Source organism: Balaenoptera ricei, chromosome X, assembly GCF_028023285.1.
Source record: "Balaenoptera ricei isolate mBalRic1 chromosome X, mBalRic1.hap2, whole genome shotgun sequence".
NCBI lineage: Eukaryota > Metazoa > Chordata > Mammalia > Artiodactyla > Balaenopteridae > Balaenoptera > Balaenoptera ricei.
In genome coordinates this window covers 43,804,429-43,931,540 of record NC_082660.1, presented here as the reverse complement: position 1 = coordinate 43,931,540, position 127,112 = coordinate 43,804,429, and the positions used below count along the sequence as shown (strand labels likewise).

At 39.3% G+C, this 127,112-nt stretch overlaps 2 protein-coding genes and 1 pseudogene across 6 annotated transcripts; 1 reads left to right on the top strand and 2 right to left on the bottom strand.

Moving 5' to 3' along the window:
- Positions 1 to 20,420: 20,420 nt before the first annotated feature.
- Positions 20,421 to 104,144, bottom strand: LOC132356897 (zinc finger protein 81). 4 transcript variants are annotated; one of them, XM_059910100.1, is made up of 6 exons: positions 104,057 to 104,083; positions 99,183 to 99,227; positions 98,211 to 98,456; positions 50,031 to 50,157; positions 42,127 to 42,222; positions 20,421 to 22,798 (listed from the first exon to the last, which is right to left on the bottom strand). In XM_059910100.1, the coding sequence occupies exons 3-6, from the start codon at positions 98,280 to 98,282 to the stop codon at positions 21,090 to 21,092; spliced, it is 2,004 nt and encodes a 667-aa protein (XP_059766083.1). In that variant the 5' UTR covers positions 98,283 to 98,456; positions 99,183 to 99,227; positions 104,057 to 104,083; the 3' UTR covers positions 20,421 to 21,089. The 4 variants fall into 4 exon arrangements, with proteins under 4 accessions (XP_059766083.1, XP_059766084.1, XP_059766082.1 ...); XM_059910101.1 differs by lacking the exon at positions 99,183 to 99,227 and having other exon boundaries at positions 104,077 to 104,144; XM_059910099.1 differs by lacking the exon at positions 99,183 to 99,227 and having other exon boundaries at positions 104,057 to 104,123.
- Positions 60,521 to 61,357, bottom strand: LOC132357497 (caspase-3-like). Of its 2 annotated transcripts, XM_059911000.1 has the most exons (2): positions 60,866 to 61,357; positions 60,679 to 60,750 (listed from the first exon to the last, which is right to left on the bottom strand). In XM_059911000.1, exons 1-2 carry the CDS (start codon positions 61,346 to 61,348, stop codon positions 60,679 to 60,681), a joined length of 555 nt encoding a protein of 184 aa, XP_059766983.1. In that variant the 5' UTR covers positions 61,349 to 61,357. The 2 variants fall into 2 exon arrangements, with proteins under 2 accessions (XP_059766982.1, XP_059766983.1); XM_059910999.1 differs by having other exon boundaries at positions 60,521 to 61,348.
- On the top strand, positions 100,943 to 101,249 carry LOC132357781 (ribosomal biogenesis factor-like; annotated as a pseudogene).
- Positions 104,145 to 127,112: the final 22,968 nt, after the last annotated feature.

The following is a 127,112-nucleotide window of genomic DNA, read 5'->3' as shown; positions in this document are numbered from 1 at the left end:
AAAGGAAAAGAGCAGATCCCATTCCTAATCTGAAGAGTATGCAGAAGCAGATATTGGTGCACTAGCAAAAATATCAGCTACATTGATTTGCTTGTTTGTTTCTCTGATATTTTTAGTAATGTTAAAGATCCCAGAGAACCTATTGGAATATAGGTACAACATTCTTCCATCTTGAGAGGCCAGCATTATATCTAGAGTGGCTATATGCTCTACCACTGCTTGTCTGATTTCATGAACCTCTCCTGCAAGGAGTTCTATAGCCTTAGTGACCTTGTCTAGTTTTCCTGCTGTTCTCTGAACAATAGTATGTAGAATTTCACCCACTTTTCTGGCCTCTTACCAAGTGTGGAAAGAAGAGACTTGGTGACAGAAAAAGGCAGTCCAAAATTCCTCTTGAGTAAAGTCTTTGGACTCAAATCAAGGTCCAGTCTCTCTCCTTCTGGAATCAAATTATCTCAAGACTTCTTTCTCTGAAAAGGAAACTTATTGAAGCAAAAGAAACCCTGGGTGATATTAGGGGCTCTTCTGAAGGCAGGCATTAATTTACCAAGATAACAGATGCTGTGCAATTTGCAGTTAATAGTCAATAGGCATTTATGTCACAAATCCAATACAGTTCCATCAGGGGCCACCAACTGATCTGTCTTTGGTCAAGATAACCCCTATGGGGTTGTCAAATGGTATTGTAATGTTTTGCAGCATTTGACAAGAGTGGTCCCATGCCAAGCATTGACAATTTTAGTAATAGAGACTATTGAGTAGATCTAAGTCAAAAGAACTGGGGCTGCACCTATATAATATGCTTTTTGGTAAGTTGTGTATATGTAAGACAGCCTCATTGCTGTGGCTAGGACATATGGATCAATGGAACATAATAGAGAACCCAGAAATAAACCCACACACCTACAGTCAATCTTCGACAAAGGAGACAAGAATATACAGTGGAGAAAAAACAGTCTCTTCAGCAAGTAGTGTTGGGAAAGCTGGGCAGCTGCATATAAGTCAGTGAAGTCAGAACGCTCCCTCACGCCATATACAAAAATAAACTCAAAATGGCTTAAACACTTAAATATAAGACATGACACCATAAAACTCCTAGAAGAGAAAATAGGCAAAACATTCTCTGACATAAATCATAGCAATATTTTCTTAGGTAAGTCTCCCAAGGCAAAAGAAATCAAAGCAAAAATAAACAAATGGGACCTAAGCAAACTTATAAGATTTTGCACATCAAAGGAAACCATAAACAAAATGAAAAGACAACCTATGGACTGGGAGAAAATATTTTGGAAACAATGCTATCTTTAAAAAAATTTCTTTTAAAATATAGTGATTCACATTTTTAAAGGTTATGCTCCATTTATAATTATTATTAAATATTGGCTATATTCCCTGTGTTGTACAATATATCCTTGTAGCTTATTTTATACCTAATAGTTTGTACCTCTTAATCCCCTACCCCTATATTGCCCCTCCTCAGATGTGTACTATTTTTATTTTGCACTTATAACATCACGGTATGAGAGTGACTGTGTCCCCACTCCCTCATCAACCTTTTTTTTTTGCCATTGTCATAGGTAAAGGATAGTAACTCGATGTGGTTTAAATATGTTTGAGTTATCTATAGCTGAGTAACAAATTATTCACAATTTAGTGGCTTAAAACAGCAAATAGTTATTATATCACAGTTTCTGTGGACCATGAATCTGGGAGTGGCACAGCTGGGTGCGTCTGACTCAAGATCTCTCAAGAGGGTGCAGTCAGGATGTCACCTTGGGATACAGTCATCTGAAGGATCCACTTTTAAGCTAATTCACATGGCTGCTGGACTGAGGGCCTCAGTTCCTTGTGGGCTGATGGACTATGGACCTCAGTCTGCCACACCACGTGGGCCTCTCAATAGGGCTGCTCAAAACATGGAATTTTTTTTTTTGCCAGTGTAAGTTATCCAAGATAGAGTGCCCAACATAGAAGCCACAGTCTTTTCGTATTGGAAGTGATATCCTATCACTTTTGCTGTGTTCTCATTAGAAGTGAATCAATACATCTAGCCTCACTCAGGGGGAAGGAATCACACAAGGGAGTGAATAGAAAGTGGCTATCGTTGGGGCCATCTAGAAGCAGACTACCACAATACATATTGGTCTACCTAGTGCTGGTGAAGATGTGGAGCAATTGGAACTCCCATAAATTCCTGGTGGAAGCGTGAAATGGTATAACTACCTTGGAAAACAGTTCAACAGTTTCTTATAAAGCATATACTTACTATGTGACCAACAGTTCTAAATTCTACACCTAAGATGTTTTTGACCATGATCATTCAACTTTTATTTAGCCATTTATGCTGAAATAGTTTTAGACACAGAAAAGTTGAAAAAATAGCACAAAGTTCTTATATTCCCTTTGTCCAATTTCTTCTGTTAACATAACCATGATATAATTATGAAAACTAAAAACTAACATTAGAACAGTATGATTAACTGACCTACAGACTTTATTCATCAGATTTCACCAGTTTTCCCACTAATGTCCTTTTTTAGTTCCAGAATCCAATCCAAGATACCACATGGCATTTAGTTTTCATGTCTTTTTAGCCTCCTCCAATCTGTGGAAGTCCCTTAGTCTTTTCTTGTCTTTCATGACCTTGACACTTTTAAAGAGTACTAATCAGCTATTTTGTAGAATGTTCCTCAATCTGAGTTTGTCTTGTGTTTTCTTATTATTAGGTCGAAGTTACACATTTTTGACAAGAGTACTACAGAAGTGATATACCCTTCCCAGGGCTATATATCAGGGGGCACATAATGTGTATGTTATTTTCCTGGTGATGTTAAACCTCTTTTTTTCAGATTTCATAGCTTGTGTATTTATTTAGCTCTTATGAAAACAGTGGAAACACTGCACAAAATGAACTCAACTTTTTATTTCCCTTCTTGATACATGCACATTCTCTACCTTAGGCGTACTGATGAGCAAGGAAGGACTGAAAGGAAGAGGAATTCTATGTTGCCTGATCTTTCTTTCCTTTTATATCATTCTCAGTGTAAAGAGCTGGCTCACACAGGGAAGTAATACAAGTGAAAAAGGACATGCCAGAGTTCTTTGGGGTTTTGAGTTTCTTAGAACGCTATTGCAAGCTTTCTTCATTCAGAGCAAGTTCTGGTTCAAATGGAAAATGTGGCCTCTTGGGTAGGGTTTCCAGAGTTAGCAAATAAAAATAGACAAATCTGGATCTCAGATAAACAATAAATCATTTCTTAGTATAAAAGTCTGTCCCAAGTATTTCATAGGACATATCATATCTTGGGGCTGTCAGTGCCCCCTTCTTCCTCAGTCATAGATGTAAGATTACTTTTTAAAAAATTGTGGAAAATACATGTAACATAAAATTTACCATGTTAATGCCCCACTTTTTTGGCCGTGCTGTGTGCTTGAGGGATCTTAGTTCCTGGACTGGGGATTGAACCCGCACCCTCAGCAGTGAAAGCACAGAGTCCTAACCACTGGACCACGAGGAAATTCCCAATATTAACCCAATTTTTTTTTGCCAGTCTGCCTGCTTTTATTTTTTATTTAATTTTTTTATTGGCGTATAGTTGCTTTACACTGCTGTGTCAGTTTCTGCTGTACAGCCAATATTAACCCATTTTTAAGCGTACAGTTCAGTGGCATTAACTACGTTCACATTCTTGTGCCACCATGGTGATGTTAACCTTGATTGGTTAACCCAGTGGTGTCCGCCAGGTTTCTCCACTCTAAATTTACTATTTTCCCTTTGTAATTAACAAATATCTTGGGAAAAATACTTTGAGACTATGCAAATACATTGTTTCCTATCAAACTTTCACCTACTAATTTTAGCACCCGTGGATGGATCTTGTCTGCAACATTTTTTACTGTGGTGTTCTAAAAAAATAGTGCTTTTATATTCCCCTCATTCCTTTTGCCTTTATTAATTAGAATTATTCTGTAAGTAAGAGTTGTCCCTTTCCCCCATCTATTTATTTAATTATTTATTTATATCAACTTGTACTCATATTTATTTTATTCTATGGGTTATAATCTAATAATATGGTCATTTATCTTCTGTCTCAAATTGTTCCACCTTTGGCCATTGCAAGCAGACTCAGGTTGGCTATGCTGCCCTTTTGGTATGCCCGCATTTTTTTTTTTTTTTTGAGCACTTCCTTACTTCCTGGAACTACAAGTTGCTCCACCTCATTTTGTATTTTCCCTGCCCCAGTTCAACTATTTCAAGGAAATCTGGTTCCTTTTATTAGAAAATGATATTTAGAAACCTAGATCTGGTTGCTGTGTACGCTCATTGGTACTCATTGGGTTATTATTTCTTCTAGGCCCTCTTAGCTAACTTGGAGGCTTGGAAATACAGTCAGCCCTCCATATCTGTGGGTTCTGCATCGGCAGATACAGAGGGCCAACTGTAAGGGACCTGAGCATCCTCAGATTTTTGTACCTACAGGAGTCCTGTAACCAATCCCCATGGTTACCCAGGGAGGACTGTATATGAATGTATATTAACTCAAGCTACACACATTTTCTTTTTCTTCTTCCCTCCCTCCCTCCTTCCCTCCTTCCCTCCCTCCCTCCCTTCCTTCCTTCCTTCCTCCTTCCCTTCCTCTCTCTCTCTCTCTCTCTCAGAAATTTTTTGGCATTTAGTATATTCACAATGTCGAGCAACCATCACCACTATCTAGTTCCACAATATTTTTGTCACCTCAAAAAGAAACCTCCTGAGGCTTCCCCAGTGGCTCAGTGGTTAAGAATCCGCCTGCCAATGCAGGGGACACGGGTTTGAGCCCTGGTCCGGGAAGATCCCACATGCCGCGGAGCCACTAAGCCCGTGCGCCACAACTACTGAGCCTGCGCTCTAGAGCCCGTGAGCCACAACTACTGAAGCCTGCACCTAGAGCCTGTGCTCTGCAACAAGAGAAGCCACCACAATGGGAAGCCCGCCCACCACAATGAAGGGTAGCCCACACTCACCACAACTAGAGAAAGCCCGCGCGCAGCAACGAAGACCCAATGCAGCCAAAAATAAATAAATTAAAAATAAATTAAAAAAAAAAACTTCTTAAAAAAAAAAAGGTCCTACCCATTAAGAATCACCCCTCATCCCACTCTCCCACCATCCCACTCTCCCACAACCACTGGCAACCACTACCGCTTTCTGTTTCTACAGATATGCCTGTTATGGATATTTCCTTTAAATGGAATCATACAGTATGTGGCCTTTTGTGTCTGTCTTCTTTCACTTAGCATAATGTTTTCAAAGATTATCCATGTTGTGGCATGAATCCATGCTTCATTCCTTTTTATGGCTGAATAATATTCCATTTTACAGATATACCATGTTTTGTTTATCCATTCATCAGCTGATGGACACTTGGGTTGTTTCCACCTTTTGGCTGTTGTGAATAGTGCTTCTATGAATGTTCGTGTACAAGTTTTTGTTTGAACACTTGTTTTCAACTATTTTGGGTATATACCTAGAAGTGGAATTGATGGGTCATTTGGTAATTCTACGTTTAACTTATTGAGGAACTGCCAAACTATTTTCCACAGAGGTGGTACCATATTATATTCCCAAAAGCAATTCATGAAAGTTCCAATTTCTCCATACCCTTGCCAACATTTCAGAAAACATAACTTCTTTCAGAAAAAGAGGAGGGAACACTTCCCAACTCATTTTATTAGGCAGCATTACCCAAATACTAAAACCAGAAAATGATATGACAGAAAAAGAAAACTGAAGACCAGTATCCTTCATGAACATGACACAAAAGTCTTCATTAAAGTATTAGTTATATGTATAAATCTATAAATATATTTTATATATTTATATTTATAAACAGATATAAAAATATACAATTTATGAAAGAGATTTATAAAAAATATACAATTTATAAAAGAGATACATATACACATATGTATATGTATACACATGTTCATACAAACACACATGTATTTCACATATCACAACAATGAGGGGTTCATGCCAGGAGTGCAAGGCTGTTTCAACATTTCAAAATCATTTTAATTCACCATATTAATGGACTAAATAAGACAAGCCATATAATCATCTCAGTAGATGCAGAGAAAGCATTTGATAAATAACCATTTATGGTAAAAACTCAAAGCAAATTAGGAACAGAATGGAAATTCCTTAACCTAATAAATGGAATCTACAAAAACCCTACAATTTACATCATACTGAATGGTGAGAAATTGCATGCTCCCATTCTAAGATTAGAAACAAGGCAAGGATATCTTCTCTGATCACTCCTATTCAATATTCTGCTGGAAGTCCTAGACAGTGCTTTTAGATAAGAAAAGGAAATAAAAGACATTCAGATTGGAGAGAAAGAAAGAAAACTCTATTTTCAGACAACATTATTGTCTATGTAGATAAAAATTTAAAGTCTAGAAAAAAGCTCCTAGAATTAGCAAGTTTAGCAAGATATCAGGATACACTGTCAAATATACGAGTCAATTATATCCTACATACCAGCTATGAACAATGGAATTTGAAATTTAAAAATATAACACACGTTAAAAAAACACAAAAAACAAAAATATAACACACATAATATGACCACAAAGACAAACAAATTAGGTATATATCTAACAAAATATGTACAGGATCTGTATACTGAAAATTAAAAAACATCAACGAAAGAAATAAAATATCATGTAAATAAATGGAAAGATAGGCCATGCTCATGGATTGTAAGACCCAATATAATTAAAATGCCAATTCTTCCCCAATTTGATCTATAGATACAATGTAATTCCAATCAAATTCCCAGCAAGCCTTTTAAAGTTATTTTTTAGCTAATTCTGCAGTCAAATGCTCTACCCCTGAGCTATACCCCACCACCCTTGACAAGCTAATTCTAAAATTGTTATGGTAAAATAGAGGAGCAAGAATAGCCAAAACAATTATGAAAAAACAAAATTGGAGGATTTGCACTACCCAATTTCAAGACTCACTGTAGAGCTACAGTTACCAAGACAGTGTGGTAATGACAAAAATCCAGAAACACAGATCAGTGGAACTGAATAGAAAATAGGGAACCCCAAAATTGGCCCACAGAAATGGAGTTAACTGTTTTTCTTTCCTGTCAAGAGAAAGAAGTGCAAATAAGCAAGGGCCGGGAGAAGGCTAAAGGAACCCTGTAGTACTGGGTTCAAGTCAGGAATATCAGCATGAACTCATGTTTCTTTTAAAATATATACAGATAGCTAAAGAAATAAAAATAAATGTGTGTATACATGGGTAGGATACATACATGCATTTCCAGCTCTTTGACACTCCTAGCAGTGACACACCAGTAGCAATAAACATACATAATGCCAAGAGCTTGATTTCTAAATGCCACTTTCCAACAAAAGAAACCAGATCTCCTTGGAGAAATTAATAGCTGATTCTAGGTCTGGATCAGGGAAATTACAAGATGAGCCTGGACTGTCTTATAGTTCCAGTAAGTAAGGAAGTACCCTCCTCCACAATAAAATGATGGGGGCATGTTAAAGGGACTCAGGAGCCAAGCTGAAAGACCTAACAATGGCCAAACCTGCAACAATTTGTGCCACATAATACATAATGTAGTATTGGATTATAATACAAAGAATAGAGAAGACAAATATTCCTTATAGAGGAATGCCAATTAATAAATGTAGAAGCAATGAGGGAAAGAAAATCACTATTAGAACAAAACAGTAGTAGTTGCTGAAGGCAAGAGCCATTGATGAACGCTAAAATTAATGGATGAAACTTTAAGGAGAAACAGGATATTTGCATAACCTCAAAATAATTCCCTTGTGGTAGTTTTAACATATGACTACAAACTCTTTGATGCCCCTCCATCCAGAAGGTAGAGCTTAATCGCCCTTTCCTTCAGTATGAGGACTTTGAGTCAGTGAAAAGTATGGAAAGAGGAAAAACAGTAACTTTACAACAGAGGAACTTGGGAGACACCACCATAACAAAGTGACCAAGGTTAATATCACTTAGTAATATCACTTAGTAATAAGTCATGTTCATATAATCTGTCCCCTGAAATAATGCAATGAGAAGGGCACATAATCTCTGTGATATCCATCCCCCAAATCCATAACCTCAATCTGTTCATGATAAAACATCAGACAAATGCAAATTGAGGGACATTTCTACAAGACTACTTATCATGTCTACAAGACTAATCTTCAAAAGTGTCAAGATCATGAAAGATAAAGACCAAAGAAGCTGTCACAGGTTGGAGGAGACTAAGGAAACATGACAACTCAAAGCAATGTGATAAACTGCATTGGATCCTGGAACAGAAAAAGGTCGGTGTTCAGTAAAGGATAAACCTTGCCCAAAGAAAGGCTTGGCCCCTTGACCCAGCTCCTACAAGGTAACCTCTAAGCCCTTGGAGTGTCCTGCCTGATAAGAATGTCTGTTACCTGGGAGCCTGGAACCATTCTGGGTAGTCTATACCAAGAGTGGGATTTATGGTAGGGGTTTTGGGCCATGTGGTATCAGCTCAGCCTCTGGAAGGGCTGGAGACTATATATAAGTGTGTGTGATGGGAAAATACATACTTGCTAAAACGGATCAAAAGAAAAAAAGAAGTGGCTATTAATATAAGAATTTTACCATGACAGAGTCATTTCATAATGAAAAAAGGGCGTACTCAACAAGTGGACATAACAGTCCTAAATGCTGTATACCTAATAACAGAGCTTCAAAATAGATAAAGCATCAACTGTATAACTGAAAGGAGAAATAGAAAGAAGCACAATGTTAGTTGGAGATTTCAATACCTCTCCCTCAATAACTGATAGAATGGACATAAAATCAGTAAGGCTACAGAAGACTTGAATCATACTATCAAAAATCTTAATTCATATTTATAGATCATGCCACATAACAAGAGCAAAATACATTCTTTACAAGTGTGCATGAAACTTTTACCAAGATAGACCATATTCTGTACCGTAACAGAAGTCTCCTCAATTAATTTATAAGTATTCAAGTCATACAAAGTATATTCTCTGATCACAATGGAATCAAATTATAAATCATAACAGAAAGTGGAAAATTCTAAAATATCTGGATACTGTAACACACATCTAAATAACACATGGGACAAAGAAGACATCCCAAGGTAAGTTAGGAAGTATTTTGAACTGAATGAATATGTAAAGACAACATATCAGTATATATTAGATGCTACTAAATGAGTGCTTAAAGGGTTATTTATATCACTAAAGCTTTATACTACAAAAGAAGAAACGTCTCAAATTAGTGGCTCAGCTTCAACCATAAGAAACTAGAAAAAGAAGAGCAAATTTAACTCAAAGTAAGCAGAGAAAGGACATAATAAACAAGGGAACATAAATAAATAAAATTGAAGACAGAAAAACAATAGAGAAAAATCAATCACACCAAAAGCTGGATATTTGAGAAAAATCAGTAAAATTGATAAATCTCTAGCCAAACTGCCCAGAAGAAAAATGAGACACAAACTATCAATATCAAGAATGGGAGAAGGGAACATCACTTCAGATCCTCCAGATTTTATTAAAAGGATAAAAAAGGAATACAATGAACAATATTTTGCTCCTAAATTAGACAACTTATGTGAAATAGACAAATTCTTTGAAAAATACAAACTGCTAAAGCTCAATGAAGAAAATGATAACCTGAATAGCCTTATAACCGTTAAATTGAATTTTTAGTTAAAAACTTTTTAAAAAAATGAGACATAATTGACATTTAACATTGTGTAAGTTTAAGGTGTACAACCTGTTGATTTGATACACTTATATACTGGAGCATGGTTACCACCATAGCATTAGCTAATACCCCTATGATGTCACATAATTATCATTTCTTTTTGTGGTGAGAACATTAAAGATCCAGTCTCTTGGCAACTTTCAAGTATATAATACAGTATTGTTAACTATAGTCACAATGCCATTCATTAGATCCCCAGAACTTATTCATCTTCTAACTGCAAGTTTGTACCCTTTAACATCTCCCCATTGCCTCACCCCTCCCAGTCCCTTGTAAACACCATTTTGTTCTCTGTTTCTATGAGTTTGGCTTTTTAAGATTCCACATATAAGTGATATCGTACAGTACTTTTCTTTCTCTGTCTGACTTCCGCACTTAGCATAATGCTCTTAAGGTCCATCCATGTTGTCACAAATGGCAGGATTTTCTTCTTTCTTATGAATAATATTCCATGATATATACACCACATCTTTTATAAAAGAATACCAGTGCCAGATGGCTTCACTGGCAAATTCTACCAAACATTAAAGGAAGACATAACACCATTTCTACACCAACTCTTCCAGGGGAGGGACCACTTCCCAACTCATTCTATGAAGTCAGCATTATCCTGATACCAAAAGCAGACAAAGAAAATATAAGAAAACTAAAAACCAACATCCTAAATAAGAATACATGCAAAAATTCCTAACAAAAACTTTAGCAAATTGAGTCCAGTGATATATAAAAATAATAATACATCATGACTAAGAAGGGTTTAATTCCAGAAATGCTAGATTTATTTAACTATCAAAAATCAATATAATCAATGTAATTTGACAGATTAACAAATTAAAAAAGAAAAGCTATATGATTGTCTCAATAGCTGGAGAAAAAACATTTGACAAAATCCAACATCTATTGATAAAAACTATCAACAAATTAGTAATAGAGGTAACTTCCTCAACCTGATAAAGAGCATATATGAAAAACCCACGGCTAACATCATACTCAAAGGTGAAAGACTAAATGTTTTCTTCCTAAGATCAAGAAAAAGGCAAAGATATCCACTCTGATCACTTCTTTTCAACATTGTACTGTAGCCAGTACAATAAGACAATAAATAAAAGGCACCTATAATGGAAAGGAAGAAGCAAAACTACCATTTCTCACAGATGACATGATTGTCTATGTAGAAAAGCTTAACAGGATCAACAATAGCTACTAGAACTAATAAGTGAGCTTAGCAAGGTTATGGGACACAAGATCAACATGTGAAAGTCAATTGTATTTCTCTATCCTAGCAAATAACTATTGGAAATTTTAAAATAATTAATACCATTTAAAATAATATAGACATATGAAATACTTAGGGATAAATTTGACAAAATGTGTAAAATTTGCATACTAAAGAACTATAAAACACTTCTGAGAGAAATGAAAGAAGACCTAAATAAATGGAAATATATACCCTGTTCATGGATCTGAAAACTCAATATTATTAAAATGTCAATTATTTCCAAATAGATCTATAGATTCAATTCAATCCCAATCAAAACCCAAGCAGGCTTTTTATAGTAACCAACAAGCTGATTCTAAAATTCATATGGAAATTTAAAAGACCTAGAATAGCCAAAACAATTGTGGAAAAGAAAAGTTGGAGGACTTAACACTATCTGGCTTCGACTTATTATGAAACTACAGTAATCACTAATGCTAGAGTAATACAGAAGTTAGAACAATGCCAATAGTGGTACTGGCAGTAAGATAGACAAATGGAAAAATAGAACTGAAGTACTTCCAGAAATACAACCAATCAACTGACTTTTTTACAGAAATGACAAGGCAAGTCAATGGAGGGAGGATAATGTTTTTTAAAACAAATGGTTCTGGAACAATTGGACAGCCATATGCAAAACAAAGTGAACCTAAACCCTTTCCTAAGACCATATACAAAATTAAATCAAAATGGATAGCAGGACTAAATGTAAGAACCAATATTATAAAATGTCTAGAAGAAAGCATAGGATAAAGTCTTAGTGACCCTGAGTTTTGCAAAAATTTCTTAACCATGACTCAAAAAGCATGAACTATAAGGAAAGTATAAATGAATTGGACTTATTAAAATTAAAAACTTTTGCTCTTCTGTTATTCAAATGAAAAGGCAAACTTGGGAGAAAATGTTTGCAAAATATATATCCAACAAAGGACTTATATCTAGGATATATAAAGAACTCTTACAACTGGGAAAAATATTTTAAAAGATATCTCAACCAAGATGATATATAGATTATAAATAAGCACAAGATGATCTATAGCATTAGTTATTAGGAAAGTGTAAGTTAAAACCACAGTGAGACACCACATCACTCCCACAAAAATGGCTAAAATTAAAAGGAATAATCATTCCTAGTGAGGGCAAAGATGTGAAGCAAATGTAACACTTATATGCTGCTGGTGGAAATGTAAAATGGTACAGCACTTTGGAAAACAGTTTGCAAATTTCTTAAATAGCTAAATATACACTCAGTATATGACCAAACTATTCAATCCTAGGTATTCACACAAGAGAAATGAAAGCTACATCCACACAAAGACTTGTATTCAAATGTTCGTATCAGTTTTATTTGTAATAGCAAAAACTAGAAACACAGATTTCTATCAACACATGAATGGATAAACAAATTTGGTACATCTATACAATGAAATACCATTTAGCAGTAAAAAGTAATTAATATAGATACATGTAACAACAAAAACGAATCACAGAATAATTATGCTGAATGAAAGAAGCAAAACAAAACAAGAATGCCTACAGTACGATTCCATTTATATAAAATAGTAGAAAATTCAAACTAATTTATAATGACAAAAAACAGATCAGTGGTTGCCTGTGGATGGGGGGAAGGGTGTGGGGAGTGAGGGTTGGATGACAAACGGGCATAAGGAAACTTTTAGGGGTAATGGATATGTTATTTTTATTGTAGTGGTTTTAAAGTTACATACATATGTCAAAACTCAGCAAATTGTACACTTTAAACAAGTTCTATTTACTATATGTTATTATACCTCAATAAAGTTGTAAAATATATCTTGGAGACAATGAGAGAAATTTGAAAATGGACTGGATATATCATATTAGATATCATATGAGAATTAGATTGATAATGATGATGTAGTTATGGGGGAGAATGTCCTTATTTTTAGGATATGGATGCTCAAATATTTGAGTGTAATGCTATAATGTCTATAACTTACCATCAATTAGTCAGGAAAATATTTACATATACATTGTTGAATCTAGATGAAAGTTGTATGTGTGTTCATTGTACTGTTCTTTCAGTACTTCTACATGATTGAAAATTGACATAATTAAAATGTGGGGAAAACACAATATTGTTATATTGATTTATTGCCCATCCTCGTCTTAGGAAGAGAGACATTACCTTTATTGTCCTAGAATGTAAGTAAATCTTCTCTGGGAATGTCTCCAGGGAGGGAGACATTCTCTATCTTTACTGTTCCGGAATGTAAATAAACCTGAGCACACTGGCTGTTAATGTCTAGACATTAAGAATTCATGGAGAATTATCTCTGAACAGGAGGCTAGAGCCAATCACAAACAACCAAAAAGAATAATGATATGAAACGAATGTAGAGTGGTAAGAAATGGACGGAGAAGATGACAAAGACACATTACATTGGCATACTTGATGTCCCTGAAGAAGAGAAGAGATGGACCAGATAAAAAAGTTAAAATAAAACTTCCCTGAAATAAAAGGCTTGACTCATGATTGGAACAGCTCACTATAACCCAGTTAAAATTAGCTCACAAAAATCAAGACTAAGGCATATGCTTCTAAAGATCCTTAACTTCCAGCATAAAAAAAGAATCACATGGCAGAAACATACAAGAAAAATAGAGAGCAGGTTAATCTAAGACTTCTCAATGGCACCACTCAATTTTAGAAGAGCAATGTTTACCAAGTTCTCAGGAAAAGAAAGTGTAACTTTAACAATCAGGGTTCAATCAGGGAAGTGGATTCATTATGAGTATTATGGAATAAGGAATTTTTATATGAATTAGGTCATGCACAATTGTGGGAGTAGCTGGGGAAGTAAAGGTATGGAAGGGGAAGCTGGAAGATTAGAGAAGTGACTAAACCAGCCCTTTTGAAACACTGGCATGGGTGGATAAGTCAGTGCTTGCAAGAAAATCTGAGAAGCCAGGCACATCCAGCTGCTTAAGTGAGACTGTGAAAGGGGAGCTGATGGAGAAATATATGAAGAGCTGTTGCCTTTGTGGGTTGCAGCCAGGCATCTGGTGGCAGGCCTGGGGCCACTGTAGGTAAGCAGGGCTGGGAGATAGAAAGGGCTGAATACAGAGTGGAAGAGAGTGAGGAAAAATTAAGACCTTCCGGGTATCTCTGCATCTGTCCTTCCCTGTATCTAATCTCAAACTTTTGGAGTAATGGTTGCTCCTTCACTTTGACCTCCCGAATCTCATGCAATTTCTACTTTTGGTCGACTCTAACCTGGAGTCACACAGGATTCTTGAAAACACATTTCTGAGCATAACCCAGACAACAGTAGAACAATACAGCCCAATAACCTAATTTTTTTTTCTACTGGAAAAGTTTTGTGGTGAAGTAACACCATCTGAGTTCAGAAACTACTTCAAATTTGCTCAATTGTTTTCCTTAGTTAAATTCACTTCTAAAATAACACTCACCAAAGTTAATAATGACCTCCTTGTCACAAAATCCAAGCACCGGTTTTCTTTCCTCATGTGAATTGACCTCTAGACTGGACAGTTCCTTCACTGAAACACTCCTTGGAAACACTCTATTCTCTGTGAGCCCCTTGCTCACCTGGTATGTTTTCACCTCTCCAGCTGCTCCTTCCCATTATCCTCTGTAGATGAATCTTTCTTGGCCTGGTCCTCAAATGCTGATAGCACAAGCCTTGGTCCTCGGCCTGCTTTCCCTGTCACTCTAAACATTTTCCTTAGGTAGTTGGATGAGACTAAGATACCACAGACAAGCTCTCAAATCCTGCCCAAGCATAGAGAATGGTAGGGGGGCCTTGGCAGGCTCAGGAAGTGGGGTGTATCTAGTATTCAACAAGAACTTCTCCCCACACATAGTTCTAAGTGCTTTACACAGATAAGTGCATCAACTTCTTGTTAAGACTAATTGTGTACCCCCCAAAGATATGTTGCAGTCCTAACCTCCAGTACCTCAGAATGTGACCTTACTTGAAAACAGAGTCTTTACAGAAGTAATCAAGTTAAAATGAGGCCAGTAGGGTGGGCCTAATCCAATATGACTGGTATTCTTATAAAAAAAGGGAAAATTAGACACACAGACAGACTCGCAGAGGGAACACGATGTGAAGACGCATGGGAAGAAAATGGCTGTGTGACTGGAGTGATGTATCCACAAGCCAAGGAATGACTGAGACTACCAAAAACTAGGTGAGAGGCACAAAACAATTCCTTCTCTAGTGCCTTCAGAGGGAGTGTGGCCCTGCTGACACCTTAATTTCAGACTTCTGCCCTCACAATACATTTCTGTTGTTTTAAGCCACTCAGTTTGTGGTACTTTATTACAGCAGCCCTAGGAAGTTTATATACATCTCATGTCAAATCTATGAGATAGGTACTACTGTGAACATCCATCCTTTACAGCTGAAGAAATCAGGACAGAGAGGTTAACTAACCTGTCCAAGGTCACATAGCTAGTAACTGGTAGAGCCAGGATGGAAACCATAGCTGGACTGGTTCCTGAGCCTATCTACCCAACCACTATGCAAACTGCCTCAATATTTTGAACAGCATTGCTCCTAAGTTGAAAAGGGGGTGTATAAATAAATCTTAATATGCAAATGGTTGAATAAATTATTGCATATCCACCCCACGAACTATCATGCAATCATTCAAAAGAGTTATTGTTGAGTAATAAAGCAAACAGAGATAGTTGTATGACATGATCCCATATTTGAAAATCAAGGAAGAAACCAATCCTTATACAGCTTCTATCTGATTATAAGCACGTAACATATGTATGTCTATATACAATTATGAGCACAGATTAAAACATGAAAGTGTTCATAGTAGTTAATTAGTACTGGTTATCTGTTGGGGATATAGTGGAGGAGGAAATTCAGTAAATAATAAATGTATTAGTTAGCTTTTTCTCGGTAATAAGCCACCCAAAACTTAGTGGCTTAAAACAATCAACATTTTAATCCACGATTCTGTGAGTTGTCTGGGATGGGTGGGGTGGATGGCAGAGCTTTTCTAGTCTAGGCCAGTGTATTACTATTGTAATCTATTACTATCTAACAAATTACCCTAAAATTTAGCAGCTTAAAACAACATCTATTATCTCGTGGTTTCTGTGGGTCAGGAATTCAGGTGAGGCTCAGAAGGGTGCTTTTGGCTGAAGGTCTCTCATAAGGTTGCAGTCAAGCTGTAAGCTGAGGCTATGGTCTTATGTGAAGGCTAGACTGGGAGAATATGCTCCCAAACTCACTCATGTGGGTCTCTCCATAGGGCTGCCTCATGCTTCCCCTAGAGTAAGCCCTCTGAGAGTGACAGCATCCAAAATGGAAGCCCCCATCTTTCTGTAACCTAATCTTGGATGTGACATCCCATTACCTCTGCCTCATTCTATTCACTAGAACCAAGTCACTAATCCAGCCCAAACTCAAGGGAACAGAATTACACAAGGTTGTAGATACCAAGAGGTGGGGATAATTCAAGGTCATCTCAGAGGCTGCCGACTACAGTGGGCTTGACCATGGCTAGATGGATAGAATGGCTTCATTCACACATCTGGCAGATGAAATATGGTTGGTCTAGGGCACCTCAACTGGGATGGCTCATCTCTGCCCCATCACTGCTCCGTAAGGTCTCTCATCCTCTAGTAGCATAACCCAGGCTTTTTCACACTTGGGCTCAGGATTTCAAAGAGCAGCAGGAGTGGGCAAACCTCAGTGTGCAAGTACTTCTCAAGCCTCTGCTTGTGTCATATTTGCTAATGTCCTACTGGCCAAAGAAGTGGCCAAATCCAGTTTCAAGGGCTGGAGAAACAGACTCTACCTCTTGGGTGAAGTGGCAAAGTCATATTGAAAGGTGGCATATATTCTGATGGTAGTGGCCAAAGGAGACCATCCAGACTTCTGGGTTCTGGCTAGAATGTAGACACCTGAAAAGAGCTCCCATTCTTATAATTAGAAAAAATTCAGGTAATCTACAAAATCATAACTTTTCTTGAACTCATCATAGAGCAACCAACTAGCTTGATATATAAGACAAATGCCTCAAAGGAGACAGGAAGTTATCACTGGTCACCTATGGCAGAGCAGGAAGGAAGATGGGTCTACCACACCAGCAGTAAGAATTCAGCAAGAATTTTAAATAAATTTCTAAAGGCTGAGTGTGGGATAGTGTGAGAATACAGGACCTCTGAGAGCTGGAGACCTAGGGGTATTTGGCCCCCATTTGCAGGTTCTTCTCCACAGACCTCCACTGGGTGCTCACAAGAAACACTGGGGATAGGGTGGGACTGGAGAAAGCCTCTCTCAGTGGTGTAGGCCTGCAAGGGGACAGCTGCTGATACAGAAATGGCACAAAGCCCCAATGGGACCCTATTCCCTTACAAAACAAAAGCCTTAAGCCACTGGGGGAAGTGCAGCAAACCTTGTTGCCCACAGGACATAGGTGAAGATCCACTGTGGCTAGAGGAAAGGAAAAGGGAAAAAACCTTCCACTCACAGGGTAAGGGCAGGAAACCATCCTAGGCCCAGACCATTGAAGGCTTTATACTAATGGGGAGGGCAGGATCACTGAAAAAGCCTCACCCTCCAAGACCTAAGACTGAGGCTGGCCCAGGACAACTCCTGTCCCCACACTCATCAGGTCACCAAGACCCAGGTAATAATAGAAGTCTATTACTAAGGGAGAAGCAAGAGCATAGAGAGGGAGCCTCTCTGAGATGCAGGCACATAAGAAACGCCTAAAGGCAAGGGTGGTTCAGGAATATTGAGAAAAATTATCTGGAAAATCAGTGCCTATTCTAAGCACAAGGTAACACTAGAGAAATTTGAAGTCATTGACACACTGCAGGTAAAGAGAGCAACAAAACCTAAACCCAGCCTAAATCCTGACTAGATGGACTCAATTCCCCTATGCTAATGACCTATAAGGAAAGCAGCCATTATCTACTCCCAGGAATAAATATTTACCTCAGTTTCTACTCTCCTACATACAACATCGGACATTCAGCCAAAAATTACATGCAAAACAGCAAGAGAAAACAATCTACTGTCAAGAGACAAAGCAATCAACAGATCCAGACTCAGTTGATCCAGCTGTTGGAACTGTCAAACAGGGAATTTAAAATAACAATGATTAATTAATATGTTAAAGAGGGCAGTGGAAAATGTAAACAACAGGTATGAACAGATGGGGAATTTCAGCAGAGAGAATGGAAATACTAGAAATAAAAAGAAAACATAACTGAGATGAAGAATGCCTTCAATGGGTTCATCAGTAGATCTAACAGAGCCAGGGTAGGGGTTAAAAACCAGTCAACTTGAAGATAGGTTAATAGAAATTATCCCAACTGAAATACAAAGCAAAATAATGACTGAAAACAGGCATACATATAGGGATGGAAATTTGTAGCATTTTCTATCTAACAGTCTCTCTTCTGGTCATAAATTATTTACATTATCATACCATGCAAAATATGTTCACCTTCATTCCAAGACCTCTAAACGTTTATCCCAAATTATAGCAACAGGCTCAAATCTAAGACCTTAAGTCTTCTGCATCAGGTTCAGATATGGCTGAGGCTCCTTGGGTGCAGTTTCTCAGTTTCTTGATCCAGAGACCTGTGAGTTAAATGACAAGTTATATGACCACCCCCCCCCAACCCAACACACAAACACACACACACACACACACACACACACATAAATATAAATACAATAGTGAGATAGGGACAGGATAACTGCAACAGATACTCCTATTCAAAAAGGGGAAGAACAAGAGGCACATATCAGTCACTGTTCCATAATAATTCTGAAATCCCACAGAGCAAATATTGTCAGGTATCCCTGCCCCAGGGGCAAATAATGTTTCTTGCTTAGGTCACAGTTCTACCTGGGAATGGCTTCCCAGTCCATTTTAGTACATTGTTCTTGGGTCTTCTCTCTGAGACAGCCTTCTTTTCCCATAAGAAATGGCCCATGTTTGCAGCTGAGTAACTTTCTCAGCGTGCTTCCTGTTCACAGAAGTTAGAGAGGGGAGTCCAGAGGCCACTTTTCATTTTGGACTGTTTCAGTCCCTTTAAGTCCAACCTGGAGGTAGTTTTGCTAGTAAAGCTCTATTAAAAATGTTACAAGTTTCTATGAATCTGGTTTGTATTTACTCCATGTCCCAAATGCGACATCAACAATTCTTTTTACCCTCCCTACTGTGAGCAGTGTGTCAGGCTACTGGGACAATGTTGTGAAGATTTTAGAAGCTGTTTGACTTAGCTGAGAGAGTCTCCCAAACTCCAACCTAAATATTTCACACATTTTAACAAAGGGTCTTAGAGCCACATCTACGATTTGATCTCTACCCTTGGGCCATTTTTTCACCTTGAGAATATTTTGGTGGCTGGAGAGACTGGAGATGTGAAGCAGTTATTTTCCAACCCAGCCAAGTCCTGGCTTTTCTGTTATTTCTTCTGAATTCTGCTCGCAAATGGAACAGTTATTTGCTTAGTTCATACTTTTCTTTCTGTATCTTATCATATGCAGCTAAAAGAAGCAAACTGATACTTCCAACATTCTGTTGGAAATCTCTTTAGCCAGATCCACAAGTTCATTTGGTACATTCTCTATCTTTCCACAGAGGATGGTGACTGTTTTGCTATTTTTTTCCCTTACTAAACAACACAGACTGCCATGATTTCCAGCCTTTCTTAACAGTTTTCCTCATTGTTTTTCCAGTCTCTGCCTGCTGCTCAGGCCCAAAGCTAATGTCACGTCTTATGTTTTGATACAATACCCCCAGTAGGCGTACACTTTTAGGTATTACTTAGCATTTGCTGTGCAACAGACTACCCCAAACTTAGTAGCTTAAAACAATAATCATTTTATTTATCTCATAATTCTCCAGGTTGGCTGGGATAACTGGTGTGGCTCTTCTGGTGTGGGCTGGCGTGGCTGGGGCTGAAGGTTGATGAAGGCCTCACTCCCATGTCTGGCATTTGGTCTAAGGGGCTTCAGCTGGCCTGGTTCATCTCTGTTCCATGTGGCTTCTCATCCCTCAGTAATGAGTTTCTTCACACGAAGGTCTTGGAATTCCAAAGAGCAGCAAGAGAGGGTAAGACTCGAGGCAGGCTTTACACACTTCCCCAGCATCTTCTTGAATCTCTTTGTTAATGTACATTGGCCAAAACAAGTCACATGGCCAAGCTCAGAGTCAAGGAGTAGAGAGACAGCTCTACCTCTTAATAAGAAAAACAACAGAGTAATATTACAAAGGGGGGTGCATAAAAAAAGATGGGAGAGATCTGTGGCTATTTTGCATTGTACCACAATGAAGGAAGATAAAAATATGATGTCATGGAAACCAGTATGAATGATAGGATTATATTTATGTGTTCATGTAAAATTATATCAGCAGATGTGTGTATATATAAAACCATAATGACTTTAAAACTGTGGATTCACATGAGCAAAATATTCAGTAGGAAACATATTTGATAGACACAATTACATTAAATCCAAAAAAAATTTCAATTCAATTATTCCTCCCATTGTGCAATGTGTTCTGCTACAAATACCCTACAGAACTGAGAGCAGGTCTACACATTAAATATATCATTTTGTTGTCCTACCTTTTGTTTTGTTGACACTTTAAATTGCTTAATATAACACAGTAAACATTACAGTCATTTATATAATTTTGCATACTCCATCTGTAAAGAATTTGGTAATAACTTGCCTTATATAATACTTTGTACAGGAAGGCTTTTCCTAATGCTTCAAACTGACAGCATTTTCCCCAGTATGAATTCTATTATATTTTGTGAGGCTGTGAAAATATGGAAGTTCCCCTTCATTCAGTGCATTCTTAGAGGGTCTCTTCCAAATAATTTTTCTCATCTTAGGTGAAAGAGCCTGATGAATTCTTTTTATTATACAATGTATTCATATATGATCGGTCTTGGTTGAATTTTATAATACACACTTAGACCTGATTTCTGTGATAAGGTTTTCTCATTTTCAAGAAACAGGGTTACTTTCATGTATGAATATTGCGATGCATACTCAGAACTGATTTCTGAGTGAAGCCCTTTCCACAGTCACTACATTTATAGGGTTTCTCTCCAGTATGAATTGTCTGGTGTTTATTGAAATTTGACCTGTCAGTGAAAGCTTTCCCACATTCTGCACATATATATGGTTTCTCTCCTGTGTGAATTCGCTGATGTACTTTGAGATGTGGTTTCTTGGAGAAGGATTTCTCACAGTCAGAACATTTATAAGGCTTCTCTGTAGTATGGATTCTCTGATGTGTAATTAACTCTGACTTCTGGATGAAGGCCCTCCCACAATCAGCACAGACATAGGGTTTCTCTCCAGTATGAATTGTCTGGTGTTTATTGAAATTTGACCTGTCTGTGAAGGCTTTCCCACATTCTGCACATATATAAGACTTCTCTCCAGTATGAGATTTCTGGTGAGTATTGAGATTTGACCTGTTGGTAAAGGCCTTCCCACAGTCAGTGCATATATAGGGTTTCTCTCCTGTGTGAATTCGCTTATGCATCTGGAGTTGTGACTTAGAAGGGAAAGATTTCGCACAGTCACTGCATTCATAAGGCTTCTCTCCAGTATGAATTCTTTGATGTGCAATCAAGTGTGCCTTTTGGATGAAGGCCTGTCCACATTCAGTACATATGTAGGATCTCTCTCCTGTATGAATTCTCTGATGCATTCTGAGCGTTGATTTTTGGGTAAAGGCTTTCCCACACTCACTGCACTTGTGGTGTCTCTCTCCAGTATGAATTTTCTGATGTACATTGAGGGCTGAGTTCAGGGAGAAGCCTTTCCCACATTCACTGCATTCATAAAGTTTTTCTCCAGTATGGGTTGTCTGATGCCTAAGTAGAGATGACACTTGGAAAAATGATTTTCCACATTCACTACATTTATAGGGTTTTTCTCTAGTATGAATTTTCTCATGCATAATTAATTCTGAATTTTGGATGAACGCCTTCCCACACTCAGAACATATATATAGTTTTTCATCTCTATGAACTCTCAAATATATACTGAGTAGTGGCTTCTGTGTAAAAACATTCACACATTTGCTAAGTTCATGAGGTTTTTCCATAGTATGAATTCTCTGAGGTGCAAAGAGGTGTGACCTCTGGGTGAAGATCTTCCCAAGTTCAGTACACATATTTGCTTTCTCCCCAACAGGAAATTTCAGATTGTGACTGAGTGCTTGTTTGAGGCTGAAGACTTTGCCACACTGATTGCTGTCACAGAATTTCACTCCTGTATGTGTATTTTCATGGTTAGTATAAGAAGAGCTCTGGGTGAAAACTTGACCGTGTCCAATAATTTTATCAAAGTTCTTTGTTGCATTGTTTTTATTATGAATAGGTACATCTAAATTATACTTTAAACTCTTTCCAAATGAGTCACGTTTATGGGATCTTTTCTGTGAAGGAATAAGATTTGGGCCTGGATGAACAAATTTTCCACTGTCTTTATATTCATAATCCCATTCTGTATTCAACATTTTCTTATTGATGAAAGCAGCATGACTCAGAGGTTTGTTCTGTTTTTCCTGATAGCTTTTTATCTGTTCAGCACCGTGCCACAGTTCTTCTAAAATGGAATACAATGAATCATCTCTTGTATCTTCACCCTCCATTTCAGTATGAAATGAAACTTTTCCAGAAATTCTTTTTTGTGAGGTCTTAATCCCAAACTTTCCATCTAAAAAGAGAATGAAAAAGTAAAATTGACACAAAGAATAGACAGCAGAAGATTAAAAGGTACACGTAAATTAATCCAAATTGAACACAGGGAAACCAGTAAATTTGATGATGATGATGATGATGACAATGACAGAAAATACATATATAGCACTTATTATGTGCCAAGCTCTTATATGACACGATGTTCCAGGCATTGTTCTAAGAAATATATACATATGAACTCATTTAATCCTTTCAAAAGCCCTATGAGGTATTTTCTATTATTATCCACCATTGTAGATAAGGAAAGTGAAGTTCAGGATGATTATATATATATATATATATATATATATATATATATATATATATATATATATATATATATATTCAGTATTGGAGATTGGAGTTCAGCTAAGCAATCTAGCTCTATTTTGGTAGGGGATATCAAGAAGGGTGAAGTGAAGATTAAACAGACAAGGGTTTTAAGGGGAAATTTCTGTGGAGAGCCTAGGCTTGAAGGGGTGACTCAGAGTCTAAGTCTTCATTAGCTTGGCTTGAAGGGGTGACTCAGAGTCTAAGTCCTCATTAGCGTTCAATTCTAAATCCTCACTTATCTCACTGCTTCTTGCTTATGAGCAACAATATCAAATTAAGGTGATAAAAAACAGTTAAATTTGCTAAGAGAGTAGATCCTAAAAATTCTCATCACGAGGAAAAATTTTTTCTTTCTCTTTTTTGTATCTATACGATATGGATGTTAACTAAACTTACTGTGGCAATCATTTCACGATATATATGTCCAGTCATTATGCTGTACACATTAAATTTATACCATGATGTATGTCAATTATATCTCAAAAAAACTGAAAAAATTAATTTATTCATGCCTATAGGAAAAATATTGTGATCACAGCCATCTTGACCTATACAAACAATAAATGGATGTCTATACTCCAACTCTCCATCCAGGTGTTATTGTTTTCTTGGAACAAAAATTATATATATTTAACAAGAAGTACAAAATCAGAGAGATGACAAACCAACTGTGGTAGACTGAAAGCTGCCCACCAGAATCTGTTTCATCATTCTTTTGCAAAAACAGAGTAGTAGCCAGGCATATGGCTGCCCAGTCATATAACATTTCTCAACCTCCTTTGAAAATTGGTGTGGCCATGTGACAATGTTCTAAACAGAATGTGAGAGAAAATAATGGGTGCTACCTTCAAACCAGAGCATTGAAACAGTAGGCATGTTTTCTCTATACCTTCTTCTACCCTCTTGCTTACTAAAACCTGGACTTGACGGCAACATGGATTCAAACATGCAGATGCCACAAAGAATCCAAGAGACAGCAGAGTTGAGTAATGGAAGGAACCTGGATTCATGAATAAGCAGGAGCAACTAGGTTTTCCAATGGCCTGTGATATTAGAGACTTTATATAAGAGAGAAATAAAATTCTGTATTTAAGTCACTGTATCTAATGCTCTCTTTACTACTGTGAATTACCTTTAACACAATTAATATACTATTCTTGCCCAGAGTGGGAATCACAGATTGTTCCATCACAAGTACAGTTCATGAGACATATGCCAATCTCAATAATAATTGTAAAATGAAGAATTACACACTATCTCACCAGCAAGAGTTTTTAGATACTGAGAATGCTCTGAATCATCAAATCCAGTTTTCCCGTTAGTCATTTTGATACTGTACTCTGAACACATGTCCCATAAAAAATCTCATCCTCTTCTTTTTTTTTTTATTTTTTAACATCTTTATTGGAGTATAATTGCTTTACAAGGGTGTGTTTGTTTCTGCTTTATAACAAAGTGAATCAGCTATACATATACATATATCCCCATATCTCCTCCCTCTTGCATCTCCCTCCCACCTTCCCTATCCCACCCCTCTAGGTGGTCACAAATCACCGAGCTGATCTCCCTGTGCTTTGCGGATACTTCCCACTAGCTATCTATTTTACATTTGGTAGTATATATAAGTCCATGCCACTCTCTCACTTCGTCCCAGCTTACCCTTCCCCCTCCCCGTGTCCTCAAGTCCATTCTCTACGTCTGTGTCTTTATTCCTGTCCTGCCCCTAGGTTCGTCAGAACCATTGTTTTTTTGATTCCATATATATGTGTTAGCATACGGTATTTGTTTTTCTCTTTCTGACTTGCTTCACTCTGTATGACACACTCTAGGTCCACCCACCTCACTACAAATAACTCAATTACGTTTCTTTTTATGGCTGAGTAATATTCCATTGTATATATCTGCCACATCTTCTTTAAACATTCACCTGTCGATGGACACTCAGGTTGCTTCCATGTCCTGGCTATTGTAAATACACCTTCAATGAACATTGTGGTACATGACTCTTTTTGAATTATGGTTTTCTCAGGGTATATGCCCAGTAGTGGGATTCCTGGGTCGTATGGTAGTTCTATTTTTAGTTTTTTAAGGAACCTCCATACTGTTCTCCATAGTGGCTGTATCAATTTACATTCCCACCAACAGTGCAAGAGGGTTCCCTTTTCTCTACACCCTCTCCAGCATTTATTGTTTCTAGATTTTTTGATGATGGCCACTCTGACCAGTGTGAGATGATATCTCATTGTAGTTTTGATTTGCATTTCTCTAATGATTAATGATGTTGAGCATTCTTTCATGTGTTTGTTGGCAATCTGTATATCTTCTTTGGAGAAATGTCTATTTAGGTCTTCTGCCCATTTTTGGGCTGGGTTGTTTGTTTTTTTTGATATTGAGCTGCATGAGCTGCTTGTAAATTTTGGAGATTAATCGTTTGTCAGTTGCTTCATTTGCAAATATTTCCTCCCATTCTGAGGGTTGTCTTTTGGTCTTGTTTATGGTTTCCTTTGTTGTGCAAAAGCTTTTAAGTTTCATTAGGTCCCATTTGTTTATTTTTGTTTTTATTTCCGTTTCTCTAGGAGGTGGGTCAAAAAAGATCTTGCTGTGATTTATGTCATATTGTTCTGCCTATGTTTTCCTCTAAGAGTTTTATAGTGTCTGGCCTTACATTTAGGTCCTTAACCCATTTTCAGTTTATTTTTGTGTATGGTGTTAGGGAGTGTTCTAATTTCATTCTTTTACATGTAGCTGTCCAGTTTTCCCAGCACCACTTATTGAAGAGACTGTCTTTTCTCCATTGTATATTCTTGCCTCCTTTATCAAAAATAAGTTGACCATATGTGCGTGGGTTTATCTCTGGGCTTTCTATCCTGTTCCATTTATCTATATTTCTGTTTTTGTGCCAGTACCATACTGTCTTGATTACTGTAGCTTTGTAGTATAGTCTGAAGTCAGGGAGCCTGATTTCTCCAGCTCCGTTTTTCTTTCTCAAGACTGCTTTGGCTATTTGGGGTCTTTTGTGTTTCCATACACATTGTGAAATTTTTGCTTCTAGTTCTGTGAAAAATGCCATTGGTAGTTTGATAGGGATTGCATTGATTGCTTTGGGTAGTATAGTCATTTTCACAATGTTGATTCTTCCAATCTGAGAACATGGTATATATCTCTCCATCTGTTTGTATCATCTTTAATTTCTTTCATCAGTGTCTTATAGTTTTCTGCATACAGGTCTTCTGTCTCCTTAGGTAGGTTTATTCCTAAGTATTTTATTCTTTTTGTTGCAATGGTAAATGGGAGTGTTTCCTTAATTTCTCTTTCAGAATTTTCATCATTAGTGTATAGGAATGCAAGAGATTTCTGTGCATTAATTTTGTATCCTGATACTTTACCAAATTCATTGATTAGCTCTAGTAGTTTTCTGGTAGAGTCTTTAGTATGCTCTATGTATTGTATCATGTCATCTGCAAACAGTGACAGCTTTACTTCTTCTTTTCCAGTTTGGATTCCTTTTATTTCTTTTTCTTCTCTGATTGCTGTGGCTAAAACTTCCAAAACTATGTTGAATAACAGTGGGGAGAGTGGGCAACCTTGTCTTGTTCCTGATCTTAGTGGAAATGGTTTCAGTTTTCACCATTGAGAACGATGTTGGCTGTGGGTTTGTCATATATGGCCTTTATTATGTTGAGGTAAGTTCCCTCTATGTCTACTTTCTGGAGAGTTTTTATCATAAATGGGTGTTGAATTTTGTCGAATGCTTTTTTTTTTCTTTTTATAAATTTATTTATTTATCTATTTTTGGCTGCGTTGAGTCTTCGTTGTTGTGCATGGGCTTTCTCTAGTTGCGGGGAGCAGGGGCTCCTCTTCATTGCGGTGCGCAGGCTTCTCATTGCAGTGACTTCTCTTGTTGCGGAGCACGGGCTCTAGGTGCACACAGGCTTCAGTAGTTGTGGCTCACAGACTCTGGAGCACAGGCTCAGTAGTTGTGGAGCATGGGCTTAGTTGCTCCGCGGCATGTGGGATCTTCCCCGGGCCAGGGCTTGAACCCGTGTCCCCTGCCTTGGCAGGCGGATTCTTAACCACTGCGCCACCAGGGAAGCCCCTTGTCGAAAGCTTTTACTGCATCTATTGAGATGATCATATGGTTTTTCTCCTTCAATTTGTTCATATGTTTTATCATATTGATTGGTTTGCGTATATGCAAGAATCCTTGCATTCCTGGGATAAACCCCACTTGATCATGGTGTATGATCCTTTTACTGTGCTGTTGGATTCTGTTTGCTAGTATTTTGTTGAGGATATTTGCATGTATGTTCATCAGTGATATTGGCCTGTAGTTTTCTTTCTTTGTGACATCTTTGTCTGGTTTTGGTATCAGGGTGATGGTGGCCTCGTAGAATGAGTTGGGGAGTGTTCCTCCCTCTGCTATATTTTGGAAGAGTTTGAGAAGGATAGGTGTTAGCTCTTCTCTAAATGTTTGATAGAATTCGCCTGTGAAGCCATCTGGTCCTGGGCTTTTGTTTGTTGGAAGATTTTTAATCACAGTCTCAATTTCAGTGCTTGTGACTGGTCTGCTTACATTTCCTATTTCTTCCTGCTTCAGTCTCAGAAGGTTGTGCTTTTCTAAGAATCTGTCCATTTCTTCCAGGTTGTCCATTTTATTGGCATATAGTTGCTTGTAGTAATCTCTCATGATCCTTTGTATTTCTGAAGTGTCAGTTGTTACTTCTCCTTTTTCAAGACTATTGAGTCTTCTCCCTTTTTCTCTTGAGGAGTCTGGCTAACGGTTTATCAATTTTGTTTATCTTCTCAAAGAACCAGCTTTTAGTTTTATTGATCTTTGCTATTGTTTCCTTCATTTCTTTTTCATTTATTTCTGATCTGATCTTTATGATTTCTTTCCGTCTGCTAACTTTGGGGTTTTTTTGTTCTTCTTTCTCTAATTGCTTTAGGTGTAAGGTTAGGTTGTTTATTTGAGATGTTTTTTGTTTCTTGAGGTAGGATTGCATTGCTATAAACTTCCCTCTTAGAACTGCTTTGGCTGCATTCCATAGGTTTTGGGTTGTCGTGTTTTCATTGTCATTTGTTTCTAGGTATTTTTTTGATTTCCTCTTTGATTTCTTCAGTGATCTCTTGGTTATTTAGTAGTGTATTGTTTAGCCTCCATGTGTTTGTAATTTTTACAGATTTTTTCCCCCTGTAATTGATATCTAGTCTCATAGCATTGTGATCAGAAAAGATACTTGATATGATTTCAATTTTCTTAAATTTACCAAGGCTTGGTTTGTGACCCAGGATATGATCTATCCTGGAGAATGTTCCATGAGCACTTGAGAAGAAAGTGTATTCTGTTGTTTTTGGATGGAATGTCCTATAAATATCAATTAAGTCCATCTTGTTTAATGTATCATTTAAAGCTTGTGTTTCCTTATTTATTTTCATTTTGGATGATCTGTCCATTGGTGAAAGTGGGGTGTTAAAGTCCCCTACTATGATTGTGTTACTGCCGATTTCTCCTTTTATGGCTGTTAGCATTTGCCTTCTGTACTGAGGTGCTCCTATGTTGGGTGCATAAATATTTACAATTGTTCTATCTTCTTCTTGGATTGATCCCTTGATCATTATGTAGTGTCCTTCTTTGTCTCTTGTAATAGTCTTTATTTTAAAGTTTATTTTGTCTGATATGAGAATTGCTACTCCAGCTTTCTTTTGATTTCCATTTGCATGGAATATCTTTTTCCATCCCCTCACTTTCAGTCTGTATGTGTCCCTAGGTCTGAAGTGGGTCTCTTGTAGACAGCATATATACGGGTCTTGTTTTTGTATCCATTCAGCCAGTCTATGTCTTTTGGTTGGAGCATTTAATCCATTTACATTTAAGGTAGTTATCGATATGTATGTTCCTATTACCATTTTCTTAATTGTTTTGGGTTTGTTATTGTAGGTCTTTTCCTTCTCTTGTGTTTCCTGCCTAGAGAAGTTCCTTTAGCATTTGTTGTAAAGCTGGTTTGGTGGTGGTGAATTCTTTTAGCTTTTACTTGTCTGTAAAGGTTTTAGTTTCTCCATCGAATCTGAATGAGATCCTTGCTGGGTGCAGTAATCTTGGTTGTAGTTTTTTCCCTTTCATCACTTTAAATATGTTCTGACACTCGCTTCTGGCTTGCAGAGTTTCTGCTGAAAGATCAGCTGTTAACCTTATGGGGATTCCTTTGTATGTTATTTGTTTTTCCCTTGCTGCTTTTAATATTTTTTCTTTGTATTTAATTTTTGGTAGTTTGATTAATATGTGTCTTGGCATGTTTCTCCTTGGATTTATCCTCTATGGGACTCTCTGTGCTTCCTGGACTTGATTGAGTATTTCCTTTCCCGTATTTGGGAAGTTTTCAACTATAACCTCTTCAAACATTTTCTCAGTCCCTTTCTTTTTCTCTTCTTCTTCTGGGACCCCTATAATTCGAATGTTGGTGCGTTTAATGTTGTCCCAGAGGTCTCTGAGAGTGTCCTCAATTCTTTTCATTCTTTTTTCTTTATTCTGCTGTTCGGTAGTTATTTCCACTATTTTATCTTCCAGGTCACTTATCAGTTCTTCTGCCTCAGTTATTCTGCTATAGATTCCTTCTAGAGAAGTTTTAATTTCATTTATTGTGTTGTTCATCATTGTTTGTTTTCTCTTTAGTTCTTCTAGATTCTTGTTAAACGTTTCTTATATTTTCTCCATTGTATTTCCAAGATTTTGGATCATCTTTACTATCATTACTCTGAATTCTTTTTCAGGTAGACTGCCTATTTCCTCGTCATTTGTTTGGTCTGGTGGGTTTTTACCTTGCTCCTTCATCTGCTGTGTGTTTCTCTGTCTTTTCATTTTGTTTAACTTACTGTGTTTGGGGTCTCCTTTTCACAGGCTGCAGGTTCATAGTTCCCGTTGTTTTTGGTGTCTGCCCCCAGTGGCTAAGGTTGGTTCAGTGGGTTGTGTAGGCTTCCTGGTGGAGGGGACTGGTGCTTGTGTTCTGGTGGATGAGACTGGATCTTGTCTTTCTGGTGGGCAGGACCCTGTCCGGTGGTGTGTTTTGGGGTGTCTGTGACCTTATTATGATTTTAGACAGCCTCTCTGCTAATGGGTGGGGTTGTGTTCCTATCTTGCTAGTTGTTTGGCATAGGGTGTCCAGCACTGTAGCTTGCTGGTCGTTGAGTGGAGCTGGGAGGTCTCTGGTGGACCAGTGTGCTGAACTCGGCTCTCCCACCTCAGAGGCACAGGACTGACACCCAGCTGGAGCACCAAGACCCTGTCAGCCAAATGGCTCAGAAGAAAAGGGAGAAAAAACGAAAGAAAGAAATAAATAAATAAAATAAAATAAAGTTATTAAAATAAAAAATTTTTTAAAGTATTAAAAATTAAAAAAAATTAAAAAGTAAGAAAAAAAAGAAAGAAGAGAGCAACCAAACCAAAAAACAAATCCATCAATGATAACAAGCGCTAAAAACTATAGTAAAAAAAAAAAACAGACAGAACCCTAGGACAAATGGAAAAGCAAAGCCAGACAGCCAAAATCCCACAAAGAAGCATACACATACACACTTGCAAGGGAATTTTCACAAGGGAAAAAGGAAAAAAATATATATCTTTTGGGAAGTCTGAGGTCTTCTGCCAGCGTTCAGTAGGTGTTCTGTAGGAGTTGTTCCACATGTAGATGTATTTCTGATGTATTTGTGGGGAGGAAAGTGATCTCCACGTCTTACTCCTCCACCATCTTGAAGGCCTCTCCCTCCTCTTATTCTTAAGTTGCATTTTATTCTCATACATTTGGCTTTACTTTATTTGGAAGTTATTAAGCCCTGGATTCCTAGGCTTGGTTTTAGAGGTGGCTTCACTTCTCACTTTACTTAACACTTAAATGTATATAAAATGTCTAACATAAATAGAACTTAACTTCTAACCCCCTGCTGTATTGGACAATATTTAGATCACCAGCACCAATATTCATTGTAAAAAATTTGCTCCTGCAATAAAAAGTTTCTCTACACCTTTCCTGATCCCACAGATTCAATGAACAGTACATAAATGGAGAGTCATCAGTCTAGAAAGAGCTGTGCATGCAAGCTGGCATTCTCTTTGCCACTCAAAAAAATGCCTCCCAAAAGTCCAGTTTATTCCCAAATAAAAGGACATGTTCATATCCTCTTCCTCCATTCCTGCTTAGCATCTTCTTTTGTGCTATTTAAAAATGTATGTATGCTTCATCAAATAGTTTGAGTCTTTTATTTTGAAAATTAATCTGATCATATTGCTAGTGAGACTTTTTTCTGAACCTCTGAAGCAGACACCCTATGTGCTATTCATTTTGCTAATCATTTTAATAGACTTCTAATAGCAGCCAAAATAAATAAATGTTTAAAAAATAGAAACACAGAAGGGGTGGGCAGGTAGAGCCACATCCCCAAACAGAAAAGCTTTCAGCCATTGTGCGTGCCTCCCGCGGGTGCAGCCCTGCTCCAGGCTTTTTGCATAGACGCACGGGCAATTGAATACAAAAAGGGCAGGCCTCCTCCGCCCTCCTTCTCACCCCCCTTCCTGCCCTGGGTGTGGAGCTCGGGCCAGGTGTGGGCTTGGGTGGTTGGTTACCGCCTTTTGCACCAGCGGCGGCGAGGAGCGGGGGTGGTCGCTCTTTCTTTTTCTCTTAGAAGAGGTTTTAGCACAGGTTTCCTCGTTCTCACTTCCACCTCACCTCACCGCCTCCCGACCCCCCTTCTCCCCCTCCCTAAAAAAAAAAAAAAAATAGAAACACAATGCATAGACAGTAAACTTTTAAATATTTGATTCCATTGTCTTTGCTTTCCAATTACAATCTATGTTACGTTGAATTCCTCTCAGTAGAACTTTTAAAAACCCTTCTGAAATAGAGCAAAATACTCATATTCTTGTCCCCCACAAATTTGATTAGTTAATATTGGTATTTTCTTTGTGCTTAGCATTTGGATAACGAAAATAAGATACAGGCTCTTATTTTCAGGGACTTTCAAAATTACTAGGGGCAGAAGCATCTGAGTGATGGGGGAACGGAAATGGAAAAGAGCAATAACTTTGGAGTAGGTAAGGGGAGTTTCATGGAATAGACGATAACCTGAAACAAAACGGAAGTGTCTATTGCCTAGATAGGCAAAGCACAAAATAATAAAGAGCCTAGATTCAGAGACGAACTTCATATTTGGTAGGCATTAAAGACAAGGTGAAAATCTGAGGAAAGCATGAATTAAGGAAACTGCACAGATACAACTTTAATTGGAAATAAATGGCCATGTTGTAGGTGGCACTGAGAGAAGAGCTATTGGTCATGTATTATATAACATGGAGTAATTGACACAGGAAACTATATTCAATATCCTGTGATAAACTATAACAGAAAAGAATATGAAGAAGAATATATATATGTATAACTGAATCACTGTGTTGTACAGCATAAATTAACACAACATTGTAAATCAACTATACTTCAATAAAATAAATTTTAAAAAATAAAAATAAAATCATTTGGACTGCAAAAAATTAATATTTAATATTAATAGCTTTACTTCATAAAGCTAATGGCAAAGATAAATGCAGTGTCTCAGGTAATGAAATCTATCAGTGGCATTTAAGATGAACTAGAAACAAGAATGGAATCTGCAAATCCCATTAGGAACAGAGTAATCCAAGCATAAGAAAATACAGACTTACTCTAGGTGATGATACTAGGAGTTAAGATGAGAGGATATCTAAATAGTATTCTTTTAAAAAGAAAAAAAAGGAATTGCAGAGTAATTAGTAGGAGAAGATAGCTAAGAGGGAAGAAACAAGAAACAGCAGAATCTGACAAAGTTTGGAATGTTGAAGATTCCTGATTTGGGCAATGATGATGCCAATTCCTCACATACTAAGTAAGGATGAATAAAGTAGAATATTCTGTGGGAATTGTCTAATATGTAGGTAAGTGTGGTACTAAAGCCCAGTTATAATATAGCAACTAGTGGTGCCAATATGGAAGTCATAAGAATACAAATAAAAAGCTTAAGTGTTCAGAATGGAAGAATCTTTTGAATTAATTACTACGGGAACAAATATCCAGAAGACAGTAAACAACATCCATAGCCAGTGGCATCTCAGTGGGGGGAAAAGGCTCAATGGAAAAGGAAGTGAGCAAATTAGGTACAAGTCAAGAATAGAAGAAAACTATATGGTTAGACAAGATAAAATAACAGGAACAAGAAATTCACAGGAGAGGAAACCCAAATGGATAACAGATATTAAAAAGGGGGAAAAACACCACAATACCACTTTACATCCATTAGATTGGCCACAAAATAAGAAATCTGGATAATGCCAAGTACTGGCATAGATGTGGTGAAATGGGCACACTTGTGTACAGCATGTATACTCCAATGATCAAGCAATACCATTCCTATATAAATATCCCCAAGGAATAATCTCACAGGCTCATAAGATGATCTGCATAAGAAATTCTTCATTTATTGAGGTATAATTTCTATACAGTAAAGTGCAGATCTTAAATGTAGAACTCATGAGTTTTTTCATATTATACCCCATGTAACCACCACCTAGATGAAAATATAAAATATTTTAATTATCCCAGGAAATTTCCTTGTGGTCCTTCCCAGTCAATTACTGACCTCCAGAGGTGACCACCATTCTGACCATGATGATACCTTTGGAAGAAGAGTAATTTTTTATTCTAATATAGTTCAATTTACTATCAAATGAGGTGGAAAATGTTTTTTGTTTTTGTTGTTCTCCAAAGGAACTTGTACGATACTGGTATTATTTCTTTAAACGACAGGAAGAATTCACCAATGAAGAGAGGTTTTAAATTCTAGGTTAAACTTCTTTAATAGATAGATAAAAAGACTACTAAAATTTTTCTCTTTCTGTTTGTGACATTTCTTATAACTTGTGTTTTTCTAGGACTGTATCCATTTCATCTCAGTTATCAAATTTGTTAGCATAAAGTTCATCATAATATCTTCTTAATATCCAGTGATACAATACCCCCTGGTCACCAGAACCAGGTGCTCCAGGGGTATCCTCTGTGTGGGCTGCATGTACTCACCTGTTGTGGTTGGGCCATGATTGCTGTGAGCATACTGGAGGGTGGAATGGCCCCCTGGAGCAGGACCCACTTTGGGGGGGCACTGGGGCCAGCTGAGGCTGCCCACTGGGTGGAGTGGGGTGGGTCCTTAGAGGAACACTGGGTGCATGGTGTTAGTGAGGCTAATGGAGAGTGGGAGAGTGACAGAAATGGTACCTGCCAGCACCAGGCCAGCTAGGTGGAAGGAGAGTAAAAAAAATGCACTAGCAATTCTGTCCCTAGAGAAAGTTCCACTAGATCCCTGCCCCTCTGGAACATGCTCTAAAATTAGTCAGTGAATCTCATTCTCGTATAACCCAGGCACTTTCAAGCTGCTGCCTCTGCAATGGGACTCAGAGAGAGTAAGTCTGTATGTGAGCCCTTCAAGAGTGGAGTCTTAGTTTCTGACAGCCCTCCAGCTTTCCCAGATGTAAGCCCCACTGGTTTTCAAAGCCAGATGTTGGGGGACTTGTCTTCCTAGTGCAGGTATCCTGGGCTGGGGAGTGCAACGTGGGGCTTGGACCCCTCACTTTTCAAGGGGGACCTCTGCAGTTATGATACCTTCTTGCTTGTGGGTCATCACACTGGGTGTGTGGGTTCTGAATAGACTGTGTCTCTGCCCCTCCTACATATCTCAATGTGGCCTTTTCTTTATATCCTTAGTTGTGGAAAATCTGTTCTGCTAGTCTTCATGTCATTCTCAGAGATAGTTAGTTGTTCTCTGTGTAGCTGTAATTTAAGTGTGTTTGTGGGAGGAGATGAGCTCAGGATTTTCCTACTCTACCATCTTGATCTAAAGCAATAAATTTCTATCTGGGTGGTACTTGAGCTTCATGCCACAAGTTCTGATGTGTCACATCTTCATTATCATTCTGCTCAAAATATTTTCTAATTCCACTGTGGATTTTTCTTTGACTTATGAGCTATGTGTATATATGCTGCTTACTTTCTAAACATTTGGATATGTTCTAATTGTCTCTCTGTTCAGAGTTTTGATTTATTTCAACAGTAACTAGAGAACATATAATGTATGATTTCAATCCTTTGAAATTTGTTGCAATTAGCTTTATGTCCCAAAATAGGGTCTATTTTGGTCAGTGTGCCACATGCACTTGAAAAGAATGTGTAATCTACAGTTGTGGGATGCAGTGACCTATGTGTGTCAGTTAGGTCATACTGGTTTATCGTGTTCAAATCCTCTACATCTTTACAGATTCTTTTGTCTGTAAACAGACAAAAATCAATTACTGAGATAGGTATGTCAAAATCTCCAACTATGGTTGTATATTTTATCTTTTCTTTTAGTATAATCCATATTTTCTTTATATATTTTGAGGCTATGTTATTAAGTGCATACAAATTTATATTTTTGTAATCCTGTTGAATTGAAATTTTATCAATTTCAGAGAAAGAGGGCACATTACAGAAGATACAACAGACATTAAAATGATAATACAGGAATATTATGAAACAACTGAATGTCAAATATTGACAACTTAGATAAAATGCACAAACTCCTTGAAAGAAAAATTATCAAAACAAGAAGAAATAGAAAATGTGAACATCCCTATATCTATTAAAGAAACTGAATTTGAAATTAAAGATAATCCCACAAAGAAAACTTCAGACCCAGATGAGTTCACTGGTAAATTTTATCATATATTTAAGGAAAAATTATAAAATTTAAAGCAATCTTATACAAAATCACCAAACAGAGGAGTGAACATTGAAAAATCTTAGCAAATATAGCAATTTTACACAAATTCTTCCAGAAGACAGAGCAGGCATGGAATTTTAACTCATTTTATGAGGTTAGCATTAACATGATACTGAAATCAAAGATGTTATAAGCGAAAAAAATCCCCCCAAACTAAAGGTTAATATCTCTCAGAAACATAGAGATAAAAATCCTTACCAAATACTAGCAAACTGAATCAAGAAATACATGAAAGAAGATAATACATCATGATCAAGTAAGGTTTATCCTGGGAATGCAAGGTCAGTTTAACATCTGAAAATCAGTGAAATTCATCACATTACCAGAATAAAATGTTCATCTCAATAAATGCAGAAAAAGCATTTGGAATATCTCATATCCATTCATGTTAAAAACTCTTCAAACTAGGAATAAAAATAAATTGCCACAATTAATAAAGGGCATCTAAGGAAAACCACAGCTAATATACTTAACACTGAAAGACTGAAAGCCTTTGCCTTCAGATTGGGAACAAGATAAAATAAACATAAAGGGCATGCAGACTAAAAAGGAAATGATAAAAAGACATGATAATGGATACAGAAAATTTTAAGGAATTTACAAAAAGACTCACTAGAATTAATGAGTGAATTTATTAGCAAGGTCTCAGAATACAGGGTAAATGTACAAGGATCAACTGTAAGAGTTCCACTTCTAGTATGGAGAAGTAACCTCCTAAACAACAATTCTTCTACAGACAGTAACTGTAAGCTCTAGAAAAACAAAACAAAACATGTATTGGTAGAGTGAATAAAAGCAAGCAGATTTCGGAGAGAAGTCAGAAGTTAGAGGAAGTCTGAACAGAGATGTGAGTTGCTATCCACCTTAGGTGAGACAGCATCTCCGATTTGAGTATAACCTGGTTAATTGCCTACTATGAAAAAGCACAGAACAGTGTAACAGAATATAGTGTTACTATAACATAACACTGATAATGTTCAAGATACAATCCAAAATTACTCAATATATGATGACCTAGAAAAATGTTCTTTTGGTCACTCTCCAGTGTCTTCAGTAGTTTTTAAAATATATTTTCCAGAATTAACAGTTTTGATCTGATAGATGGGTTGGTCCAATAGAAACAATTCAGTCCTACTATGGCTCGTGTTAATTTTTGTATATGGTGTGAGGTTTGGGTCAAGGTTTTTTCCTTCCATTTGATACTAATATCCATTTGTTCAAGTGCAATTTGTTCAAAATATGTTCCTTTCTCCCACTGAATTGTATTTGCACCTTTCTCAAAACTCAGTTGTCCATATACGTGTGGGTCTATTTTTGGACTCTCTTTTGTTCCATTTATATATCTGTTTGTCCTTATATAAATACTACACTGTCTGAATTACTGTAGCTTTATAGTAAATCTGAACATTAGGTAGTGTAAATCTTTCATACTTTTTCTTCTTTCTCAAGACTGTGTTGGCTATTCTAGGTCCTTTGTATATCCATATAAACTTTAAAATCTCCTCGTCAGTTTTTATCCCCTATAATTACAAATAATTGAACAAGTAGAATATAATTCCATAAAGCAACAGATCTCAACAACACACAACCAACTTTAAATCTATATATAGAGAGATTATATATATATATAATATTAGTACACAACACCCATCAACAGCTAAATATATTCTTTTCTCGGACCATGACAGAATTAAATTAGACAACATAAAGGAAATAGACAAATTCCTTAAAAAATACAACTTACTATGTCTGACAAAAGATGAAACAGAAAATCTGAATAGCCCTATGTCTATTAAAGAAATTGAATTTGTTATTAAAACTTTCTCATCAAGAAAATTCCAGGCCCGATGGTTTCACTGGTGAATTCCGTGAAACAGTAAAAAAAGAAGTAACAATCTTACACAAACTATTTCAGATAATAGAGAAGGGAAAACTTCACAACTCATTTTTTTTTGTGGCCAGCATAACTCTAATACCGAAATCTGACAAAGATATTGCAAAAAAAGAGAAAACTACAAACCAATATCACTCATGAAAAATGCCAATATTTTTTTAAAAATTAGTAAACAGAATCCAACAATGCATTAATATAATAAGGGTAATAAATCAAAATCAACTAGTATTTATCTCAAAAATGCAAGGTCAATTTAACATTTGAAAATCAATAAATAAATTCACATATTAACAAAATAAAAGTGATCATATGATCACTCTAATAAGATGAAGAAAAAGCACTTGACAAAATCCAACATGTAACCATGATAAGAGAAAACCTCTTCAATAAGCTAGGATTAGAAAGAACTTACATAACCTGATAAAGTGCAGCTTCAAAAAACCTACAGCTAACATCATACTTCATGGTACGAACTTTTTGCCCCAAATATCAGAACAAGGCAAGCATGCCCATGCTCAACACTTCTATTCAACATCGAACTAAAGGTCTTAGACTGTGAAATAAGGAAAGGAAAAGAAATAAAAATCATGAGATTGGAAAGGAAGAAGTAAAAGTGCCCTTAAAGTGATGATGATTACTTACATGAAAAACCCCAAGGAACCTACAAGAAAACTAATAGGTGGATTTAGAAATGCCTCAGGATACAAAGTCAACGTACAAAAATAAATCACTAGCAATTTATACTAGCAATGAACATCTTGAAAATAAAAAAAAAACAATGCCATTTATAATAGTATCAAAAAACATTAAATACTTAGGGATAAATTTAATGGAGGATACATAAAACTTCTCAACAGAAAGCTATAAAACACTGCTGAAAGAAGTCAAAGATCTAAATAGATGTAGAAAGTTGCCATATTCATGGATTAGAAGGCTCAATATTATTAAGATGTCAGTTCTCCTAAAATTGATCTACAGAATTAATGCCAAAATCCCAGCAAGTTTTTTCAAAAAAATTACAAACTGATTATAAAATTTATATGGAAATGCAAATGACCTAGAAGAGCCAAAGTAGTTTTTTTAAAAAGCCAAGCTGGAGAACTTACCCTACCTGACTTCAAGACTCATTATAAAAGCTACAGTAATTATGTATGGGTCTGGCAAAAGGACAGTGTATTAACTATATTTTCTTATTTTCTGTATTCTTGATGCTCTGGCATCTGATGCCTTACTGATCCTGGAGAGACTGCCCCTCCCAGGGCTAGTTATTTCCTAGAGGCAGTAAATGACTTCCCTGTAACGATACCTTTCATATGCAAACCAACCAATCCAGAGCCCATATCCACCAATTATCTCCTTCATCACGATCTCACAGGTTGAGCCACTAGCCCCATGCCCAAATCACCTCAGGGCTGGGTACCAGGCAACTAAGGACAGTCCCTACACCCCAGAGCCCGCTGAAATTACTCAAACTAGCTAATTCTAAACCTCCCCAGCCTGATTACTCTGGCTCACCCATTATTTCCATGAAAATCACAATGAAGTCTCTTGCCCATGCTTCCTCCTCACAACTTCTACCTCCTGATTGACCCTGGTGCTCCCTGGTGTGACCCTATGTGGTGTGGCATGCCTCCTCCTCTTGAGAACTGTGAGTTACAAACTATTTTCACTGGCAGTTGTCTCTGGATCTCTTGACCTCACCATACCTAAATAATAATAAAACCTTCACTTTAAAACAGAAAGACATATAGATCAATTGAACAGAATAGAGAATCCAGAAATAGGTACACATATATGAAATCAATTGATCTTAATAAATGTGCCTAGGAAATTCAGTGGGAAAAAAGTCTCTTCAACAAATGGTTCTAGAACAACTGAATATCATATTGAAAAAAATGAACAACAATCCTTACATTAAACACACAAAATGGATCATAGACCTAAACCAAAAAAGCTAAAATAATAAAACTTATAGAAGAAAATATGAGAAAATCTTTGTGACCTTGTAGTAGGCAAAGATTTCTTAAACAGATCACAAAAAATACTAAAAGTTTGAAAAAGATGATAAATTAGACTCCATCAAAATTAAAACATTTGCCTTTTGATAGGCACCAGTAAGAAAATAAAATTGCAAGGCATAAACGGACTCACAGACTTAGAGAATGAACTTATGGTTACCAGTGTGGGGAAGGGTGGAGGGAAGGGATAGTTAGGGAGTTTGGGATTGACATGTATACGCTGCTATATTTAAAAAGGATAACCAACAGGGACCTACTGTATAGCACAGGGAACTCTGCTCAATGTTATGTGGCAGCCTAGATGGGAGGGGAGGCTGGGGGAGAATGGATACATGTATATGTATGGCTGAGTCGCTTTGCTGTGCACCTGAAACTATCACAGCATTGTTAATCGGCTATACTCCAATATAAAATAAAAGTTAAAAAAATATTTTAAAAAATTGCAAGGCACAGATTGGAACAAAATATCAGTGATACATATATCTGGCTTAGGAGCTGTATCAAGCAAATATAAACAACTCTTAAAACTCAATAAAAAGAAGACAAACAACCCAATAAAAAATGGGAAAGATATCTGAATAGACAACTCACAAAAAAAATGTACAAATGGTCAATAACACATGAAAAGATACTTAACATCATTACTCATCAGAGGAATGCAACTTAAAATCATAATGATATACCATTACACATCCACTATAATAGCAAAGATTAAAGAGACTGATGATAGCAAGTGTTGGTGAGGATTTGGAGCAACAGAAATTCTCATGTATTGCTGTTAGGAATGTAAAATAATACAGCCACTTTGGAAGACAGTTTGGCAATTATAAGAAATTATAAGAAAGGTAAGTAAACACTGATTATATTATACCAGCAACTCCACTCCTAGGTATTTACCCAAGAGAAATGTAAACATATGTTCACACAAAGACATACCAGAATATTCACTGCAGCTTTATTCATAATAACCAAACAATGACCACCTGTCATCAACAGGTATAGAGATAAACAAATTACAGTATAGTCATACCACGGAATAGTATTCATTATTTAAAAGGAACAAACTAGTGATACACTCAATAACATGAATGAATTGCAAAATCATTATGCTGAACAAATAAAGTCAGACCCAAAAGGGTATATACAGTATGATTCCATTTATATGAAACCCTAATAAAGACAAATCTAATCTATAATAACAAAAAGCATGCCAGTGGTTGCCTGGGGCCAAAGTGGTGTTGAGTATTAACTTCAAGGGGCATGAAAGTGCATTCTGTGTGATGGAATGTAATATGTCATGATTGGGGTGGTGGTTATATCAGTGTGTACCTTTGTCAAAACTCAGCAAACTGTACTCTTAAAATGGATACATTTTATGGTATGTAAATTATACCTTAATAAGGCTGATTTTAAAAGAAAAAAATGCTAGGTGACAGTGATCATAAAGTCAGAAGATGGGAGAGAGGCGTGAGATAGGGAAGGTGGAGAGAAGTGAGGAATCTAAAGGCAACATCTACAAAGAGAAAAGAAGGTGAGGCTGGTTGTAGATGACAGTTTATTGGTATCTTAGAGTGAGAAGATGAAAATGAGATGGAGAAGAAGGTGAAAGGGCACCAGGGAGAACAGGAGTGAGGCAACCAACTGATCTTCAAAGATGGCAAATCCATTAAAACCTGAATGTATATGATAAGGATCTAAGACCCTGGGAGTGGGGTTTCGGTACTAAAGCATAAAAATGTGATGGAAGGAGAGAATATCCAAGAAAACCAGATCCATACTGAGGAAGCCTGTCATATGATCGAGACTATACATATTGCAGCAATTCTCCTGGAGGAAAGCCAAGCCAAGAAGACAGTTGATAACAGTAAGGGAAATAAAGGGAGAGAGCAATTTGGTACCAGAGAGGCCAATGTTATCTATTTTCAAGAAGTTTCTAAAGTTTTGTACCTTCAGTGGGAAGCAGCTGCGTAGCACAGGGAGATCAGCTCGGTGCTTTGTGACCACCTAGAGGGGTGGGATAGGGAGGGTGGGAGGGAGGGAGACGCAAGAGGGAAGAGATATGGGGATACATGTATATGTATAGCTGATTCACTTTGTTGTAGAGCAGAAACTAACACACCATTGTAAAGCAATTATACTCCAATAAAGATGTTAAAAAAAAAAGGGTAGCGATCATAGCCTTTTAAAAGTATCAGCCTCAAGTATTTCCATGTCCGGATCACACTCGCTCACCTGAGCAGCTCTGATGTGGGGTTTCCTCCTCCAACGTCCAAGGCTCCTCTCCTTGCTCCAACTTGAAGATGACCTCTGGCTTGGGAATTTCACACCCTGTTAACAGGAAATGATAGAAAATGGGGTCCAGCTAATTGCTTTCCATTTGTTCTTTGGAAAAGTGACCACATTTCATTGGGAAAAGAGTAATAAGTGCAAAGGTGCAAAGGGACTGAAGAATCTCAGACCAATCAAGGATGACACCATCACACACTTCAGATGCCCCAGCAGCTGAGGATGGAAGCGGCCTCTCTGAGGTTCTGTGTTAGTTCCCTAGGGCTGCTCTAACAAAGTACCGAAAACTGGGTGGCTTAAAACAATAGGAAGGTATTGTCTCATATTTCTGGAGGCTAGAAATCTGAAATCAAGGTGTTAGCAGGGTCATGTTCTCTCTGGCAGATATAGGGGAGAATCCTTCCTTGCATCTTCTAGCACTTGTGCTTGCCAAAAATCTTTAGCATTCCTTGGCTTGTAAACACATTTTACTCCAGTCCCATGGCTGTCTTCTCCCTGTGCGTCTCTTCTCATTGTCTTCCCCCTATGCGTGCCTATTTCGGTGCCCAAATTTCCCTTTTTTGTAAGGATACCACTCAATTAGGGCCCACACCAATGACCTCATCTTAACTTGATCCCCTCTGTAAAGATTACTACTTGCAAATAAGGGCACATTCTGAGGTACTGAGGGTTAAGATTTCGACATATCTTTTTTTTGAGGGGACACAATTCAACCCATAAGAGCCGGCCCTCTGATGCCCCAAAATTCATGTCCTTCCCATGTGCAAAATACACTAACCCCATCCCAGTATCCCCCAAAGTCTTAATCATCCCAGCATCAACTCTTACGTCTAAAATCTCATCTAAACATCAACTCAAAGTCTCAAATCACATCATCTAAATCATCCAAATCTTACAGATGAGACTTGAGTATGAGTCATTCTGGGACAACATTCCTCTCCATGCAAACCTGTGGAAACAGATGAGTTATCTGCTTCCAAAATACAGTGGTGGGATGGGCAGAGGATAGATACTCCCATTCCAAAAGGGAGAAATTAGAATTTAAAAAGGGATGGGAGGTCTCAAGCAAGTCTGAAACCTACAGGGCAAATTCCATTAGATTTTTTTAAAAATTATTTATTTATTTATGGCCGTGTGGGGTCTTCGTTTCTGTGCGAGGGCTTTCTCTAGTTGTGGCAAGTGGGGGCCACTCTTCATCACGGTGCACGGGCCTCTCATTATCGCGGCCTCTCTTGTTGCGGAGCACAGGCTCCAGACGCGCAGGCTCAGTAATTGTGGCTCACGGGCCTAGTTGCTCCGTGGCATGTGGGATCTTCCCAGACCAGGGCTCGAACCCGTGTCCCCTGCATTGGCAGGCAGACTCTCAACCACTGCGCCACCAGGGAAGCGCCCCATTAGATTTTAAGGCTTCACAATAATTCTCATTGGTACAACACTCTGTCCTCCAAGCCCACCAGGGTGGTAGCCCCACCCACTCAGCCCCAGGCCAGGAGTGGCACCACTTACTATTACCACTAGTGACCCATTAGCAAAAATTTTGCTTCCTGTACCGGCAACCTTATGCTCTGTTGTTCTACACGTTTTAGTTCCAAAGGGAGGAACACTTCCACCGAGAGACACAACAATGATTCCATTGAACTGGAAGTTAAGTCTGCCACCTGGACATCTTGGTCTTTTCACGCCTCTGAATCAACAGGAAAAGAAGGGAGTTACTGTGCTGGCTGGGGTGGTTGATCTTGACTACCAAGGGGAAATTGGACTGCTATATCATGATGGAGGTAAAGAAGAGTATGTCTAGAATACAGGAGACCCCATAAGGCATACTATCATGCCCTGTGATTAAAGTCAATGGAAAACTACAACAATTCAACTCAGGCAGGACTACTAATGGGCCAGACCCTTCAGGAATAAAGTTTTGGGTCATCCCACTTGGTAAAAAACCACAACCAGCTGAGGTGCTTGCTGAGAGCAAAGGGAACAAAGAACGGGTAGTGGAAAAAGGAATTCTGCTTCAAGGACTGCGACATAAGAAATCTGCCTAGTTTGCAGTCCGTGGCCTGCCCTGTGGATTTCAGACTCAAAAGTTCGACATCAACTCACCTGAATTTCCAGCCTGCTGGCCTGCCCTTCAGACTTGCCAGTCCCCACAACTGGGTGAGCTGGTTCCTTAAAATAAATCTCTCCCCCCTACTCTGTATTTATGTACACACGTGCACATGCGCATATGTGTATACTCTCTATATGTATATACCCATATCCTATTGGTTCTATTTCTCTGCAGAACCATAATACAGAGTTTGGTACTGAGAGTGGCTCTAGAGGAATAGAATCTCAAGGATGAGTTTTCTGAATTAGTTATGGGATTTCTGGAATTGGTTCCTTATTCTGATTAGATTCAAAAGCACTAATGACTCTATTTCAGTAGTAAGGAGGGCACTAATAGTCCCTGGTGTGACATGGCAATAGAGATATGCAAAATATCAACACTGGATACTCCTAATCAAATGCTTATAAGAAGTGAGGTTCTGGATAACCTTGTATTTGATACCTTGGAAATTTTTGTCAAACTTCCAAGTATAGTAAGATTGCCTGATTGCTCCTAATTGCGCTGGATGAAGTGGGGAAAGAAAAGGATGAGCTCAGGGATTTGATTTCCCAGATCATGCATCGCATAAGTGACCTGAAAATTTCTCTGTCTGTCCTGAAAGTAACCCTTAGCTCCTGTAGCTGCAGAGCTGAGACGGCTGAAAACCAAACCCAGAGTCTCATCCTGTGAGTGGCTAAATTACAACACAAATTGAATTCCCAACCTCACAGAGTGTCTGCTGTTAAAGGAGAGCATTGATGAGGAAGGAACGGGATCCTGAAAACTGGAATGGAGACATATGAGGACACTGAACTTCTAAATTCAGATGAGTCTTTGCCAGTAGAAGCAGCCCTTTTACCCTCAACTGAGAAGTTTAACCCTCCTCTGCCAGAGGAGCCTGCATTGGGCTCCCCTGAGGGACTTGCCTTGTAAGGTACTGCTGGTTCCCCTCAGGACCTATGCCTACCACCCTTCTTTGCTTCCAGACCTATAACTAGACTTAAGTCTCATCAAGGCCCAAGGGTGAGGTACACAGTGTGACCCATGAGGAGGTGTGAGATACTCCAAAAGAACTGCATGATTTGTCCAATTTATACGGACAGAAATCTGGGGAATATGTGTGGAAATGGATATTAAGAGTGTGGGATAACAGAAAGAACATAAAGTTGGATCAGGCCAAAATTATTGACATGTGTACACTAAGCAGATTCTGAATGTAATGTTGCCACTTGAGGGGTTAGGAAGGGCTGAAGCAGTGTGTTTGGCTGGTTGGTTGAAACATGGACCAAAACATGGCCCACACTAAATGCAGCTGAAATGCCAGGACTACTTTGGTGTACTACAGAGGAAGGCATACAAAGGCTTAGGGAGATTGGAATGTTAGAGTGGATTTATCGTGGAAGGTTTGCTCACGCCGGGAGGGTCCAGAGACATATCTGTGATGATGACTGTGACTAATAAATTTGTGAAGGGGCCCCGGGTAATCTGTGATTGCTCTTTGCTGTAGGTCAGAAATTTCAGTGGGAACTTCTGCCAGTGAACTGGGCAACCTAAATGCAATGGGAGTAATTGGATCCTGGGGTGGCAGGGGCCAAACGGAGTCACTGAGTTGTCAAATGCAAGGTGGATGCGGTTACCACAGGGTCAAAGCAGTAATCAGAAAAGTCCGGGGGCTTCCCTGGTGGCGCAGTGGTTAAGAATCCGCCTGCCAATGCAGGGGACACGGGTTCAAGCCCTGGTCCGGGAAGATCCCACATGCTGTGGAACAACTAAGCCCGTGCACCACAACTACTGAGCCTGCGCTCTAGAGCCCGCGAGCCACAACTATTGAAGCCCGCGTGCCTAGAGCCTGTGCTGCGCAACAAGAGACGTCACCGCAATGGGAAGCCTGTGCACCGCAATGAAGAGGAATCCCCTCTCACTGCAACTAGAGAAAGCCTGCGTGCAGCAGCGAGGATCCAACGCAGCCAAAAATAAATAAATTAAAAATAAATAATTAAAAAAAAAGTCCGATTCACACATAAGAGTAGAAATTTTTATAATACTGTTTTAATTCATTCTCCTACTCATTAGACTTCAGACATCTTTCAAAACAAACCTTTATCTTAGTGTTCCATTATTTAAGAGATAACCTTCTTTCAAGGCAGCAGAGTTAGGACAGTCTAAGAAAAGCAGGACAAAAACAGTATATGAACATTTCGCAAAGAACAGTTTTCAGATATTTAAGAAACTATGCTACATACTCATATATTTATGTGTTATATGTCTATACCTCTCTATCCTTCTCTCTAACACTATATAAGAATAGGGGGACTAGCATTAAATGTAACATCTGTTACAGAGTGGCTCACCTGCTCACAGACAGACATATCAACAAATTAAGAGCAAGGAAAGGGGAAATAAAAGAATACTGAGTATTCATTATGTACCAGACACTGCCCTAGGCACTTTAGATAAATTCATTCATTTCATCTTCAAAATAACTCTCCTCTTAGTCCCTTTAGATAAGGAAACTGAGGCTCAGAGAGGTAAAATTCCAAAATCACATAGCTAGTAAGAGGCTTAGTTATTCATTCAACAAGTGGCCGGGTGGAGATTTAAACTTCTTTCTCATATACCATACTACTGTCAAATAGGAAAAAATGCATACATGTCTTTAATATACATTAGAAATAAACCAAACTTTCTGCGCTGCAAAAAACAAACAAACAAACAAAAAGAAACAGTCCAATTCACAGAGATCTATGGGGTTGGCTAGTTGATCTTGACATCCCTAGAAAAGAAATAGGTGGGCAATCTACTAAATTCTTACTTGATCTGTCTAAGGAGAAGAGTCCTAGGTCAAGTGAACAGAAGTCTAACTTGAAACATCAAAACACAGAGTCCTGGCTCCTCAATCAATTCTCAGACTTGAGCCAGTTTACACACCCGGAATGAACACTTTTGAATGAAGGGGAGGCCGGGTCCCTGAAGGAAGGAACCCATGACACTGCCAAAAATTTATACTACTAACCTTTCTTCCAACCTTCCCTAAAGGGACCTATATCCCTTTACAGAGTACCTGTGCATTGGGGAAAAAAACAGTGAGGCTTACCAGACATCACTGGACCGTGGCACTGAACTGACACTAATTCCAAAAGACCCAAAACATCACTGTGGCCCACCAGACAGCGTAGGGGCTTATAAAAGTGAAGTGATCAATGGAGTTTTTGCTCAGGTCCATCACACACAGCGGGCTCAGTGGATCCCCAAACCCATCTTGTGGTTACTTCTCTGGTCCAGGAATGCATAACTGGAATACACATACTCAGCAACTCGCAATATCCCCATATTGGTTTCCTGACCTATGGAGTGAGGCCTTTTATGGTGGGAAATGCCAAGTGGAAGCCACTAGAACTGCCTCTACCTCGGAAAATGGTAAACCAAAAGCAGTACCGCATTCCTGAGGGACTGCAGAGATTAGTGCCACCATCAAGGCCCTGAAGGATGCAGGGTGGTGGTTGCACTACATCCCTATTCACCGTGCCTATTTGGCCTGTGCAGAAGACAGTGGATTATCATAAACTCCACCTGGTAGTGACTCCAACAGCAGCTGCTGTACCAGATACGGTTTTGTTGCTTGAGCAAATGAACGCACTCCTTGATACCGGGTATGTAGCTATTTATCTGGCAAATGCTTTTTTTAAAAACAATACCTGTTAGTCAAGACCAGCAGAAGCCGTTTTCTCTCCGTTAGCAAGGCCAGCTATACACCTCCACTGTCCTACCTCAGAGGCAGATCAACTCTCCAGTCCTATGTCATAATTTAGTCTGCAGGGATCTTGATCAACTTTCCCTTCCACAGGACATCACATCGGTCGATTACATGGGTGATACTATGCTCATTAGACCTAGTGAACAAGGAGGAGCAACTACTCTCGACTTATGGATAAGACATTTGTGTGTCAGAAGGTGGGAAAAAAATTTAGGGGCCTTCTATCGCAGTGAAATTTCTAGGGGTCCAGTGGTGTGGGGCATGTTGAGATACCCCTTCCAAGGTCTTGAAGAGTAAGTTTTTGTGTCTGGCTCTTCCATAAACAAAAGGAGGGACAACACCTGCCTCCCAGTGCTGCTCGTAAGGGGCCCAAGTCCTTATGATGGAGGCCCAGCCTGTGGATGGTGTGAGGCCAGGAGCCGCCCTTGGAGCACTGAGGCTGGGTCCTCCCAGAGTCGTGTTGCTTGAGAATGTGCCCAAAGTGGGCGGTAAACTCCATCTAAGGCTAAATACTGGCTCAAAATTGATAGTCAACAAGTACCATAAAGGACAGTTGAAGAGAGAGTTCAAGAGAGCATGTTAAGAGGTGTGACCTCAGATCAGATGTGGCAACCTCACACCTGGGTGGTGGCCCTGCCCTCTTAGCTCTGGAACCAATTAGGTGGCTCACCTTCTGAAAACAAAGAGGTGACAGCCAGTCGCCCTGCATCTTCCCAGTCTGTGCCCTCTGGGCCTGTGATGGCAGTGACAGCCCTGCTGGCTTCTGAACCATTTTGGGGGTCATTCATCCCTTTTCTTGAAGGGTGTTCACAGCCAAATAGCTTTACTGGCCTGTTTCCTGTCTGTAGAATCCCAGAACCCCAGTCTTCCTGCCTTTTTCCCTGCCTCCATCCTCTTCAGCCCAAGCTGGCAGCGTTTCTCCTGAGATGGTTGATTGGATCCACAAATCATATACCTAATCTTTTTAGCAACTGGTTGTCCAGTCACACCCTTGGTGCTCTTTCCAGAGTACACCTTCTTATATTTTGCAGTATGGATAGGCTGAGAATTTTCCAAATCTTCATATTCTAGTTCCTTTTTACTAACAATTCCTCCTTCAATTTCTCTCTTTCCTCTAGCATTTTACTGTAAGTATGAAGCAGAAACCAAGCCTTGCCTTTAACACTTTGCTTAGAAATCTCCTCAGCTAAATATCCAAATTCATCATTCACGACTTCTGTTTTCTACCCAAGAGAACACAATTCAGCCAAATTCTCTGCCACTTTATAATAAGAATCACCTTTCCACCAGTTTCCAATTATATGTTCCTCACTTCCATCTGAGACCTCACCAAAAACACCTTTAACACTCCTATTTCTACCAACAGTTTCTCTGAGGCAATCTAGACGTTTTCTATCAAGCACCTGAAAATCTTTCCAGCCTCTACCCATTGCCCAGTTCCAAAGCCACCTCCATGGTTTTTGTAGGTTTGTTACAGCAGCACCCCACTTCCCAGTACAGAAAGCTGTGCTAGTTTCCTAGGGCTGTTGTAACAAAGTACCACTAACTGGGTGGCTCAGAACAACAGAAATTTATTGTCTTGAAGTTCTGGAGGCCAGAAGTCTAAAATCAAGGTGTAAGCAGGGCCATGCTCATTTTGAAGGTGCTAGCGAGGGAACTGTTCCATGCCTCACTCCTGGCTTCTCTAGCCTCAGGCATTTCTTGTCCTATAGATGCATCACTCCAGTCACATGGTCATCTTTTCCTTGTATGTCTTCACATTGCCTTCCCTCTGTGTTTCTGTGTCTCTGTGTCTAGACGTCCCTTTTCTATAAGGATGCCAGTCATATTGGATTAGGGCCCGTCTAATGACCCTGTTTTTGCTTGATTACTTCTGGAAAGACCCTATTTCTAAATAAGGTCACATTCAGAAGTAGTGGGGGTTAGGACTTCAACATAGTTTCTTTGCGGGGGGGACACAATTTTACCCATAACAAGGTCCTTGTAGGTTCACAGAGTGGCTCTGCTTACCCAGTGAGAGGAGGTGGCTATAGTTCTCCAGCATCACGTCCTGGTACAGGCGCCTTTGAGTAGAATCCAGCTGCTGCCACTCTTCCCTGCTGAAGTCCACAGTCACGTCCTCAAAGGACACTGACACCTGTAACAACACAATCCCGTTCAGGGTGACATGGTCAGCATGGGGGGATAGGGAAGAGACAGATAGAAAATTGTTTTTAGTAATTTTTACCATAATATCCCATAGGGTATGCCTATTAAATACCTACTTATACATAATGTACAGAATACAAATATCCAATTGGAAATTTCTGCTATTCATTGTGTACAACACTCAGTCTTTCATTTTTTTAATTAATTAATTTATTTATTTATTTATGGCTGTGTTGGGTCTTCGTTTCTGTGCGAGGGCTTTCTCTAGTTGTGGCAAGCGGGGGCCACTCTTCATCGCGGTGCGCGGGCCTCTCGCTATCGCGGCCTCTCTTGTTGCGGAGCACAGGCTCCAGATGTGCAGGCTCAGCAATTGTGGCTCACGGGCCCAGCCGCTCCGTGGCATGTGGGATCTTCCCAGACCAGGGCTCGAACCCGTGTCCCCTGCATTGGCAGGCGGATTCTCAACCACTGCGCCACCAGGGAAGCCCAGTCTTTCATTTTTAAAAATAATATTTCGGTACAGGATTTGAACTTGATCCTATTTTGTTGCTCATTTTAATGGGAATTTGCGTTTTATAACTTTTAGAAGGAAGTATGTGCATTTTTTTCCCACTTTACATAGCTCCCTCTACTGCTGCTTTCATTTAGTCTTCAAAAATATAGCCATTTTCTCTTGATGCCTTTTTTTTTTTGGCCAATTTTAATTTAATTCCATAGTGGTCAGAAAACATACTCTGTATGATTTCAACATATGTTCTATCCAGAAGAACGTTTCATGTGTCCCTGGAAAGGAATGCATATTCAGCTACTGGTGGGTGCAGTGTTCTATAATATATAAATCAACTCGATTGAGTGTTGTTGAAATTTTATATCACTTTACTCATTTGTCTTCTACTTGTTCAGCCAATTATTTGTCAACTTTTTGGTAAAAATTGACAGGGAAATGTTAAAAGTTTATATGGCTATGCAAAGGAACTAGAATACACAAAGCAAGGATTAGCATGGAGGATTTATACTATGTAATGTTAAGACTTACTTTAAAGCTACAATAATCAGACAGCGTGGTATTGATCTAAGTACAGACACATATATCAATGGAACAGAATAGAGAATCCAGAAACACATCTGCACACATATGGACAACTGGTTTATGACAAAGGTGCCAAAGTGATTCAATGGGGGAAAGGAAAAGTCTTTTTTAAAAATTGTGCTGGAACAAATGGATATGCGTTTTGGAGGAAAAAAACAAACCCTGACCCACATCTCACACCATATACAAAAATTAACTTTAGTGTTCTCACCACACACACACACACACACACACACACACACACACACACACACATACTCAAATGAAGCAACTCTGTGAGGTGATGAATGTATTAAGTAACTCGACTGTGGTATAAAAACAAATATATAGATCAACAGAACAGAACAGAAAGCCCAGAAATCAACCCACACGTATACGGTCAATTAACTTATGACAAAGGAGCCAAGAATATAAAATGGGGAAAGGACAGTCTCTTCAATATATGGTGTTGGGAAAACTGGACAGCCACATGCAAAAGAATGAAACTCGAGCACTATCTTATACTACCTGCAAAAATTAACTCAAAATGGATTAAAGACTAGAATATGAGATCAGAAATCATACAACTCCTAGATGAAAACATAGGTGGTAAGCTCCTTGACATAAGTCTTGGAGATGAATTTTTGGATTTGACACCAAAAGCAAAGGCAACAAAAAACAAAAATAAACAAGTGGGAATATACCAAAGTAAACATCTTATGCACAGCAAATGAAACCTTCAACAAAATGACACAGCAGCCTACTGAATGGGAAAAAATATTTGCAAATCATATATCTGATAAGGGGTTAATATCCAAAATATATAAAGAACTCATACAACTCAACAGCAGAAAACCCAAAAAAAGCTGATTAAAAAACGGGCAGAGGATCTGAACAGACATTTCTCCAAAGAGATATACAGATGGCCAACATGTACATGAAAAGGTGCTCAATATCACTAATCATCAGGGAAATGCAAATCAAAACCACAATGTGATATCACCTCATACCTGTTAGAGTGGCTATCATCAAAAAGACAAGAAATAACAAGTGTTAGTGAGAACACAGGAAAAAGGGAACCCTTGTGCACTGCTGGTGGAAATGTAAATTGGTGCAGCCACTATGGAAAACAAGATAGAGGTTCCTCGAAAAATTAAAAACAGAACTAGGTATGACCCAGCACTTCCACTTCTGGGTATCTATCTAAAGAAAATGAATACATTAACCCAAAAAGATATCTGCACTCCCACGTTCACTGCAGCATTATTTACAGTAGCCAAGATATAGAATCAACCTAAGCATCCATAAGTGGAAAAATGGATAAAGAAAACGTGGTGTGTGTGTTTGTGTGTATATACGCACACACACACACACACACAAACATATATACACACACACACATACACACACAATGGAATATTATTCAGCTATAAAAAAGAAGGAAATATTGCCATTTGCAACAACATGGATGGACCTTGAGGGCATTATGCTAAGTGAAATAAATCAGACAGAGAAAGAAAATTCCGTATGATCTCACTTATATGTGGAGTCTAAGAAAAACAAAAAACAAAAAACAGAGCTCACAGATACAGAGAACAGTTGGTGGTTGCCAGAGGCAGGAGTGGGTGGTGGGTGAAATGCGTGAAGGGGTCAAAAGGTACAAACTTCCAGTTATAAAATAAATAAGCCATGGGGATATAATATACAGCATGGTAATTATAGTTAATAATACTGTATTGCATATTTGAAAGTTGCTAAGAAAGTAAATCTTAAAAGTTCTCAACACAAGAAAAACATTTGTAATTATGTATGGTAATGGACGTTAGCTAGACTTATTGTGGTGATCATTTCACAATATATACAATATTGAATCATCATGTTATACACCGGAAACTAATATAATGTTATATGTCAATCATACCTCAATTTAAAAAAATAACCAAGTGAAAAGTCTAGAGCTGAAAAATATAATCTGGAACTAAAAAATTCACTAGATGGGCTTAACAGCAGAAAGAGTTAATGAATGTAAAGACAGACAAACAGAAATTGCCCAGTCTGAAAAGCAGAGAGAAAAAATTTGAAAAAAAGAATACAGTCCCAGGATAAGACAATATCAAAAGATCTAACATACATGTAACTGGAGAACCAGAAGGAGACAGGAGAGGGGAAAGGGACAGAAAAATATATTTTTAAAAATAATAGGCACGGACTTCCCTGGTGGTGCAGTGGTTAAGAATCTGCCTGCCAATGCAGGGGACACAGGTTCGAGCCCCGGTCCGGGAAGATCCCACATGCTGTGGAACAACTAAGCCCGTGTGCCACAATTACTGAGCCTGCACTCTACAGCCCGTGAGCCACAACTACTGAGCCCGCATGCCACAACTACTGAAGCCCGCGCGCCTAGAGCCCGTGCTCTGCAACAAAAGAATCCACTGCAATGAGAAGCCCGTGCACCACAATGAAGAGTAGCCCCCGCTCGCCGCAACTAGAGAAAGCCCGCACACAGCAACAAAGACCCAATGCAGCCAAAAATAAAAAATAAATAAGTAAATAAATAAATTTATAAAAAAAATAATAGGCAGAAACTTCCCAAATATGGTAAAAGACATAAATTTACAGATTCAAGCAGGATAAATCCACAGAAAACCACACCTATGCACACTGTAGTCAAACTAATGAAAACCAAAGAAGAAAAGAAAACAGCCAGAAAACAAACAAACAAAAAAAGACATATTACATACAGGGAAACAGTGATTAAAATGACCACTCAGTGCTCAACAGAAGAAATAGAGGTCAACATACAGAATACAAACTACAAAATTTTTACATGCTGAAGAAAATAAGTGTTACCTGGCTGGGCAAATTTAGGAGTTCCTTGATAAGTTCTTCATGGCTTTTGGTTCTACCCTCTGTGTTTTTGGTCCCACCCTCTGAGCCATCTTTCCTATTCCATGAAAGGTTGAAAGGTAGCATTTCAGGAAAAGTAGCAGAAGAGTTTTCTCAGTCTGCTTCCTACTATGAGTTGTCTGTGAATCTCACTGGGTTCACTTCCTTAGATGAAAAGTGCACCTACAGATCTCTTTTTGAGATAAGCCATTCTTTATCTTGGACTCCTGCTGAGAGGGCTGAGGTACACACTCTTAAGCTTCCTAGAGGCCCTCTTGTTTGATTGAGATCTATGAGGCACTCTTAATCTCTTCAAGGGGAGTTTTGTGTGGCTGAATGCTCTGGTCCTCTGATCTGAGGTCTTAAAAAAAGGTTGTATGGTCACATCTTTTGCTTTATTTCTAGATCATATTTTCCTGATAGTGTTTCAGAACTATTTCTTAACTTTAGAATCTTGTGCTATCTGCAGAGGCTAATAATTTTCAAAACCATCAAGTCCTGGATCCTTTGTGTTTGACAGTCTTTCTCTCAATTTATCTCCTTTCACATTTTGCTAAAAGCAGCAAGAAGAAACTAGATGCCTTCAACACTTTTCTTGGAAATATTAGATAGATCACCAAGTTCATGAAGCACAATTCTCTACTTTCCACATAACTGCAGATGACAGTGTTGCTAAGTTTCTATCACATAAGCTCCTCCAGTTTCCAAAACATGTTCTTCACTTCCTTTTGAGCCTTCAGCAGCACCCTATAGTCCAAATTTCAATTAATAATCTATTCAGGCAATTTAGGATTTCTCTAATATGCTCGTTAAAATCCTTCCAGCCTCCACCCACATCCAAGTTTGAAAGATATTCCCACATTTTTAGGTATGTTATGACAACACCCTACTCCCAGTACCAAAATCTGTGTTAGCTTTCTATTTGATGCATAGCAAATTACCCTAAAACTTAGTGAGTTACAACAATATCCATTATCTCACAGTGGGTCAGGGGTCCAGGTGTGGCTTAGCTAGGTCCTCTCACTCGGGGTCTCCCACAAGGCTGCAATCAAGATGTTGGCCAGGGCTATGTTCATCTTGAACACTGACTTGGAATGACCCACTTCCAAGCTCAGGCAAGTGGTTGTTGATAAGATTCATGTCTCGAGGTTTGTTGTACTGAGTGACTCAGTTCCTCATTGACTGTTGGCCAGTGGCTGCCCTCAGTCCTTTGCCACGTGGATCTCTCCATAGGGAAGTTCACAACATGGTAGCTTGTTTCATCAAAGCCAGCAAGCGAGAAGAGCCAGAGAGAGTGCCAGCAAGATGGAAGTTACAGTCTTTTATAACCTAATCACATAAGTGACATCCCAACACTTTTACCTTATTCTGTTTCTTAGAAGAAAGTCACTAGGTCCAGCCCACATACAAAGGGGAGTGGATTACACAAGGGTATGAATACCGAGAAGTAGGGATCACTGATAGCCAACTTAGAAGGCTGCTTACTAAAAACAAAATCAAAATTTGCATGAAGCAGATAAAGATAAATTTAGAAGGAAATTTATAGCTTTAAATGCTTATATTAGAAAAGAGTCTAAAATCAATGACCTAAAATTTAACCTCAAGGAGCTAGAAAGTAAAAGACCAAATAAACCCAAAGAAGGTAAAAGAAAAGAACTAGCAAAGATCAAAAAAATTAATGAAATAGAAAACAAATGACAGAAAAAGTCAACAAAAAATTAATTCAAGCTGTATTATAGACCTAAACATAAAAACTAAAACTAAAAATGTCCCGGAAGAAAACATAAGAGAACATCTTTGCAATGCTGGGACAAGCAAGGATTTCTTGACATAGTACAAAAAGCAACAACCACAAAAGAAAATTTTGGTAAATGGGACCTTATCAAAATTAAAACTTCTGCTCATCAAAAGATGTCATTAACTCATAGACATAGAGAACAGACTTGTGGTTGCCAAGGGGGAGGGGCAGTGGGGGAGGGATGGATTGGGAGTTTGGGGTTAGCAGATGCAAACTATTACATACAGAATGGATACACAACAAGGTCCTACTGTAGAGCACAGGGAATTATATTCAATATCCTGTGATAAGCCATAATGGAAAAGAATGTGAAAAAGAATATATATATGTATAACTGAATCACTTTGCTGTACAGCAGAAATGTTGAACACAACATTGTAAATCAACTATACTTCAATAAAATAAAAATTTTAAAAAGATGTCATTAAGAAAACAAAAAGCCAAGACACAGACTGGGAGAAAATATTTGCAATATGTATACAAAACACCCATATTAAGAATGTATAGGGCTTCCCTGGTGGCGCAGTGGTTGAGAATCTGCCTGCCAATGCAGGGGACGCGGGTTCGAGCCCTGGTCTGGGAAGATCCCACATGCCACGGAGCAACTAGGCCCGTGAGCCACAATTGCTGAGCCTGCGCGTCTGGAGCCTGTGCTCCGCAACAAGAGAGGCCACGATAGTGAGAGGCCCGCGCACCGCGATGAAGAGTGGCCCCCGCTCGCCGCAACTAGAGAGAGCCCTCGCACAGAAATGAAGACCCAACACAGCCATAAAATAAATAAATAAATAAATAAATAAATAAATAAATAAAATTTTAAAAAAAGAATGTATAAAGAACTCCTACAAAGCAAAAGACATGTAACCCAATTTTTTAAAATGGGCAATATATTTGAACAGACACACATGAAAAAGACATACCAATAAAGCATATTAAAAGATGTTCAACATCATTAGTTATAAGGGAAATGCAATTTAAACTACACTGAGATAGCACTATACACTCACTTTCAAAGCTAAAGTTAAAAAGAAACTGAAAAATTGCTGGTAGAAATGTAAAACTGAACTATCACTTTGGAAACTTGTTTGGCAGTTTCTTTTTTTTTTTTTTTTTGGCTGTTTTGGGTCTTCGCTGCTGTGCGCGGGCTTTCTCTAGTTGTGGTGATGTGGTGAGCAGGGGCTACTCTTTGTTGTGGTGCCCGGGCTTCTCATTGTGGTGGCTTCTCTTGTTGCGGAGCACGGGCTCTAAGCGCACGGGCTCAGTGGTTGTGGCACGTGGGCCCTAAAGCATGCGGGCTCAGTAGTTGCAGCACGTGGGCCCTAGGGCATGCAGACTCAGTAGTTGTAGCGCACGAGCTTAGTTGCTCCACAGCATGTGGGATCTTCCTGGACCAGGGATCGAACCTGTGTCCCCTGCATTGGCAGGCGGATTCTTAACCACTGCCCCACCAGGGAAGTCCCTGGTTTTGCAGTTTCTAATAAAGTTAAATATACACCAGCCTGTAATCTGGCAATTCCATTCCTTGGTAGATACTAAAAAGAAATGACAACAATATATCCTCAGAAAAATTCCACAAGAATATTTATAGCAGGTTTTATCATGATAAAAAAACCTAGAAACATTCCAAATGTTCATCAGCAGGTAAATGCATAAACAAATTATAGTATATTCATATAATTGAATATTCAGCAATAAAAAAGAAAGAGCTACTGGTAGAACCAACAACCTGGATGACTCTCAAAAATTTACAAATAGAAGCCAAACACAGAGCCAAACACAAACCGTATGATTCTATTTATATGACAATCAAGGACCAGCAGGGCTAATCTATAGGGATTAAAAATATTAACAATGGTTGCCTCAGGGGGAGGATACTGACTGATTAGGCGGGAACCTTCAAGGGTGATGGACATGTTCTATATTTTAATTTGAGCGATGGGTATACATATTTGTCAAAATTCATTAAACTATACCATTTAAGATCTGGGTAATTCAATGTAGTTCAAATATAACTCAGTTTCAAAAAACACAAAAAACAAAAAGTGCATATTATAAATACATTCAGGGTACAATGTGGGCCCCAAAGAGAAAACAGTCGATTCTACTGGGGATGTAGGTTTAGGTTCCATAGAGCTGGTACAGTTTAAACTGAATCCTGAAAATAATAAGTGTGATAGAGATCAGTGGGGGAAAATGTTTTCCAGAAAAGACAAAGAGATTGGTGTGGAGACAGGAAAATACACAGTAATTAAGCAAAGAGCGAACAGCTTTGTGAAAAGGAGAGATTATATAATATGTCAAGGAGGCAATTAAGAGAAAAAAAAATCCAAGGAAGTATGCTGGAGTCTGATCATGAAATAGTATGAATTCTTTTAGTAACAGATCACCACTGAAGTGTTTTATTTTTATTTTTTTAAGTTAAAATTTATATTTGGGAATAAAAATTCATAATAACAAATTTTTTTATAAAACTGCCACACAGGAACACACCTTAAGATACCATTACATGCTTCATTTACTTAGAAAAAGTTACAGACGTAGTCAAAACAAATAGCTCTCATTTATAAAGGTGAGTTCCTTTCTTTTAGCAAAAGAAAGCTCACGGGAAATGTCAGACTGAAAACCAGCGGGATACAGCGATGCAGGGATAGCTCAACACCTCCTGAGCTAGAAGGCTCGGAGCCAGGCCTCCCTGGCTGGGGGCCGTGCTGCTTCTCCTCTCTGGCCTTCAGTTTCCCTGGCACCAAAGGAGGGAAGACTCGATGACTGATAAAGTCCTGGGTGCCATGGTCCTTTCATTTCAGAGAACAGTATATGATCATAACAGTATCATTCTCCTTTGATTGTAAATGTCAACAGAATACAACTTAACATGCTGAAAAATTTTACTGCAAAGAGTGCTATGATTTTTCCCATACTCTGCAAAGGATGGATGAGGGCCCATATTATCAGGCCACACTCACTGCTTATATTGGAAAATGAGGAAATGCTAATGAAATTGCTCTTATGGGCTGACATTCATGGATGGCAGAAAGGGACGTTCCCGAAGGAGTCCAGGATTTGCTCTTCGGCAGTATTTCAGCTCCCGGCCAAAGTTCGGTGGCCAAGTGCACACATGGGCACACCCATGCCCGCGTGCAGTCTGTAAAGGTCACTGAGCACTTGTTAACCTTGAAGGGGAAAGAGAAACCTCAGTATTTTCCCCCAACGACACTCCAAGCCTCTTGTAAATCATATTCAAATTCATACACTTAAGCATTAATTTACATACTTAATTTCTGACAGGCTGACAACTGCAGCCCTTCTCCCCCTCAGTGTAAAGTGAGAGGTGAATTGCTATTCAGTGTATCCGTTACATTGGCAGTGGTGCTAAGTGTATTTTATATAATGTGCTATCTACACAAAGGCAGATAAGAATTTGATTTAACATCCAGTTAAAAGCCATCATTGAAAAATTTTTTAAAAAAAGAGTGCTATGATTTTTATTATGACTCTCACCATCTTTGGAAAATTTCCATTTCAGAAGTTTGATGTGGTTCACTTTCTTGGAGCTTCTTGCCTTGGGAGCATCCTCCACGCACACCAGTACCTATGAAGATAATTAGCCAGCATCCCTTTCCCTGAAGCCGTAGTCTATGGCTCTGCCTTCATCACATAGGCTGCGCTGTGTCCCTGTTCAAGCTCAAACTATCTTCTAATTACGGAGTGCCCAGATGCTTGATTTACTGTTTCTTCCTTACACCTCACTGTGTATTCTGCAAGTTGTATTTTAGTATGTTCCTACAGAGTTTCTTCAATTCACGCTGCTATCAGTGTGATCAAAGTTTGAGGTTTTGACATAAGAGCCCTTCAGGTATTCTGTGGGAAAGCGAGGCCCAGCAGCTAGTGGGAAGAGTTGCATTTCAGCACCTTAGAGTCCTAACTCTGTCTCCCTCTATTAATGTTGCATTTAACCTTGAGAGCGTCAACTTAGTTTTCTCACACATTTTCAAGTAAAACATTTAGTTCCTTTTTTAATACTAAACATGATTTTTTCTTTTAACAACAAAGACATGCATCACAAAACCATGTGCTCAGAGAAGTGATGTAAAAATACCATTGTCTTATCTCCAAATACTAATTCTAAGATCAAGGTCTTCAAGCCTTTGACCACGCACATGGACCACCAATTTCTAGGATACATTATTCCACATCATCATTTCTATAGTTTGACAAAAACCATAACACATTCTCTGATATAACAACATATCCATATCAATGAAATACATTACTGCAATGTTTAACTTCTTCCATAATTCCTTGAAAATCTGTAGCATAGCATAATCACTAAAACTTGCTAATTATGAGAGCTGTTAATTTATAATCCTCTCATAATGACTGTACCACTATCCATTTTTATTTATTCTTAAATTCAATTTCAACTACCTGATTGTGTCTGAGGTAGCTTCATAGTAGTTTTATTGCTATGAAAGTGACATGTTTCCAAGTATCACCTGGGGGATTAGATTAGATTTAAATGAGAGAGGAAAATATAGTATCAGTTACACCGTTTCCTCACTTGGCATACAAAATTTTTTTAAAAATCATCCATTTCTTTAGTGATTAAAAATACAGTTCTTTTGTGAGCATAGACACAATACAAGGAATCAGTTTCTTTGCGTGAAAAGCAGAATCAGTGGAAAAGGACTCGAATTCTATCACTAGCTTTTGGTTCACCCAAGTGAGAGCATGCATAAGCTCAAGCTTGTAAGCGTACTGTTTCAGCATTGCACAAAGTGACTGGATGAACCAGGATCCGTCCTTTGAATTTCGCCAGGAATAGTAACCAGGTGCTGTAGAATATGCACACAAGAAGTCTGCCTCAAGCAGTATTTTCTGACAGGCCGTGTCATCCTCAACACCACTGTCTGTCTCAATACCACAGTCCAGTTCTGTGCCTCGGCAGGCCTGAATAATGAAAAGTTTGGGTTTTCCAGTTAGACTTCTACAACAGTCCCCTCTGAAGAAACCTGCTAATTTTTTCAGATCGACAGGTCCATTTGTTCCAAAAATTTTTCCTTCCTCACCATGGCTTAGAAGCACGCAAATATAACTGCTCCTTTTGCTATGATCTTCTTTAGAAACACTGTACATTAATTCCAAAATTTCTTTACATGTAAGATCATTTTTATTCCTGACTTCGTATTTCAAGTTCGTGAAGGTTTCCCAGAGGTTTGCTGCATCTACATCTGTACCAGACCGACATGACATCCCAGTACTTTTATGAAAGTTCTTGTTATTAATTATCATACATAAACCCATTTCAGGATAATGCATTTTGTAACTATCATCCAAGGATATTCCAGAGTTCATTGATTTGCTTCCATGTAAGACCTTTGTCTCTGAAGTTTTAATGGATTTTGAATCCACTGAATTTTCAGTGTTCTCCATGGATACTTTTATTAATGTTCAGCCCCCATGCCGCAGCCACTGGCTGGCTCTGCTCGGCTCGGTTCCTGCTCTCTGAAGTGTTTTATATATCAGGAAAGAGACATTACTTGAGTTTTACACTAAAATGATTATCCTTCCTCTAAGTACTGCATTTCAGGACACACCAATAGTTGATTATGGAAATTTATTCTTTCAGAAGTATTCCAGCTAATAAATGCTAATAAAAGCAAGAATCACCAACGGCTGCCAAAACCATTGGGTGAAAGAATAAAGGGACTTTAAAACCTATGGATTGGGTTGACAACACCTGAACATACTGAGAGAGAGACAACCAGGCATTATGTGCCTTCTGGGGGGATGAACGAGCAAGCACTCAGTACCACCTATGGGGGGCTTCCCTGGTGGCGCAGTGGTTGAGAACCTGCCTGCCAATGCAGGGGACACGGGTTTGAGCCCTGGTCTAGGAAGATCCCACATGCCGCGGAGCAACTAGGCCCGTGAGCCACAACTACTGAGCCTGCGCGTCTGGAGCCTGTGCTCCGCAACAAGAGAGGCTGCGATAGTGAGAAGCCCGCGCACTGCGATGAAGAGTGGCCCCCGCTTGCCACAACTAGAGAAAGCCCTCGCACAGAAACGAAGACCCAACACAGCCAAGAAAAAATAAATAATAAATAAATTTTAAAAATACCACCTATGAAGTATTTTTGCCTAAAAATTGAATCTGCGTTGATCAAGCCTCTAGATTTATCTGTTCACATTAAAATGGTGATATGGGAACTATTAAATACTCCACAAGAATACACTTATCAAATTCTAAAATGTGGAACACAGCTCGGGGCAAGTGGTCCAATTTCTTCAATAAATAAATAGTAAGGGGAAAAACAAGAGGGAGGAGAATTGGTTAGATCTGTTCCAGATTAAAAGGGACTTGAGAGACTATTGGGAGAAAATTCTCCACAAATCTCACATTTCTGTATATCTTTCAAGCAGACTCATAACTGCCTTTTTTCCAAACCATCTTTTCAAAGATATTTATATAGTGAACAGGCTTAGAAGATAGAGTGCCCCTCCCCAGAGCAAAGGGCAGGTTATACTAGAAATTGTACTCAAGATATTTCTTCCTCAAGGCAAGGATCAGGCAGGCTTACTGCCCTTCATGAAAGGTTCAAGATCTATAAACTTGGGGTTCCTCTCCTATAATGGAATCCACTGCATGTGCAGGTATCACCTGGCCCTCTGCATCACCCTGTGGGAATTGAGGCTTAGAGAAGTGGTGCAAATGTTCACACTCTGGCTACCACTAATGCTGTGAGTATTCAAGTCCTTTGTCTCGGACCCAGGAGTTCATGTCTTCTACCAGCATCCATGAAACTGTCCCAGCTAACTTGTTAGCTTGCAAGTAGGATAAAATCTCAGACCTTTCACAGTTCTTGGAAGTTTTGATGATTAGGATGGGCAGTGCAAGGGCTAACCAAGCACTTGGCCCAACAAGGATCCTGCAGGAGCCACAGAAGCTGTAGGAGCTGCAGGCTGACTGGTGTCCCACACCACCCTGCTGAGCCAGCAGGTCACTTCCAAATGATGGCGGAGTAGAAGGACATGAGCTCACCCCCTTCTTATGAAAACACCAAAATCACAACTAATTGCTGAACAACCATCGACAAAAAAATGCTGGAACCTACCAAAAAAGGATACCCTACTCCCAAAGACAAAGAGGAGGCCACAGCAAGATGGTAGGAGGGGCACAACTGTGATAAACACAAATCTCATCCCTGCCAGGTGGGCGACCCACAAACTGGAAAACAATTATACCACAGAAGTTATCCCCCAGGAGTGAAAGTTCTGAGCTCCACGTCAGGCTCCCCAGCCTGGGGGTCTGGCAACAGGAGGAGGAGCCAGAGAATCTAGATGTGAAGTCTAGTGGAGTTTGATCGTAGGAATTCCACAGGGCTGGGGGAAAGAGAGACTCCACTCTTGGATGGCACGCACAAAGTCTTGTGCACACCAGGACTCAGGGGAAAAAGGCAGTGACCCCGTAAGAGACTGGGCCAGACCTACCTGTTAGTACTGAAGGGTATTCTGTGGAGGTGAGGGGTGGCTGGGGCTCACTGCAGGGACAAGGACACTGGTAGCAGCAGTTCTGGGAAGTACCCATTGGCGTGAGCCCTCCTGGAGGCCACCAAACAGCCTGTAGGCTCCAGTGCTGGGTCGCCTCAGGCCAAACAACAAACAGGTTGGGAACACAGCCCCACCCATCAGCAGACAAACAGATTAAAGTTTTACTGAGCACAGCCCTGCCCACCAGAGGGACAAGACCCACTTCCACCCATCACCAGTCCCTCCTAGCAGGAAGCTTGCACAAGTCTCTTAGATAGCCTCATCCACCAGAGGGCAGACAGCAGAAGCAAGAAGAACTATAATCCTGCAGCCTGTGGAACGGAATCCACAATCACAGAAAATTAGGCAAAATGAAACGGCAAAGGAAGTGGAGATAGGCAACCTTCCAGAAAAAGAATTCAGAATAATGACAGTGAAGATGATCCAATATCTCGGAAAAAGAATGGAGGTAAGGATCAAGAAGATGCAAGAAATGTTTAACAAAGACCTAGAAGAACTAAAGAACAAACAAACAGAGATGAACAATACAGTAAATGAAATGAAAAATACACTAGAAGGAATCAATAGCAGAGTAAATGAGGCAGAAGAACGGATAAGTGACCTGGAAGACAGAATGGTGGAAATCACTGCCTCAGAACAGAATAAAGAAAAAAGAATGAAAATGAAGACAGTCTAAGAGACCTCTGGGACAACATTAAATGCACTAACATTCGTATTATAGGGATCCCAGAAGGAGAAGAGAGAGAGAAAGGACCTGAGAAAATAGTTGAAGAGATAATTGCTGAAAACTTCCCCAACATGGGAAAGGAAACAGTCACCCAAGTCCAGGAAGTGAGGAGAGTCCCAGCAGGATAAACCCAAGGAGGAATCCAGGAAGTGAGGAGAGTCCCAGCAGGATAAACCCAAGGAGGAACACGCTGAGACACATAGTAATCAAACTGACAAAAATTAAAGACAAAGGATAGAGCTCTACCCACCACCAGAGCCTCCCATCAAGCCTCTTAGATAGCCTCAACCACCAGAGGGCAGACAGCAGAAGCAAGAAAAACTACAATCCTGCAGCCTGGGGAACAAAAACCACATTTACAGAAAGATAGACAAGATGAAAAGGAAGAGGGCTATGTACCAGATTAAGGAACAAGAAAAAACCCCAGAAAAACAACTAAATGAAGTGGAGATAGGCAACCTTCCAGAGAAAGAATTCAGAATAATGATAGTGAAGATGATCCAGGACCTCGGAATAAGAATGGAGGCAAAGACTGAGAAGATGCAAGAAATGATTAACAAAGACCTAGAAGAATTAAAGAACAAACAAACAGAGATGACCAATACAATAACTGAAATGAAAACTACACTAGAAGGAATCAATAGCAGAATAACTGAGGCAGAAGAACGGATAAGTGACCTGGAAGACAGAATGGTGGAATTCACTGCTGCGGAACAGACTAAAGAAAAAAGAATGAAAAGAAATGAAGACAGCCTAAGAGACCTCTGGGACAACATTAAACGCAACAACATTCGCATTATAGGGGTCCCAGAAGGAGAAGAGAGAGAGAAAGCACCAGAGAAAATATTTGAAGAGATTATAGTCGAAAACTTCCCTAACATGGGAAAGGAAATAGCCACCCAAGTCCAGGAAGCGCAGAGAGTCCCATACAGGATAAACCCAAGGAGAAACACGCCGAGACACATAGTAATCAAAGTGGCAAAAATTAAAGACAAAGAAAAATTATTGAAAGCAGCAAGGGAAAAACGACAAATAACATACAAGGGAATTCCCATAAGGTTAACAGCTGATTTCTCAGCAGAAACTCTGCAGGCCAGAAGGGAGTGGCATGATATACTTGAAGTGATGAAAGGGAAGAACCTACAACCAAGATTACTCTACCCGGCAAGGATCTCATTTAGATTTGATGGAGAAATCAAAAGCTTTAGAGACAAGCAAAAGCTAAGAGAATTCAGCACCACCAAACCAGCTCTACAACAAATGCTAAAGGAACTTCTCTAAGTGGGAAACACAAGAGAAGAAAAGGACCTACAAAAACAAACCCAAAACAATTAAGAAAATGGTCATAGGAACATACATATCGATAATTACCTTAAACGTGAATGGATTAAATGCCCCAACCAAAAGACATAGACTGGCTGAATGGATACAAAAACAAGACCCGTATATATGCTGTCTACAAGAGACCCACTTCAGACCTAGGGACACATACAGACTGAAAGTGAGGGGATGGAAAAAGATATTCCATGCAAATGGAAATCAAAAGAAAGCTGGAGTAGCTATATTCATATCAGATAAAATAGACTTTAAAATAAAGAATGTTACAAGAGACAAGGAAGGACACTACATAATGGTCAAGGGATCAATCCAAGAAGAAGATATAACAATTATAAATATATATGCACCCAACACAGGAGCACCTCAATACATAAGGCAACTGCTAACAGCTATAAAAGAGGAAATTGACAGTAACACAATCATAGTGGGTGACTTTAACACCTCACTTACACCAATGGACAGATCATCCAAAATGAAAATAAATAAGGAAAAACAAGCTTTAAATGACACAATAGACCAGATAGATTTAATTGATATTTATAGGACAGTCCATCCAAAAACAGCAGATTACACGTTCTTCTCAAGTGCGCACGGAACATTCTCCAGGATAGATCACATCTTGGGTCACAAATCAAGCCTCAGTAAATTTAAGAAAATTGAAATCATATCAAGCATCTTTTCTAACCACAAGGCTATGAGATTAGAAATGAATTACAGGGAAAAAAATGTAAAAAAGACAAACACATGGAGGCTAAACAATACGTTATTAAATAACCAAGAGATCACTGAAGAAATCAAAGAGGAAATCAAAAAATACCTAGAGACAAATGACAATGAAAACACGACGACCCAAAGCCTATGGGATGCAGCGAAAGCAGTTCTAAGAGGGAAGTTTATAGCTATACAAGCCTACTTAAATAAACAAGAAAAATCTCAAGTAAACAATCTAACCTTACACCTAAAGAAACTAGAGAAAGAAGAACAAACAAAACCCAAAGTTAGCAGAAGGAAAGAAATCATAAAGATCAGAGCAGAAATAAATGAAATAGAAACAAAGAAAACAATAGCAAAGATCAATAAAACTAAAAGCTGGTTCTTTGAGAAGATAAACAAAATTGATAAGCCATTAGCCAGACTCATCAAGAAAAATAGGGAGAGGACTCAAATCAATAAAATCAGAAATGAAAAAGGAGAAGTTACAACAGACACCGCAGAAATACAAAGCATCCTAAGAGACTACTACAAGCAACTCTATGCCAATAAAATGGACAACCTGGAAGACATGGACAAATTTTTAGAAAGGTATAACCTTCCAAGACTGAACCAGGAAGAAACAGAAAATATGAACAGACCAATCACAAGTAATGAAATTGAAACTGTGAATAAAAATCTTCCAACAAACAAAAGCCCAGGACCAGATGGCTTCACAGGTGAATTCTATCAAACATTTAGAGAAGAGCTAACACCTATCCTTCTCAAACTCTTCCAAAAAATTGAAGAGGAAGGAACACTCCCAAACTCGTTCTATGAGGCCACCATCACCCTGATACCAAAACCAGACAAAGACACTACAAAAAAAGAAAATTACATACCAATATCACTGATGAATATAGATGCAAAAAGCCTCAACAAAATACTAGCAAACAGAATCCAACAACACATTAAAAGGATCATACACCACGATCAAGTGGGATTTATCCCAGGGATGCAAGGATTCTTCAATATACGCAAATCAATCAATGTGATACACCATATTAACAAATTGAAGAATAAAAACCATATGATCATCTCAATAGATGCAGAAAAAGCTTTTGACAAAATTCAACACCCATTTCTGATAAAAACTCTCCAGAAAGTGGGCACAGAGGGAACCTACCTCAACATAATAAAGGCCATATATGACAAACCCACAGCAAACATCATTCTCAATGGTGAAAAACTGAAAGCATTTCCTCTAAGATCAGGAACGAGACAAGGATGTCCACTCTCACCACTATTATTCAACATAGTTCTGGAAGTCCTAGCCACGGCAATCAGAGAAGAAAAAGAAATAAAAGGAATACAAATTGGAAAAGAAGAAGTAAAACTGTCACTGTTTGCGGATGACATGATACTATACATAGAGAATCCTAAAACTGCCACCAGAAAACTGCTAGAGCTAATTAATGAATATGGTAACGTTGCAGGATACAAAATTAATGCACAGAAATCTCTTGCATTCCTATACACTAATGATGAAAAATCTGAAAGAGAAATTATGGAAACACTCGCATTTACCATTGCACCAAAAAGAATAAAATACCTAGGAATAAACCTACCTAGGGAGACAAAAGACCTGTATGCAGAAAACTATAAGACACTGATGAAAGAAATTAAAGATGATACCAACAGATGGAGAGATATACCATGTTCTTGGACTGGAAGAATCAACATTGTGAAAATGAGTATACTACCCAAAGCAATCTACTGATTCAATGCAATCCCTATCAAATTACCAATGGCATTTTTTACGGAGCTAGAACAAATCATCTTAAAATTTGTATGGAGACACAAAAGACCCCGAATAGCCAACGCAGTCTTGAGGGATAAAAATGGAGCTGGAGGAATCAGACTCCCTGACTTCAGACTATACTACAAAGCTACAGTAATCAAGACAATATGGTACTGGCACAAAAACAGAAACATAGATCAATGGAACAAGATAGAAAGCCCAGAGATTAACCCACGCACCTATGGTCAACTAATCTATGACAAAGGAGGCAAAGATATACAATGGAGAAAAGACAGTCTCTTCAATAAGTGGTGCTGGGAAAACTGGACAGCTACATGTAAAAGAATGAAATTAGAATACTCCCTAACACCATACACAAAAATAAACTCAAGGGGCTTCCCTGGTGGCGCAGTGGTTGAGAATCTGCCTGCCAATGCAGGGGACACAGGTTCGAGCCCTGGTCTGGGAAGATCCCACATGCCGCGGAGCAACTGGGCCCGTGAGCCACAATTACTGAGCCTGCGCGTCTGGAGTCTGTGCTCTGCAACAAGAGAGGCCGCGATAGTGAGAAGCCCGCGCACCGCGATGAAGAGTGGCCCCCACTTGCCACAACTAGAGAAAGCCCTCGCACAGAAACGAAGATCCAACACAGCCATAAATAAATAAATAAATTAAAAAAAAAAAACTCAAAATGGATTAGAGACCTAAATATGAGACTGGACACTATAAAACTCTTAGAGGAAAACATAGGAAGAACACTCTTTGACATAAATCACAGCAAGATCTTTTTTGATCCACCTCCTAGAGTAATGGAAATAAAAACAAAAATAAACAAATGGGACCTAATGAAACTTCAAAGCTTTTGCACAGCAAAGGAAACCATAAACAAGATGAAAAGACAACCCTCAGAATGGGAGAAAATATTTGCAAACGAATCAACGGACAAAGGATTAATCTCCAAAATATATAAACAGCTCATTCAGCTCAATATTAAAGAAACAAACACCCCAATCCAAAAATGGGCAGAAGACCTAAATAGACATTTCTCCAAAGAAGACATACAGACGGCCACGAAGCACATGAAAAGATGCTCAACATCATTAATTATTAGAGAAATGCAAATCAAAACTACAATGAGGTATCACCTCACTCCTGTTAGAATGGGCATCATCAGAAAATCTACAAACAACAAATGCTGGAGAGGGTGTGGAGAAAAGGGAACCCTCTTGCACTGTTGGTGGGAATGTAAATTGATACAGCCACTATGGAGAACAATATGGAGGTTCCTTAAGAAACTAAAAATAGAATTACCATATGACCCAGAAATCCCACTACTGGGCATATACCCAGAGAAAACCGTAATTCAAAAAGACACATGCACCCGAATGTTCATTGCAGCACTATTTACAATAGCCAGGTCATGGAAGCAACCTAAATGCCCATCAACAGACGAATGGATAAAGAAGTTGTGGTACATATATACAATGGAATATTACTCAGCCATAAAAAGGAACGAAATTGAGTCATTTGTTGAGACGTGGATGGATCTAGAGACTGTCATACAGAGTGAAGTAAGTCAGAAAGAGAAAAACAAATATCGTATATTAATGCATGTATGTGGAACCTAGAAAAATGGTACAGATGAGCCGGTTTGCAGGGCAGAAGTTGAGACACAGATGTAGAGAATGGACATATGGACACCAAGGGGGGAAAACTGCGGTGGGGTGGGGATGGTGGTGTGCTGAATTGGGCGATTGGGATTGACATGTATATACTGATGTGTATAAAAGTGATGCCTAATAAGAACCTGCAGTATAAAAAAACAAACAAACAAAACAACTAATACTAAACTTTCATTGGGTTATTTGTATGGAAATATGTTAATATAAATGTTTCAGACTTTACATGAAATTTCTAAAAATCTTATATTTGTATTTGTATGGAAATATGTGTGGAAATATGTTAATATAAATGTTTCAGACATTACATGAAATTTCTAAAAATCTTAAAAAAATAAAAACTAAAAATAAAAAATAAAAAAATAAACAAACTCAAAAAAAAAAAAAGACAAAGGATAGGCTGTGCACAGAGATGTGGCTTTCTGGAAAAGGAAATATAAGGGACTCACAGAGCTTCCCTGGTGGCGCAGTGGTTGAGAATCTGCCTGCCAATGCAGGGGACACGGGTTCGAGCCCTGGTCTGGGAAGATCCCACATGCCACAGAGCAACTAGGCCTGTGAGCCACAACTACTGAGCCTGCGTGTCTGGAGCCTGTGCTCCGCAACAAGAGAGGCCGCGACAGTGAGAGGCCTGCGCACCGCGATGAAGAGTGGCCCCCGCTCGCCGCAACTAGAGAAAGCCCTCGCACAGAAACGAAGACCCAACACAGCCAAACTAAATAAATAAATAAATAAATAAAATTTTTTAAAAAAAATAAGGGACTCACAGACCTCCCTGCCCCGAAGATGTGCACATCCTAATCCCTGGAACCTGTGGATATGTTATACTACATGGCAATGGGGAATTTAGGTTGCAAATGGAATTAAGGTTGCTAATCAACTGACCCTGAGACAAGGAAATTATCTTGGACTATTAGGTTAGGGCCAATGTAAAGAGTCCTTAAAAGTGTAGGAGTGAGGTAGAAGAGACGGTTAGAGTGATATAGTGTGAGAAGAACTGACCCACTAATGCTGGCTTTAAAGATGAAGAGGACCATATCAAGGAACATGTGTGGCCTCTAGAAGCTGGAAAGAGCAAAGAAATAGATTCTTGAGCCTTCAAAAAGGAACCCACCCCTGCCAACATCTTAACTTTAGCCCAGTGAGAGCCATTTTGGACTTCTGAACTACAGAACTATAAGGTAATAAATTTCTGTTGTTTTAAGCCACTGAGTTTGTGGCAATTTGTTACAGCAATGATAGAAAACTAAGACAGGCAAATTAAGGAGATCTGAGGGAAGTCTATGGAAAATGTTCAACCAAATTGTATGGTCAACTGTTCAATATATGGTCCTCCACTTTACTGGCAGTCAATGAGGAGGAACTGGAGAAGTTATTGCACACCAAGTACCACAAAGTAGGTTTAAAGACAGCTGTCTGAACAGTGTTCTGGTTAGTCCTAACTCTCATCCAGGTTGGGGCTTCCTCACCAATCTTGTGGCCAATCTCAAGTCCACCCCATTGTAACAGCTAGGATAGGCATACCTCAGAGATACTGTGGGTATTCCAGACCACCACAATAAAGCAAATATTGCAATAAAGTGAGACACACAAATTTTTTGGTTTCCCAGTGCATATAAAAGTTATGTTTATACTATATTATAGTCTATTAAGTGTGCAACAGCATTATATCTAAAAAAGCAATGTACATATCTTAATTTAAAAATACTTTATTGCTAAAAAAATGCTAACCATCATCTGAGCCTTCCACAAGTCATAATCTTTTTGCTGGTGGAGGGTCTTGCCTTGATGTTGGTGGCTGCTGACTGATCAGTGTGGTGGCTGCTGAAGGATGGGCTGACTGTGGCAATTTCCTAGTAGAATATAACAGTGAAGTTTGCCTCATTGACTGACTCTTCCTTTCATGAATGATTTCTCTGTAGCATGCAATGCTGTTTGATAGCATTTTAACCACAGTAGAACTTCCTTCAAAATGCGAGTCAATCCTCTCAAACCCTGCCACTGCTTTATCAACTAAGTTTATGTCATATTCTAAATCCTTTGTGGTCATTTCTTTACTGGTGAGCTTTCCCATTCATAATTTTCTTGTTCCTAGTTGTGGCCTTTTCTTTTCCCTAGAGAAGTTTCTTTAGCATTTGTTGTAAAGCTGGTTTGGTGGTGCTGAATTCTCTTAGCTTTTGCTTGTCTGTAAAGCTTTTGATTTCTCCATCAAATCTGAATGAGAGCCTTGCTGGGTAGAGTATTCTTGGTTGTAGGTTTTCCCCTTCCATCACTTTAAATATATCATGCCACTCCCTTCTGGCCTGCAGAGTTTCTGCTGAAAAATCAGCTGATAACATTATGGGGATTCCCTTGTATGTTATTTGCTGCTTTTCCCTTGTTGCTTTTAATATTTTCTCTTTGTCTTAAATTTTTGTCAATTTGATTAATATGTGTCTCGGCATGTTGGGTTTGTCCTGTATGGGACTCTCTGCACTTCCTGGACTTGGGTGACTGTTTCCAAGAAAATGTTAGGCAAGTTTTCAGCTATTATCTCTTCAAATATTTTCTCAGGCCCTTTCTCTCTTTCTTCTCCTTCTGGGTCCCCTATAATGCAAATGTTGGTGTGTTTAATGTTGTCCCAGAGGTCTCTTAAACCATCCTCATTTCTTTTCATTCTTTTTTCTTTATTCTGTTCTAAGGCAGTGACTTCCACCATTCTGTCTTCCAGGTCACTTATCCGTTCTTCTGCCTCATTTATTCTGCTATTGATTCCTTCTAGAGAATTTTTAATTTCATTTATTGTGTTGTTCAACTCTATTTCTTTGTTCTTTGTATCTTCTAGCTCTTTGTTAAACATTTCTTGTATCTTCTTGGTCTGCGCCTCCATTCTTTTTCCGAGATCTTGGATCATCTTTACTATCATTACTCTGAATAATTTTTCAGGTAGATTGACTATCTCCACTTCACTTAGTTGTTTTTCTGGGGTTTTATCTTGTTCCTTCGTCTGGCACATATTCCTCTGCTGTCTCATTTTGTCTAACTTTCTGTGTTTGTGGTCTCCGTTCCATAGGCTGCACAATTGTAGTTCCTCTTGCTTCTGGTGTCTGCCCCCTGGTAGGTGAGGCTGGTCTAAGAGGCTTGTGTAAGCTTCCTGGTGGGAGGGACTGGTGCCTCGATTCTAAACTAACTTCTTAATCAATTGACACCCAGTGGATTTGGCACATGTTTCATTCCATTTCTAGTTATAGAGATTGAGCAGTCCAAGAACAAAGGGCCAGCATGAAGGTTCTGGTGAAGGTCTGCTTCCTCCTCACTGTGTCTTCAGGTTGTGGAAGCAGCAGAGATTTTTAAAATAAGAGATTCCCAGAGAACTTTTGCACCTGAGGCAGGCAATTTTTTCTCCTTTATTCACTCTACTCTGCTGGCTTGGATAGTTCAGTGCAACAGTTTAGTTACTCTCCATCCTTGATAAGACTGCCTTGGGCCTCACCACCCCAACCAGCCTTCAGGTACTTCTGTATTAGGAGATATTCTTTCTTGAGAGTATAATTCTGACTGCTTCTGTCTCAATCTCGATTTTAATTGTTGAGATTAAAGCTCTGCCCTCAAAGTCATTCTCCTCTACAGCACTCACGTCAGCCAGGTGCTCCCCAGAACTAAATAAGAGACAAGGCTCAGGTTGAGGGCCGATGGCCTAGTCCCTTTGTTGTCATTTCAACAGTATTCACAGCATCTTCACCAGGAGTAGATTCTATTTCAAGAAACCACTTTTTTTGCTCATACATAAGAAGCTACTCCTTGTCTAACCAAGTTTTATGATGAGATTGCAGGAATTTGGTCACATCTTCAGGCTCTACTTCGAATTCAAGTCCGCTTGCTATTTCCACCACATCTGCAGTTACTTCCTTCACTGAAGTCTTGAATCCCTCAAAGTCATCCATGAGGTTGGAATCAACTTCTTCCAAACTTGTGTTAATGTTGATATTTTTATCTCTTCCCATGGATCATGAATATTCTTAATGGCATCTAGAATGGTGAATCCTTTCCAGAAGGTTTTCAATTGACTTTGCCCAGATCTATCAGAGGAATCACTACCTATGGCAGCTATAGCATTATGAGATATATTTCTTAAATAATAACACTTGATGTTGAAATTACTCCTTGACCCATGGGCTGTAGATGGATATTGTGTTAGCAGGCATGAAAACAATATTAATCTTGCTGTACAATCTCCATCAGAGCTTTTGGGTGACCAGGTACATTGCCAATGAGTAGTAATATTTCGAAAGCAATCTTTTTTTTTTCTGAGCAATAGGTCTCAACAGTGGACTTAAAATATTCAGTGAACCATGTTGTAAACAGATGTGCTGTCATCCAGGCTTTGTTGTTTCACTTACAGAGGACAGGCAGAGTAGATTTAGCATAATTCTTAAGGGCCCTAGGATTTTCAGAATGGTCAATGAGCATTTGCTTTTTCTTAAAGTCATCAGCTGCATTAGCTCCTAAAGTTGGCCTTCAAAGTTAGAAACTTCGAAGCCAGGCATTAACTTCTCTCTAGCTATGAAAGTCCTAGATGGCATCTTCTTCCGATATAAAGCTGTTTCATCTACACTGAAAATCTGTTGTTTGGTGTAGCCACCTTTATTAGTTATTTTAGCTAGATCTTCTGGATAACTTGCTGCAGTTTCTACATCAGCACTTGCTACTTCACCTTGTGCTTTCATGTTATGGAAAAGGTTTCCTTAACCCTCATAAACCAACCTCTGCTAGCTTCAAACTTTTCTTCTCTAGCTTCCAAACATCTCTCAGCCTTCATAAAATAGAAGAGAGTTAGGGCCTTGCTCTGGATTAGGCTTTGGCTTAAGGGAATCTTGTGGCTGGTTTGATCTTCTATCCAGACCACTAAACCCTTCTCCATATCAGCAATAAAGTGGTTTCACTTTCTTATCATTTGTGTGTTCACTGGAGTACCACCTTTAATTTCCTTCAAGAACTTTTTCTTTGTACTCACAACTTGGCTGTTTAGTGCAAGAGGCCTAGCTTTCGGGCTATCTCAACTTTTGACATGCCTTCCTCACTAAGCTTAATCATTTCTAGCTTTTGATTTAAAGTGAGAGACTCTTCCTTTCACTTGAACACTTAGAGGCAATTGTAAGGTTATTAATTGGCCTAATTTCAATATTGTTATGTCTCAGGGAATAGGGGGGACTGAGGACAGGGAGAGGGACAGGGAACGGCTAGTCAGTGGAGCAGTTTGAACACATACATTTATCAGCTAAGTTTGCCGTCTTATATGGGAACAGTTTGTGGCATCCTAAAACAATTAACAATAGTAACATCAAAGATCACTGGTCAAGGGGCTTCCCTGGTGGCGCAGTGGTTGAGAATCTGCCTGCCAATGCAGGGGACACGGGTTCGAGCCCTGGTCTGGGAAGATCCCACATGCCGCGGAGCAACTAGGCCCATGAACCACAATTACTGAGCCTGCGCGTCTGGAGCCTGTGCTCCGCAACAAGAGAGGCCGCGATAATGAGAGGCCCACGCACCGCAATGAAGAGTGGCCCCCACTTGCCGCAACTAGAGAAAGCCCTCGCACAGAAACGAAGACCCAACACAGCCATAAATAAATAAATATTTAAAAAAAAGATCATTGGTCAAAGATCACCGTAACAAATATAATAATAAGGAAAAAGTTTGAAATATTGCAAGAATTACCAAAATGTGACACACAGACATGAAGTAAGCAAATGCTGTTGAAAAAATGGTGCCAACAGACTTGCTCAACATAGGGTTGCCACAAAGCTTCAATTTGTAAAAAAACCACAGTACCTGCAAAGCAAAGTGCAATAAAACGAGGGATGCCTGTACTAAGAGTCAGTGGAGGGCAGCGGTAGCTCCCAGCACTTCTCAGACAACAGTTACAGAGATGAGCATCTATCCTCAGGGCAAAAGGAGGGAAACTTGTTACCAGTATGGGCAGAAGCCAGGCACATGGTTACAGCTTTGGCTGGTTGGTTGAAAGAGGAGCAGGAGGGCATGTGAAGCTTGTTATGGAAGAATGGAAACAGCTGGAATGTCTTATGGCTCAGCCCCTCCTACAGTCTATCATGCCAACCTCAGATCTATTGAGAAACCACAGCCAAAGGTCTCAGAGGTTTTTTGCAGTAGGTCCTGCCTGCTATAATTCAGCCTTCTTGGTGAGGTTTCCCTGAGACAAACTCCTGTGGGAAACCACAGATGAGGCAGTGACTAGCATCCAGGCTCTTACTGCCCCATACTGGATCTTTAATGCTGATGAAGATGAAAATGACCTACTGCCAAATGAGAAACTGACCCAAAGAATTCTAGATAAAATTTTGAGGTCAGCCTCACTGCCCTGAAAGACTTCCCTAGCCTTTATCTTAAAAGTAAGTGAAAACTTAAGATATGCTATTATAGATGGGGTTCAGAATGTGCTACCCCCACATATGGCACCCTGGCATACTGGATATTTTAAGCTGAAGGGGTTGGAGAACACAGAAGAAGTAGGGAGGTCATGCTGACCTTCCCCCACCCGTCTCCCCTGAAACAGATCACCCTCATGTGAGAGGTGCCCTGCCTACACCCAGAGGAAAGCAGCATCCTTATCTCCAAAAACAAAGGGATCCTAAGAAACAAGTCATGCTAACTTTCCCACAGTTTACAACATTTACCTCATACTCTCTGCCCTATCATATTCCTCCACAACTGTCCACTCTTCATCAAACCCAGCATAAAACTCCTCAGGTCTAACTGTTTCTTTGGGTCTTAATTTCCTTATGAAGGCTCCCACCTCATGTAAAACTTACAAATAAATGTGTATGCTTTTCTCCTGTTAATCTGTCTCTGTCAGTTTAATTTTCAGATCCAGCCAGGTACCCTAAGAAGGTGGAGAAAAACTTTCCTCCTCCCCTACACTATCATGAAAATGGGCAGCAAGTGCCCCGGATTAAAGTGGACATCTTAAAAAGAAAAAGTTGTTACTGCACTAGTAATGCCTGAGCTAGCCAATGGGCACAAACGGAAAGCAATATGGCTGTGGCTGCAGAATTGAGGCATCCTAAAAGTTGAAAGACATGGCATCAGTCACAAGGACCTTGCTGCCAGATGCAGAGCTCTGGGCATACTGAAAACATGAGATAGATCATTTGGTTGAGCCCCAAGCAGCCGTTGCATTGTTCAAAACTAAACATAAACGTAAAGACTTGCCTGCTGGCATGGAACCGCCCTCTCACTCCATGCCTCATCCCTCCCTTCCCTTCTACCCTGAAATCAGCTGCTTTGAAGCAATGATTGGGGTGGGACAGAGGGCTCCCTGTTCCCAAGAGGGACCAGAGGCCATACACCCCCCTGAGTATGCTGGAGAACTTCAGGGAAGGGAGAGTCTCAGCCTTTTAAAGCTCTGTTGGTTACAGGCACCTGAGACCATCCTATCTGATCTCGAGGGAGTAAGGGAGCACCCAGATTCAGCTGATGGGGTTTAGGTATGGATTAGTGGGGAAAGGAAACTTAAGTGACCTCGGGGGTTGAGGGGGCCCTTTGGGCCAATTCAATGTACACCTGACCCTTGAAAAACATGGGTTTGAGCTCCGCGGGTCCACTTACACATGGATTTTTTTCAAAAAATCTATTGGAAAAATCCTTGGGGATTTGCAACAATTTGAAAAACTCACAGATGAACCATGTAGCCTAGAAATATCGAAAAAATTTTAAAAAGTTAGGTATGTCATGAATGCATAAAATATTTGTAGATACTAGTCTATTTTGTCATTTACTGCCATAAAATATACACAAATCTATTATATAAAGTTAAAATTTATCAAAACTTATGCACACACTTACAGACCACACATGGCGCCGTTCACAGTCAAGAGAAATGTAAACAAATGTAAAAATGCAGTAATAAATCATAACTGCATAAAATTAGCTGTAGTCCATACCGTACTGTAATAATTTCATAGCCACCTCCTTTTGCGATTGCAATGAGCTCAAGTGTTGCGAGTATCCGCTTAAAACGCTGTGTGACGCTAATCATCTCTGCATGAGCAGTTTATCTCTCCAGTAAATTGCATATCACAGTAACAAGTCATCTCTCGTGGTTCTCGTGTATTTTTCATCGTGTTTAGTGCACTACCGTAAATCTTGAATAACACCGTGGGACCCATACAAAGTGCCACTAGTGATGCTGGAAGTGCTCCCAGGAGGCAGAGGAAAGTCATGACATTACAAGAAAAAGCTGAATTGCTTGCTATGTGCTATATGTTGAGGTCTGCAGGTGTGGTTGCCCACCATTTCAAGATAAATAAATCCAGCAAAAGGACTATTATTTTTTTTTAAAAAAAGGAAATTGGTGAAGCTATCACTGCAGCTATGCCAGCAGGCATGAAAACCTTGCACTTTTTGTGAAATGTTTTTCAACTCGTATTGAAAATGCAGCTTTTATTTGGATGCAGGATTGCTCTGAGAAAGGCATACCTATAGACTCTAACATGATTTGAGCAAAAGCAAAGTCTTTCTACAACAACCTAAAGCAAAACGAAGGTGAAGGATCTAAAGCTGGAGAATGTAATGCCATCAAAGAATGGTTTGATAATTTTAGAAAGAGGTTTGGCTTTTAAAATGTCAAGATAAGAGGAGAAGCAGCTTCTGCTGACCAAGAGGCGGCAGATGAGTTCCCAGACACTATTAAGAAAATCATCAAGGAGATGAGGTATCTGCCTGAACAAGTTTTTAATGCAGGCCAAAGTGCCCTATTGTGGAAAAAATGCCACAAAGGACATTTATTAGTAAGGAAGAGAAGTGAGCACCAGGATTTAAGGCAGGAGGGATAGGCTAACTCTGTTTTGTGCAAACACAGTCGGGTTTATGATCAGGACTGCCCTTATCTATAAAGCTGCTAACCCCTGAGCCCTGAAGGGAAAAGATAAACACCAGCTGCCAGTCTTTTGATGGTACAACAAGAAGGCCTGGACAACCAGAACTCTTTTTCTGGATTGGTCCCATCGATGCTTTGTTCCCGAAGTCAGGAAGTACCTTGCCAGTAAGGGACTGCCTTTGAAAGTTCTTTTGATATTGGACAATATCCCCTGGCCACCCAGAACCTCATGAGTTCAACACTGTAGGCGTCAAAGTGGTTTCCTTGCCCCCAAATAATACACCTCTAATTCAGCCTCTAGATCAGGCAGTCATAAGGACCTTTAAGGCTCATTACACACAGTATGCTATGGAAAGGATTGTCAATGCTATGGAAGAAAACCCCAGTAGAGAGAATATCATGAAAGTCTGGAAGGATCACACCACTGAAGATGCCATCGCTGTTATAGAAAAAGCCATGAAAGCCATCAAGCCTGAAACAATAAACTCCTGCTGGAGGAAACTGTCCAGATGTTGTGCATGACTTCACAGGATTTACGACAGAGCCAATCAAGGAAATCAGGAAAGAGATTGTGATGTGGCAAAAAAGGCACGGGGTGAAGGGTTTCAAGATATGGATCTTGGAGAAATTCAAGAGCTAACAGACACTACAGCAGAGGAATTCACAGAAGGCGACTTGATGGAGGTGAGTGCTTCCCAACCAGTGCCAGACAATGAGGAGGAAGAAGATGTAGAAGAAGCAGGGCCAGAAAACAAATTGACATTAGGCAATCTGGCAGAAGGGTTCTGACTCTTCAAGACTGCTTTTGACTTCTTTAACGACATGGATCCTTCTATGATACGGGCACTGAAACTAATGCAAATGGTGGAGGAAGGATTGGTACTGTGTAGAAACATTTTCAGAGACATGAAAAAGCAAAAAAGTCAGACAGAAATCATGATGTGTTTCCATAAAGTTACACCGAGTGTGCCTGCCTCTCCTGCCCCCCCCTTCCACCTCCTCCACCTCTGCTGCCCCTGAGACAGCAAGACCAACTCCTCCTTTTCCTCCTCCTCCCCAGCCTACTCAACGTGAAGACCAGGATGAAAACCTTTATGATGATCCACCTGCACTTAATGAATAGCAAATAATCATCGTGCCGTACAGTTACCCAATGTATCCGATGTGTATGTGTTTGTCTTCATTTGAAAATCTAATAACTGTATGGCAAGAACTCTATGAGATGTTTCTGTGCCATTATCATCGCCTAAGTATGCTTCGTATAGAACATTGTGTGCAAGACTTGTATTCCAGTGGACAGCCTATCCTTGCATAGGCATAAGGTGAGTGATATTTAATATAAAATAGTGTGTTAGTTTTCTTACTGTTTTACGACTTTGCTCTCAAAGAATTATGTTATTGTACAGTATGCCTCTCTCCTAAATGGAGAAACTGCTTATCAGCCTATCATCAGAGGTAAAGGTTTTTTTTAAGTAACAAAGTTTCCATTACTGTATTATGAATATGACTGTAATATTGTATGCCACAAAAATTTTATAACGATTCATTCGTTAGTGTATAGACTAAGCTACTGTGAAGCAATCGTATCGATTACACTAGTCTACCATAAAGCAATCATATTGCTGCTGCTTCATTATCAATGCATGAATCAGTATAACTGTAAATAAATATGAATTTCTTTTTCACATTACCTTTTCATTTTTGATATCTAGTGTTAATAATATGTAAAACATCTATAGTGTTTTGAATCATATAAGACAATATTGATGTAGGTACTGACGGATGATTCCTCTTGTAAACAGATGACATAAACTTACAGTATCACTAAATACAGTACAGTACTGTGAATGTATTTTCTCTTCCTATGGATTTTTTTTTTTGACACTGCCTCTTTTCTTTATTCCAGGCTTTGGGAGGGACAATGACAGCATTTCCCGCCTTGACAGAAGGCAAAACCTGGTCTTGTAAATAAAGAACATCCGAACACTGCAAATCCAAACGAGACCTAGTTCCCTCAGAGGGGTGTGACATCCAGGGCGCCGCTGTGGCTTCTGGAGGCTTCCGTGTAGCTGCTCTGCGACAAGGCTGCGGGAGGGGCGAGGGGTGGGAATGGCCTCTTTCCTGAGCTGTGGGGGCAGCGACTCCCGTCCCCTTCTGCCCTGCTCGTCACTCTCCCGCTGGTGGCCAGGGCGGATGGAGGATGGCCCCCAAGAGAACCTCGTAGGGGCGGGTTCTCTGGCAGAAGCGTTTGACACTACCCCTCCCCCAGTGATGGGAGACCAAGATTTTGTACCACCTTAATCGGCAACTTGTTCCGGACATCCACCGTCTTATCTAGCTGACTTAGTGGGTTAAAGTGTACTTGGAATTGTCTCAGGGTCACCTGGATCCAGGTCTCCAAGCAGCTAAAACATGGCTACAGCCACTCGGGATGCTCGCCACGCACCTGTGCCCTCGTGCGGTATTTGGGAGGCAGAAGCAGCCTGCAGTTTTAACTCAGAAATTGTGAAAAGCAAACCCCAAACCAACCACACTAGCTCTTGCTGGGTGGGAAGCAGCCGGCAAGCCCAGCTCCTTCGGTGTTTGGCCTGCTTCTCGTTTAGAAAATTACTTCTCTTTCTAGTGAGAAGGGGAAGTCGGGCGGCCCAAGTGAAAGGCGAGTGAGTTTCCATATATATGTGTTAGCATACGGTATTTGTTTTTCTCTTTCTGACTTACTTCACTCTGTATGACAGACTCTAGGTCCATCCACCTCACTACAAATAAGTCAATTTCGTTTCTTTTTAAGAACCTAGGGACAAGATGGGAATAAAGGCACAGACCTACTAGAGAATGGACTTGAGGATACGGGGATGGGGAAGGGTAAGCTGGGACAAAGTGAGAGAGTGGCATGGACATATATACACTACCAAACGTAAAATAGATAGCTAGTGGGAAGCAGCCGCATAGCACAGGGAGATCAGCTCGGTGCTTTGTGACCACCTAGAGGGGTGGGATAGGGAGGGTGGGAGGGAGGGAGATGCAAGAGGGAAGAGATATGGGAACATATGTATATGTATAACTGATTCACTTTGTTATAAAGCAGAAACAAACACACCATTGTAAAGCAATTATACTCCAATAAAGATGTTAAAAAAAAAAAGGCGAGTGAGTGAAGTGTTCAGAAAGGTACCGTCACCCTTGTTTTGGGGGCCGATACCCCGGGCTGGCACCTCCCTCCCTGAACTCTTCACACAATAAAGCCCACTCCTGCCGGCCGTGGCCATCTCGGGCACGACAAAACCCTCGCTGCGTGAAATGAACATAGCGAGCCTGACAAACCAAAATCTTAAAAAAAAAAAAACAGTATACAGCAGCAAAACCTCAGGACTCCTGCACCACACCTGTAACCTGCCCACTTAGTAAATAAACAGAACATCAAATCACAAAAGCTACACAAGGGGTAGGCCACCCTGGCAGAGAACCCGACCCACAGCAGGGCGGAGGGAGCAGGTGCAAATGAGCTGGAAGGGGCGAGTCTCCCACTTTCCCCCCTTGGGGCCCTCAGTCCTAACACTGCACTGGGAGCCTGGGTTGATCCGGCCACGTAACTCTCAGCTTCTTCTTGTGTTTCTAGTAGGGGAGGAAGGCGATGCCTTCAATCCCTCTGCCTCCGGGTCAGAAGGCAAGATCCTCTGAAACCCAGGTGGATGGGACATGTGGGAGGTTGAGCGTCTTCTCCTGGTTGAGGATGGGCGCACGGGCTCCTAGAGAAAGTCCGTTGTCCGAGCACGTGATCCTGAAGCTTCTAGCACCGACAGCTGGCTGACTCATTCCCCCTCTCCCTGGGGAGGCAAGGAGGCCATGGAGGCGGGAGAGCCCTTCCCCCATTCCAGCCCCTGGAAGTGCTACTTTACCAAATTCATTGATTAGCTCTAGCAGTTTTCTGGTAGCATCTTTAGGATTCTCTATGTACAGTATCATGTCATCTGCAAACAGTGACAGTTTTACTTCTTCTTTTCCGATTTGGATTCCTTTTATTTCTTTTGTTTTCTCTGATTGCTGTGGCTAAAACTTCCAAAACTATGTTGAATAACAGTGGTGAGAGTGGGCAACCTTGTCTTGTTCCTGATCTTAGTGGAAATGGTTTCAGTTTTTCCCCATTGATAAAGGCATTTTAAAGACTCTCACTACACCTACCAAAGAGATGAACTTATTCAAAACATATTAAAGAGATGTGCTATCTGTCAGCAGAATTCTTTACAGGCCACTCCCAAGGTAAGCACCAGAAGTTTTCCCCAACCAACTTCCCATCCAACAGGAACTGCTGGCAGTTGGATTTCATAGAAGCAATGCTTGCAGAACGTAGGAGGTTTTGTCTACTTATGGTGTGTATGATGTCAGAATGGCCTGAAGTTTTCCTCTCTTCAAAAAGCCAGTGCTCACACAATTACTGAGCCCGCGCGTCTGGAGCCTGTGCTCCGCAACGGGAGAGGCCGTGACGGTGAGAGGCCCGCGCACCGCGATGAGGAGTGGCCCCCGCTTGCCACAACTAGAGAAAGCCCTCGCACAGAAACGAAGACCCAACACAGCCATAAATAAATAAATAAACAAATACTTTAAAAAAAAAAAAAAAGCCAGTGCTCAGGCAATGGTATAGGTTCCCTTAATAAACGTCATTTCCACTTTGGGGATACCAGAGCACGTTGAATCAGACAGAAAAAGTCAATTTATTTCCACTGTTGTTCAGGAATTACAAAAATGTTTGCAGATTTCTACAAGCTATCATATACCCTATCATTCTTACTCCTGTGGACATGTACAGCAAATGAATCAAACTCTAAAGAAACTCATTGGCCAAGATTCAGCAACCAATTAGCGTTAAAAAGGCCTACAGCTTTACCACTAGCTTGTTAAAAATTAGAGCAACCCTTGCCAGCAAGCATGAAATCACTCTCTTTGAACTTATGTTTAGCAGGCCTATGAATTTTGGTCTGAGACCATGTCCTGTGCCTAATTTAACTGAATCTTCCCATAATCATATTCAATTCTTTAAAGGGTTTCTCTCTTCCCCAGAAACCCTGAGACATAAAGTCATAAGAAGCTGGAAAGACCCCCTGGAAAAAGTCTGCCACCTCTATCAAAAGGGAGATTTCATCTACATAAAAGAGTCCCAGGAAGAGACAGGCTGTCACCACACTGGGAGGGACCTTCCCAAGTAAAAGAAAAACACAGTTGGATTCATGCTTTCCCTATGAAGCCAGTACCTCAGGAGGATTGGACTGTCGCTCCCACAAAGGACTTGAAACTTGAGTTTTCTACAGTGACTGATACTGGTATTGAGCTCAACTGAAATGAGGTTGAAGGGTAGCAGAATATGTCACTTTGGCATAAGGATTATTTTGAGCTGAATGCAGTTGAGAAGAAGCAGGTAATAGAAAAGCTCCCTGCCCTCCCATTTGCCTAAAAGTAAGATATAAATTTTCATGGGAGATTGGGATTGACATATACACACTACTATATATAAAATAGCTAACTAATAAGGATCAATGAATAGCACAGGGAACTCTACTCAGTACTCTGTAATGACCTATATGAGGAAAGTATCTAAAAAAGAGTGGATATATGTATATGTATAACTGATTCACTTTGCTGTACAGCAGAAACTAACACAACATTGTAAACCAACTATACTCCAATAAAAAATTTTTTTAAAAAGATATAAATTTTCAAAGGTGTCTCTCCTCTCCTCTCTCCCAGGAAGGACAAAAGTTAATCACGGGAGGCAACTTTAGACCCTACCAGCCTGGAGATGGCACCTACATAACAAACTTTATTAACTAGCCTTTATCTACCATTAGCCTCCTCCCATATATTTACGTTCCCACAGTATGCTGCCCTTGGAAACCTAAAACTGCTTTCCTTTGTCCTGTCGTTTCCCCATAAATTTATTGTTCTTTGTTGAAGATGTTATATAAGCTGGAATTCTAAGCCACCGTTTTGAGTGACTCATTGTTCCCTGGGTATCTCCCATATATACATGTGGTATATAAGTTAATAAACCTGTTTTCTCTTATTAATTTATCTTTTATTAAAGGGGTCTCAGCCAAGAACTTAGAAGGGTAGAAAGAAAATTATTTTTTCCTCCCCTACAAGCAAACATTACCATTCTCATAGACTGCCTTACTGTCCTAGTCACAGCACAGTTATTTCAATTACCTAAGAATCAGATTTTACTAGAAAACCCTGAGTCTATTTTAATAGCCCCTAGGATTATAGGTGGATAGTTTCTCTTAATATATCTGAGGCTAAAATCAGTCTTCACAACTAGACTTGTATCCCTGAGCCCTTCCACTATGGAATCTGTTTAAGGGGCCTGTTTGGGACCACACAAGGGCAAAAGAAGGCTTATCGGAGTACAATCCTGGAAGAAACAGGAACAGGCACAGGTATAGCTAACTCTTTTGGTAATGAGATTTTGAATAATAAACTTGGTGCTTTGGGATAATTACAAAAACACATAATACAATGGCAAACTGAATGGAATCACATCATGCAAGATGTTTAAAAGCCATGGAAACTCAAGTCAAATGGAAACTGAGAAAATTCTGGAATTGGACTGTTTGGAATAATTTAATGGTGGGGCAAAAAAATCACCACATAGGTCTCAGAGCCACTCATTTGTACAGTCCAGGAGCAGTTAGCTATCAAATAACTCTAGGATAGCATCACTAGTTCAGAATTACAGCATATTCACGGGAACAAACAGGTACTGGACTATGACTATATCAGAAGGAATAAATGGTTTAAAACAGCATCTAATTAATAGACAAACAGAAACTTGGCATTTATAGATAGCAACTGCAGAAGATAGGTCTTATGTCACTGTATTAATTTTAGGATGCAAGTTCTCTCCAGTCCCAGCATGGATAAACAAAAGTAGATGCCTATTATTCAAGGAGATTTGCATGCCTGTTATTGATTTGGACCAATGCAAGCAACGGCCCATAGGCTGGGTTGTTCCTCAAGACTTAAAATAATTAAAACCAACTACATTAAGCACTGCAAGTTCAATCTGTACCCTTCAAAGAGTGCCTCATAATAATACACTAGAAATGACCATGGATGTCTCTGTGTTTTGCATCTGGGAAATACTATTTGGGGAGATGGAACCATTACTGCAGGGCTACATTATGTACGTGTGATGTTAATTACTGAACAACAGGAACTTGGGAGAAATTCATTGGGCTTATAAGAAAAAGAATCTTTTCTTTCTTCCTTTTTATTTTTTTTAACATCTTTATTGGAGTATAATTGCTTTACAATGGTGTGTTAGTTTCTGCTTTATAACAAAGTGAATCGGCTATACATATACATATATCCCCATATTTCTTCCCTCTTGTGTCTCCCTCCCTCCCACCCTCCCTATCCCACCCCTCTAGGTGGTCACAAAGCACCGAGCTGAAATTAGAACACTCCCTAACACCATACACAAGAATAAACTCAAAATGGATTAAAGACCTAAATGTAAGGGCAGACACTATAAAACTCTTAGAGAAAAACATAGGCAGAACACTCTATGACATATATCACAGCAAGATCCTTTTTGACCCACCTCCTAGAGAAATGGAAATAAAAACAAAAATAAACAAACAGGACCTAATGAAACTTAAAAGCTTTTGCACAGCAAAGGAAACCATAAACAAGACAAAAAGACAACCCTCAGAATGGGAGAAAATATTTACAAATGAAGCAACTGACAAAGACTAATCTCTAAAATTTACAAGCAGCTCATGTAGCTCAATATCAAAAAAACCAACAACCCAATCCAAAAATGGGCAGAAGACCTAAATAGACATTTCTCCAAAGAAGATATACAGATTGCCAACAAACACATGAAAGAATGCTCAACATCACTAATCATTAGAGAAATGCAAATCAAAATTACAGTGAGGTATCACCTCACACCAGTCAGAATGGCCATCATCAAAAAATCTACAAACAATAAATGCTGGAGAGGGTGTGGAGAAAAGGGAACCCTCTTGCACTGTTGGTGGGAATGTAAATTGATACAGCCACTATGGAGAACAGCATGGAGGTTCCTTAAAAAACTAAAAATAGAACTACCATATGACCCAGCAATCCCAGTACTGGGCATATACCCTGAGAAAACCATAATTCAAAAGGACACATGTACCCCAATGTTCATTGCAGCACTATTTACAATAGCCAGGACATGGAAGCAACCTAAGTGTCCATAGACAGATGAATGGATAAAGAAGATGTGGCACATATATACAGTGGAATATTACTACACCATAAAAAGAAACGAAATTGAGTTATTTGTAGTGAGGTGGATAGACCTAGAGTCTGTCATATAGAGTGAAGTAAGTCAGAAAAAGAAAAACAAATACCGTATGCTAACACATATATATGGAATCTAAAACAAAAATGGTTCTGAAGAACCTAGGGGCAGGACAGGAGTAAAGACGCAGACGTAGAGAATGGACTTGAGGACACAGGGAGTGGGAAGGGTAAGCTGGGACGAAATGAGAGAGTGGCATGGACATATATACACTACCAAATGTAAAACCAATAGCTAGTGGGAAGCAGCCGCAGAAAATCTTAATTAGGGACTTCCCTGGTGGTCCAGTGGTTAAGACTTCACCTTCCAATGCAGGGGGTGCAGGTTTGACACCTGGTCAGGGAGCTAAGATCCCACATGCCTCCCAGCCAAAAAACCAAAACATAAAACAGAAGCAATATTGTAACAAATTCAATAAAGACTTAAAAAATGGTCCACATCAAAAAACAAACAAACAAAAATTATCAGGCCCCCAGAGAGCTACTCCTTGGCCTAGGACTGGGTAAGACTTCATAAGGAACTACAAAATAATACTTAAACAATTAATCACTTGAAAGAGCAAGCAATAATAATAATACAACAGTTTGTAAAAGTAACGTATGAGGAACAGAGAGCTTTTGCACATTGCTAATCAAGAATGTGCTTTAACTACTGGTAAGACATATTTAAAGGTTTTTTTCCCCAACGTGTAAATTGCACTGACTTTTAAAATTCACCCTATGGTAATTTTCCTAATTGCTTTGCTTAGCTATTGTATGGACTTACTAGATATTTAGGTGGCAGCAAACCGCCCACAGAAAGGTAGAAACTGCAGTGAGATAATTAGAAAAGTGTGGTGTTATTATAAAAGGAAAGTTGTAAGGATAAAAAAAAAATGGAATTTTCCCTGTTGCCAAAAGAGGAGACCTTTTCCTGCTTCCTTTTTCTTAAAGTATTTCCTTGAGAAACCTGGTATTTGTAAATCCTCCCTCTGCCCCTTTGATATGTATGTAAATCTTTTAAAAGGTTAAATAGGCCTTTTGTCAGCATTATAACCCAGGAATGTTTTTCTTAAGGGTCTGGGAGATACCTCATTGACATGTAGACAACAAGGAAGATAGCACCCTATCTCCCTGTCACCCTGGGAGCTTAGCCTAGGCACCTGGCTCTAAACTGGAACTACCTGCTTGTCATAGAGACAGGAGAAGTTTGATTTTGCCTTTAGATAAGGGCAATTAACTAGCACAGATGGCCGCTCCCATTACCAGGTGAATTTAGGATGAACTATGAAAGAATGTAGACAGAATTGTCCTGTCAAATTCTCTTGCATGAGGACTTGATAAGTTATCATTTATCTTGAAAACAAGCAGGTAATGGACTCTATCTGCTCTGTCCCAGAAAAGGGTGAGATTTCTTTCTGTCTTTGCAATCTCTTTAGCTAATTGCTTGTGATGCACACTGTGGTCTGCTTTGATGCTTATTCAATAACAAAACAATTTTCTTTCTATTTTGTAGAGATTTCCTGGGTTGCTAAGAGATTTAATTTTTTTCCCCCTAACAAGCAACCACGCTGACTCTGGCTACTGATTTTTCTGTGACTAATAAAGTCTCCCATCACTGACTCAGGAGTCTCATGGCCTCTGTCAACATACTTGAAACTGTGGCAAGCCAACTTCTTAGCTTACAAGTAGGGTAAAATCTCAGCCCCTACAGAGTTCTTGACACCAAAGACCACGACCAATCTGCATTCATATGGCAAGGCCTTCCATATACGTTGGCAGTGCTCTCCCAGAAGTAATGAGAGTACCTTGGCGTTTCGCACCAGTGAGTGGGTCAGGCTTTAGCGAGACTGGCTCTACCCTCTGCTGTCCAAACTTTTCACTATATAGATGAAGTCTTCTTGGTTAGCCAGTCGGAAGCCTTAATTTCAATGGCTCCGCCCATAGTATCATTATGCCTTTGCCCTCAGAGGTCGCTGGTAAACCCTGACAAAATTCGACTAAAGTGTCTGGGACCTCTGGGTGGATGGACGATGCTCTATCCCTCTTGCAATCAAAGAAAAACTTCTACCTCTTTGAACCCTATGCCAAAAAGGAAGTCCAACATCACACTGGGCTCTTTGGGAATGGGAGACAATATGTGCCTCACCTGGACACTCTATTTGGTCCTTTATATTGGCTAAACCACAAACAATGTCTTTTGAGTGGCGCCCAAACCAACGGTCAGTGTAGGATGTTGTCCGGCACGCTGTGGCACATTCTCTGCTCTGCCTTCAGGGTCCCCGAAGCCTAAATGACCCTGTTGAGCTACCAGTCTGTGTAACTGATGGATGTTGCCTACTGGGGCCACTAGCAAAGGGGGGCAGCCTCCCTTTGGAAAAGCCCCCTAGGGTACCGGCTTTGTCGTCTTCCTTACACAGCTACTAGCTATACCCCTTATGAAAAGCAGCTATTAGCTTACTACTGGGCCCTTGTCGAAACTGAACACCTAACCCATGGAGGCCTTGCAAACCCTCCAGCTTGATACTCCCCTTTGGGGGTAGGTCAATTCAGACTCGATGACTAACAAGGTGGGAAGGGCCCAAAAGGCCCTTTGTCAAAAGGGGCTCACTTGTCAAAAGGAAAGAGTATATTCAAGAGCACAGCTGGCCTGGCTTCACATGAAAATGGGACAGATTTTCCCTTTGGGGGAAAATCTGTTTCCCACTCTGCCAACCGTGGAGCAAGGCTGCTGGGCTTCATGGGGCACTCGATTCATAGAAGATCCCTCAAATGCCTACACCTGATCCACTAATGACTGGTCTAAGCTGGAATCTAATGGTTTCTACCAGGCTCTGTGGCTGTTCAACCTTAGTAGAACTGAGAATGGATGTGAGCACTCCCTCAGCAGGCAGAACTCAAGCCTATGCTTGTAACTCTGGCCAATATTCCCTTTGATATCTATTGACTCTTAAGCTATTGCCAATGTCCAGCTGTTCAGTCTCCCACTTGGAAGACTACGGGCTGGGAGACTGGACAGCCTTCTTTGGTATCGTGGGCCATGGAGACAAATCAAGGTTACTAATTGAACCGTCTGGGTCACCCACGTAGGTGCCCATGGTAAGGGTCCAGTCTCTGATGACACTGACTGGAACCGCACTGCTGATGGAGCCTTCAGGGCCTATATTACTGCTATTGCTTTTCTGCATCCATCATCACGTGGACATGGCAACACAACCATCATCACAGACTCGGCGCAAAATGCAAGACTATATCTTTCTGACGCAGAAGCTACCATTGCCTGCCAAAACATGACTCCTTCTAAAAGATGACCCACTGGGATGAGGAAGGACACACTGCATGAACTGTGGGCCCGCCTGCTCCTGGCATACTGCAGCACACCTCAAGAGCCTGCTCTCAGGGATGTCAGCACTGTTGCACCATTGTTGACATTCTTTCAGGTTGAAGTGTTGCTGTTTCAGTCTGCTCAGCTGACTCCAGCCACACCGCTGTGGCCCTTAGAATTAATCTGTGTCAGGTTTTCGGCGTCCTGGACTATTTATCTGCAGCCTGAAAACGGTACACCTTTTACTGCAAAAGCCATGTAATGATAGGCTGATAGTCAAGGTGTATGACGGACTTCCACGCTCCCCACCATCCACCAGCATCTGGTATTGTCGAGTGTTGGAATGGCCTCCTCAGAAATGGACTCAGAAGGATTGCAGACTCTATCACCCTTGCCTCCTTCTGGTCCATACACCCTAGTAAAGCAGTTGGGTCAATGAATATGGCTCTCCCCAGAAAGTAATCAGTTCCTTTCAGCTGCTCCCTGGGTAATTAGTGATCAGGGGATATATGGACACATTTTGACAATCTGGGATCCTCCGTTGAACATTCCTGGGTATAATCTTTCTTTCACCTAGCGACCCCAGACCAGCCTGGCTGGTAACCCTCTGTGTGGCAGCCCAGCCAGCAGGGAGGGAGCCTGAGAGACTGAGATTTAATTCTGGTTCAGCTACCTGGATTCCCTGGTTGGATGGACACTGTCCTAGATCACAAGGCTAATTACTACTTGGTTCAGTACATTGCTTACTATGTCTCCCTACAGTGACCCATATGGGCCAAAGTGTACAACATAACAGATCTCTGTGAGTTTATAAAAATGTCCTTGTCTTTCTTGTATCTGACCCATTCAGATGAAAGGTCTGGGAACTAGTAGAAGACAATTGGGCAGGGGGAGGTGAATTTATAGCTACTAGAATGGGCCATAATGATTTTGTGTCAGTAGAGGATGAGGAACAACACAGAACCTGAAGAGGAAACACCTCAGACCTCAGGAAGTACAGGAAAGGGACAGGCATTAATGATCTTTGCCTTTCAGAACCACCCCCTGGAGCCTTCCTCACAAAGGAAAATGCCCTGGCACATCTCTCCCAAACTGTTGCAAGAGCCTTAAATTTAACTGTCAGGTCTTCCAATACCTACTACCAGGATGCTATCACCATTCCCCTTAATCTTGCTGAGAAGTCTGTCAGAAGCAGCGGGTAGGGTCCCAGCTCCTGCATCTCACACGCAAAACACCTGCCAACACCTCCAAATGTCTCCCTGAACCACTTCCCTTGGTCATCACTCAGCCATTCTGTGGGGCAGAAGAATGCCATGTGGCCGGGGGCACGGTCCTCTAGGACTAGACGCAAGTTTTCAAACAGAACTGAGAACCCCTGACAATGTCGAACTTCACCTGAGTCCTGAAAACAGTGACAGTTAAGAAATCCCTCCTACCTATTTGTGTTCCTTTTCGAGAAATGACCTACCACAAACAACCATTCTTCCCACATGACTTAGATAAGTCTGGCTGTCCATTCTTTCCCATGACCCCCATACGACCTGTAAACAACTCCCTTGTTTACCTGTGACAAGAACAAATGCAGACCTTTCTCCTTTTGCCTGTATCTGCAGACAAGGCCAGACACAGACCCTCCAACTCCCCATTCTGTCTCATGAATGCTTAACTGAGATTAGAAATCTGTCTCCCTTAAATATTTACAAATGATGTGACTGACAAGGGCTTAATTTCTAAAATATACAAACAGCTCATACAACTCAATAACAACAATAAAAAAAACCCAATCAAAAAAACAGGCAGAAGACCCAAACAGACATTTCTCCAAAGAAGACATACAGATGGCCAATAGGCACATGAAAAGATGCTCAACATTGCTAATTATTAGAGAAATGCAAATAAAAACTACAATGAGGTATCACCTCACACCAGTCAGAATGGCCATCATTAAAAAGATCACAAACAATGAATACTGGAGAGGATGTGGAGAAAAGAGAACCATAAGTATACGCTTGTTTCTCTAACAAGGTCTATCAATATCGATATCGTTCTCCTGAACAAGAATAAGAGAACCACAGGATTCTTTGTTTTTCCTTTCACTCACTCTCCAACTATCTCTTGTGTGTATAATTGTCATTTTAGTTCCATTTTGTAATGATGTACATTCATATACATTTGCATTGTATTTTTTCATTTAGATAACAGAAATAAGCACTGATGTCAAAAATATACTTGAAGAAAACTTTATCACACTAATGGAAAATGCAAAGATTACTTGAAAAAAATACAGACATACTCTGTACTTTAGTAGTAAATCTGAATTATCATAAAGAGACGAATGGTCCTATCTTAAAATACAAGTTTAATGCAAACTCACTGACAACAACAAGAGGATTATTTTTAAATTTGGTAAGCTGATTATAAATTGTGTATGGAAAATAAAACAGTCAAGAAAACAGTAAATTTCTGAAAAAGAAGAGTAATCAGAGGCTTAGCCCTCCTATGTATTAGAATAAACTATAAATACAGAGGAATTAGAATCATAAAGACTACGACTATTAGATCAACAGAAGGGAATAAGGTGCATAAATATACCCAGAGTTATGTATTAGAATATAAATATTTTATATATATATATCCTAATGTAGTGTTGCATATTAGTGGGGAAATATAGGTTATTCAATAACTGGTATTGGGACAAATGTGTAGGCATCTTGAAGAAAATGAAGATTGATCCCTAGCTAAGGCTTTACAACAACAACCAAAAATCCAGATAATCACAGAAGTAAAAGCAAAACTAAAAACATGAAAGTATCAATACTAAAAAGAAAATGCAGGAATTTTTTTTAAAATATAGCTGAGCAATGGGGAAGGCCTTCTCCTTATGACACAAAGCTTGGAGGACATAAAAGATTGATAAGCACAATTATGTGAAATGCACGGAGAAAAAGTCAATATTTTCCTTTAAAAGACAACTGAGAAGTTGAGGGAAAATATTTGGGACCCATATAAAAGACAAAGAGCTACTGTCATTAATACGTAAATACCAAAAACCTAATAGAAAAACGGGCAAAGGAAGTTTAAAATCAGCTCAGGAAAAATAATATAAATGGATCTTTAAACACAATTACATAGATTCGACCTTAGTCATAACATGAGAAATGCAAATTAGATCTGTACTAAGATACCATGTTTTAACTTATTATATGGGCCAGAAAGAAAAATATGACAAGACACTCTTCTGTCTTGGGTATGGTGAAAACAGGCATTCTTATACAACTGATACAACCCACAAAGAAGGTCATTTTGCTATATCAATCAAAAATGAAAATGCATATATATCGTTTGTCCTGAGAATTCCATTTGCAGAAATTTCTCTTTAAACATAGTCCCTCCTGTGTTAACTGAAATATGTATAAGGATGAAATAAGGATTTTCATTGCAGCATTGTCTGTAATAGCAAAAGACTGGAAGCATCTTAAATGTCTATTAACGGGGGGCTGGTTATATTGTGATATATCCATATAATTGAATAAGATTCAGCCTTTAAAAAGAATGAGGCAACTCATTACATCTACTGACATTTAATGATCACCAAGATTTATTTTTAAATGAGAAAAGTGTTGGAAGTTTAAAAATGGCTATAGCAGAGTGTGTGTGTGTCTGTGTGTGTATGTATGTATGTTTTTGTAGCTGTCTTTGGAAAGGGTTTATGGGAGACTGCGGTCAAAATTGGAGGGTAGGTATTCTTTTCCTTTTCAAAAGATTTTTACAAAATATAATACTCATTCAAAAAATACATGAAACATAAACATTTGGCTTAACTAATTATTCAAGGCAAATACCTACGTAATTCCCACTCTGGTCTGGAAACAGAACATTGCCACCTCTTTGCCCAGAAACCTTCCTCATGCCTCTTTCCCTCCTTCCACCCAGCCTCCCCATCAATCATGGAAACCACTATCCTGCCTCTGATAGTAAGCACTTGCTTTTGAGTTTCACGACCTAACCATACATCCCTGTACAATATGGTTTTGTTCTGCTTTAATTTACATAAATTAAAACAATACAAATTATTTTGTGTCTGGCTTCTTTCACTCAATATTATGTTCAATTTCTGTATCCATTCTACTATTGATGGACATTTAAGTTATTTCCAGTTTCTTGCTGTTACAAGTAATGCTACAGGGAGCATTTAAATGTGTGTCCCGGTACATTAGCCAAGGATTTCTCTTGGGTATTTTCCTAGGAGAAGTGTTTCCTCATATGGTCTATGTATGCTTTGATAAAGAAGGCTAAAATGTTTTCCAAAGAGATTGTGCCAATTTACACTCCCACCAGCAGCATATGAATTGCTGATATTAGCTAACATAGCAGCAGCTATATGTGCTGAAATGAGTATATGAACTACTGATATGAACCCCTATCCTTGCTAACACTTGTCATTGTTAGGCTTCTTAATTTTAGCCATTCTGGTGGGAGTGTAGTGGTATTACATTGCGGTTTAACTTCTGCATTTCCCTGATGACTAAAGAGATTGAGTACCATCTCAGGTGTTATTAACCATTTGGATTTCTTCCTTTGTTACACACCTATTCAAATAAGGCCTCTGACTACCGGGTAGTCTGCTTTTTCTTATTGTTTTGTTGTTCTTTATACATCCTGGATATAAGTCCTCTGTTGTCTGTTTCTTCTTCCACTCTGTGTCTTGTGATTTTCTTCTCAATGGAAGTAATTATCATAAAAGTCAGGAGGGTAGTTATCTTTGGGAGTAGGGGGATTCTGGAATGCTGACTATGGGCATTTTCTAGACCTACATAGTGAAAAATCACTGAGCTGTACATGTCTGTTTTGCACACTTTTCTGGATATATGTTATATTTCACAATAAAAACATTTTTAAAAGATAGGCTGAATCTACGACCCACTAACTCCACCCCGTGCATATAGTCAAGAGAGGGGTGGACACATGTACATGACAAGACATGAACAAAAATGTTCATGGCAGCATTGTTTATAATTCATATTCTATCTCACCAAAAGACTTAAAATTACTAAAAATTGATAATTATTTGTTTTGTGGGACACCTTTCGTGAACTTAAAAGGAGAAAATAAGAATATGTTCTCAGCTGCTTTTATCTGCATAAAGAAACTCATGCAGAGAAAACTAACTAACTTGGTTATATGTATTAAAGAGAGATAAACAGATAGGAGAAAGATGGGTAAGAGAATTTAGACTATATAGCTTTGTATATTTATAATTTTTATATATATTTTAATTTTGTATTTTTGAGCCATGTGTCTATTATTTTTTAAAAATTAGATTAAAAAACTATTACTAATATCCTTAGAGTGATAAGATGCTACATCCATAAAACAAAAATAGTATGCTATTATAAGGGAATATCCTGAAAAGAAACAGAGCTATTTAAAATAAAACGTATGTATGGCTGTTATCATAACAGATGCCATCTTGGGCCTCTGCAGTTCCTCCTGTCCTTCCAGTGACCCTGCCTAGAGCTGTACTGTGTAGTAAGCCTCTTCTCTGTCACCAAGGGCTTTGTAGTTAATAGATATTGTTTCACGATCATTAGGTCTGGTGGCCTCTACGCTCTGGTAGTCTTTAAACAATAATGAAGGGCTTCCCTGGTGGCGCAGTGGTTGGGAATCCGCCTACTAATGCAGGGGACAGGGGTTCAAGTACTGGTACAGGAAGATCCCACATGCCACGGAGCAACTAAGCCCGTGTGCCACAGCTACTGAGACTGTGCTCTAGAGACCGTGAGCCACAACTACCGAGCCCACGTGCCACAACTACTGAAGTCTGCATGCCTAGAGCCCATGCTCCGCAACGAGAAGCCCATGCACTACAACGTAGAATAGCCCCCGCTCGCCACAACTAGAGAAAACCCACGTACAGCAACAAAGACCCAACGCAGACAAAAATAAATAAAAATAAAATAAATTTATAAACAATAATGAAGACCTTCACTGACATATTCCCAGTGCTCATAAGACCAGTTACCCATTCATAAATCTTGACTTAGGAATGCACTTCTTGTTTCCAAGCACGTACCCCCATACCCTAGGTTAACTGTGAAATTGTCCCAATCGTCCCTCAGCTGTGCAGAATGCAGCTGCAAATACTTCTGGATCATCGCCCCCCTGATCCCACCCTGTGAGTAAGTTACCCTATAACAATAAACTGATCCATTGATTATATGGAGCTGCCTGCCTCATTTTTCAGTCTCAAGATACCTTCCCAGTTTGATGGGCACTTTTCATTGCCTCCATCCTCCAACAATATAGAACAGCATTAATGAGAGACACAGAAGAAAATCTGGGAGATGAAGTTTAAAAAAAAAACTTCTAGAAAGGCGAGCAAAAGAAAAAGAAATGGAAATCAGTAGGACAAAGAATTTAAAATATGGAGGATCAACAACTGAACAAGAATAGTTTTTTGAAAAGCAGAGAAAACGTGTGTATGGGTAGAAAAGGACTAGACTGGAAACAGACTTGTAAAATTCTGCACAAAAATGATTTCCAACCTAGAATTCTATGCCCAGCCAAAAAGATAAATTTAGTGTCAGGGTCAAATAAATATATTTCCATGGTATTTATTACTTTTTTTACTTCTATAAGTTTATTTATACAATTATATATATTATATAAATACATTCTTGCATGACATTTTCAGACATGCAAAGCTTCAAAAAGTTCACCTGTCATGCATCCATTCTCAAGGATATACTGGAGGATGTGCTCCCAAAAAATTAGGGGGTAAACCAAGAAAGAGGAAGACACAGGATCCAGGAAACAGGAAGGAAGAAACAGGATTCCCAGGAAAGGGAATCTGACACAAGACAGAGGTAAAAAGGATTTCCTGAGGGATGGCGAACAGAACACACCAAGGTCATAGCTGTGTGTGAAGCTGAGAGAGCAACCAAACTAGCCTTCAGTGAATCAGTAAGGTCCAGGAGAGATTTCTTCAAAGAGAAGACATTGATACCCAGAGTTGAGATAGCCCCCACTCCATTACTAGCTGTGTTAACTTGGGCCAGATAGTTTTTGTTTATGCCACAGTTTCCCCTTCCATAAAATGGGAATAACAATGGTACCTACTTCTCCAGGTTGTTAGGAAGATGAGTTAGTATATGTAGTGTGTGTGTAACAGTGCTGGGCATATAGTAAACATTATATGAGTGTTTATAATTATTGTCACTATGATCATTACCTAATATGTTTGAATATACAGAGTGGAGATTTAAACAACTGGAAAGAATTTGGAGTTGAATTATTGATATGTATATAGTAAAGCAAAGAAATGACTAATCCAGAAAAAAATAGTTAATTCCAGGCAAAAGAAAAAGTTGTGCAGAAATAGTAATCACAGCATGGATACTACATGACTTAACTATAAACAGTCACAATAATAAACCTTGACAGTAGATCTAATCAAAACAGTGATAGCTAGAGGCAAATGTGTGTATGAGTGGAGGTGCATGGAAAAGCTGAATCTCTACCTTCCATAGTGGAAAGTCAATAGATAATGCCCAAAACGAAAAAAAAAATTCCATTAAAAAGATTAAGAGTGCTTGCTTCTAGGGAGTTGGAATCTGGGAGAAACAAAGCAGGGAAGAGCCACTGTTTTAAGAAGACTTCGAAAACTACTTGTCACCTTTTGCCACTTATAAATAAAACTAGAAACTAATTTCAAATTAAAAAGTGGCAGAAAATATTCACAAAAATATATAAGAATGATAAAGGGTTATTAACCTTAATATTAAAAAAAACTGTAAACATCCATAAGCTAAAATAAATAAATCAGCAATGGACAGGAAAAAGAAATTCACATAAGAGAAATAAATCCAATAAAAATCCCCTGATTATGTTGCCTGGTTAAAAAAAAGTCATACAAATTAAAATAATGAGATATTATCTTTCATTCTGGATGAATTCCAGTCCCTGGGCACCTCTTCTTCTTCCTTACCTCACAGGAGTTGTCACATCCCCCTGTAGTCAGGGCCAGGGATGGCCCAGGAGCGCACTGGTTGGCTGGCATCTTCCCCCTGGGCCTAAGCACCCGGGCTCTCTTGCTGACAACTCCACTCTTCCCAGGAACCCGAGGTCAGGTGGGCACCTGTAGACTCAACCAGAGCTGCTGGGGCCTGAAGGAAGATCCTGCAGCCTTCACTATGGGGTCTGGCCCAGGGGCTCCACAGAGACTCCAAGAAACCTGGAAAGACAGTGTCCACTTGGTCAGGCATTCAACATTCACCCCACAAGCGCTTCCTGAGGACACCGAAGTATAGTTCACGACACTGGATACTGTGGAGTAGACAAAGCCACATCAACACCGATTCGAGTTATTCATCAAAATGGAATATGAGCAAGACCATGAGATTTAGACTAAAATTAATAAAAGCTTCATTTCTAGCTCTGCCAACCTTTAGCTATATGAATACGAAAATGTTTCTTCAGATTTTTTTCCCAAAACAAATCAAAACTATTTATTTCAAGGGGTTGTGAAAATTAAATGAGATGATGTTTTTAAGGCACTCAGCACCAGACTGGCCCAGGTAAACATTTAATTCATATTAGCAAGTACTGTTATTACAAGGAATCATGTAATATACAGAAGGAGGTACCTCATTTAATTTGCACAACAATCACGTCATCTATGTGTTGCTGTAGTTATTATTACCTCATTTTATGCATACAGAAACATAGGTTTAGTGATGTTAAATCAAACTCAGTCTACCTGGCTTCCAAGTTCACATTCTCAATGGTACACCACATGGTACCTTTTATGTGGGAGGCTCAAAATAAACATGGTTGTATTTAACAGATGTTGAAAACATGACCGTAATTTGGAATAAAAATGTTAAGTAAAGTTTCTTAAAACAGAAGAGATATGCCATAAGGAAAATACTAGTAGCCTGGGACTAAAATTTTTAATTACCTCAAAAACATCCAGAGGTGAAAACTGTTTCTCCTGTTGAGGGAACTAGGGAGGGGAGGGTGTCTCTGTGTCCAAATTGAGGTACAATTTTATTACGATCAACTAATACAGGCACTACAGATTTAGTCATTCTTGTTGGGAAAGGGTAAATATCACATAAAATGAAGAGGAACTTAATTAGGACAACAAAAGTTAAGAAATGAGATGAAGAGGAAACAAAAGAGTAAAAGAAATAAGGAGTAAAATAAAATTAAAGGTATGAACAAATTAAATTTTAAACACATAAAGATGATGTTGTGCCAAAGAAAGAGAATATGCTTTCTTTTCTTACGCCCATGGAACTTTTACAAAATTCTATCAAATAACCTGACCACACAAAAAATCTGGTAGATGTCTGAATGTTGGGAATCGACAGACTACATTCTCTGATTATAGTATAAGATGAGATGTTCAACGTCATTAGTCCTTAGGGAAATGCAATCAAAACCAAAAATGTTCTGGGACTTCCCTGGTGGTCCAGTGGTTAAGAATCTGTCTTGCTATGCAGGGGACTTCAGTTTGATCCCTGGTCGGGGAACTAAGATCCCACATGCCGCGGGGCAACTAAGCCCGTGCGACACAACTAGAGAACCCGACTGCTGCAACTATAGAGCCCACGCACTCTGGAGCCCGCGCACTGCAACGAAGAGCCCGCACGCCACAACAAAAGGTCCTGCATGCCGCAACTAAGACCCGACACAGCCAAAAAATAAATAAATATTTTTAAAAATAAAAAATGTTCTATTCATTAGGAGACCACTTCATATACACAAAGATGGCAAAAAAAAAGACAGTAACAAGTATTGGTGAGATGTGAATGAATTTGAGCTCATACATTACTGGTAGAATTGTAAAATGGTGCAGCCACTCTGAAAAACAGGTTGGCAGTTCCTCAAAATGCTACCCATAGAGTTGTCATATGACCCAGCGGTTCCACTCCTAGGTATCTACCAAGAGAAATGAAAACCCATGTCCACTCCAAAACTTGTATACAAATATTCACAGCAGTATTACTCATAGTAGCCCAAAAGCCGAAAGCACTTAAATGTCCATCAACTGATGAACAGATAAACAAAATTTGGTGTGTCCATATAATGGAATATTATTTGGCAATAAAAAAAGAAGTACCAATACATGCTATAACATGAATGAACCTTGAAATCATTATCTTAGGTGAAAGAAGCCAGTCACAAAGACCACATATTTTATGATTCCATTTATATGAAATGTGCGAAATAGGCAAATATAGAGGGACAGAAAACTGATTAGAAGTTGCCTAGGGCTGGGGGTGTGGGGTGGCATGAATGGTGAATATCTGCTAATGTGTGCAAGGTTTCTTTCTGGGGTGTTGAAAATATTCTAAAATTAGATTGTGGTGATGACTGAACAACTCTGTGAATGTACTGAAAACCACTGAATTGTATACTTTAAATGGGTGAATTTTAAGGTATTGAATATATATAAATAAGTCTGTTTTATATATCTAAATAAATAAATCTGTTTTAAAAGAAAAGAAACAGTTTGCTAAATAACCCAGGATCAAAGTCGGAAATCAATACAGTAGCTAAACAATTTTTACCAGAAGTCATGGAACACGCTAAAGTTGTATACAGAGTGAAATTTATAGATTTAAATGGCTTTATTTTTAATTAAAGATAAATATAACAGGTGCAGATGGTATCACCTGGAGCTTGAGCAGCTGCACGAGGGTATCAAAGACAATGGCCAAGAACAAACTAAGAGGGCAGAAGTCCAGGAATGTATTCCATAGAGCCAGCCAAAAAACTTTAAGGTTAAAAAATACAGCAAAACCAGTTACCACTAATCTTAAGAAGATAAACATTGTGAATGATGAAAAAGTTAATAGAGTGGAAACAGCTTCTGTAGATATACAAAAGGAACCTGCACATTTCTTAAAAGGCCTTTCTTTCTCTTGAACCTCTGCAGAAACAGCTGATTCCTCAGCAGTGTCATAAAAATGAACCAGTTAATGGTGAGGAAGCTACAAGATTAATGGCTCAGCTGTAATGCACTGGTGATGTATCAAACTGCCCCCAAAGACCAACAAAGTAAATGTTTTATACAATAAATAAATAAATAAAACAAAAAAGAGCTAAGTATTCAATCTAAAACGTCAGCAGTAGGGAAAAAACAAAACGAAGCAACCCCCCAAAAGGAAAATAGTAATTAACAAAAACCTTAAATAAGTCAAATAAATATAACAATGGGAGTTTAAAGAAAACAAAGAGCTGGTCCTTTAAAATGACCGATGTCACAGATAACTCCCTAGCAAATGAGATAAAGAAGAGTTTAAAAACATACACACACACACACACACAGAGAGAGAGAGAGAGAGAGAGGGAGAGAGGGAAGGAGAGGGAGAGAGAGACAGAATGAGAATCTTTCCCAGATGAGGCAGTGTTTCAAAGTAGTTATTGTGGGATATTATGCATAACTGTATAGCAACATATTTTAATATTGATGTGAAACAGATGCTTCCCTAGCAAAATGTAAATTAACAAAGTTAATACAGGAAAATACAGGTAGAAAAGAATAATGAATGTAGAAGAGACCAGGGAAAAAATGACATAACAGCAAATACAAATAGAAAGACTCTGAAAGGTAAAAAGGAAAGGCAGACAGTCCACAGACCTCAGGGCCTAAGGAACAACATAGCGGTGAGTTCCCCGGGCTTCATTTTCCCTCCCATATATCACAAACAGGGCACTAGAAAAGTTTATAACTCAGAACCATCAATAGCTACAGACAAAAAAAGCTCTAAGAAAAGCCTGCTCCCCTTAATCAAAGGACCAAGAAAAGGGTGTCCTAACTGAGTATACCCATCCTACTGCAGCCAAACACTAATAGAATACACATTCTCTTCAAGCACCTGTGCTACATTCTCCAGGGTCATAAAACAAACCTTAATAAATTGAAAGCATACAGCATATGTTCCCTGTTTATAATAGCATCAAACTAGAAATCAATAACAGAAAGGTAACAGGAAAGTCTCCAAACATTTGTAAATTAAACAACACATTTCTATATAATCCATGGATCAAAGAGGAAGTCTCAAGGGAAATTAAAAAGTAATGAATGAAAATCAAAATACAGCATATCAAAATTTGCAGGATGCAGATAAAGCAGTGTTGAGAGAGAAACTTATAATGTTAAATGTTTATATTAGAAAAGAATTAAGGTATTAAATCAGTAAGGTAAGCTCCCACCATAAGATACTAGAAAAAGAAGAGCAAAGAAAACCCAAAGCAAATAGAAAGAAAGAAGTAATAGATATAAGAGCAGAAAACAATAAAATTGAAAACAAAAACAATAGAGAAAAATCAATGAAAACAAAAGCTGGTTCTTTGAAAAGACCGATAAAATTGGTAATCCTCTAGCAAGACTGACAAAGGTAAAAAGAGAGAAGACACAAATTACCAATATCAGAAATGAAACAGGAGATATAACTATAGATCCTGCAGCCATTAAAAGAAAAGTAAGGGAATACCACACACCACTTTATGCACATAAATTCAACAACTTGGATGAAATAGTCCAATTCCTCACAAAACAGAGACTCCCACAACTTACCCACTATTAAATATGAAGATACTCTGAAAAGATATTAAATAGATAACCCGAATAGTCATTTGACTACTACAGAAATTGAAGCCATAATCAAAAGCTTCCAAAAGGAAATTTCCAGGCCCAGATGGTTTCACTGGAGAATTCTATCAAACATTTAAAGAAAAATAACATAATTCTACACAATCTCTTCCAGAAAATAGAACACTTTCTAACTCATTTATTGAGATCAGTATTACCCTAATACTAAAACCAGAAAAAGAAAGTACAAAAAAAGAAAACTATAGACCAACATCTCTCACGAACTTAGACACAAAAATCCTCAAAAAAAAAAGCATTAACTAATCAATTCCTGCAATATAAAAAAAGAATTATACACCACAACCAAGTGAGGCTTATTCCAGGAATGTAAGGCTGATTCAATATTCAAAAATCAATAAGGGCATTCCCCCATATTAACAAGCCAAAGAAGAAAAACCATATAAATTCATACAGTATTGACAAAATTCAACACACATTCATGATAAAAGTAGATAGACACATAAATAAATGGAACATAATAGAGAACCTAGAAATAGCCACACAAAAGTATGGCAAATTTATTTTTGACACAGGTACAGAACGAGTCCGTGGAGGAACTACAGTCTTTTTAACAAACGGTGCTTGAGTAATTGGACATCCAAATAAATGCACCCTGATCTAAGTCTCACACTTCATACAAAACTTAACTCAAAATGGATCATGGGCAGCAGGAAGGAGAAATGAACAAATCATCATCACAGTGAAGACTTAATCTCTCCTTTCTCTGTAATAGAACTAGCAGACAAAAAAAGTACAAGTAACACAACTGACGACTAAACAATTAAATATTATTTTCGAATTATACGTGGAACATTAATAAAACAATTCACCAAGGACTAGGCCATGACTCCCCTCATATTTCAAGGAATGAGCTTCATGTAGACATTTTTCTAACCACAGAAAACTAAGGTTAGAAATCTAGTGAAAAGATAAACTTTTGTAAAATGAAAGCGCACTTCTAAATAATTCATGGGCAAAAAAAAAAAAAATCAACTCTTAGAAAACACTTAGAACATAATGCACCAAACCTTGTGGGTCTCAGAGTGAACTTTAAGACCTTAACGTTGATATGAGAAAAGAGGAAAGCCTGAAAAATAACAAGCGAATCATCCAACTACGTTCAGACAACCGATTCCATCACTGACCACAGAGAATTCCCCAACACTCACCCTCCCCGGGTCCCCATCACCTCCACATCCCTCCGGCAAAGAGCACTGGGATCCTCTTGACAACAACTATTAAACCGCGGCTGAAAACCGCAGCAGCTTCCGGTCACCACCCCTAGCACCGCCCCTTCTCGGGGTTTGGGGCTTCGCACGAAGGGGCGCGGTTCTGCACATGCGCAAAATCACATTCGAAGCCGTAGTCAGCCAGAGCCAACATGGAGATGTTACGGAGTCGGTGTTTTGGTTGCCCTCAGTGCCCCTAGGCAGCGTTGTCAGGCGGGGAACATGGCCGCGCCCAGGTTGCGCTTCCTCATGGGGTACGCCATGTTGGAGGAGTGTACATTCCGTACAGAGGATGAGGAAGCCTCTAAACTCACATTGCTGAGCACTGGCGCTGTCTCACAGGTAGTGGGGAGCGGGGGTGGGGACGTTTCTCTGGGCGGGCATCCTGGGATCTGTGTAATAATGTTTAGAGAAGCTGAGAGGCCTCTGGAAAGACGCAGAGGTGCCCGTGGCTGTTATCTCCTGGCAGATACCACAGGATGAGAAGGAGAAATAGGACTGCTTGCGGGTCTCTCCTGGAACATACCGCGAGGGGAGAAAGGGAAGAAATCAGGGACCTGCAAGCCCTCCTAAGATATAGCCCTGGGAAAAAGGGGGGGAGGAGTCAGTGTTAGATTCCCCTCTGCTGGGCTTGTGGGGGTTGGCTGTGGGGTTTGGATGCTCCCATAATCTACATTATCTCCCACTCCAGCTACTCGAGCTAAAGTAAAAGTTCTTACCAATAATGATTTTTGTTTTTTCCCTTGATCTAATGCAATATGTCAATAAAAGTATCTTTAGGAAAATTTATTTTTATTTTCTCATAAAATAAAATCTATATAGTAATAGTGCCCTTACTTTGCAAATGTAGCTTTAAGGCAAGATTGATTCTGCCCTTCAACGAGTTTGTTGCCCCTTATCACCCCCAATATGGAAATTCTGGAGATGCCTGTGCCCTCCGGGAGATGTTACAGGGGCAGAAGGGGAAGAAGTCATGCTACCCTTCACCTGGGAATGCCTACTTATCTTTCAAAACCAAGTTCAGATATCTCCTCCAGGGAATCCTCCTGAAAGAGGTAGAAGGCTCTGTAACCCTCTGAAGGCCTTTCTGAATCCTCAAGTGAGGAAGGTGTTTTGAGGGGCTCAGGTGTGAACTTGCTGGATGCTCTCAGTCCAGCCACATCCCCTCTGGGCCTCAGTTTAACAATCTGGAATGTAAGGGTGTCCTATCCCAATTAGCCTAAGACCATCTGGGATTAATCTGTAGTCAGACAAATCTATCAGTCAGTGAGGGAGACCACACGCCAGAGGAACCATGGGGTGGCTCACTGAACAAAGGAAAAAAGAGAGTTATTATGGAATGCTGAGGAATGGTGAAGTTCAGGTGAAATGTGAATGAAGCAGTGTTTTGGTAAACTCAAAGCAAAGCGGGGCTGTAGGTGGACTATGAAGCGAACCCAGAATCCTGTTTCCTTGGAAACCGTAAAGTTAAGGTAGATACAGAATTCTGTATCTAGATACCCCTTCTCTCTGCACTGGGGTTGGAAATCTTAGCTGCGGTGTCTAAGTGACTTAGAATCTTCAGCAAGAGTGGGATGTTTTATCTGTACTGATATCACTTCAAACAGCAGTTTCTGATAGCCTGTGATTGTAGAGAACAGTTTCTCAGTGAGTAAAAAAGCAGTAGTCACTCAAAGTAGGAGTTATTTACTACATTACAGCTGCAGGACATCCTTGGGAGAAATAATATTTTCTGTTAATTTTGCATCTGACTTTATCTGTGTCTGTTCTCCCAGCCTTATGAGTGGCAGAGCAGACTTTTATACCCTGAACTAATTTTTACTTTCTTAGAGGGTTGGACTCTCTGATTATCCCAGATTCTCTTTCTGCCCCTATAGCCCTGGTCTGAGTGTTTGTTGAATGAATAAATGAAAGAAGAAATGGAATTAGTGGAAGCATGTTTGGCATGCATATATGTCTAAGAGAGCGCCAGGAATCATTGTTAATGTGAGTGTCGTAATAGCACTATGGTTACGTTTTTAAAAAACTAAGTCTATTAGACTATTTCAGAGAAGAAAAAAAAAAGAGCCAATAAACATATGAAGAGATGTTCAAAGTCATCAGCGATCAGGGAAATACAAATCAAGACATGATGAGATGACATTTTACACCCATTCAATTTGCAAAAATTTAAGTCTCACGGTACAATGTTGCAGAGGATGTACAGCTACAGGATCTTTTTGCCCTGTTGAAGGAATATAGATCAGTGTAACTACTTTAGAAAATAGTTAGCATTTCCTCCTACAGCGAATATGTACATACCTCACAATCTATCCAGTCCACTCTTAGGAATATATCCACGAGAAACACTTGCACATGAAACCTAGGATATGCATGGCATCCTGTTCACAATAGCAAGACCTGGAAACAAAAATGGATGGAGTCAAAATGGATGAACTAGAACAGTACCCAACAATAAGGATGAATTTAAGGGAAAAAACAAACCCTGTGATTCCCAAAATAGTGTATAAAACATAACACGCGTTTATAAAATTAAAAGCTACTAATATAAAGAACATGAACTATTTAGGATTTTGTATAGTTGTGATAAAATTATATAAAAAGGAATCAAAAATTGATGAACTTGGGATTTAGGATGATGTCTACCTCAGCTGAGGGCAGGCAGGGCCATCAATTGGGGGAACACATGGATAGATGGAGGTTATTAAGGCCATACCTTGTCTTTTGGGTGGTGGGTGCATAAGTGCTAATTATATTATTGAAACTAACTTAATATTTAAGTGAATTGGGAAAATTAAACTGTTAGATAAACATCTAAATGTAAAAAGAGAAAGTCTGCATGGAGAAAAGTGATGTCCCTTTCTTGAATGGGGTAAGAAAATCTTTGGCCCCAGCCCAGAGATGCCACCCAGTTGTGGGATGAGCAGGGAGGCAGGAGCTCCATGGCACTGACACTTTCTGTGGCCCCTGCCAAAAGTGCTCTGGCCCCAGGGTTCACTCCATCACACCACTCGTGCACCTGCTCAAATGTCCTTTCTTCGGATGTTTTTCTTCCCCGATCTACCCCACAACTCTCTAGCTCCTCAGCATGCTTTCGTTTTCTTCATAGCCTTCCTTTTTATCAGAAATTATCTTATTCATTTACTGTTTGCTCATTTCTTTGTTCGTGCTGATACTGCAGTGATTTCTGCTTCTCACATATGTGGAGTAATCAACTGCTTTATTTTTAGTATCTTACCATACATGTAGAGAGCAGCAAAACACATGCACTGATTCATTTTCTTAAAAGATTAATTATTCCCTCCTAAAGACTCTGCAGGCATCTCTGGATGACATGACTAATTATAAAATTGATTTCTAGAGTAATGCAGAAAATACTAGAGATGGAGAACTTCCAAGTATGTAAGACCCTATTTGTTCATTCACCAAATATTTATTGATCACCAGTCACTGCTCTTGGTACTTGATGTTTGGTAAAACAAAACAGCCCCCAAGTCCCTAGCTTCCTGGACCTGGCATCCTAGTGGGGAAGAGAGGCAATAAACGTTGTGGAAAGGTGATAACTGCTAAAGAGGGGTGGATAGGGCAGAGTGATGTGAATTGGAAATGCTGGAGGACTGCACTTTAAGTAGGAAGATCAGAGTCTCCTTTTAAACTCTACCACTGACTGCCCTGCATCCTGGAGCAGGCCAGTCTCAAATCCTCACATTTATACGGGCATGTAGTTGAAAACAAGGAAGAACGCAAGGTCAGAATATTTTCATATCTGCAGCTAAGGATGTAATGATGAGTACCTCTTTGCCCTACGGTAGATGCAAGGAGTAATAGCCACAGTCCTCTGATCAGTCTTGTCTTGCATGCCTTCCTTCAGTAGGTAAAAAATAGTTTACAATATTTACTGAGCAGGGACCTCTGGACAAACAGCCACAACCATTTACATGTGTCAGTAGATAGAAGGCAGTGATAGCTTATTTATTTTACACCCAGCTTTTTAATGGAAAAATTTCACACTATTATTGGGTAATCACAGAGTCCAGCCCTCTACGGTCCAGAATGTTGAACTGGGGCCCAAAAAGGACGTGACCGGTCTGAGGGCACAAAGACATAGAGAACACCAGAGCTCAGGGCCAGGTCCTTTCAAATAGGACCTGCGCGTCAGAAGGACCTTCAGCTGGCGTGGAGCCTCTACCACCGTCAGAGAGGGCTTCCCACAGGAGACATGTGAGATGGGTTTTGAAGAATGTGTAGCAGTTCATCCATCGAAGGGATATCGTGGATTCTTCTCACCTCTGCCCCCACGACATCTCCCAGAGGGGCAATGGCTTCTCCATAATTTCCATATTTGAGGCCCTAAGGGGCAGCAAACTCCTTGTGGGACAGGATTGGAAATTTGTTGTAAGGCTGCACTTGCATAATTATTACTTAGATGTTATTTTACAAGGAAGTATGAATAATTCTAGAAGATGTTTTTATTGACACATTACATTAGACAGAGAAAACAACCATTAGCCATATCAATTTAAAACTAATTGTGGGGGGTGTCCCTGGTGGCCTGCTGGTTAAGATTCTGGGCTTTCACTGCGGTGACCAGGGTTCAGTCCCTGGTTGGGGAACTGAGATCCTACCAGCCAGGAGGTGCGGCCAAAAAATAAATAAACTAATTTTTGTTGATACCAATTATTTCAGTTGGAGTGACTAGTGTGAGGGTTGATTGAGATTACCCCGACGCTCCCACCCCGACTTCTCTCCCCTCGTGATATCTGGGGGGGGGGGGAGGGGTACAGTATCGCCCCTACTCTCCCTTCTTCAACACTCCATAGTATCGGCCAGGGGAGGGTACCATCCTGATATTTCTCCCCTCAACTCCAGTGGTATCTCCCAGACTCACTCTGGGTTCTTATTCTTACTCTTTTCATTAGTAATGGCTCCCCTCTCACCCGTGCTATGTCCCTAGGAGCCCCTCAGAGGCTAAATGCAAAGACCCCCATGCACCAGGAAGTCTACCCAAAGAAGCGTAGTCCACCTTCTCCCAAGGCGGCCCCACTGTTCTGCTGCGTGAGGCAGGAGGCAACAGCTTCTTCCACTGTACGGCACGGACACCCTTCCATGATGGCGGCCCCCTGAAGCAGCAACATTTGGGCGCGGCCATATTCCGAGCCCAGCAAAGCCGCAGAGGGTAAGGGAACTCTCACGGACTCTGCGTGAAAGTGCCCTGTTGATTGGGGAACGGAGCTTCGCAAGTGCTTTTGAGCATGCGCATGAGACACCCCCCGCCCCTCCACTAAACACCCGGGTGTTAAGAGGTCGGCACTTGGAAGGGAAGCGGTTCTCAGCTGTTTGCGAGTTAGCGTCGCGCAGAGGTGATTTTGAAGGGGGTTGGCTACTCTGAGCTGAGTGATGGTGGGGGGCGGAATCTGGGTCGGTGATGGGGCTACTGTGGATTCAGTGATGGGATCTTTTACATCGGATGCCCAGCTAATTGTTAGTCAGCCTTTCTTTTTCTAATTTAAGCCTTAAAGCTATACATTTCCATCTAAGACCCACAAGATTTGTTGTATCGTATTATCATTATTGTTCATTTCCAAGTATTTTAAAATTCAGTTATGATTTTTTTTCATTTCACACGTGTCACTTTGAAGCGCGTTTCTGTTTTGCAATAAACAGTTAATCCTTTTGTTATTGATTTCTAACCTCATTTCTCAGAGGTTAGATAATGTGATTTGTGTCATGAACGTTCCTTGAAACCTGTGGAGACTTGCCTTATGCCAAGTCCCATAAATGTGCCATCTATTGCTTTCAAAGAATATGTGTTCTCCGATTGTTAATTGTGTTGTTCAAAACTGGTATACCCTCTCTGATTTTTTTTTTTCACCTACCTGCTCTGTAGAGAGCAGTGTAATCGTGGTTTGTGCGTTTCTCTTTGCTTGTGTCGGCTTTTGCTGTATTTGAACCTTATTGTTAGGTACAAGTGTGTGTATTTTTAAAATAGACATTGCCAAATGCCTCTCAAAAGTGTTATACATATATTTTGTAATACATTGTGTATATATTATATCGATATATACAATGTATAATACATACATCTATGTATACGGAAATGTGTATGAAATATTCCCATCAGCAATATATAAATACCCCCATTTCCCCAAATCCTCTCCAGTACTGGATGATGTTCTTTTTCATTTTTTATTGTTCTGAGGGCTGAATAATTATATCTAGTTCTGTTTTACCTTTTCCACCTATTAGTGGTTGAGATCTTTTCTGGTTATTTGGGCACTTTGATTCCTTCTCTGCATTTCCATAGCCTTTGTTCATTCCTCCTCTTTTCCCTGGCTTTTACATAGTGAACTTTTCTGTACTCCCTCAATTGAACATCGCTGGTGTCATATCTATTCCTGTACATATTAAGATCAAAGTGTGGACATTTTCTTTTATTTTACTGGCCTATTTATCCCTGTTTTGATTGCATTAGTTTTATTGTAAATGTTAATATCTGCTAGTCCAAGCATCCCTTCAGTATTCCTTTACATAATTTTCTTGGCTATTTATACTTGCATACAGAGTTTGAAATTGTTTTACCAAGCTGGAAAAGAACTGGAATTCTGCTTGGCACTTGGTTATGTCAATACAGTTAATACTGAACCAGTGATATTTTTATTTTATTATATTCCTGCCCAGGAATATGGTCTGTCTCTCCATGTGCTTAAGTTTTATATTATATTCTAGAATAATAACTATTAGTTTTTCTATTTTGAGTCCAGCACCGTTCTTGTTACATTCACTTTTAGGTATTTTGTGTTGTCATTATTGGAAATAGGATATTTTTTTCCTCTCCATCTGTTTCAATCTTGTACCCCATCACCTTGTCAAAATTCCCTGTACTAGTTTTCTGAGTATACAATGATATAACCTGCAAATAAAAATGATTTTCTCTCCCTTCTTGATATTGAAGCAGTTTATTTCATCTTCATATTTAATTGCATTAGCTAGAGCTTTCAAACACTGTTGTGATAGGAACAACCCCATGTTGTTACTGGTTTTAATGGAAATTGTCTTCAGCATTTTACCTTTTAGTTTCATACTTCCTGGTGGTTTTGAGACTATGATCTTTGCCGAATTTTTGTAGTTTCCTACAAAATTTTAAGAATTACTGCTGAATTGTGTCAAATGCCCTTTTTATATCCATTGATACGGTTGTATAGTTTTTCTTCTTAATTTGTTGATGTAATAAGTAAATCGATAAATGGACTAGCATTAACCATCTGTGTCTTATCAGAAAACCCAATTTGGTCATGGGGTAAATTTTTCTTTTGATCCTTACTGGACTCAAATTGCTAATATTTTATTAAAGATGTTTGCATCTATAAGATGAAATAATCTCCAGATAACTGTTTGTATTAAGACTGTATTTTTTAGGTAAGGTAACAGTGCTCCATAAAATAAATTTGGAAGATTTCCAACTTGCTATTATTATTTGAAACAGGGATTAGCAAACTTTTTCTGTAAAGAGCCAAACAGTAAATATTTGAGACTTTGCCAGTCCTGCAGTCTCTCTTGCAACTACTCAACTCTGCTGCTGTAGCAAATGCAGCCACAGACAATATGTAAACGAACGGACATGGTTGTTTTCCAGTAAAATTTTATTTACAAAAACCGGCCAAGGACCAGATTTGACCTGCAGCCTGTAGTTTGCCATCCCCTGGTCTAGAACTGTTTAAAAACTGTAGAAATACTGTTTTTTAAAAGTTAGATTGCACTCCATATTAAGTCAATTTCATCCTGGTACCTTTTTTTTGTACTTAACTTTTTTTTTAATAAATTTATTTATTTATTTTTGGCTATGTTGGGTCTTCGTTTCTGAGCGAGGGCTTTCTCCAGTTGCGGCGAGCGGGGCCCACTCTTCATCGCGGTGCGCGAGCCTCTCACTGTCGCGGCCTCTCTTGTTGCGGAGCACAGGCTCCAGACGTGCAGGCTCAGTAGTTGTGGCTCACGGGCTTAGTTGCTCCGCGGCATGTGGGATCTTCCCAGACCAGGGCTCGAACCCGTGTCCCCTGCATTGGCAGGCAGATTCTCAACCACTGCGCCACCAGGGAAGCCCAACTTTCTTTTTTTAATTGAAGTATAGTTGACATACTATATTATAATAGTTTCAGGTACACAGCATAGTGGTTCAATATTTGTATTTCTTACAAATTTATCACCATGATACGTCTAGTAACCATCTGTCACCATACTGTATTTAACTTTTTATTGTGAGATAATTATAGATCCACAGGACATTGCAAAAAATAGTACAGAAAGCTGGGTTTTTGGTTTTTTTGTTTTTGTTTTTGTTTTGGCTGCATTGGGTCTTCGTTGCTGTGCGCAGGCTTTCTCTAGCTGCAGCGAGCAGGGGCTACTCTTCATTGCGGTGTGTGGGCTTCTCATTGCGGTGGCTTCTCTTGTTGTGGAGCATGGGCTCTAGTCTCACAGGCTTCAGTAGTTGTGGCACGCAGACTCAGTAGTTGTGGCTCGCGAGCTCTAGAGCACAGGCTCAGTAGTTGTGGCCCACAGGCTTAGTTGCTCCATGGCATGTGGGATCTACCCAGACCAGGGCTCAAACCCGTGTCCCCTGCATTGACAGTGGGTTCTTAACCACTGCGCCACCAGGGAAGTCCCAAAGCTGGTGTTTTTTAAAAATGATACACATTACAAATTTTCTGACTTCTATACACTGGTCACTTAGAGATTCTTTTGCTCTTTCTTTTTTTGCATTAATTTATATTTTGCTGGAGAAGCACCTGTTTCACCTCCATATTTAAATGTTGCTATGGATTTGCACATAATATTCTTCTAGAAATAATGTTTAGTGGAATATCTCCTCTAGTAGTAATATCTCCTCCTTCCTAATATTGTATTTTTTTTTCTATTTATCAGATTTGCTGGAAGTTTATTCATGTAACTGGTCATTTCAAAGGATGAGCTCTTCACTTTATTTATACTCTCAATGTACATATAATATACACAAATATATCGCATTTAGGTTTTATTAGGGGATTTATTAGCATATTTTGAGTTTTTTCTAATTTCTTTTTCTAATTACTCAGGTTGAGTACTTAGCTTTTTTGAGGTTTTCTCTCATTTTAATAACGAATCATGTAGGACTGTACATTTTCTTATAAATATAGCTTTTGCTGTGTGAAATAACATCTGGTACAAAGTGTATAACTTCAGTGTTGTTGGTGCATTTTGAGTTTGATTTTTATTTCTTTATCTATTTTTAATTACCTTTGTTGTGGCAAAAATAAACACGTACCATAAAATTTACCATCTTAACCATTTCTAAGTGTACAGTTCAATAGTGTTAAGTATATTCACATTGTTCTGCAAACAATCTCTAGAACTTTTTCACCTTATGAAATGGAAACTGTATACCCATTAAACGACACCTCCCCATTTCCCCCTCCTCCAGCCCCTGGCAACCACCATTCTTCTTTCTGTTTCTATGAATTTGAGTATTCTAGATACCTTATGTAAGTGGTATCGTCCAGGACTTTTCTTTTTGTGACTGGCTTATCTCATTTAGCAAATGTCTTCAAGTTTCATCCATGTTGTAGCATGTGTCAGAATTTCCTCTTTAATGCTGAGTAATATACTATTGCATGAATATACCACATTTTGTTTATCCATTCATCTCCTGATGGACACTTGGGTTGCTTTCACCTCTTGACTATTGTGAATAGTGCTGCTATGAACAGGAGTGTGCAAATTTGTCTTTGAGATCCTACTTTCAATTCTTTTGGATATATACCCAGAAGTGAGATTGCTATTTTTCATTTTTTGAGGAAAGCCGTACTATTTTCCATAGTGGCTGCACCATTTTATATTCCCATCAGCAGTGCACAAGCGTTCCGATTTCTCCACGTCCTCGCCAACACTTGTTATTTTCTTTTTTTTTTAATAGTAGACATCCTAGTGGGTATGAGGTGTTATCTCACTTTTTTTGACTTGTATTTTCCTAATGATTGATGTTGACCATCTTTTCATATGCCTGTTGACCATTCATATATCATCTTTGGAGAAATGTCTGTTCAAATCCTTTGCCAATTTTTTAATTGGGTTATCTGGGTTTGTTGTTGTTGTTGAGTTATAGGAGTTCTTTATATATTCTGGATATTAGCCCCTTATCAGATATATGATTTGCACATATTTTCTTCCATTCCCTAGGTTGCCTTTTCACTCTGTTGATTGTGTCCTTCAATGCACAGAAGTTTTTAATTTTGATGTAGTCCAATTTGTCTATTTTTGCTTTTGTTTCCTGTGTTTTGGTGTCATATCCAGGAAATCTTTGCCAAATACAAATGTCATGAAGCTTTTCCCCTGTGTTTTCTTCTAATAATTTTGGGTCTTATATTTAGGTCTTTGATATATTTTGAATTAATTTTTGTATATGGTGTAAGGTAATACTTTTGCACATGGATATCCAGTTTTTTTCCCAGCACCATTTATTGAGGAGACTAACCTTTCCCACATTGAATGCTTTTGGCACCTTTGTCAAAAATCATTTGACCGTATATGACCCATTTATTTCTGGCCTCCCTATTCCATTGGTCTATATATCTGTCTTTATGCCAGTACCACACTGTTTTGATTACTGTAACTTTGTAATAAGTTTTGAAATCCATAAGTGTAAGACCTCCAACTTTGTTCTTCTTTTTCAAGATTGTTTTGGGCTATTCGGGGTTGGGTTTAATTTTTTGAATTAGAGTTCCTAAGTTCACTCTTCCTAAGTTCCTTAGTCTACTAGCTCTGCCTTTATATATAACCTGTTTATACCGATTGGATGCTTCTGACCTTGAAATTCCCTTTGATAATTATATCACCAAACTGGCTTTCCTTTTTCTGGACTTTGCTTGGCATATCTTTGCCCAACCCTTTATTTTGCAAATTGCTGCTGTGTTTTAGTTATGCTTCTTATAACTATGTCTCATTGTGCTTGCTTTTTTATTCCAATCTTATCTCTCTCTCGACAGAATGAATCAACTGATTCAATTTCACATAACCATAGTATACCTAATTCTATGCCTTGTTTCTTATTTTATGTTTACTATTTATATTATTTTCTGCTTTCTTTTTCCTGTTCTTACTTTTGATGACTTAATGCAGGTATGACCATTCACCCCCTCTCTCCCCAGCCCACTCACCTTTTAAGTCAGGGAATTTTAACTTTTATAAAATCTTTAAAGGTATATCTTCCCATTTCTATCAAACATAATTAAGTTTATATTTTCCCTATTTATACCTATAGAGACATGCCCTCTCCTTTCAATTTTCTTCAGCAAGACGGTTATACTTCTGGACCTTTCAAAGATAATTTAAAATTTTTATTACAGGTCATTTATATTTTCTTTAGGTTTCTGCTTTAAAAGGTACTTAGCATTTTAAATTTCAAATTCCCAGTCACATTTTCTTCCTCTGTTATGATTGTACACACACTTACATACATACATGTCCTGTTGTTTTCAAAGCTCTCACGATGACCAGGTGAACTTGTGTGTTTGCATATGCATTGTTTTGTTCTTTTGAGATCTCACTTCTGATTCAATTTTCTTTTATTTAGAATACTTCCTTGAATGTTTTCCTTCACTATGGTAAATTGATGGAACACTCTTCAAATTATTTCATGTCTAAAACTGTCCTTCTTTGGTTCTGGCTGAGAAATAGGATCTTTAGGAGGGATATAGTCTCCTTACACTGAAGTCCTCTTCTCTCCATGGTCCGTAGATGTCAAATGACTCTGGCTTCCATTGTTGTGAGAAGTCTGATGCTAGGAGGATGCATGTGGGGGAGGATCAGATTTAAGACAGTGGTTCTCACTCCTCACAGTGCATCAGAATCACTTATGCAGTTTTTATAAATACAGATGCCTGGGCCCACAGATATTAAGTTACACTCATTCAGGAGTGGAACTTTGCATAAGCATTTTTAGAAGATTTTAGAAGATCCTAGTTTGATTCTGATGTGCACGCAGAGTTAGGAACCACTGATTTCAGGCCTAATGGTATCAGTGATGGGAAGTCCTGCTGGAGTTACTAATTTGTCAGCAGTGAATGTGCATTTGAAGGAGCCCTTAGCAAATAATACTTGGGCATTTTGGGGGAAAGTGATTACATCTCTGTAGGAATCATTGATTGTAGAAATCAGTGATTAAGATCTCTGCAAGGTAATGATTGAAAGGCTGACATAGTCAGTGAGTTGACTGAGAGCCTTGGAGCTCTGGCAACTGGAGACTTTGGGGAGGTCTTATTTTGAAAATACTTGCAATCAGTGATTTGGTGTCCTATGGGTATCAGGAATTGTGGCCATGTGGAGTCAGTTAATTGGGGCCTGGAAGGTCAGCATCTGGCCTCTCCTTTAGTCCATTTCAGGTACTGTAAGGATCAGTTATTAGCTGTCTAGACAGATCAATGATTGGATTCCTGGTGGGGGTATGTTATTGGGATCCTCTGCTGGGGATTATTTGAGGGGCCTTTGAAAGCCAGGCTAATTACCCTCTTGGAAAAGTAATTTGCAATCTGAATTAATGTTAAGAGTCTGTGCCATGTCAATGTTTGGTTAGTTTTTCAGTAGCACCTTGCATTTGATGTGGTTCAGTGAGTCATGGATGGCTTCTGCTACCAGCCAGAGATAACAGTGATGTGGTCTCAGGGATCTGGGACCTGTAGTGACCAATTATCAACAGGCTAGAGCAGGTCAGGGCTTGGGCATTTGATGCAATATTACTGAGTGGCTGAGAGTGTGAATTTTGGAACTAACAGATCTGGGTTGAATCCTGTCTTTCCACTTAGTTTTGTGATCTTAGTACACATGACTTAAAAATCTCTACACCTCTATTTTCTTATCTGTAAAATGGGTAGAATAATAATAGAACTGATTGTCAGAGTTGTGAAAATTAAATGAGGTGCCTGATGTGTGCCTTTTAATAACAGTAATTGCTAATATTTATTCAATGCTTACCATTACAAGTATCATCTCATGTAGTTTTTATTATCTCTTAAGATAGGCATATCTGCCTTGTTTTGGAACCTGTATCTGAACGTAACTTCTTCATATTCTCCCAGCTAACATGTGAGAGACCTGGGATTCAAACCTTCAGTAATTTTAATCCAAATTTTATCATCTTTCCTATATTCCACCATGACTATAAACTAGAGTTAGTTTTTTCTGAATTTTTCTCTTCTGCAGTATTCAACACAGCTAGCCACTCCTTGGTGACTGCAGGAAGTGTTTGTGGGATGAATGTTGAGTAACTGACCATGTGGACACTGTCTTTCCAGGTTTCTTGAAGTCTCTGCGGAGCCCCTGGGTAAGACCCTATAGTGAAGGCTGCAGAATCTTCCTTCCGGCCTCAGCAGCTCTGGTTGAGTCCATGGGTGCCCACCTGGCCTCGGGCTCCCGGGAAGAGCAGAGTTGTCAGCAAGAGAGCCTGGGGGCTGAGGCCCAGCAGGAAGATGCCAGCCAACTGGAGCTCTCCCCAGTGGTCCCCAGCCCTGGCTGCAGAGGGACATGGCAGCATGTGTGAGGTGAGGAGGGAGAGGTCTCCAGGGGCAGGAATTCAGTGAGGAGATGGCCCTAACCTGTCACCAGGGCCTCAGGGCAGGGGCAAGTGGGTCACAGAAGCAGCAGATTCTGGACTTGCTGCCCCGAGACAGATCACCGTCCTTCTGCTGCGTGAGCACCAAGTCACTGGTGTCCCACATTCAAAGCCCTGCGTGTTTCAGTGGAAAATGATGCAGTTGATGGAGGAAGGGTGGGATGGGAGGGTCACCCCTACAGCCTAGGGGAGGGGGAGGCAGCTCCCTGCTGATTCCAGACTCTGGAAGGTACCCTCTCACCTGTAACCCCTCATTTCCCCAGCTCTGACCATAGATCTCTTCTCCTTCCCAGAAAAGAACTAGAAAATACTCAGTCTCTGGTGCATTGTCGTTTGTTCCTTTATTTGTTTAGTTGCTGCTTCCATTTACCATTGGATTTATGAGGTTTATAATCAGTATAGTAAAATGAACACATATGAATCTATAAAGTTAGGATCAGGGAAAATATAGACAGAGTGGACAAAGTCAACAACAGAGCACAATTAGACTGTAGCTATTCACGCAATGCTGAATGAATTTTAGAATCAAACTGCAAATTTGTGTTCTTTGTGGCAGATACAGAATAAAAGAAACACAAGCAGTTAGGTGATTAAATTGTCCACAAGGACAGCATGACAGTTCCTCTGTGGTAGAAACTTCCCGGTATGGGGTTTTCAAAAGGTTTTTTTTTTTTTTTTTTTTTTTTACATAAAACTGTCTTTAATCACAAAAAATCAAAGGACTAAATTCAGATAACTTGATAATCTGCCAAAGCAGTCAAGAAACAATTAGTGATCTTTCTTAATCATTCTTGACCACTTTCCACTCAATATTCAATTCACATTTTACTCCCCCCTTAGACTCATCTTCTGTACAAAGGCTTACATAATCCCCCAACTCCTACTAACTCAGAGCTCCACACCAGTATGGAAATGATTTTCACTCTTTTTTCTCCCACTAAACTGTCAGGTACTTGGTAGCAGGGATGCAGGCTTCTTCCTCTTGTTATCCTGCAGCTAATATTCCTGACTCCAGACTTCTCCATAGCCATCTGTCCTCCACAGTGCAGACAGAGTTCCTTTGCTTCCCAGTGAATGGGGGCTTTAACATTTACTTGACAATGAGCCTATGGAAATGCCTCCGGAGCTCTCCATACAGGTATCTCCTCTTGGCTCCTGTAGGTTTGTTGATTCAGAAGCTCTGGTTCCTTTTAAGATTTTCAGAGATTCCTGGTCAAGATGTAGGTGCAGGGGAAGATCCTGAACTGACCTCATCCCACGGACACACCAAGCCTACAGCTATGTATGGAACAATGTCCTCAGGAAAAAAAAAACAACTAAAAACTGGTGGAGCGACCCCTTCTCATCAGGCAACGAGAGCGAAACCACCTGGAAGCAGGTAGTAAAGGCTGAGACGCCATCTCGCCATAAACTGCACCCTCAGCAAGGCCACCCATAACTGCGAGGGAACTCTAAACCTGGAGCTTCTCCCTGAGGAGTGAAGGGTTTGTACCTCACATGGGACACGCCAACTTTTAAGACTGGTACTAGAGAGACAAGCCCTCAATACACCTGGCTTTGAAGACCAGCAGGGCTCACTCCAGGGGCTCACTCGCTCTCAAAAGGTTTTTGATAGATATTCATATAAATTGATAGAGGGGACTCTGTTCATAATTATGCTGTGACAACTTGGACATATAGTCAGCCTAATAATAGAGAAACAATGTCATTTATAGCAACCCCATCTTTTTAAAAAAAATTTAAAGTTTATTTTTGGCTGCATTTGGTCTTCGTTGCTGCGCGCGGGCTTTCTCTAGTTGTGGCGAGCAGGGGCTACTCTTTGTTGCAGTGCACTGTCTTCTCATTGCGGTGGCTTCTTTTGCTGCGGAGCATGGGCTCTAGGCACGCGGGCTTCAGTAGTTGCAGCACGTGGGCTCAGTAGTTGCAGTGCACGGGCTCAGTAGCTGTGGCTCGTGGGCTCTAGCGCACAGGCTCAGTAGTTGTGGCGCACGGGCTTAGTTGCTCCGCGGCATGTGGGATCTTCCTGGACCAGGGCTCAAACCCATGTCCCCTGCATTGGCAGGTGCATTCTTAACCACTGTGCCACCAGGGAAATCCTTTACTTTTTTATATTGAAGTATAGTTGATTTACAATGTTGTGTTAATTTCTGCTGTACAGAAAAGTGATTCAGTTATATATATATATATTCTTTTTTTAATATTCTTTTCCATTATGGTTTGTCACAGGATATTGAATATAGTTCCCTGTTATAGCAACCCCATCTTGCATGTAGTACTGTGTGTTTTCTTTGGCTGTCTTCTAAAGCAGCCCTTGGCAAATATTTTCTGTAGGGCCCAATAGTAAATATTTTAGGCTTTGTGGCTCATAGTCTCTGTTACAACTACTCAACTCGGCTTTTGTAGCATGAAAACAGCCATAGTCCATATGTAAACAAATGAGTGTAGCTGCCTACCCCTATTCTAGAGCATTTTTTCCAGAGGAAGCCAAAGCCCTACAGTCAAAGCAGATCTCAGCAAATGTATTATAACAAGAAACCAAAACTGTCTGAGGGCACACCTTTCTGATGGTCTGACGTCATACAAACAGAAAAGACTAAATTATATGTATCAATGCGTGGGCTAAATGCACTTCAGTGATACTCTGTAATAATTTTTCTTGGTCAGCCTTTTGACACTGCTTGAGCAACAGCTAGGTCAAAATTATAAGTGGCATTAGTCATATATAACATTTTCAGTCCAGTTTTTTCCTGTGGTCATTTCCTCCCTTTTTCTTAAAAATTATCTTTTAATTTTTGGCATTACAGAACTTATCCACGTGTACTGTATAATATTCAAGCTATTCAGAAATGCAAAAAATAGTATAATAAACCCCTTGTACCCATCGCCCATGTACAACAACTATCAACAGTTATGAACATATGACTAATCTTGTTTTATCTACTACTGCTGGATTATTTTAAAGCAAATCACTGAAATGATATATTTTGTCCTTATTTCCTTTAGTATGTATCTCTGTTTAACTGCAATACCATTAACACGCTTAAAACATTAACAATATTTTATTAATATCATTTGTTACCTACTTATTAAACAAATGTCCCTAATTGTCCCATACATGCCTTTTTAAATTGGAATTTTAATTAAAATAATTGTGAACTCACATGCAATTATGACAAATAATACTGAGAGGTCCTGTGTATCCTTTACCAAGTATCTTAGTCCATTCAGGCTGCTATAATAGAATACCACAGACTGGGTGGCTTAAACAACAGAAATTTACTTCTCACAGTTCTGGAGGCTGGAAAGTCCAAGATCAAAGTGCCAGCAGATCTGATGTCTGGTGAAAACCCACTTCTTGGTTTGCAGGTGGCCATCCTCTCACTGTATCCTCACATGGTGAAGAACAGAGAGTGAGAGCTAGTTCTCATGTCTTTTCTTATAAGGGCACTAAACCCATTCATGAGGGCTCCACTCTCATGACCTAATTACCTCCCAAAGGCCCCACCTCCTACTACTGTCACCTTGGGGGTAAGGATTTCAACCTATGAAATCTGTGGGGGACACAGACATTTAGTTCATAGCACCCAGTTTCCCCCAGTGGTAAGATCTTGCAAAACTATGATCACAATCAGGATATTGACATTGATACAGTACACCGATCTTATTCTGATTTTCCCAGTTTTACATGTATTCATTTGTGTGTGTGTGTTTAGTTTCATACAATTTTATCACAGTTATAGGTTTGAATGAAGATAGAGGACACTTCTATCACAGGGATCCTTGGTGTTGCAGTTTACAACCACACCTACCCCCCTCTCCTATACCTTTCCCTAACCCCTGGCAACTACTAACCTGGTCTCCATTTCCAAAATTTTGTCATTTCATAAATGTATTAGGAGGTGGGGCTTCCTGAAGAGAGGAGAGAGGTGGGTGTCTGGAAAAAATATTGGCTGAAATATTTCCACGTAAGATAAAAAAATATATACCCAAAGATGCAACAATCAACAAATCCTAAGCACAAGAACATGAGAAAACTACTTAAGGCACATCATAATCAAGTTGCTCAAAACCACTGGTGAAGAGAAGATCCAAGAGAAAAAAAGAAAATGCACAGGAACAAAGATAAGGACGAAAGCAGTTTTCTTGTCAGTAACAAGCCAGGAAACAGTGGAGCTAGGAAACAGTGGAGCAAGAACTTTACTGAAATTAACAACAACAAACCAGCAACCTAGAATTCTCTACCTGCAAAATTATTTTTTTAATGAAGACAAAATAAAGACATTTTCAGACATACAAAAGTTTAAAGAATTCATCATCAGCTGACCTGCACTACAAAAAATGTTAAAGGAGGTCCTTCAAGAAGAAGGCAAATGATACCAGATGGAAATCTACATCTACACAAAGGAATGAAGAGCACCAGAAATGGTAACTACATGGGTAACTATAAATACTTTTCTTATTATTTGGATCTCTTTAAAAGATAATCAACTGTTTAAAATTAAAATACCAATGAATCATGCCATTTATAATATATGCAAATTGAAATATATAACAACAATAGCACAAAACTTAGGAGGGTACATTGAAGTATGTTGTAAGGTTCTTGAATTATACATAAAGTGCTATAATATCACTTGAAGGTAGACTGTAATAAGTTAATGATATTAATACTATAAACTCTAAAGCGACAACTAAAATAAAATGAGAAAGTATTAAAGCTCTTAAACCCAATGAAGAATATAAAATGGAATCATAAAAAATACTTAATTCAAAATAAGACAGAAATAAAGGAAAAAGGGAAAAGAGAACAGATAGAACAAATAGAAAACAAATAGCCATATGGTAGATTTAAACACAACCACATCTATAATCATATTATATGTAAATGGCAAATAGAGATTTTTTCAATTGGATAAAAAAGCAAGACACAACTATATGTTCTGTGCAAGAAATCCACTTTAAATATAAAGACAAAAATAGGTTAAAAGTAAAAGGATGGCAAAACATGTACCATACTAACACTAATCCAGGGAATTCATACATGCACCCCAATGTTCATTGCAGCACTATTTACAATAGCCAGGACATGGAAGCAACCTTAATGTCCATTGACAGAGGAATGAATAAAGATGTGGTACATATATACAATGGAATATTACTCAGCCATAAAAAAGAACAAAATAATGCCATTTGCAGCAACATGGATGAACCTAGAGATTGTCATAATGAGTGAAGTAAGTCAGACAGAGAAAGACAAATACCATATGATATCACTTATATGTGGAATCTAAAAAAATGGTACAAATGAACTTATTTACAAAACAGAAATAGAGTCATAGATGTAGAAAACAAACTTATGGTTACCAGGGGGGAAGGGGAGAGGGATAAATTGGGAGATTGGGATTGACATATACATGCTACTATATATAAAATAGATAACTAATTAGAGCCTACTGCACAGGGAACTCTACTCAATACTCTGTAATGACCTATATGGGAAAAGAATCTAAAAAAAGAGTGGGTATATATATATGTATAACTGATTCACTTTGCTATACACCTGAAACTAATACAACATTGTAAATCAACTATACTCCAATAAAAAAAATTTTTTAACATCTTTATTGGAGTATAATTGCTTTACAATGGTGTGTTAGTTGTTGCTTTATAACAAAATGAATCAGTTATACATATACATATGTCCCCATATCTCTTCCCTCTTGAGTCTCCCTCCCTCCCATCCTCCCTATCCTACCCCTCTAGGTGGTCACAAAGCACTGAGCTGATCTCCCTCTGCTATACGGCTGCTTCCCACTAGCTATCTGTTTTACGTTTGGTAGTGTATATATGTCCATGCCACTCTCTCACTTTGTCCCAGCTTACCCTTCCCCCTCCCCGAATCCTCAAGTCCATTCTCTAGTAGGTCTGCATCTTTATTCCCATCTTGCCCCTAGGTTCTTCATGACCATTTATTTATTTTTTTTAGATTCCATATATATGTGTGAGCATACGGTATTTGTTTTTCTCTTTCTGACTTACTTCACTCTGAATGACAGTCTCTAGGTCCATCCACCTCACTACAAATAACTCAGTTTCGTTCCTTTTTATGGCTGAGTAATATTCCACTGTATATATGTGCCACATCTTCTTTATCCATTCATCTGTCGATGGACACTTAGGTTGCTTCCATGTCCTGGCTATTGTAAATAGAGCTGCAATGAACATTGTGGTACATGACTCTTTTTGAATTATGGTTTTCTCAGGGTATATGCCCAGTAGTGGGATTGCTGGGTCGTATGGTAGTTCTATTTTTAGTTTTTTAAGGACCCTCCATACTGTTCTCCATAGTGGCTGTATCAATTTACATTCCCACCAACAGTGCAAGAGGGTTCCCTTTTCTCCACACCCTCTCCAGCATTTATTGTTTCTAGATTTTTTGATGATGGCCATTCTGACCGGTGTGAGACAAAATTCAACACCCATTTATGATAAAAACCCTCCAGAAAGTAGGCATAGAGGGAACTTACCTCAACATAATAAAGGCCATATATGACAAACCCACAGCCAACATCGTTCTCAATGGTGAAAAATTGAAACCATTTCCACCAAGATCAGGAATGAGACAAGGTTGCCCACTCTCACCACTGTTATTCAACATAGTTTTGGAAGTTTTAGCCACAGTAATCAGAGAAGAAAAAGAAATAAAAGGAATCCAAATCGGAAAAGAAGAAGTAAAGATGTCACTGTTTGCAGATGACATGATACTATACGTAGAGAATCCTAAAGATGCTACCAGAAAACTACTAGAGCTAATCAATGAATTTGGTAAAGGAGCAGGATACAAAATTAATGCACAGAAATCTCTTGCATTCCTATACACTAATGATGAAAAATCTGAAAGTGAAATTAAGAAAACACTCCCATTTACCATTGCAACCAAAAGAATAAAATATCTAGGAATAAACCTACCTAAGGAGACAAAAGACCTGTATGCAGGGAGATCAGCTCTGTGCTCTGTGACCACCTAGAGGGGTGGGATAGGGAGGGTTGGAGGGAGGGAGACGCAAGAGGGAAGAGATATGGGGATATATGTATATGTGTAGCTGATTCACTTTGTTGTAAAGCAGAAACTAGCACACCATTGTAAAGCAATTATACTCCAATAAAGATGTTTAAAAAAAAGTTTCCCTTCTCCCCAGTTTATTTTTCATTTGTTTATTTATATATGAACAGACATAGATTCTTATATCATTCAATCAGTTTATAATCTATTTATTTATTTACTGTGCTGAAATCCAAAGGTAATTTATTAAATATTTCCCCATTAAATTTTTGTTAACTGTAGGATTTTTGGTTTTTTCCACTATGGTTTACCACAGGATACTGAATATAGCTCCCTGTGCTATACAGTAGGACCTTGTTGTTTATCCATTCTATATATAATAGTTTGCATCTGCTCATTCCAAACTCCCAGTCCATCCCTCCCCCACCCACCCTCTCCCTTGGCAGCAAGAAGTCTGTTCTCTATGTCTGTGAGTCTGTTTCTGTTTTGTAGGTAAGTTCATTTGTGTCATGTTTTAGATTCCAGATATAAGTGATATCATATGGTTTTTGTCTTTCTCTTTCTGACTTACTTCACTTAGTATGATAATCTCTAGTTGCATCCATGTTGCTGCAAGTGGCATTATTTCATTCTTTTTTATGGCTGAGTAGTATTCCATTGTATATATACATACCACATCTTCTTTATCCATTCATCTGTCAATGGACATTTAGGTTGTTTCCATGTCTTGGCTATTGTGAATACTGCTGCTATGAACATAGGGGTGCATGTATCTTTTTGAATTTTAGTTTTGTCTGGGCATATGCCCAGGAGTGGGATTGCTGGATCATATGGCAACTCTCTTTTTAGTTTTTTGAACAACCTCCATATTGTTCTCCATACTGGCTGTACCAATTTACATTCCCACCAACAGGGTAGGAGGGTTCCCTTTTCTCCACACCCTCTTCAGCATTTGTTATTTGCAGACTTTTTAATGATGGCCATTCTGACCAGTGTGAGATGGTACCTCATTGTAGTTTTTTTTTTTTTTTTAAAGATTTACTGATTGATTGATTGATTGCTATGTTGGGTCTTCGTTTCTGCGCGAGGGCTTTCTCTAGCTGCGGCAAGTGGGGGCCACTCTTCATCGCGGTGCACGGGCCTCTCACTATCGCGGCCTCTCTTGTTGCGGAGCACAGGCTCCAGACGCGCAGGCTCAGCAGTTGTGGTTCACGGGCCCAGTTGCTCCTCGGCATGTGGGATCCTCCCAGACCAGGGCTTGAACCCGTGTCCCCTGCATTAGCAGGCAGATTCTCAACCACCGTGCCACCAGGGAAGCCCCTCATTGTAGTTTTAATTTGCATTTCTCTAATAATTTATTACTATATTTATTTTGAATTTTAAAATATTCTCAGATTTGGCCAGTGGGAGTCACTTGCAGCTGGAATGTTATGTCCTTTTGACATGTCCCATGATGCCTTGAGCACATCCTGACCTTCTGGCGCAACAAAATGTTCAGGTTCATCTTGTACTTTTCCCACCCCAGCCCAGAATAACCCACATCTCCTAGTTAATAATTTTTTAATGAGTTTTAATCCTGGTATATAACATAGTATGCCTACTACTAAATACCTAATATTATATAATATTTTATAGGAGAAAGAAATATAGTTGAAATTTCTGCAATTCACTGTGTTCATGCAGTAAAAGTTATTCTTTACTGAAAATGAGAACTACATTGACAGATGAATGGATAAAGAAGATGTGGTACAAATATACAATGGAACACTACTCAGCCATGAAAAAGAATGAAATAATGTCATTTGCAGCAACATGGATGCAACTAGAGATTATCATACTAAGTGAAGTAAGTCTGAAAGAAAAAGACAAATACCATATGGTGTCACTTATATGTGGAATCTAAAATATGACGCAAATGAACCTATCTATGAAACAGAAACAGAATCATGGACATAGAGAACAGACTGGTAGTTGCCAAGGGGGAGGGGGCTGGGGAGGGATGGAGCGGGAGGTTGGGGTTAGCAGATGTAAGCTTTTATATATAGAATGGATAAACAACAAGGTCCTACTGTATAGCACAGAGACCTATATTCAATATCCTATGATAAACCATAATGGAAAAGAATATTTTTTTAAAAAGAATGTATATATATGTATAACTGAATCACTTTGCTGTACAGCAGAAAGTAACACAACATTGTAAATCAACTATACTTCAATTTTAAAAGTATTGATAAAAATGAGGACTAAACAACCCTCTTAAGTCCTCCAGCTATTTCGAGAACTGCCAGAAACACCTT

Excerpts from the sequence above, each read along its gene's own strand:
- LOC132356897 (XM_059910101.1), bottom strand. The coding sequence starts at position 98,282 with ATGCCAGCCAACCAGTGCGCTCCTGGGCCATCCCTGGCCCTGACTACA. Across the intron at positions 50,158-98,210 it reads GATGTGACAACTCCTGTGAG|GTGTCAGTGTCCTTTGAGGA; the intron begins GTAAGGAAGAAG and ends GTGTTGTTACAG. Across the intron at positions 22,799-42,126 it reads CCCACATCAGAGCTGCTCAG|ATGGAAAGTTTGGGATTAAG; the intron begins GTGAGCGAGTGT and ends TTCTCTTTTTAG.
- LOC132357497 (XM_059910999.1), bottom strand. The coding sequence starts at position 61,348 with ATGGAGAACACTGAAAATTCAGTGGATTCAAAATCCATTAAAACTTCA.